Source organism: Hemitrygon akajei, chromosome 11 (assembly GCF_048418815.1).
Source record: "Hemitrygon akajei chromosome 11, sHemAka1.3, whole genome shotgun sequence".
NCBI classification, from domain to species: domain Eukaryota; kingdom Metazoa; phylum Chordata; class Chondrichthyes; order Myliobatiformes; family Dasyatidae; genus Hemitrygon; species Hemitrygon akajei.
In genome coordinates, this window is record NC_133134.1 from 36767278 (window position 1) to 36891569 (window position 124292).

Below are 124292 nucleotides of genomic sequence, written 5' to 3' on the forward strand. Positions count from 1 at the left end.
CATGGAGACTGAGGGAGGAGCAGTGCCTCCAATCGCCTTTATACAGGGGTTGTGGGAGGAGCCACAGGAGCAGTCAGCAGGGGGGCGTGTCCAGACAGGTATATGTAGTTCACCACACTCCTATATCTTCCCAAGTACTGAAGTCAGGCTAACTGACCTAAAATTACCTGGCTTTTACTTCCCTTCCCTAAAGAATGGAGTGACATTCACAATTTTCCAGAATCTAGTGATTCTTGAAAGATAATTACTAATGCCTCCACATTCAGCTACCTTGTTCAGAACCGTGGGTTGTAGTCCATCTAGCCCAGGTGATTTATCTGCCTTCAGACCATGTAGCTTCTCAAGCACCTTCTCCTTAGTAATGGCAATTACACTCACTTCTGTCACCTAATACTCTCGAATTTCTGGCACATTGCTGTTGTCTTCTACGGTGAAGACTGACACAAAAGACATTGATTTTGTCCACTTTTTTTTTGTATCCTATTACTACCTCTCCAGTGTCATTTTCCAGGAGTCTGATCCTCTTTTTTGATCTTTATATATTGGAAAAAGAAAACCTTCGGTATCCTCTTTTGTATGATCAGTTGGTTTACCTTCATATTTCATCTTTTCTCTCCTTATTGCTTTTTAAATTACCTTCTCTTGGATTTTATAAGCGTCCCAACCCTCCTCCACGGGTCATATGGCAGGTGGGTAATAGGAAAATTAAGAGTGGGTGTAGAATTGATGGGGTTCTGTGAGGGAATAGTTTGAAGAGAAGCAAGCGGGGAATAGGGCTAATGGGAGTTTTGATAACTTAATTGCTGAACGGCCGCCTTTCACGTTGTGATGGAAATTATAAGTGATCATTTTAGTAAAGGAAAGGGGTTATTTAGCATCATTGTAGTAGATTTTAAATTTTGCAGATAAATAAAAGTTTCCATTGACTATTTCCCGTTACGATTTCCTCTATCTCGCTGCTTTGAAGTGCCGCGGTGATACTGCTAGATGGAGAAATAATAAACCAGCACTCTGCATAATTATTGAAATCACAGTAACTTATGCATTCAAACCCGAAAACATCTATTGATGTATTTAGCTCGCTACCTTTGCACTACACTCCACGGACTTTTGACTTTAGAAATAAAACAGGGAATAATAAATTCAATTGTCTACTATTTAAAACTGCGGGCTACTATGAGGTGTACAGCGTTCCGGGCATTGCGGTTTCCCAAATATAAACAGGTTTCCCACACGGTGCAACTTGTAAAACATTAATTATTGTATTTATCACAATTTTAAAGAATTGTAAAGGGAGTGTAATAATATTTAGAAAGGAATACTTGTGTGAAGCGTATGACGATTACTTCCGGTGGGGACCTGGGTCATATGGAAACAAAATGGTGGTTTGTGAGGATGTGCTGGCGTTGCTAAGGAGCTCGCTTTCCTTTTATGCTTTCAATTCTAAGTCTGAGGAGGTGGAAATATGATCGCTGCCCCCGATGTCGTAGCTCTCACCCGCGAAGATGACTACGGGGAGCAGTACAACATAGAGCCGGCACCCCCTTTTCAATTTCAACCTGAAAACCCCTGGTCCAAGACGGCCACGGCTAAATTCGAGAAGGATTTCATTCTCATTTCCGAGTTTTCCGAGCAGGTAGGCCCTCAGCCTTTGTTAACGATCCCGGACAATGCCCGCGGTAACTTTGATCTCAACTATTTCTCTCTCAGGATTATGTCTGTGGATTATCAAGCCTCGTTTGTGGGGCACCCTCCTGGGACGAGTTATCCGAAACTCAACTTCGTCGAGGACTCCAAGGTGGTGCTGGGGGACTCTAAGGAGGGGGCTTTTGCTTACGTTCATCATTTGACTCTCTATGACTTGGAAGCAAGGGGATTCGTCAGGCCTTTCTGCGTGGCTTACATCTCCACGGATGAAAACAAGATTATGCAGCAGTTCCAAGAACTTTCGGCGGACTTTTCCAAAGCCTCCGAGTGTTTGAAAGCTGGTAACAGAAAAGCGTTTGCTAATGAACTGGAAAAGAAACTTCAGGACCTGGAATATACTAGGAATGTGTTGCACAATGAAACGGAAATCCAGAAAAAGTCCAACGATAAAGGATATTACTCCTCGATAGCAATAGAAAAGGCCAATGAACTGGCTAATGTGGAAAAGTGTATAATTGAACATCAAGATCTTTTGATGCAGATTAGAAATTATTCGTACAAAAAAACAAGAGACATGGACTACTTTTCTTATGAACAAGATAATGGTACAGAACACTCAGACTCTGGGTTAGAGCAGTTGCCAAATAAGGATGAATTATATGAAAAAAATAATTTTTCTGATACAAGCTCCTACATACCCAAATTCACAAAAGCTAAGTCAGCAAAATGCTTTGAAAAGAAACTGAAAACCTTAGAGGAGCTTTGTGACAGTTACTTTTTTAATCAAACATTAGAACAACTTAGGCAAGTAGAGAAATTCTTCAGGGGGGATGTGTGCTACCTCTTGACCAGTCAGATTGAAAAAGTGCTTCTTCAGCAGCAACAAACAACTTTTTTTCTCTTTGAAGACCCACTACTCTTCACTGGTGAAGGACAGCACTGTGAAAAACCACTTCCTAGTTTTAATATTATCAGGGCTAAAGTTTTTGAACACCCTTGTTTATCAACTCAGTCCAGCAACTGTGAGTCATACAAATCGTGTGTGGAGTCTGTACCAATCAAACTGGATCAGCAAACCAGTGTTGAGAATTATCATGGGACTGTGGCTGATTCCATTCCATGCAAAAACCTCCTAGCAACTTCAGACCATCTTGAATTGAAAGGGAAAGGAAGTATCAGCAGTGGCGAAAGCATTGAAATCCTGGGTACAGAAAAATCCTGCCCGGCCCCAGTGTTGTTACTCAAATCTGACAGCCAAATAGACTTGCAGAGCCCGCACCTGGAGGTTGTGAGGAGGAAATTTGTGGGTACCAAGCGGACAAACAGTGAGGACAGCATTGAAGTTCTAAGTACTACTGAAACTCTGATTCCTGAAGACCTTAAGCCTATGTATCCAAGTGCAATACATGAAGAAGAATCACCTTTGGATGAAGAAGATATAGGACTGAACAACACTGAACAAGGTCTAGTGCAATTGGATGCAAATCTAAATCATACTAATGGATTTAGCAATACAAATTTTGAAAATAGAACCATTACCTTGTCTGTTTTATCTGAGCCAGTTGACCATTCTTGTTGTATTGGGAAAGAGAGTCCACATTTTACTAAGTCAGTACCTACATTTTTAACTGAAGAGTACGGTGATGAAGTTGTCAATGTTCCACCACAACGCAGTAAAACTATAGGTCAAATATTCCACAGTGATTACCTCCAGAAAAATGATGGACATGGATTGTATGAAACCGTCTGTGAAAAAGAATGCAGTGATCTACCCAGTAATGAAGAAACAGCTCAAATTTCCATGGATGAGTATTTGGACAACACGAGTTACATTAGTGCATCTTTATGTTCTGATAGGACTCCTTCTCCAGCCCTCGCAACCAGTCCATCAAAAAGATCCTTTGGTAAACGCAAGAAGCATTCAGGGAAAAATTCTCTGTGGTTTATACGGCACTATTCTTTTGCACAGCAGGCAATATTTTCATTGCTGTCTGGGCGGACCCTTGTAGTAGTTGGTGAACAAGAAGGAAAAGTCAAGAAGATTGTTGATGCTTTGTCGATATTTGTCCCTAATTATAATAGGGATGCAGAGTCTGTAAAGCAATGGGTAACTTTTCCTTTGCATGTCGACGATTTGCAGACTTGGAAACTCATCGGACTTCAAAGGTAAATACAACATAGTTATATGTAAGGACCAGTTTACTTTGTAATGAATTCAGAGCTGATGATCCAAGCAAAAGAGTGGCTTATAATAGATTCATTTCAGAATTGGAGAATTAATAATAGATTAAATTCAAAAAAGATGTGTACCAATCATGCCACTGACTGCATCCCAGAGCTGGAGAGAAGATTCTCAACTCTTCCTGATAATCTGTTATTTTGATTACTTTCAGCAAGTGTGAGATTTTACAAATATGCTTCCTTTATCAGATATCAGGAGTGCTTTCAAAAGTTAAAACTTGGATTTTTAAGCAGACCAGTTGAAATTTCCCAGTGAGCATTGCATTGGGAATGCCTACATGTCACTTAAAGCATCTCATACTTTCTTTCAAGTTAATGGTTCCTTTGTCAGAAAATTCAACTAATGTACTCTATTTCACAACAAAGACTGATCTGTGTCACTAGTAGGACAGATTAAATTTCAGTTTAATTTGCAACAGATTTTTGAATTTTTAGTTGATAAAAGATCCATTTCATGTGCAATTATAGTTAACCACCCAAAACTTAAAGTGTCCATTATTCAGTTGTTAGTCCTGTTTGTGCCTTTCTTCTGACGACAATTCACACTTTTTAATAAATAAATCTGGGTTTGTTGTATGTCAGAGTGGCTTAAAGTAGGGTGCCAAAGTAGTGTAGTTGTTAGTACAACAGTGTTACAACTCGGTGTGTTCTGGGGTTCAAAGTTCAATTCTGGTGCCATCTGTAAGAAGCTTATGTTCTCACTGCAACCCCTTTGGTTTCTTTCCATTGTCCAAAGACCTGCTGGATAGGTGAATTGGTCAGTGATTAGGCTAATGTTAATCAGGTAGGTTACTGGGCAGTGTGGCTCTGTGTGCCAGAAGGGCCTGTTCACTGTATTTCTAAATAATTTTAAAAAGCCATTGTTAGGGGAAATTAGATACAAAGTGAATTTCTGATCTTTTACAATCAGAATGCAGCAAATCTGTTGTATTCTGCATGATGAAACTCAAGGCCACAGACCAAAAGCATGTAGTTCCCATTTTTATCCCTGTGTGCCTGCCATCTAAGCAGTCATATTTATACTGAAATAAGGTCTTGTGATGCATGCATTGTAGTGTTTCATTTCCTTACTGGAATTATCTTGTGGACGTGTAGTCCTTTTTGCCAAGAGCTAAAATGAATTGTTAATAACTTTTTACACAGCTTTTTTTTTTATACTTGTCACTACAATGAAAATGACTATTCATAATTGTTGGGATTCACCATCCTTTTGCATACATATTAATAGTTTCTCAAAGCAAGGGGAAGAATAGCAACTTAGAGCCAAGAATGTAATTTCATTATACTTGCAATTTTAGTGAACAATAATAAAAGGAACAAAGCCAAATCCAGTGGATGATCTTGTACCACCAGCAACTTTTCTACCATATATTTTTGCAGTCTGGTACTTGTTGTTCAATCATATGGGGGGAGGGAAAGCATGAGATTGGGGCTGAGAGAAAAAATGGATCAGCTATGATGAAATGGTGAAGCAGACTTGATGGATCAAATGGCCTAATTCTGCTCCTATATCTTATGATCATATGGTCTAATATTGCACAACAGCTACTCGTGTAATAGTTCTGAGTACTCTCCCCAGTCACCAGGCTGAAACTGAGATAATGTATTGCCTGAAGTTCCAGAATAGTACACGTTAGACAACACAGAAAAGTTTTCTGTTACTAACACTTATCATAAAGATCTATGCGAGTAGTTATGTTGTGAATTCAGTGCTATAGTATTGCATAATGAAATGAGGAATATTGTTTGTGATGTTGCCAATATTTCTGAGAAAAGATTCTTGGGCTACTTCTGAGATGACTTTTTGAAACGTTTTTATTTTATTTAGTGTGGAATTGGCCCTCTGCGCCACAGCAACCTGGCAACCCCAACAACCCAAATAACCCTAACCTAATCACAAGACAATTTACAACGACTGATTAATCTACCCAGTACATCTTTGGACCGCGGGAGAAAACCAGAGCACATGGAGAAAACTCGTGCATTTAATGGGGAGGACGTATAGAGCCTCCTTAGAGAATGGCACCGGAATTGAACTCAAGAACAGCCCCAGCTGTATTAGTGTTGAGTTAACCACTATGCTACCTTGGCACCCAATTCTTTAATCTGCAATTTATGGTTATTCTTGTGGTTATTGCTCATTGATTTTTAATTTGAGCTTCTGATGCTGTACTGTGGAAACTTCTGTTAAACAGATTCTGGTATCAAGGGTTATCAGTGTTTTGGACTATGTGGTTATTTAAAGGTTTTAAAATGAAATGGACTGGCTATTTGAAATCTACATCATGTAACTTATACTACCAAAAACTTGGAAGCTGATGTGGGCTCAATTTGAATAGCCAGAATGGGGATTATTATTGAATATTCTGTATGTTCCCATTGACTGCAAACAGTGCCATTGACATGAAATTTGTAAATGTTTTATTTCTTTTCCATTTCTAGAATAGCATCACCTCTGGGTACCAGTATGCTGCATTCGTTGAATCGATACAGTCGCTACGTCAGCATTCTAGACTGTGACAACAAAACTCTCCGTTGCCCGCAATATAAAGGACAACTGATTACCAGATTGGCAGACCATAGGACTCAGATAAAGCGGGGCAGCACATATTACATGCACGTTCATAGTATGTTTACCCAGCTTTGTTCCCAGGCTTTCCTCTATACCTTTTGCCATCACTTGCATCTTCCCATCGATGAAAGAGAAAGTGAAGAATCGGTCACGCATCGCAGAGTAAACTTTTTGAAGCATCATCTGGGGCTGATGAATGATGATAGTAAAATTGTGCAATACTTTTCAGAACTGATAAAAATGCATTACTTGCATGAACCTCCAAAGGGCTTGAATCTAGCTCTGCGATTTAACTACATCCCCAGTGTTGTGTTTAAAATCTAATTCTGCAACATTTTCCATTTCAAAACTGAATTTTACCATGTACCTTGATTGCAGAAAAGCATGACTTCCTTCCCTAGGTGACTTTTTTTTCATGTTCTCTCACTTGTGTTGTGCAAAAGCAGCACCATGGCTGTAGCAAGTAAAAGAAATTTGAGTATATTTAACCTGCAGGTAGTTTTGACAAGTGATTTGAGAGTGAATCAAGATTTTACAGATTCTAGCATACTGAATTATCTTCAGCACAGTATAAAATGACGTTTTAAGTATGGGAAAGCGGAGGAATGATCTGATGACAAAGCAAAGTATATCTGATGATATACCTAAATGCAGTTGAAGCAAGGCTTTTATTTTTTTTTTATGCTTTCTTCAATATTCTGTTGTCGAGATTTCTGTATATGGATGTTTGAAGTGGACAGGTGCTGGTGGAATCCAAAAAAAAGTCGAAGTTAAATAAGAATCTCAGAAACAATACCACAAAGCTAGTTTAAAAAGTGATCTAATTATGTTGCAACTCCATGTTGCTAAACCATTATCTGGCATGTCTATCAATTTTGACTAGTTTGTGTTGTAACCGTACAGTTATAACCAGATTTTCTGCAGTTTTTAATCATGTGAATACTAATTTGTGGAACTTGTCCAGAAAACAAACTCCATTTTTAAATGTTCTGTGACCTTTGAAGGATAAGGTTGAATACATTGTAGTGTTTTGGCAATGTTGCTTTTTCATGATACATGACATTATTAACTTCCACCAAAAAAACTCTCATTTCTAATCGTAGTCAGTTGTTACTGGAATGCTGTTGGTATGCATCCAAGTCTCAAACTGGTTTTGCATTGTTAGTAATGCCAAATTTTCAAAAATAATTATGGTTGTGGTTGGAAATGAAAAGGAAACGAGAAAAGCCAGAATTAAACGCACCTGTGTATATCTATGTCTGCTTAATTATTTGAATTGGGGTTTGTGACACCCTTGGATTCCCCTTCAGCATTTTCACTATGTTCTATGGAAGTGAAACTTCACGTCTTGCAGAAATTTGAATTTTAAAAGGGAAAAAAATGTCACAGATTGTTCAGTTAATTTTATGTGGCAGAGGGAATTTGTGGTCTACATTGAGATATATATGATCTTCATTTTGTCAGTGCCAGTAGTAGACAATGGGAGTTTTAAAAAATGTTTTTTAAGAATTGAGATAAATTAAAACACATCATTCTAGCTGAGGTTCCAAATCTTCAAACTGTATAATTGAGCTTTCTGAACTCCCTTTGGTTTCCTTGGTTCTTGGTGAATAAGACCCTCGAAGGAAGGAAGAAACTATAAATCTGCTTCTTCATCTTGCTCATCTTAGTGCTATGTATTACTAATGAGCCAAATTTAATTATTAATACTTAGCTGATTGAGGTGCACCACAAGTTGAAGCAAGACTATGTTATCATTCCTGTTTATACATATCTAATGTTCAAGAAAATTTGGTAGTTTGGATTTTGTAAACTTTTAATTTATTATTTTAAATTGTGAGACTTGTCAGTCAAGCAGTTTCAAGTTCCTTTGTGTTTAGTGCTCAGATTTAGAAAACATTTTGTGTAGTAATGCACAGTGAGAATGAGGGTGAAAAGAAGGTCTCAAAATTTAGAAATGGTGCAAACTGTCCTAAAGTATATCCCTACAAAATGCAGCAGTTTAACTTGGTTGTCATTGGTGGAAAACAGCAGCTTATTGAAAAACTTTATCCACAATCTGCATGACAGCTGAGCCCACAGTAATTATTAAGCCTTTCAGTTGACTATGGAAATATAACATTAGGCATCAATTGAACCCTGGTTACTGTGTCAACTTTAATTGTGCTCACAGATGTATCAGGTGCATTTTGGACAGCATGAATTTCTCTTACTGCTGTCTGTTAATAATCTCTGCAGCACTAGGTATTGCAGTCAGTTGTTTTTTTTTGCATAATATTTGGATATTCAAATTTGACGAATCCCAATCAGATGGATATTTAGTGACACCATTTGTTTCCACACTACCTTATTTGTTTTTGTATTGATTTATTTACAATTTTTTTTTACAAAACATAAAGATTAAATCCTATTTCCAGTCCTGGTTGACAGTTCACTCAAGTATTCAAAAGTCTCAGCTACTGATACTGAAACGTGGGGGAAAAACTCAGACAGCATGCTAGATTTGGCTTCCAGAATAGTGACCAGAAATTCTTTGGGGAATCTTGTATAAGGTTTAGTCAGTGGCCATTGTATTCCATGATCTTCCTAACTATGGGACTATTAATACACATCGCCCCATGAGTTGCTATAATTTAAGCCAAATCCAATCTCTATTTTCCCTTTTTAATGTAATGAGATGTAGTCCAGTAGAGTGTACTTTAATTGAATTTGTTTTGTTACCAGTGGTTTTTAGGCAAGCAGTTTGAGAGCAAGAATACAGCAACTACTTGTGATTTCCTCTTGAGATTCTGAAGCTGCTACCTTGATCTGTGGTATCGTGGCTGCTGACCTGTTCAGTGACCACCAAACCTAGTCCAGGATACCTGGTGTGCAAAACTTTCAAATTTTTTTGGGTAGTAGTCAAAAACAGGATGGCTGCTGCCTGGGGAATGCTGAATGTAGCTATATCACACAAACATTCTGATTTGAATATTTTAAAAAATGTAATTAAATATTCTTTATCCACTTTCTGTGGCATGTTATCAATAAATGTCTTGCCTTGTGGAAATTTGCATTGTTTTGAAGACTGCCATAACAAACAATTCAATTACTGCTGATTTCAATTATTTTTATATACAATTTATTGCATTAGCTGGAAAATTTTTAAGATCAATTGGAATTGATAAACTGATACATCTGAGTATGTCATTTTGGCCATTCAACACGTACAGTACCATTCAAAATATAATTTGGCTCCTTTCATCCTCCGTTTGCAATTTATTAAATTCAGCTAATCTGCATTTTTGAAAATGGATAAATGATTTGAAACACAGATTTATAATAAGCTGTCCAATCAATCCATTAGTCAAGACAAAACCTTGTAAGGACTTTGCATTATTCTTACTGAGTTGATCAGATCATTAGCCAGGTGGTGGGATCAATGCAAAGTGCACATTGAATGTACATTGAACTAATGTAGCATAATGATGCTGATGTGAACTTATTCATAAGGTTAAAAAACTACTTATTAACAGTATGCCAATAGTAATTTGTAATAATTGTTCATTTAAAGATTAATTCCTGCTGGAAGATATAGCATTTTTCAGAAAAATTGTTTTACTCATATGTACTGTGAATTGTTGTTGGCACTGATTTTCATTTATTCCCCTCTTTCCTGAAAGCTACTGTGCAATATGTGCATGTTTGCATTTAGTAATTAAGGAAGTAGATAAAAACAAATGCTGAGTTTATTTATTTAAATGTAGTTTTTACCTGTTGGTGCTCATTTTCTAGAAATGCCCATTTCCGTAAGCACAAAGATCAGGAAGAGTTAGAGACAATTTCTCTGTCTTTTGTTCTCTTCATGTTGTCTACAGACTTTTGCATCAAGAACTAGCTAGGCCTGAGCAGGGAAGGCTTGCTGTTTGTTAGTCTCACCAATGGAATATAGCACCATGTACGAATTTGAAGGATTGGAACATTTGCGTTTAAACAAGCAACTGATCTGGGGTGTATTGTTCCAATCTTGGATGAAGAGTTCTAGAAAAATAGAAATTTTTAGTTGTCCTTATTAAACCAATTATCCTAATGGTCCTTAGCTTACAATAATATCCTTTATGCCCCACTAAATTTGAAAGAGGAGAACAATACTGTTGAAAGCAGGAATGGTAGAAACTGAGTGTACAACTGTGCAAATTTACCAGATTGTACCATATGATATGTGTCAGTGTAATACATGTATGTCAGGTGGTACTAGATTGGCTCTTGATTCTTTGACTTGATATCTTGCCCAATGTCAGTCTGTTTTGAAAGGCATTTTTGGCTCGAGAACAAGGAATTTCCCATCTATCTGCTTGGGGATATGTCTGCATGTCATATCCATAAATTGCTGCATGCAGGAGCATGATAAATATTGTGAGAGTGTACTTTGAATTTTACCTCAAAGTATCCAGTATATGTAAATGGAACCACTTTGAGTAGGCATAGAGAGCCCATAACTATATGAAGTAAATGTATTTGTGGAGAATAACCTGCCAATATGGTTATCTTTTCCAAGGATGAAATTTAACAAGGTGATTATTTAAAATTTTTTGAAATTTTAACTAAAAAGGCACTTAATAATTTTCTTAATAACTTTAATTATTTGTAAAACTTAGTTTACATATTCTACTCTCTTCAGCACATGCCACATCCCAATTCTCTCTTATTTATAAAGAAACTAATGGTGCAAACAAATCTAGAAATGAAGTACATATGGTGTGGAATTTGCAGACCAGGTGGGGAGACAGTTAATATTTCAGGTACATAGCAATGATATGCTGCCATTGGACATGAAATGTAAAGATTTGTTAGGATTTTGAATGAATTACATTGTGGTTATCGCTGTATTTTGATCGAGGTTTTTTCAGTTGCACATTTAACAACTACCATTTGTTTGTCAGTTCTGTGCCATTTGTTGTTAACTGCTTGAGGCACACCTCTTTGTCCAACCAAATAGTTTTGAGTTTCAGCTGCTGCTCATCATTTTCTTATTTCCATTTGTTATGACATTATCCTGCCATCTCATTTGATACTGAAATCAAAACTCATGCCTGAGGGGGAAAGGTTCAATCTAATGCTGCAAATAATTTCTGAGTATCTTGATTGAGCAAAAAGGAACAGCTAGTTTCTGACTGCCAGTACTTAAACACTGTTAATATGTTAATACAAGTGCACATTTTGTGTACTATATTCCCTTATAATGGTCATTCAATTTGAAGAAAAAGATATTTCAAAGTAGAAGGTTTATGCAGCATTTTTAGATTGGGGAAGACATAATTACATTGGTAGCTAAAATAATCCCTATAACAAGAACAATTTTTTTGTAAAATCAAGATTAATTATGCTAGGCCCTCTAATATTAGCAGTGTTTTAGCCCCTGTTGACAAGATTTAACTTAACAAGCTTATATTTTTTCATGTAACGTTTGTCAAACTAAATATGACCAGAATGTGTACATTCTGATCCTTTACTGGAAAGTTTTTTTTGAGGTATGTTTCAAATTGCACTTTCTTGCTTTTCTTTTAATTTTGCACAAGACCAGAGGTTTTATAAAATGCCATATGCTGTTGTAACTTGTAATTATTTGTGTAACTGTTGTTTGAAAGTATTCTATTTAATTCATGTCTTAGAAAATGTTGTGCCTTCCACTGTAATCAAATGTGTACCTTAAAATATTTTGCAACTCACTTGTGTTGAAGTGTTAAGTATTTGGAATTGATATTTATTTGTTCACTACACCCACACAATGAAGATTTTTTCTGTCCTTGTCATATTCTTTTTATGTACCTTAGCTATATGTGCTACTGGAGCATTGATAAGTTAAAAGAGAGGGACTAGTTTCACAGGACTTAACTCAAAGGAATCACTCTACAGACATACATTAATTTCCTGCATTTGTATACTGATATTTCAACTTATAAAAGATATTCCACATTTACTATTTAAAATGCAGTATTAAATTACTAAACCATGATTCCTACTTTTAAATTAAAGATGCCTGTGGAGGGGTATGTAACAAGGGTGATGTACAATTAATATTCCATTCTTCACCCCTCCTGAGTCATAGGTTCAACAGCATCTCAGCAGAGTCCTCTGGTTGATTGGTTCTGTGACTTCTGCTTTCACCACTCAACTTCCTGCGTCTTCTAGATCTTTCCTCCTGTAGGGAGATGATCTGTTCGTGTTTCTGTAGCTCTGGGTTTTTATGGGATGGGGTTACTGGCCCCCTGCCCAACCTATGTTCTTTCACTGCTGGGCTTCGTACCTTCGTGGCAAAGCTACTCTTAAGACTGGCATAATTGCATTAAAGCCATACCAAAGCACAAATTATGCCACAGTTCTGGAAATAGTTCAATTCACTATATTTGATGTTATAAATAGTATAGGGAGGATTTTGGATGTTACTAGGACTGGAAAACTTTAGTTATGGCAAAGGACTGGATAGCTTGGGTTCTAATTTGAATTAGAGATATTTAGTTGAAATGCATAACATTCTGAAGAAGGTTCTGAAATCAGGCACTTGCCCAGAGGACACTAATGCATGATTACTGGAGGATTATTGGGTTGAAAGGGAAAAGAAAAGCCAGAGTCACATGGGGTGGCCCAGAATTGTCAACTTAATTGTTAGTGTGTTATGAACCACTTACAGCTGAGAATTGGGATTTAATATTTTTGTGGGAGTCACAGCAAATTGAATATTTAACTTGCCGTTCAGAGACCGCATGTAAATGATCACATTTCCCGGAAGGGGATCTGTCAATACCGGTTTCATATTTCCAATTAATATCGATGCCATTCGCTGGGTTGCAATGTCCTGTATCAAAGCCCTAATTGTACTCTGGTAAATACAATGGGTTGTTCACGTGCCCAATGACAAGATTCGTGAAATAGGTTCTCTCTGAATAAGAATACCCATTAATTAGTTTATCAAAGCGCCTTTGAGAGGGAGAGGTTTGTAGGTACGTTTTCATCAATTCATTAAAATCCAGGTTAGGACTGGCCACTTAGAATCGGGTTTATTATCACTAACGGTTGTGAAATTTGTCACGTTATGTTGTCGTAGCTGAACAAGCATCGAAAGAAGTATTGAGAATGTAGTCTCTGGGAGCTTGCGGCAGTCCAGCAAAAAGAACACACGATGTTATTTTTCTCGGTTGAGATTCTTAGCGTTTTTAATGACGTTCGTTGACGTCATGATATTAAGGAAGAATCGTTTTTTTCCTTTCCATCATCCCCATTCACCTTCAATTTGCATTCAGTCAGACATCGCTTTTCCCCCTCAGATGGCACCAAAACTAGTCTGCAGATCTCTAGCAGACCTCTCCTTCCAACAAACCACGCTTGTTTTCGCACTTTACTGATTCTTATGAAAGGTCCTTGATCTGAAACATTAACTTTTTCACAGATGCTACGTGACTTGCATTGATGAGCTTTCCCCGGCAATTTCTGTTTTATGACAATTATTTAAACAAAAACTAAATTACTGCCGTCCAGTGGCACTAACGCCAATAATCTTTTTTTCTTTTTAAATCTTTTTATTAATTTTAAACATAAATGAAACATGAATACAGAAATACAGAGTTTGAAAGTACATAATTAATAGGTTAAGTATACATTCATATAGATGATAATCCATATATAACCTCCCAAACTCATAGTAATTACGAAAAAAGGAGTAAAAAAGAAAAAAATCCCCAAAAAAGGGAAAAAAAACCTAACCAACATGGGCCATTGCATTATGTCAAGATATACACAGTAGCGCCAATAACTCCGCACCTCCATCCAAATAATTAAGGATAATAGAAGCAGGGTTTAGGAAAAGCCAATAATCATTAAGTGCTTTGAACGGCTGATAAAGGCACATATCAAAAACATTATTCCTGCCATATTGGACACTTACCGATATGCTTAGCGACAGAACCGCTCTGTGACAGATTCCATAGCATCTGTCATGCACCTGGCCCTGACACACCAAGAAACTTATATCAGAATGCTGTTTCTGGATTTCAGCTCAGCGTTTAGTACTATTGTCCCACCTACTCCTTAGTTTAAATATACACCACTGTGCAACTGGGTATTGGTCTTCCTAACCAACAGACCTAAGACAGTCAGAATGCCCAACTCCTCGCTTCCCATCAACCTCAACAAAGCCTCACACGAAGCATGACCAAAGACCCAAGTAATCATATCGTCAAGTTCGCCGATGACAAGACTGTGGTGGGATTCATCATCAACAGTGTTAGACGGCCTACACAGAGGAAGTAGAAGAGTTCGAGGCCTGAAGCCAGGCAAATAACATTTTCCTTAATGTCAGCACGACAAAGGAGATGCTTAACAACTTCAGGAGAACTCGCACCACTCACATCCCTCTTTACATCGGCGGGACAGCAGTTTCAAACTCGTGGGAGGGCACATCACACGTCTCTCGTGGTCCCAGAACACATCCTGGCACCATCAGTTAAGCTCACCGACGCCTCTGCTTTCTGAGGAGACCGAAGAGAGCTGGACTTAGCACATTCATACTCACGCCATTTTACAGATGCGCAGCAGAGAGTATTCTAATAAACTGCATCATTGCTTGAGACGGAAACTGTATCGTCTGCGGGCGGTGAAAGCTGCCTTACGCATCACTGGCACCAGCCTACCCGCCATCCATATATATATATATATATATATATACACACACAGAGAAAAATATATATATACAGAAAAATACCAATACCATTACAAAGGATCATACCCTGCTCATAGACTGTTTGTCCCACTCCCTTTAGGGAGGAGGCTACGTAGCATTCATGCCGGGATCACCAGACTCAAAAACAGTTACTTTCTGCGAGCAAGACTGATCAACCCACTAACTCAACCACTGCTTCATTATTTCCCGTTAGTCACTTTATGTACAGCCTAACGTCACTGCACGTGCAATCGATTTATCTATATAAACTATCTTATGTATTTATATTTATTCTGCATAATGAGTTCTGTCTTTCTGTGTCCTGACGAAGGGTCTCGGCCCGTAACGTCGACAGCGCTTCTCCCTATAGATGCTGCCTGGCCTGCTGTGTTCCACCAGCATTTTGTGTGTGTTGTTGTTTGAATTTCCAGCATCTGCAGATTTCCTCGTTTTAACAATTATTTAGTTCCCTTTACACTTGTGCACAGGAAAATACATTAAATAATCTTGAACGTGGTCCTCCCCCTCTCCATGAATTGTTACGCTGACAGCGAAACTGTCCTTTTGCCAGTACGAACGGCGACCCGTAGTTGTGTCCTTGCCACTGATTTGGTTTTGGACATTGTGCCACGATTACGAGCCTTAACGTGAGCGTTGCATTTTAGGAGTTGTAGTCCTATTATCAGCACAGCGCAGACCGACACGCCGAACGTAAACTACATTACCCACCAGGCCGTGCGTCACAGCCTGGCCCCGGGGGGGGGGGGAGATAGAGAAAAATTCCTTCCCTGGATGCTCGTCAAGATGGCGACTTGTGGACGGAGGCGCGGTGTCACAGGGATTAGGGAAAGGTCAGTCTCTACGCTTTTGTAAAGCATTATTTTAATCCGACGGATGGAGCGAAGGCTTTGACGCCCTTCTGTTGCTTAGCGGTCAGATCCCGGCGGCTGATTGCAGCCCGCGTTGTCATATCGAGGGCTGAAATTTCAATAGTTGCCGACCTAACAGCTCGGACAGGGGTGGGGGTGGGCACCGGACCCTCTTTGATCGAGGCTGTAATCGAAAAAAGATGCTTATTCTGGTTAATATCTGAACAATAAATTAGTAATTGCACTTTCCGGTGTGGGGGTCTTCGTGTACTCGAAGCTTCCAAACTTGGGAAGGGCCTCCACAGCCGTGGAGTGGGGGGTGTTTTAGGAGTGGCGGAGTAATACTTAAAATTACATTTTTCTTGACCGCCTACCATGAATTGATCAGGATGCACTCCATGTACTATTCTGCTGTGGCCTCGGTTTGAGATTTTAGGCGGGCTTCGGTGCTTTTTCAGCCCTGAAGGGATCATTAACATATAGCATTGGACTGTTCATATTCCCTGGTAAGGAATGAAATCAATGTGAAGAAAAATTGATAAACTTGAATTGTCTGTGTATATTTTAAGTGACGTATAGGTAAACCTCTGAATTACGTGATAAAATTCGGTCCAATTTCAAATGCTTACTATACAGTACAGAATGTGCTATTTACTCTGGGAATGTAAACTATTAAAAGATACCTGTACTAATTAGATAAATAGTTAAAATAAGTGTTAGGAAAAAACATATTATTTTTCACAGTAGTTGTGTGCATTTCAATTTAATCTGTTGACAAAGATGAGCTGCAGAGTTACTTTGAAATTATTATCGAGGTGAAGAGTATGAATGAACCAAATTAACACAACCGGTTGCTGATCTGATTTGAATTTGAATTCATTCCCCTGCAAAACACACATGCCAGATGCTGGTGTTATATCCTTTAAAAGCAATTATTTTGTTTCAGGCAGTTCGCTGTGTTACATAAGGACAGACAAATTGTTTATGATCTGTGACTTTCTTCTCACCTGGACTATAAATTGAGAAAAAGTTTATTAGTTCCTAATCATAAAGATCAGTTGATTTGTAGTGAATGCTAAGATCTTTCAGAAGAATGAAAGTGAATATTGTTTTATATATTTTATGGAATGACAGTTTATAATCTGACTGCTCCTTTCATAACAAAAGAGAACACTTGTATCACAGTTTTCTTTTTGCTTCAAGACATCTGAAAATGTTTTACAGTTAATGAGCCATTGCATTTATGTGACTTTTAAACAAGAGAAAATCTGCAAATGTTGGAAATCCAAGCAACAACCACAAAATGCTGGAGGAACTCATCAGGCCAGGCAGCATTTATGAAAAAAAGTACAGTGGACATTTCAGGCCGTGACCCTTTGGCAGGATGTATGTGATTTACATGTTTTATTATTTGTGCTGTACTAATATTTTTCTTTCATGATTTTGAAGTATCCCAAAGTGGTTCACAGAAAGTGAGGTACTGTTTGAGGTATGACTGTTTTGAAAATAAAAAGCAGGACAGCTAATTTGTGGAGAACATCCTGCACAAATGGTAATGTTATAGTTGACAAGATTCTCGATTTTCTTTTATTCCCAGCAGCATTTGCTGTGGGACAATAATGAGAATGCCCATGCCATTGAAGTCGCGATATGCAATTTTACATTTGCTTGCGAGGACAGATGGCTTATTTGAAAGGAATGTTAATATTCACCTTGAAAGTGCTTTTTAAATAATTTTGGACTATCTCACTGGTATACAGCTCTAAGCCATGACATCCAGATTTGACAATGAGTTGTTTGGGATTTAAACCCTTGGAGAAAGTTGATAATATGTTTTGAATATGGACCTTAAGGTCCAATGCATGGCATACGAAGGAACTTCCCATGCTGCAGAGGTTATACCCTTTGACAAGGTATCAGACTTGTCATTATATCAGTTCTAATGAAAGATTATTAATTGGAAATATTAACATTGTTTTCCATCCACAGATGCTTCCTGACCTCCTGAGTATTTCCAGCATTTTCTGTTTTTATCAAATCATTTAAAATGCTTTGTCTCTCTATGTTTTTCTTCACTCTTTGATAGTAGACTGGACAGTAAAACACTCAGTTTTCACTATTTTCTAACCTGTAGGAGTCTTCTCAGACAAAACCACTAAAGGACTGCTGCAGTTCAACTTGCTATGATGTGCAGTCAACTTTTATATGTGGAGCAGTCAGTTATCATTTCCTTTGCACTAAATTAGATCCACTGGACTCTGCTTATAGTTAACCTTCAGATCACCAAATGGAACTTTGGCTTATTGGCCCTATGTTTTGCTGCACCCTACCTCACTTACTGCTCCATTATCCCCACTGATTAATTATTGTTACTGTTCCTGAACCTTTTACCCTTTAAGAGACTCTAACTTCAATGTTAATTATTAAAAGTTTGAATTAAACATCTTTTTAAAGATGAGCTTGTTTTAGTAAATGTTTTTTTCAACTTCAAATTCTTGAGGTCATACACTGATAACTTGTTATTCCAATGTGTCAGCTTAAATTTGGCAAGCAGCGTATTTGTCAAGTGCTGATAGTGTTCTGCTTATCAGTGTATTGGTGCTGTGCATGATTTCACGTTTACTCAGCGAATTAACAGTTACGCTTTGTCTCCATGGGGCAACTATGTTGCACATCTTAGCATGATGTATAATTTATTGAAAATACTAGTCAATATACTGGTTTAGTATTTTCTAAATCTTTTCATATTTTTTAAAATTGTTCACCTGGAAATTGGAGTATCTTATAATCTTATGAAGAACACAAATAACTGAAATGTCAAATAATAGTTTGAATGGAACAGGTATACACTCAGTGGCCACTTTATACATGCAGTACACCTGTACACCTTGTTAATGCAAATATCTAATCAGCCTACCATATGGCAACAACTCAATGCATTAAAACATGCAGAGATTGTCAAGATGTTCAGTTGTTCAGACCAAGCATCAGAATAGGGAAGAAATATGATCTAAGTGACTTTGGCTGTGGAATGATTGGTGGTGCCATACAGGGTGGTTTGAATATTTCAAAAACTGCTGATCTCCTGGGATTTTCATGCACAACAGGGAATGACGTGGAAAACATTCAGTGAGTAGCAGTTCTGTGGGTGAAAACGCCTTGTTGATGAGAGAAGACAAAGGAGATTTGCTAGAATATATCAGGGCGACAGTAAGTCAAACAATAATGTGCAAAGAGTTTCTCTGAACGCATAACAGTTTGAATCTTGAAGTAGATGGGCTACAGCAGAAGACCACGCTGGTTTCTACTACTAAACCTAATAATGTGGCCACTGTCACTTGAAGGGATTGTGCACCTAATTTATTTATTTATTAATGTTATTTACTGATTGACAAACTACACTTTTTAAGCTCAAATACAGACAATTCCAGTTAATTTTGGCCCTATTACATGGCTGCTCCAATTAGCTGAAGTTCCATGGAAATAATCAAAAAGGTCTAAAAAAGACAAAGTATCATTTAACTGAGGAACAAATTATGTATTTAAATGAAATACAGAACTATTTTGAACACTACCAATACTACTATAGTACTATAAAACTGTGGATTACTTCCTAATAGTTATCGATGGAGGAATTCATCCAGTGTACGCAGTCATGTTCTTTTGATTAACTAACAAATAGAATCGGTGCAGACACCTATTATGGAGCTGCCTTTATACAGTGCTTTTGACAATTGCATCCTCCAAATCTTCATTTTCATTATAGCATTCCAGATGATTATTGATGCCTTCAAATTCTTCATTGTTCCTAACTTGAAGTAGTAAAATCGTTTTATTTTCACTCCCAGCCATAGCTGGCATCTCCAAGCCTGAATGCTTGAAACTGCAGTGAGCAAAACAGTTTTGAATTGTCTTGCTGCTTATTTCTCGCCAACTATCTGTGACAAAAATCACTATTTTTTGAACACAAACATGCAACTGACATTTAAAAACTGTTCCCTCTGATCACGATGTAGTGTCTAATAGCCACGCAAGTGCATACATCTGATGGTAGTTACAAGCTGTTCAGCAAATATCCTGTTCCAATTAAGCAGCATAGTCTCTTAAATAAACAAAGAGAAATCCCAGCTATTTTCTTGATTCATTTTTGTTCGTGAAGAATTGTACTAAATCAGCAGCTGCTCAGATTAACTGATGGCCCAATTATCCGGAATCTACTGTATGTTCTTGCCCATTTGATTAATATTATTCTAAGTCTGGTCAGAGCATGACATCAACTGATTATACACTTTTTAGCCAATTAGCCTCTCCAACTGAAGCTATGATACGCATTTTTAGAAGTCTTATACTGAGGTGCATTGATGAATAGGAGAACTTTCTGAAATTGACATGCCTTACAAATGATCTTAAACCATGTAGTGGCTTCCCAACCTGTCTTTGTTGTTTTATATCTAGAGCAGCTGCAATAAATCAAGTTTGAAGGTTGTAGGTCACCATAAAACCTTTCTGGAAAAGGAGTTTATCTCAAAGATGTTTCCTTTGAATTTAGATCAATGTCAGGAGTGGCAGCGTACACTTATTTGATCTGGACTACTGTATCTACAGGCAGTGGTGTATTCCATTTGCCACTTGAGCACTGAGGGAGAACATCATCTACAAATCCTGTAAAAACTGCCCACGTCGTAAAAGGTTAATGAAATCTAGGGAGTCATGCCTCTGGACCTTTGCAGGAGTTTTGTTTCAGAGGTGTTTTTATCCCAAGCTTTGCATTTTGGATACTTAAAATTGACTAGTGATGTAATGGGAGCAGAAAACCTTCCTTAAGTTGTTGGGGACTGATTGGAGAGGTCCTGAAGGAGAGGCAGATGCGGGTTACTGTTGGCATGCAGAACCTGTCAATTTGTTTTAGCAACTTGATGAATGCAAGGAAGGTCAGTGTTCAGCTATGGTGGCAGCTATTAATTTGGAGCTGTTTAAGGTTCCAGAACTTGCCTTGTTGGTAAGTTCATCTTGATGTCATTGAGATTTTAGTACCGTAGATTTCGCACTTCAGAGCGCACCTGATTAAAAGCCGCTGGCTCTAATTTTAGAAAGAAAATCAATTTTGTACTTGTACAGGCCGCACCGGATTTTAGGCCGCAGGTGTCCCACGTTGTAATATGAGATATTTACACAGAAAGATATTACACGTGAGGATTTTTTAACTTTTAATTAAATCCATATGGTAACAAACAAATACATATTGCAAATGCTTTTTTTCGAACCGTGCCTGTAATACGGCTACTTTTAAATATACATACGTATCGGTAACACACAAATTACGTTGCGTATATTTTTTTACTGAACAGCACGAACAACATTCCAATATCTCCTAACGACTGGTAAAAAATATATATACTGCAGCCTACCAGGAAAAGTTATTGATCGCCTTTAACTTAAAAGCAGCGTTTTCGCTCCCGCTCCCCCCCACCTTCCCGTTTATCGCAAACCAGTATTTCCCACAAGACGCGGCGAAACCGGATGTGACGTCTAGCATTCCGGGCTGTAGTGCAGAAAACATACTAACAAATGAATTACTAAGCGAAAATATTATAAACTAAATAACTGCCATAAAGGCAGCACAATGCTTTTCTTCGAGTGTTTTCCATGTTGATGAGGGTGAGTACAAATGACTGATTTACAATAATTTAATTGTGAAAGTGCGCTTGATTTATCGTACAATTTCATTGGACCTCTGTGAACTACTCATCAATTTTATTGGTCTACTGTTACGAGGCAAAATGTTTTTGGCGGCATGAAAAAAAAACCATGCATTAGCCGCACCGTAGTAAAGGCCGCAGTGTTCAAAGCTGTTCAAAGCGTGGGGAAAAAGTAGCGGCTTAAAATCCAGAATCTACGGTAACTGTTCACTGATGCAGTACAGCATTCAACAACTGAGAGAGCAGTGTTCTAGAGCTCCTCTGCCTCAGTGTTTGTTTTTTCAGCAGTTTTCTGCTGATGGCTATAAAAGATCAGATACTTATAAAGAGTTACTCCAGCTGTGTTGATATCAGATTCTAGCAAGTTTGTTGTGGCCATGGAAGATAAAGTCAAGTATTTTGGTTGGCTGGCAGTTTTTGATCCTGAATGCACAAAGTATGGCTTTTGCCAGGTTTGATTACAAACTACTCTGCCATTTGTGTTTAGGTCTCTCATTGAATGTTTCTACCTGTTTTTTATTGGCACTTAATGATAATGTAAAATATTACTATCAAAATTAGAAAAAACTCTAGCAACAGAGATATAATATTGCCATTATACAAAAGTCTCAGAAATCCCATCTGTTACAAAGAAAGATTACTCAGGACACCATCTCCTTGAGGACTAATGTTCCCACCTAGATTAGTGTAATTAGTTAACCTGAATATGCTGCAGGCTTCATTTTCACAGCCTCAGTGGATACATACTGGATGGTGGAGGATCCCTCATTCCTGGTGGCATCTTCGTGAGTGGTCCCATAGGCTGCATTATACCAAGTAGAGGGTACACCATATCTGTTGGAGTTGCACCTCTTCTGATTGGTGATGGTCCTCCACAGTCTGGTGTGCATCCCTCAGTAGTTCCGCAATAATATAGGTAACTAGCTGCACAGTTTACCATGCTGGTGGTGGTATTGCTTGCCGAGATGGTGGAAATACTCCTTGCACAGAGCCTACCAACCCAGCCGGGCCAGAAGGGACATTGTAACCCGCTGCTCAGCCCTTACCAGGACCTCTTACTGGGTGATTAATTGCAGTACCTGAAGAAGGAAGTTCTTTTATTTCAGGAAACCAGTGTTTCATCACAAACCAGGAGAAGGCCAAGAACATTGTCTTTTCACTTAGCCCGCTTGCAGCTTTTAGGTTTGATCTACCTGAACACATCACAATCTCATAGGATAAACTATATGTGTTTGTGGAAAACTTTGAAGGCTTCACTGAAAATGCAGCCATCCTGAAAGAAGCACTTCATTCTGCAATCAACATGTTCTAGAATTTCCCTGCTCGTGATTAGGGGCTAGGGTTAGATGGACACGTTTATAGATTAATGGGAAAAGTTGTCCCTATGAAATTTGCAGTTACCAAGAATGAAACCAGAAGCTTCTGTTTGTGTGGCACATGTCATGTTGTTTGCCTGGGAAGAGTTTTGCATCTTGCTTCTGTGATTGTTGAAAAGCAGAATAATGGGAATAGAATACAGACCACCACAACACAGGAACAGACCCCCTTTTGCCGAACTAATTAGGCACCTGACCAAACTAGTCCCTTTCGACTACACAATGGCCATATCCCTCCATTCTCTGCAAATTAATGTGCCTTTGTAAGGCACTTTTAAATACCTGTATTGTGTTTGCCTTAACTACCACCCCAGCCGCTCATTCCATTCTCTGTATTTTTTAAAAAAGACCCACCCATACATTTCCTTTGAGTTTTATTTTAATCCTGGGACAAAGATACTGGCTGTCATAATTTAAAATTTCTATCAGTTCTCCCCTCTGCCTCTGATGCTCCAGAGAAAACAGCATGATTGTCCAAACTCTCCTACCACATGCTTTCTAATCTAGGCAGCATCCTGCTAGACCTCTTGTGCACCCTCTCCAAAGCCTCTACAGTTTTCCTTTAATGGGGCAGCCGGTACTCCAGATGCAACCTGACCAGAGTTTTATAAAGTTGCAACATAACTTCCCTGAACCTATTGCTTTGACTATTAAAGGTAAGCATGCCATATATGCCTTCTTTACCATCCAATCAACCTGTGTAGCCAATTTCAGAGAGCTATGGACTTGAACCCCAAGATCTCTCTATACATCAAAGTTTGGGTTTTTAGTATTAAGTGTACTGTCCCTTTATGTTTGATCTAAAGTGCAATACCTCAAATTTGGTTGGACTAATATCTGCCATTTATCTGCCCATATCTGCAACTGCTATATATTCCACTTTATCCTTTACTTCTCCTCATGGAGGAACCTCAAGCATGAGGACATTGTTTCAGAGTAAAGATTGTTATTTAAAAAGCAGATGATGGAGAGTTTCTTCTGAATACCATGAATCTTGAAAACCCTGCATGTCAGAATTGTGGAGTGTGATTATTATTTCAGTCTTTAGTGTATTTCGATATTTGATCTATAGGAACTTTGAGGATTTTAAGGAACAAATAGAAAAGCAGAGTTTCCAAGATCCGACTTGCCTTCTTAACGAATGGCAGAGCAGCTCAAAGGTCCAAAGGCCTTCTCTTTGTGTCGTGTGTTTTTAGCATTCCTTTGGAGCACTCGATTGCTGATCTTCTCTCAAAGATATGCCTTTTTGTGGTTGCTAAAAAACTTAGATCTAGCATTTTGGTGTTCTTTAAGGGGACTATAGTTTCAGACTATGTCTTAGACAGCAAGTCTGTGATTGTCACCCTTGTCAGTAGGTCTCAATGGAGCACAAACAAAATGCTGGAGGAACACGGCAAGTCAGGCAGCATTTGTGGAGAGGAATAAACCGACAACATTTTGGGCCAAGACCCTTCATCGGGACTGGAGAGAAAGGAGGAAGAAGCCAGAATAAGATGGTAGAAGGGAGGGGAAGGAGCACAAGCTGGCAGTGATAAGTGAAACCAGGTGGGTGGCTGGGGATGGGGGCATGAAGTAAGAAGCTGGGTGGTGATAGTAGAAGAGATAAAGGGGTGTAAAAAAAGAAGGAATCTTAATAGGAGAGGACAGTGGAAGGAGTAGGGGCACCAGAAGGAGATAATAGGCAGGTGAGGGGAAGAGAGGGGATAAGAGTGGAGCCAGAATGGGGAATGGAGAAGGAGAAGGAGAAAAATTGCCAGAAATGAAAGGAAACAATGTTCATTCCGTCAGGTTGGAGGCTACCCAGATAGAATATGAGGTGTTGCTCCTCCAACCTGAGAATGTCTTATGGCAGTAGGGAGGCCGTGAACTGACATGTCAAGACAGGTTGCTTCTTATTGTCATTTCTACCATAAACTGACAGACAGACAGACAGACAGACATACTTTATTGATCCCGAGGGAAATTGGGTTTTGTTACAGTTGCACCAACCAATAATAGAGTAGAAATATAGCAAAATAAAACCAGAAATAATTAAATGATAATAAGTAAATTATGCCAAGTGGAAATAAGTCCAGGACCAGCCTGTTAGCTCAGAGTGTCTGACACTCCAAGTGAGGAGTTGTAAAGTTTGATGGCTACAGGCAGGAATGACTTCCTATGACGCTCAGTGTTGCATCCCGGTGGAATGAGTCTCTGGCTGAATGTACTCCTGTGCCTAACCAGTACATTATGGAGTGGATGGGAGACATTGTCCAAGATGGCATGCAACTTGGACAGCATCCTCTTTTCAGACACCACCGTCAGAGAGTCCAGTTCCACCCCCACAACATCATTGGCCTTGCGAATGAGTTTGTTGATTCTGTTGGTGTCTGCTGCCCCAGCACACAACAGCAAACATGATAGCACTGGCCACCACAGACTCGTAGAACATCCTCAGCATCGTCCAGCAGATGTTAAAGGATCTCAGTCTCCTCAGGAAATAGAGACAGCTCTGACCCTTCTTGTAGACAGCCTCACTGTTCTTTGAACAGTCCAGTTTATTGTCAGTTCGTATCCCCAGGTACTTGTAATTATCCATCATATCCACACTGACCCCTTGGATGGAAACAGGGATCACTGGTGCCTTGGCCCTCCTCAGGTCCACCACCAGCTCCTTAGTCTTTTTCACATTAAGCTGCAGATGATTCTGCTCACACCATGTGACAAAGTTTCGCACCGTAGCCCTGTACTCAGCCTCATCTCCCTTGCTGATGCATCCAACTATGGCAGAGTCATCAGAAAACTTCTGAAGATGGCAAGACTCTGTGCAGTAGTTGAAGTCCGAGGTGTAGATGGTGAAGAGAAAGGGGGACAGGACAGTCCTCTGTGGAGCCCCAGTGCTACTTACCACTCTGTCTGACACACAGTGTTGCAATCGCACATACTGTGGTTTGCCAGTCAGGTAATCAATAATCCATGATACCAGGGAAGCATCCACCTGCATCACTGTCAGCTTCTCACCCAGCAGAGCAGGGCGGATGGTGTTGAACACAGTGGAGAAGTCAAAAAACATGACCCTCACAGTGCTCTCCAGCTTGTCCAGGTGGGCGTAGACACGGTTCAGCAGGTACACAGGTAAACTGCTGGTACAGTACACAGTAAAAATGAAACAATGTTCCTCCAGGACCATGGTGCTACATGAGACAACACAAAACTACACTAGACTATGTGAGACAACACAAAACTACACTAGACTATGTGAGACAACTCAAAGCTACACTCATAGGCATCCGTTAGTCTTGTGAGACCATAAATTTGCGCCTTGGAAGGTTTCCAGGGCGCAGGCCTAGGCAGGGTTTTGTGGGAGACTTATCCAAGCTGCAAGCCTTCCCCTCTCCACGCCACCCCACCGATGTTGTCCAAGGGAAGGGCACTACGACCCAAGCAGCTTGGCATCAGTGTCGTCGCAGAGCAATGTGTTGTTAAGTGCCTTACTCAAGGACACAACACAATGCCTCGGCTGAGGCTCGAACCAGTGACCTTCAGATCACTAGACCGATGCCTTATCCACTAGGCCACGCACCAGTGAGCATTATAAAATGCTACACCAAAGCTACACTAGACTACAGACCTACACAGGACTACATAAAGTGCACAAAACAGTGCATGGCAGTACAATAATTAATTAATAAATAAATAATTAACAAACAAGACAATAGGCACAGTAGAGGACAAATTTCAATATAATAATAAATGATGTAGATGTCAGTCTAGACTCTGGGTATTGAGGAGTCTGATGGCTTGGGGGAAGAAACTGTTGTACAGTCTGTTCATGACAGCTTGAATGTTTCGGTACCTTTTGCCAGATGACAGGAGGGAGAAGAATTTGTATGAGGGGTGCGTGGGGTCCTTCACTATGTCATAATAACAATGGAAAGTCGAATTGAAATGGGTGGTCATCAAGAAATACTGACTTATGATGGGACAGGGCAATCATCAGCTTGTACTCCTTTCCCTTTCACCACCACCTTATTATGGCCTCTTTTCCTCTCCAGTCCTGATGAAGGGTCTCAGCCTGAAACACCAGCTGTTTATTCCTCTCTCTCTCTCTAGATGCTGCCAGACTTGTTGATTTCATCCAGTACTTTGTGTGTGTGTGTTCCTCAAGTTTTCCAACGTTTGCAGAACCTCATGTTTATTAAAGTCTCAATGTTTGAGATCAATTTGGTAACTTACACATCATAGGTTTGTTGATACTTGCTCAATGGAGAGGTTAAAAAAACTGGAACCAGTTATTTGCAGAGTGAGCTGCTCTAGGAGCTTAAAAGTCACACAGATTGGGCGCCATGGTAGTGTAGTTATTATTGCAATACTGTTACAGCTTGGGGTGATCCAGAGTTTGGAGTTCAATTCCATCGCTATCTGTTGTTATGAGTGATGAACAGACCTGATGGTCAAGGGGGTGCAGAGTTAACCATTCCCAACCCCCCTCCTGAGGACTACAAACTATTGCTGTTGCTATGCTGCTCATGAGAGTGAGAGATAAAGCCCAGGCAAGAACATTTGCTACAGATAAGAGGGGGAGAGAGACTGTTGATTTACTGTATTATGACCCTTCCTGGATTATTTACCTTCCATTACAAGGACTTTACTTTGCTCGTTAATATTCCTCAGGAGACAGCAGGAGTGGCCTGATTTGATGGACTCAGTCATTCAGAGTTGATGGATAGCTGAGACCCCTTGAGTGGGGATAAAAGACAGGTCTGGAGAGACACCCTTCAGACACACCACTGGACACTGACTGAGTGTTGGGAACCCACAGAAAGGTGGGGGCTTTGGAGACCGAACCAGGAGATCGGTCAGTAAAGCTCACAGTGTTACAGCAGGGCCGGTGGGGACGTGTGTGTGTGTCCACTCATGCCAGAGTGACGAGTCCACCACAGAAGAACGGTCTTGCTGAGGAACAGAGGGGTCATAACTGAATGGCCACAACGATATGACAGAATCAGAAAGTAATAGAAGGTTTGCCTGCTGCAACTGTTACATCTCGCTCGCTCTCTCTCTCTCTCTCTCTCCAACGATTTCAATACAACCATAACTACATCAGCATTTATGAACTGAACTCTTATATTTTCCTATGACAATTCATTTACCCCTAGACATCGATAGAGCTTGTTTATTATTGATTATTATTATTCCTACACTTTTAGGTTTATTACTGCTAACTTGTTTTATATGTATATTTGCATTTTTGATACTGTATTGTGTAGTTTACTAATAAACACCCTTAGTTTGGTACCACCAGACTCCAACGGATTCTTCTTTCTCTGCTGGTCTGACACCCAGCTACGGAGTATGTAACACTGTGTGGAGTTTGTGCATTCTCCCTGTTAACTGCATTGATCTCCTCCCATAGTCCAAAGATTTACTGGTGAGTAGGTTAGTTGGCTGTTGTAAATAGTCCTGTGATTAGGCTAGTATTACCTAGGTGGGTTGCTGAGCGGTGCAGCTCATTAGGCTGGAAGGGCCTGTTCCGCACTGTATAAGTAAATTATCAGGTGATATTATATGAGAATCAATAATTTTACTGACATATTCCATGCCTTCAAGATGGCGATCACTAGAGACAATAAACTAATTTATAGGATATTAATTTTCTATATTTCAATAGAGGAGAACTTCAGGAGCCAGTTACAGGCCCTTAGTCTGAGATGGTGGTGGAGATGCCATGAAATTTCATCTTTGTTAGAGGTGTTTCTTTCCTTTGGTGAGTGTGGTAGTTAGCTCCTTGCAAGAGCAATATTGACAATGTAACAGATCTAGGATCTGGATGTTATAGCTTCTCTGAATTGACAAATCCAGCTTGTGCTATTTAGAGGTGCTTTTGAGCTTGGTGTCAGTTTGGTAAAAACAGGTTAGGACTTGATTTTCATTTGCTGCTACTGGAATTGCTCCCCCACATTTTAATAGCTGTCTCTTTGCTTGATGATTTAATGGACCTTCAGTCCATCTTTGATTACTTAAGCATCTAGATCATCTGGTAACAAAAGCCTTCAAAATCTTTAACGCCCAGTGTAAATGTACTCATGTTTTGCAAAGTTTTTGGTAGAGATCTGTAAGCCCACGAAATGGGACTTAGCTGGTACTTCATTTTTCCATTTCATCTTTGAAAGTGACCCATGCCAATTTTGATGGTTTCATCATGGTGACTTTTTCACTGCTTTTACAGGGATCTTTATGCTGGCATGAAAATTTGGGAAAATGTAACAGCTCACTCCAGATGGGTGCATTATCTATTTTTGGTTGACTGGGGTGATACTGCTCCTAGAATCAATTCACAGGATGAAACCTGATGCAAAGCTTTATATCAAAAACTAGTTTTATATTTTGAGCTAATATCTGACATCATAGCCCTATTCAGTATGGGTTTTGAAATGCCCAACACGTATGCTAATTATTCTCTTATATCTTCAAGCAATTACAGTTCCTTGCCTTTTGTAACTTTAGCCAAGCATTACATAAACATAGACATGGGGAAAATGTTATGTAACTTAAAATTGCAGAGATTGTGTACAATTGATAATCTAAGCAGAGAACAAAGTTACTGTATTGAATTGTTTTCTTTTGCTTCCAATTTTAAAAACAATAATTAGTTATGCATAGAGACACTTCAAAAACTGTTGTAAGACTGGGTGCATGGAGTAAACCAGAACAGGAGGGTAAAAATATTGACGAGGTCAATGCTGAGGATTTTATAGATAGGTAGCATCATGATGTCAGATTGTGTGTTGGTTCCTTCAGAGAATGGGTAACAAAGTGTCTGAAGAGGCATTGTGGTAGGATGTGCACTTGGAGCTGTGTGGTACATGGGAAGGCTAAAGGCATTGGGAGTGTAACTGAGTGTTCCAGGTGATATTTTGAGTTATAGAATGTTGTTAAATTCCAGGTCGAAGCACCTACCTTATAGGCGTGATAGTGAAGGTAGGCAGTATGGGCATGGGGATTTAAAAATAATGAAAAGTTATCAACCTGAAACAGATTCTTTCTCCATGAATGCTGCCTGACCTACTGAGTACTTTCAGCCTTTTCTGCGTGTACCTCAGGTTTCATGTATCTGCAGTGTTTTGGTTATGCAGTGCCACTGCAGTGATGGGTCAATTGCAATCGAATAAGACTTGAGACCTGCTGTGTTTGTACATATGGACTAAGCATTAGATAAGTAGCTCAAACGATTTGTGGTGTCACAACTAGGTATAGAGGTGGTTGTAGGGAAGTGTTAGAGGAGTGGTTTGTTCCTCTAAAACTCCGAGGAAGTTCTAGTTTGTTTTGGTGTTGATATCTGCTAACTCACAACCAATAACATCCTGTGTCATAAATAATTCATTAAAAACATTTATCATGTATCATGTATTTTCCTCACTACACTTTTTCACCTTTAACAACTATCTGGTGTTCTTGCACTTATTTGTATAAAAATCACAGCATCTCAAACTCTCCACTCAATCATCAGGTCTTCAAAACAGTTGAAGTATTTCTTTATGATGGCAAGGACCAACATAGAAAATCAGTAGGTATCAGTATAGGTATGAGAGAATTTCGGAAATATAAGTTGTATTTATAGAAATATCAGATGGTATTTGAGTTCTATTTTTATGTTTGATTATTGAATTGAAATGTTATTATTTGGACAGTCATATTTATCTTTGTTTTAACTGCCAGATTACAGCTTGTGATGACTGTGTTATAGATATTGTATGGTTATTGACTTGTAAATAACTTTTGTTCACATAAATGAGTATTACCGCCTGGGATTTTGATCAATTTAACTGAGAACTTTTATTTGTGAATCACATGCTCCTTTTTTCCACAGTAGAGCCCAAAAAAACGGAAAATCTTAAAGTATGGAAAACTAAAAATTCAAAAACAGAAGTGTCAGCAATTCAAATGTATTCATCTCCCTTTGTCAGTACTTAGTTAAACCACCTTTCACAGCAATTACAGCCTTTCACAGCAATTACAGCCAGTAGTCTTTTTGGGTAAGTCCTTATTAGCTTTGCCCAACATGATGGAGCAAGATTTGCCCATTCCTTCGTGCAAAATTGCTCAAGCTGTGCCAGGTTAGCTGAGGAGCAGCAATGGACAGCAATCTTGAGGTCTTGACAGAGATGTTTGATTGGGCTGGGTGAGGACACTGACTGGACCACTCAAGGATGTTAATCATACTTTAGAGTAGGTATGGTGTTACTTGGCTGAAGCACAGTATTAGATTTACCCCACATATACCGCTTAGTGTTGAGGCTAAAAAGTTACACTTAGTCTCATTCAACCATAAGCCCTTCTTCCATGTCTTTACAGTATCTTCTAACTGATGCTTTGCGAAGTCTTTATGGGCAAAGATGTGTTTTTTTTAGCCAGGGCTGCTTTCTTGCTACTCTTCCATAAATACCTTTTTGTGGAAGGCTTTAGAGATTGTGGAACCATGAGCTTCATCTCCAGTTGCAGTCACTGACTTCCGTGGTTCACTCTGATTGACTGTTAGTGTCACAGCAGCCTTTCTTATTAATGCCAGTCTTCTCTGGTGTCTACATTTAGAGAACGGCCTGACCTAGTAGTTTGGCTTAATATTTTTTCCACTTTTTCATGATGTATTGCACTGAACTATGCTCTGTGGCTTTGAGATGCTCTTGTACGCTTCCCCAGGTTTATTTCCCTGTTCAAAATCCACCATACTGTTGGACCTTACAGAGAGAGGGGTTATTTATTCTTCTGAATTCATTGAAAACAGGTGATCCTCCAATTTTCTACATCAACAAATTGAGTTAGTAAGGTGATACTGTATATTACACCTGATGAAAGTTAGCTTAATAAAACAAAGGGGATGAATACTTTCCCAGCCTCATTATTTTGGTTTTTAATTTTTAATAAATTTGTGACAAGTTTTGGAATTGTTATTTGATATGATACACAACGTTTTGTAGATTAGCTCAAAAAATCCTACTTCAATGTATTTTAAGCTTAGAAAATGAAACAGTAAAATAGTTGAGAGGGCTGAATACTTTGTCAAGGCACTGTATTGGTAATAGATGACTGGAAGCATCTGTACACCAGGTTACAATTTTATTGCAGTTAGCCAGCCACAATCTAGATGAAGCATGAAAATGCATACAGTCATTGCTCTGTACTGGTAAGGATCTGGATAATTAATTATCTGCAGAAAAGCATTCTTTTTAAAAGTTATTATATAAATGACATTCCAAACTTGTTTATAGCCAGTGGCAGACTTCAAAGTGTGGGTCATTATGCTAATCTAGGAAATGCAGCAGCTGAAATGCAATGTGGTCTCATAAACAGCAGGATTACAAATAGCAGATCTTGTCTTTCATTTTAATTTGTTTTGATTAACAAAAGTTAAAATAACTAAAGTAAAACTGAGGTGAACTAAATGTGCCACAACTAATACCTCCCTTTTTAGTGTGCTCAATCTGAAAGTTGAAGATGAGGATGGCATAGCACCTGAAGTTGTCATGGATATCCAAAGTTACTAAGATGTTCACTTTCACATCTTTCCTTAACCTGATCCTTTTGCTTTTCCTTTTGTGTGCTGCAGGGCGCCACTAAATTCAACAGACTGCTACATCGTCCGTGAAATTTACAATGGAGAGAATGCACAGGAGCAGTTTGAATATGAGCTGGAGCAAGCCCTGGAGACTCAATACAAGTATATTATTATTGAGCCTACCCGCATTGGAGATGAGACAGCGCGCTGGATCACAGTTGGAAATTGCTTGCACAAAACATCTGTTATTGCAGGATCTGTTTGCCTGTTAACCCCAATAGCACTGGCTTCGGAATACACCCGTTATGTAACCCTGCCTATTGGGGCCATCAGTGTGGCCTGTGCAGCGCTCTATGGCATTTCTTGGCAATTTGATCCCTGTTGCAAGTACCAAGTGGAATATGACACCTGCAAACTCTCCCAATTACCTCTGAATACACTTACATCATCCACGCCCGTGGTTCTGGTTAGAAAAGATGATATTTACAGGAAAAGACTCCATAATACAATAGCACTGGCGGCCTTGATGTACTGCGTTAAGAAAATCTGTGAGATCTATGCAGTATGACTGGGACAAATGGAACAGTTGCGTATTATTACATATAACATTGTGGTCAGTGGAGACTACAGGAACAAGGTCTCCAATAGATTTTCAGAAGTATCTCCCTTTGTGCACTGATACTTCAAGTCCACGTAATAGTTCTTGCCCATCCCAATGATTTTGATTCTCTGTAAAAGACCAGTATATACTTGACATTTCTATCAGAAATTCAATATATGCAGAACTACTGATATCTTTTGGTTGATGAGTAGGCAACTGATCCTCTTGATTACTTTCATATTCCATGCAATTCCAAAAAATAGCATTATCTGGCTTGAATGAAGTATTTTAAGTTGCATTCATGACATCTTGCAGCACAGAATTCCCAGATAAGTCCTGATTATTAGTCAAAAGTTTGTCAATTTTTTTTGTGTTACAGGAATTTTAAAGTAAAATATGACCTTAAGATACTATCTTTTGGTGCTGCACTGTAGCCCTTGAAATTAATTTAATCTGAAGTTGCTGCAGTTTCATTACTAGAGGAAAGCCAAGTAGGTTTGCAATTGAAATAATCACTTCAAATTGCATCTGAAAAGGCAATATAACCGATTTGCAAACCTATGGTGACTTGGCACGTGTGAATTTACCTGTCATTTGCTTTTCAAAATAATTGGTTCCTTGACATATTTATTGACAGGTTTATTTAAAATTCTTAAACACCTTAAATGTTTAGAAAAGTGGGACTTTAATGTTGCCAGCTCATTCAGTGTTTTTCTTTTCTTCACAAACAAAATTCCATTTTGCTGCCCTGATCCCTCCATCTGCTATAATTGGAATCTATTGGCATTGGAATTTGATAAAATAATTTTGAGTTGGCATGACATGTTGTATGATTTCAAAATTGTATCCAAGTAAGATTTGAAGTTAAAACTTAATCTGCAGTGCACATATTACCTGCTACGAGTTTCCCTGCAATGAAGTTGTATTATAATGGACAGACTTTTTGTTAAATATGACAATAAAAGGGAACATTTTGGATACAATCTCAATTTTGCCAAAATTCCTAATTTTGACTTTGATGATATTTCCAGCCTGACTCATTGGTCAGTATTTACTGCATGTTTGAGTATTTTATTTTCATTCCTCATGATATTACATGGGAAGCAAAAGGTCCTTGATTGGTTTTGGGATATACTAACACTTTAGGGTTACAATGCAACAAAACAAATTTACACTTATTTTCCTTGGCTTGCATTGTGGAAATGGTATTTATATGATGCAGTGATGAAATGTGTGTGTATGGCAGGGCAAGGAGTGTGTCTATGTGGCACACTTCTAGGCATAAAGATATTGGGAATGTTATACAAATTATATTTTAAGAAAAGGTAATTTTTTGGAAACTTTATAGATAACTTGTATCTTGGACATTCTTAGACAATCCAATAAAGAATGAAAAATGCCATTGAAAGTGATAAATGATGTGTAAGTGACATAGTTAACATTCAGTTCCATTGGAGAAGTTGGTGCTGGTTAACGTAGAGCTTACGTGAAATGCAGTTATCCTGAACTTTAGATGTACTTGATGGTAGCTGGCATTATCCTGGGGAAAATATGATGCTGTCCCTTTCAGCTTCCTATATTTGCTCAGGTAAGCAGCAGTTTACACTAACTAGACACTTTCAATGTTGGCTTAGTTCATATATTACAAACAAATGAGTCAGAATTCTTTACACATAATGTCATGCAATTTGCAGTGCTTAACACTGACAAGTTGAAACAATAGATTATTTTGATGTATCAAATTTAAAGAGGCATATTCTACAGCAGTGGTAGCCATCACTGTGGATTCACGCCTGCAATTGCCATTTTGTCGAAAGCTACAAAATTATATTCTACCTTGTGCACCATAGACATGTGCAAAAAGAAGTACACACTCAGATGCAGTGAAGTTCAACTTTTCAATGCAATAAAAACTAAATTTAGCCAACTTGCTTATTACAGCTATTACATTATCTGGCTGTCAGTTTGATAAAATCACTAACCCTCGAAATACAAGGTCCATGAATTTGGATTCTAAGCTTGAGACAATAGGCATTCTTGATGTTGAAGTGTTATTTCCAGTTGCCCTATTTAAATAATCTCTTGCATGATTAGCACATGCATTTTCCTCCAAATTTGTGTGCCCATTCTAAAGATCTGTGATCATCTTCATACTTCAATTTCTTTGTTGCTTTCACCATTGCTTCGTCCAGCACCCACAACAGGAAATGCTAATACCCACAAGAGGAATGCAGATGACTGTTCAAAGAACTCTATTTTTACCTGGTATCCCGAAGCAGCATTTACTTGAGAAATGTGAAATCACAATACTGTAGTATTATAAAATTCCAAACAAATGATGAAATTAGAGGTGCAGAAGGTGCATGTGAAAGAGCCACATGCTGCTTAAGAGCTGTTCTGTAGAACTTAACACTTCCATTGCAGAGAGAGAGCTAGGATTACCATATGCAGTTGCACTGTAATTTGACAACTTTATGAGAATGTCAATTGTTCCATTTTCCACCACACTCCTGCCCCCTCGCTTCACCTGTCTCTCCCTAGTTTCCCTATGACAGTTTCCTCTGACAAAATTATAAATAGTTACTCATTCCATTCAAAATGGCTGTTTATAAGTTGTACATTGCTTTGTCTTAAGGACAATGTGACCATTTAAAATCTAGCACAAGCTAAAGTGATAGATTAAACATCTTTCTACTTTTCAATAGAATATGTTCTCTAACAGAACTTGTCAATTGCATTTTCCTCCATAAATGCAGAAAATGCTGAAAGCATTCTGCAGATCAGGCAGCAACTGCAAAGAGAAGTAGTTAATGTTCTCTTTCTCTTTAGACAGATTCTGCCTGACTTGTGTTTCTCCAAAGCAATCAGCTTTTTGCTTTATTTTCTCTTGAACAGGAAGGTGTGTCAATTGTTCATGAGGCAATGAACATAATACTAGTCAGCTGCCAGATTTTCAGTGTAAATGTAGGAGTTGCATGAACTATATCTATTCATTTGCAGAGGTAGGGGATGTACTGTGTTGACACTCAAGTGTTTTACACATCAAAACAATTCCCGAAAATATTTTCAGAGTGGGTTTTTTTCCTTTGGAAAAACATTTCAATTTGATAAGAGAAGTTAGTGGTATTGATTTTGAATTGGTTGTTCTTTCAAGGAGCTAATGTCTTTATGATCAAAGCTTATGATGAATATTTTTAAGGCTACAATAATTTAACCTTGCATTGAAGCACATCATTGCTGTTTGTGTATGCCATCATGGTGAAAAAGATTTATGGTTTTTATGTTGCCAAGGAAGAATGAAATGAGTGAACCCCATGGGCAATTTCAGTATTCTTTCTGATGTTCTGAAATAATTCTATTTTGGTATTTTGTTAAGGTGTGCATCTAGCAAATTACGTAGATGATTAAATTGGCATGTTAAGAGTTCCATTTTCTTGGTGCTAAATTATTTGAATTACATACTTTAAATAAACTTGTTAGTGAGCAAATCAAACGTGTTGTTGACAAAAGACAATGTTCTTGCAAAATAACAATTTTTAAGATTTACTATAAGTTAATGCATATGAGTCATCTATAAATGACATTAGGGTTCTTCTAGGATCAATGGTTTACAAAGAATTAGAGCAGCAACATCTTACAGCTAACTTCAAACTGAGGTATTATTGTTAACTACGGTAGTCCCAAACATGTTATTGTTATGCATTGTTATTCGCCAGGCTTCTTCTAGGCAGTCCCTTGGGATTGAGGGTAACTTGCTTCCTCTCTGGGTTAGTTGTTCTGAGATTGATGATGAGGCCACAGATTGGACAGGAGGGTTGGTAATATGCAAAATGGCACACTCCTTCCATCATTTTTGCTCCTGTCCCTATACTTTCCTCCAATCACCTTAAAATTATGCCCCTTTGTATTAGCCATTTCCACCCTGCAAAGGTCTATCAACTCAACCTATGCCACTTAGCATCTTGTACACCTTTATCAAGTCACCACTCATTCTCCTTCACTCCGAAGAGGAAAGCCCTAGTTTGCTCAGCCTATCTTCATATGACATGCCCTCTAGTCCATGCAGTATCCTGGTAAATCTCTACACCCTCTCTGAAGTTTCCACATTTTTCCTATAATGAGGTGAGCAGAATGGAACTCAACCAATTATGGTATAAACAGTGTTTTAGAGCTGCAACATTACCTTGCACCTCCTGAACTCAATCCCCAGATTAATGATGGCCAACACAGCGTATGTCTTGTTAACGCTTTCAACTTATGTGGCAACTGTCAGTGATGCTTGGAGGTGGACCCCAAGATATTCTGTTCCTTACACTGCCAAGAATCCTACAATTAGCTTTCTATTCTCCTCAGATTTGACCTTCCAAAATAAATCACCTCACATTTTTCATAGTTGAACTCCATCTGCTATTTCTCAGCTCAGCTCTGTATCTTGTCAATGTCCCACTGGAACCTACAACAACCCTCTACACTATCCACAAGTCCTCCATATCATCTGCAAACTTACTAACTCCCCCTTCCACTTCCTTATCCAAATCATGTTATTTTGAAGGAGACTAAGAATATCCTTTATTCAATCATTTTCTCCATCCCAGAGCTTTGAGTGTTTGTGTTGGGAGAATGTGGTCAGGTATGGGATGATGCAGTCTCCCCAGCTAAGTGGCATAGGTTGAGTTGATAGACCTTTGCAGGGTGGAAATGGCTAATACAAAGGAGCAATCACTTTCTCTCTGTTCTGGTGTTTTGTAAGTGGACAGATTTGTTAGCTGCCATATTCATCCAAAGCAGCACATTATTTTTCCTTTGCCTTCTTTTTACAATAGCATGAAAAGCTGGTTTCTGAGTGCGAGATTCATAAAATTAAAGTGTGTAAACAATGACAGAAATTAACATATTGTACATGCAGTCCATGCAAACACACTTGCTGAGTTTGTAATGTGGTGTCCCTTTTTTGTAGTGGAGATAGACTAAGCAGAAACTGGCTGCAAAGGTTTTAATGCAAACAGATCAGCTACTCGTTCCATCAACTTTGAGTTAATGAGCTTTTGTTTTTGGATAGTAAAGCTTTTTGGCACCAATGAATACATGATGGTACATTGTTATTAAACATCTCTACAACAGTCCTTTCATCACTTTTAGACTTGCACTTTGATATTCCAGCATCACTACTCTTGTACGTGGGTATTACTGATTTTTTTTTTCTTTATTGACCAGGCACTGTTGTGGGGAGCAGCATGGTTAAAAACACATTGCAAATTTGTAACTTGGTATCTTTCATGGTTCAAAAGAACTTGTGCAAACTTAATTTATTGTTCGGTTTCTGTGTCATAATTCAGTCTTGGTTCCATCTATTAATTTAACAAAATCTAGTGCAGAGAAACATTTTGTACAGTGTATTTTGTATAGTTCTTTCACCTGTCATTTCCATTTTCCACATTTGTATCAGGCTATGGTGATTGCAAATCTCCAACTAATTACATTTAAGAATTGTTAATGAACAGCAGAGCAAAGAAATGGGATGAATCAAGGACAGAAAGAGGAAAAAATCTCCAACAATAATTCCTAGCTCCACAATTTCAATTATTTTCTCAGTTTTAAATTGAGGACTTTTACAGTAGTACCTCATTTTCTGTACAAAGTAAACCTGTAAATGAATGTCATTTGAGGCAAGCTGGGATTGAGCAGCACAAATACCTGGTAACATGGAAATTCTCAATTTACTTGTGTAGATATTGGCCTGCTTTTCAAATGATGCACCAATAAATGTTCATCTGTTTAGCAGTAAATTCAGAGTTCAATTATTGTTCAATCCAGCAAATCCAGGTTATCTGCCGACTGCAACTGTATCTGGAGCCACTGCAACACCTTCAGTGCTGGAACTGAATATGGCCCAAACTCCAAATAACATCCATTGTACATTCTTTCACACGACCTTTCCTTTCTGCAATTGTATTCTGATATTTGCATTAAAGGCTCAATTCTTGGACCTCAAGAACCCATAAAGTTTGAAATCAAATGTTGAGTGTGCAATGAATTGGTATTAAATTCTTCTTACTGCAATTATTTGTATAAATATATTAATACTTATTTATATAAATGAATTTTGTATAAATGCATGATTATCGGTGTAATCTTAGTCAAATGTCATTAACAATCACTAAAAATCAACTTGAACTGATCTCTAGATTACAGCGATCTTAATCAAGTCAGTCAGTTATTAAGTGGGCTGGGGAGTGGCAAATGGACTTTCATTTGAAAAGTGAGAGGAAGAGACTGAATGGTAGGGCATTGTGGAGTGTAATGGAACAGGAATCTAGGAGTGCAAGCACAAAGCAACACACACAAAATACAGGAGGAATTCAGCAGGCCATGCAGCATCTACGGAAAAGAGTAAACAGTCGATGTTTTGGACTGAGACTCTTCATCAGGACTGGATGAAGGGTCTCGGCCCGAAACGTCAACTGCCAACTCTTTACCATAGTTGCTGCCTGGCCTGCTGTGTTCCAACAGCATTTTGTATGTGTTCCTTTGGATTTCCAGTATCTGCAGATTTTCTCTGGCTCTAGTACGTGCAGAGTTTGCTAAAAGCAACATGACAGGTAGAGTGGTGAAAATAAAACTGGGAGCTGAAGGGCAAATTTTTCATATAGTTGAGTACATGGAATGAGCTGCCAGAAGCAGTTGAGGCAGATATAATGATATAAGCACTTGGATCAGTACATAGAAGTGAAAGACTTGGAAGGATATAGGCCAAACTAGCTGGGTAGATTCCGTTGGTGTGACTCGTTGGGCTGAAGGGCATTTATCTGTGCTGAGTTCCTCTTTGACTTTAACAATATGGTGGAACTAGGGACTGGAGAGAGACAGAAGCATGATGAATGGGGGGAGGGGAACAGTGTGTAGGGGTTGAGAAGAACTGGAGATGGAGGAAGAGAAAACAATACTCTAAGGTCAGCAGTTCCTTTCAGCTTGGGTTTTACCTGTATATGTTTACATAATTAGTGATAGATACAGGCTGAGCCAAACCTTCTCATTTACCTTTAGTTAATGGAGAAATGGGGTCATCACAAGTGAACAACTGGGTCAACACAGGATGGGCCGATTTCCATGTTCTGTCCATGCACTTGGCATAAATAAAAGCTGCAGATCAATGCCTTTTAGCAGAAAACAAATTTTAATCCATTTGTTTCACGGGCTGATATTGCAAATTATTGCAATAATAAACAAAAGCATGTTTCAAAATTCAGATACTGAAAAGTCACTAGAAGGTTTGGCTCACTCAAGTAGCTTCACCCAAAACAGATAAGGTATATCTCAGGTGCAAAGAGCTTTGGACTTTGCATTCACAGTCTGCAACCTGAGTATCAGTGCAATGCCATACATTTGATTTCTATATTATGAATACACTAGTTCTACAGGTTGAGCACCTCTCAGTTTGATAGCTACAGTAACAATATTCTCCCACTTCCTTGCTTCTTCCACACAACTTAACTCAAAATAATGAAGAGGAAAATGTATACAGAAGTATTAGACAGTTCGAGCACCCCTTATCGGAAATTACAAAATCAAAAAAACCTCTGAAATCTGAACCTTTTTTTTTTAATGCTGACATGACATCTCAAATGGAAAATTCCACAAGTCCCAGGGAAGGTATCCAGGTGATAAGCAAGTCACTCCGCACCACAGACAGTTCTGAGAAGTGACCTCACATATGTAATGAACAGAAGTTAATGAAAAATCAAAAACACTGCATAAAGCAAAAAATGAAGATCATTCAGCAGGCTGATTCCAAAAATTTAAGGCACAACATAAAATTTTAAAAGATTTGTGGTGATAAAGTGTTTGCTGATCACAAAGCAATTGAGAAATTCATTGATGAGTTTGCCAAGATCATCATTGATGAAAATCTAATACGCTGAATGCCTGCATCAGTAAATTTGTGTGATGAACAAGTATAAGACAAAGACTATTTACCAGTAGCACATAAATTCAGTCAAAAATGATGGCAATGCCGAGCAGTCACTGACTGTCCACGTGGATGGCCGAGGTATTGGTAGCTTATCTTCCTGATGGTACAATGTACACACTGTTTCATGCACAAATTTATTAAAATATATAAAACTACCTTCAGGGTATTGGTATGAACTGTATATGTAATATAAATGGATTTTGTGTTTAGACTTGGGTTCCCATCCCCAAGGATATATATCATTATATAGATGCAAATATTCTAAAGTCCAAAATCCAAAACACTTCCGGCCCCAAGCATTTCAGATAAGGGATGCTCAACCTGTATTCATTTTACTGAAGTTATGCTAGTTTCAGTGCAATCTGTAAAGCTTGTCCCAGAAGTCTGGAAAAACCATCAAAGCAGACATGGATGCAGTGATGGAGACAGCACTGGGCACAAGCAAGCACCATTTAGTTTCCCAACCAATTTGTGGAAAATGGAGCCCAAGATGTGATTAATCATCCTTCACCTTGCGCTCCTTTTTAGCTCTTGCTGCCATGATAGGAAAGAAGAGACTTGGAACCAATGCTCGCAAGTAAATTGCAATCGTGGGGAGTAACCCGGCCATTACGACATCCTTCTTCTTCCTGCAAACTGTTGTGAGTACAGCTTCAGCAACAACACGAGGTTCGTAACCCTGTGCTGTACTCTTGTCCATCACTAGATTTAAAGAGAAAAGCAATGGATTAATTAATGTGCTTGTTTACTGGCATTTTCCCCCATGTGTTATCAAAGAACCTGAATGTCTACCTACAGATCAGGCTGCAATGATTAGGAAAAAGTGGAGACATTTAATAATGGGTAAACCTTGTTTGTTCTTGACCTGGATCATACTGCCATACCAGCAATATATTGCCTTTAAGATTCTCATCCTGATGTTCAAATGCATCCATGATCTCTTCCCTTCCCCCATCTCAATACCCTAAATGCAACTCTCCAAGATATTTACATTTCTCCAATCCTAGTTTTTTGTACCCCTATTTTCAAAACACTAACACTGATGGTTATACACTCCACTCCAGGAACCTATGCTTTGGCATTCACTGCATCGCTAATTTTTATATCTCTTGAAAATTCTCTGAATGGCTTATTTGCTTGATCAAATGACTGACCACAATCAGTGGAGACTGCTAATAACATGTCCTTGTTGACAATCAACAAAGGCACACCTCAAGGATGCATGCTTGGCCCACTGCTCTACTTTCTCTACACTTATGACTGTGTGGCCAGACACAGCTCAAACGCCATCTATAAATCTGAGATGACACAACTGTTGGCAAGTTCTCAGATGGAGATGAGAAGGCATACAGGAGTGAGAAAGATTAGCTTGTTGAGTCGCGTCACAACAATAACCTTGCACTAATGTCAGTAAGACCAAGGAATTGATTGTGAACTTCAGGAAACAGAAATCGGGAGCAGCCTCAAATTCCTAGGTGTCAACATACTTGTGCAATCACAAAAAAGGCACGTCAGTGGCTATACTTCCATTTAGAGTTTGAGGAGATTTGGTATGTCACTAAAGACTTTAGTAAACTTTTACAGGTGTACCATGGAGAGCATTTTGACTGGATGCATCAAAGCATGGTATGAAGGCTCCGATACTCCAATGAATAAAAAGCTGCAGAGGACTGTAGACTCAGCGAGCTCCATCATGGATATCAGGCTCCCCACCATCAAGGACATCTTCAAAGGCGATGCCATAAGAAACTCATTAAGAACCCTCTTCTGAAGGAGGCACAAGAGTCTGAAGTTGCACAATCAATGTTTTAGGCACAGTTTCTTACTTCTGCCATCAGATTTCTGAATGGTCCATGAACCCATGAAAATGACCTCACTATTTTGCTCTATTTTTAAATATATTTCTTATTCCAACTTATAATAATTTTTATGTATTACACAGTACTGCTATTACAAAACAAATTTCACTACAGATGTCAGTGATAATAGATCTGATTCCTCCTTTGGATCAACTTAATTTTTAAAAATTAAATTAATGCTCCTGAGAGATATTTTCGAACTTTTCACTATGTTCAAAGCATGGTGCTAGTTGAAATTGTTTCAGGCACATTTGTTATCTTGAAAAATAAAAACTGTTACAAAGAAGCCTGAATACAATGATCCCACAACAGTGAGGAGCATATACAGTAACCTCACTAGTAATCGCCCATTTTAATTTACTTGGTTTTCTTTATGCTCATACCAATAATGATGCTATATGTAATGGCACTGATTTGTCCATAAATGGGAAAGCCCAAAACTAGTTCAGAATAATTAAAAGCATACCACCATATTTGGATCCATTGCCAGTGACTGCATTCAGGGAAAGGTTAGTGTGGATATATCCTGGGCTGATTACGGACACATGAATTTGGTATTGCTCCATTTCGGCACGCAGGCAGTCAAAAAACGCTTGAGTGGCATGTTTGGATGCCGCATCTGCAATGAGAAACCAATTTGGAACAATTCAACATTTTACAAAAAGTTAGTGAGGAAATGGACAAAATGCTGGAGGCACTCAGCAGGCCAGGCAGTATTTATGGAGAGAAATAAACAATCAACATCTCAAATCGAAATTCTTCATCTGGACCATAGAAAATGTTGACTGTCCAGTTTTTCCCATAGATTCTGCTGAATCTGCAGAGTTACTCCAGCATTTTGTGTTGCTCAAGGTACCGTTATCTGCAGTCTACCTCAAAATGATCCCATTACAAAATAGTCTACGCCTTTATTCTTTCTACCAAAGAGCATGACCATACAGTTCCCTGCACTATATTGTATCTGCCACTTCTTTGCCCATTTCCCTAATCTGTTTAAGTACCTTCTGCAGGCTCCCGTTTTCCTCTACACCACCTAACGCTCCATGCATATTTATATCATCTACAAACTTGGCCACAAAGCCATCAATTCCATCATGCAAATCATTGACGTATAATGTGAAAAGAAGCAGTCCCAATACTGACACTTACAGAACACAACTTGTCACTGGCAGCCAACCCAAATAGGTCCCCTTTATTCCCACTCTTTGCCTCCTGCCAGTCAGGCAATCATCTTCTATCCATGCTATTATCTTTCCTGTACTACCATGGGCTCTTAACTTCTTAAGCAGCATCATGTGCAGCACCTGGTCAAAAGCCTTTTAAAATTCCATGAATACAACATCCACTGACTTTCCTTTGTCTATCCTGCTCGTTATTTCATAGAATCATAGAAAAGTCTAGCACAGAAACAGGCCTTTCAACCCATCTTGTCCATGCTGAACCATTTAAACTGTCTAGTTCCAAACTTCTCTTAAAACGGTGAAATCAGCTCACATGCATCAATTGCGTTGGCAGCTCATTCCACATTCACAATCCTTTGAGTGAAGTATTCCCTCATGTTCTCCTTAAACTTTTTACCTTTCACACTTAACCCATGACTTCCTAGTTGTAATCCTACCTAACCCTAAGTGGAAAAATCCTGCTATACCCTATCTATACCCCTCATAGTTTTGTCTATTTCAATTAAATCTCCCCAGTCTTTAAGTTCTAGGGAATAAATCCTAACCTATTCAATCTTTCCTCCAGTCCTGGCAACATCCTTATAAATTTTCTCTGTACTCTTTCAACCTTATTTACATCTTTTTACAAGTTCCCACTATATTAAATGCTCACAATGGCATGCACCTGAAATAGTCAAGTCCAGCTCATGGCCTTCACATGTGGCTTAGCAACTAAGCCATTTCTAATGACAGAAGGGGCAAAGGCGGGTTACTAGCACCTTAAACCAGTCACTTCGGACAAATGGGGCTCGTTAGCTGTGGTTGACAGCTCATCTAAGAGAAGGAACACTCTGGTCTTAAACCTCCGCTACCTTGTGGCTATACCAATTCATGGGGAAGGCTTCGTGAATAAATCCCAAGGGAAAAATCCGGAGCTGGGGGTCCCTAAGGCAGTCCTACATTGAGTTCAATACTGACTGGCAACTCCTGCGATGCTGCGGGTACCAAACTATCAGTCTCTGCTGTTTCATCAGATGCATGGAAAAGGAGAGCTTGCTACATGGGCAGTAGCTTGCTCTTCAGATCATACTGCCAGGCTTGTGTATCTAGACAGCTAGGACACAACTTACATGGTCAGTCCTGACCAACAGAGGCTTCACCAATGTCTTATTTAACTTCAACATCTCATCTCCTGTACTTAATACTTAATTGTCTGCATTAAATTCTACCTGCCATTTTTTAGCCCATTTTTCCAGCTGGTCCAGATCCCACTGGAAGCTCTGCTGGTCTTCCTCATTGTCCACTACACCCCCAATCTTGCTGTCACTCACAAATTTGCTGAGCCAGTTAACCACATTAGCATCCAGATCATTGCTATAGATGACAAACCACAGGCCCAGCACCAATCCTTGCAGCACTCCAGTTGTCACAGGCCTCCAGTCAGAGAGGCAACTATCTACTACCACTCTCCAGCTTCTCTCATGAAGCCAATTACTAATCCAATTTACTACCTCATCTTGAATGCCAAGCGACTGAACCTCCCTGACCAATGGGACCATGCTAAAGTCAGCATGGCTTTGTGCGCAATAGGTTAAGTCTAAGAAACCATATAGAGTTTTTCAGGGTATTTACTGGGAAAGCTGATGACGTCAAGGACGGCAGGGATGTTGTCTACATGGACTTTAACAAAGCATTTGACAAGGTCCTTAGAATAGCTTCCAATGACTTTCCATTGATATCAGGCCCACTAGCCTATAAATTTCCTGGTTTATTTTTGGAGCAAAGTGGAACAACATTAGCTAACCTCCAATACCTCACCAGTCACTAAGGATAATTTAAATATTTCTGCTAGGACCCCTGCAGTTTCTGCATTTGCCCCCCACATGGTCCGAGGAAATATTTTGTCAGGCCCTGGGGATTTATCTTCCTCCGCAACCACCGACTGCGACTCCAGCCTTGAACTCCAGGCTGGGTCTTCACATCCTGCGATTGTGACTCCTGTCTCCCCTTCCCCCACCACCACTCTGCAGTCCCCTCTCCCTCAGATCCCATCGTCAGCTCCTGGGCCCTCAGAGACTCCATCTTCCTCTCACCCCAACCCTCCCCTCTTCACCGACACCACCAGCCTCCCTCCCCCCTCTGATCCCATCTCTCATCCGTGCCGGGTCTTTACTATTCCCTCCGACCTTCAACCCTCTGAGGCAGAGCGCTCTGTCCTCAGTAAGGGCCTCACCTTTGTCCCCCTTCGCCCACACCTCAGCGAGTTCCGCGTACGGCATGACACTGAACTCTTCTTCCGCCAGCTCCATCTCCGAGCTTACTTCTTTAGTAAGGATTCTCCTACTCCCACCGATGACCCCTTCTCCCGTCTTCAACCCTCCTCCTCTTCATGTACACCCCGCTCTGGTCTTCTGCTTGTTCTGGATCTCTTTATTGGTAACTGCTGATGGGACATCAACCGTCTCCAATTCCAACCTCACTCCTGAACGCTCTGCTCTCCACTCCCTCCACACCAATCCCAACCTCACTATAAAACCCGCTGATAAGAGGGGAGCTGTTGTAGTCTGGCGGACTGACCTCTACCTGGCCGAGGCACAGCGACAACTCTCTGATACCTCCTCTTATTTACCCCTTGATCATGACCCCACTAAGGAGCACCAGGCCACTGTCTCCTATACCATCACCAATCTTATCAGCTCTGGGGATCTCTCATCCACTGCCACTGTGGATGGACATATGGGAATGGGAAGTGGAATTAAAATGGGTGTATGACAACTTTATGTTTCTTACAACAGTCTGCGATCTCTCTACAAATGTGTTCCTGTAAATCCCATGTACTGTTGGGTGGTCTAAAATACAGTCTCGTTAACATGGTCATGCCTTTCTTATTCCTCCATTCTACCCCAACAGCTCACTAGATGAGCTCTCCAGGCTATCCTGCTGTGACATATTCCCTGACTAGTAATGCCACCCCTCCTCCTTTAATCCCTCCCACTCTGTCGCATCTAAAACAACGGAACCCCGGAACACAGAACTTCCAGTCCTGCCCCTCCTGCAATGGTCTCATTAATGACTACATGATCATAATTCCATGTGTTGATCCATGCCCTGAGCTCGCCTACCTTTCCTACAATACTTCTTGCATTGAAATTTACGCAGCTCAGCACATTAATCACACCATGCTCAACCTTCTGATTCCAGACCTTGTCTGAGGTGTTAACAACATGTCTCCACAACTTCTCCATAACTGTTCTGGCAGTCTGTATCCATCAGTCTGAAACTCTAGTTTAAACACCCCATGCAGTACTAGCAAACCCTCCTGCTAGGTTATTGGTCACCCTTAAGTTTAAGTGCAAAGAGTCTCTTCTGTCAAGGTCCAACCTTCCCTGGAAATAGGGAATTCCAGGAGGAATTGATCCAATGATCCAAAGCTGTCCCTCATACACCAACTCCTTAGCCATGTATGAAATTCCTGTTTCTGGCCTCACTAGTACATGATACAGGTAGCAATCCTGAGATTACAACCCTGGAAGTTCTATCCTTTAACCTAGCACCTAACTCCCTCAACTCATTTTGCTGAACCTTGTCCCTCTTCCTACCCATGTCATGGTACCTAAATGGACCATGACCTCTGGCTGCTCACCCTACAAATTTAGAATGCTGCAGACTTGATCCGAGATGTCTCAGACCCTGGCACCTGGGAGGCAACATACCATCTGGGAAATTTGTTCTCGTCCACAGAACCTCCTTACTAACAAATCCCCTATCACAGAGTCAGACTCAGTGCCAGAGACCTGACTGCTGTGACTTTCCTCCGCTAGGTCATTCCCCTCCCACCAGTATCCAAAGTGCTATATCTGCTGAGAGGGATGGCCACAGCAGTACCCTACACTGGCTGTTTAAACCCCTTTCACCATCCTGACTGTTATCCAGTTTCCTGTGTCCTGCGCCTTGGGAGTAACTACCTTCATACATGTCCTGTCAAACACCTGCTCAGCCTCCTGAATGATCCTGAGTTCAGCCAGCTTCATCTTCAACTCCTTAACATGGAGTGTTAATAGCTGCAGCTGGATGCAATTCTTGCAGGTGAAGTCATCAGAGACACTGGAGGTCTCCCTGCCTTCCCACTTCCTGCAAGAGAGGCATTCAACTATCCTATCTGGCATCCCTACTGTTCTATATGTGCGAATATAAAGAAGGAAACAAGAAGTAAACTACCTACGGGCTTTTCACTTTCTCTCACTCAAGCTTCGAAGAGCTAAAGCCTCAAATAATCTCTCCAGCACTGTCCACTTCAACAATGGTCACTCCACTTGTCTCTGCCTTATTTTATTTGCTCTTGCTTATTGCTTCCAATTGTTGATTGGCCGCTCCGAACCTAAGTGAGCTACATCTTCATATGCCTCCGATTCGGTGCTGCTTAAATCTCAAAGAATTCCAACAAATTAGGTAGGCAAGATTTTCCCTTTAGATTTTGGATACTTGGAGGCATGTTATTAAACAGGCCAAAATCCCCTTAGGACATTGGCTTAGTTTATCATGTGCCTTCAAGTACTCTGAAGCATTATCTTTAACAATGGACTCCATCTTCCCAACCACTGAAGTCAGGCCAATTGGCCTATCATTTCCTTTCTTCTGCCTCTCTCCTTTCTTAAAGAATAGAGTGACATTTGCAATTTTCCAGTCCTCAGGAACCATTCCAAAATCAATTGCTTCTTGAAAGATCATTACTAATGCCTCCACAATCTCTTCAGCTACCTCTTTCAGAATTCTGAGGTGTAGTCCATCTGGTCCAAGTGACTTATCTACTTTTCAGTTTCCCAAACACCTTCTCCTTGGTAATAGTGACTACACTCACTCTCAAACCTCTGGCACACTGCTTGTGTCTTCCACAGTGAAGACCGACGCAAAATACTTAATCCAACATTTCTTTGTCCCCCATTACCACCTCTCCAGTGTCATTTTACAGTGGTCCAAATCCATTCTCATCTCTTTTACTCTTTATATATCTGAAAAAAACTTTTGTTATCTGCTTTTATATTATTGGTTACCTTATCTACACATTTCATCTTGTCTCTCCTCATGGCTTTTTTAGTTGTGTTCTGTTGGTTTTTAAAATTTTTCCAATCCAATAGCTTCCCACAAATTTTTGCTATATTATATGCCCTCTCTTTTTTTTTAGTCGTCTTTGGCTTCCCTTATCAGCCACAGTTGTCTCAACCTCTGTGACAGAGAATACTCAGTAACACACTCCATACACACACTCATTTACAGACATACATGCATTGCCTTGTCATTCCGCTGTTGCACTGAGTGTGCATATTTCAGTGTCTTCTCCCTGGTATATTTTTATAATGAGTTGGCTTTATGGTGCTTTCCTGCCATACAAGTGTGTACAAACTGTATACACATCGTATACAATACATACACATTTATACATCCGCATGGCCATTTCTTTAGCCGTGGGGATGTATAAATGTGTGAATAGTTTTTAATACTGTATTTAAGGTAGATATCTCCAAGAACAAGGATTCTGCATCTTCCAATACTATGTCACTTCTTTCTAAGGATTTGATTTCATTTTATACCAACAAAGCCACCCCACCTCCTCTGCCTACCAGCTTGTCTTTTTGATACAATGTATATCCCTGGATGTTAAGCTCCCAACTATGATCTTCTTTCAGTCATGACTCAGTGATATCCACAATGTTATACCTGCCAACAGCGCTATAAGATCATCTGTCTTATTCCATGTACTACGTACATTCAAATACAACACTGTCAGTCCTATATTCATCACTTTTCGATTTTGTTCCCATGTTACACTTCAACACATCTCACTCACTGCAATTTTACCTTATCATCTGCCTGTCCTGCCTCACAGTCTCAATACAGAAAGCATCTACTTGTACATCAACTGTCCCATCCTCAGCCCTATCACTCTGGTTCCCATCCCCCTGCCAAATTAGTCTAAATACTCCAAAACATCTAGTAGATCTGCCCACAAGGATATTGGTCCCCCTGGGGTTCAGGTGCGACCTGTCCTTTGTGTACATGTTGTACCTTTCCCAGAACAGATCCATATGATCCAGAAATCTGAAACCCTGCCCCAAATCGTCAGTCACTCATTCATCAGGAAAATCATCATATTCTTAACTTCCGTGGTGCCCAGAACAGGCAGCAATCCAGAGATTACTACCTAAGAGGTCCTGCTTTTAAGCTTTCTACCTAACTCCCTATATCCTCTCTTCAGGACCCTCTCCCTTTTCTTACCTATAACATTGGTAGCAATATGTACCATGACTTCAGGCTGCTCATTCTCCCCTTTAAGAATGCCGTGGATCCGATCGGAGACATCCCCAATCCTGGCACCTGGGAGGCAATATTCCATCCAGGTGTCTCTTTCTCCTCGTGCCTGCTTCACTAACTATGGAACCCTCTACCACTGTTGCACTCTTCTCCTCCCCTCTCCCATTCTGAGCCACAGAGCCAGACACCTGATCGCTGTGGCTTTCCTCTGCTATGTATTCCTCCACAGCAGTATCCAAAACAGTATACCCGTTGTTGAGGGGAATGGCCACAGGCTTACTCTGCTTTGGCTGACCGTCACCCAGTTATGTGTATTCTGCACTTTGAGTGTAACTACCTCCCTGACGATCAATCCTTCAGCCTCCTGAATGATCCAGAATTCATCCAGTTCCAGATTGAATTCCTTTAATGTAGTCTGATAGAAGCTGCAGCTGGATGCACTTCTTGCAGGTATAGTCGCCAGGGACACTGGAGGCCTCCCTGCTTTTCCACATCCCGCAAGAGGAGCATTCCACAACCATGCTCTAATTGTGCAGTAAGAAAGAAAGAAAAAAAAAACAGAAATCTCCCTACAGCCTTTGCCTCTCCGTGCCAAAGCCTGAGCACCCCATTCTAACTGGCCCACTCACACAATGGCCACTCCACTTTAACGCTAATTTCTTTTTATTGACCTTTGCCAACTGCCTAACTATGCACAATCTAATGGCTCCTTGGCAACAGTGGCACAATGAATGTTAATCACATTCCCTTGCTCAAAACATCATAAAGAAGTGTTGTTTCCTCCCTGAAGTTAATTATTTTAAATAACTTTGAGATAAATTTTATTTTTTTATCAAGCCTTTGCCTTTTTGATATCATTCCTCCTCTCTCTTTACTTTCTGTAGTGATTTTACTCTCATTCTCCTCTTCTTCTGTAGTCTTGCCTATTTCTCATTTGTTAATGAAAAAGACAGGATTTTATTCGTCCATAATTCACTGTCACCTTCTCTACGCTATTATAGGCTTCAATTTCCAGCAAATGTGTGCACAAAATATTTCTAAAATCCACATGCAATGAATTTCATTAACAAGAAACCTCTTGAGGCCCTAATGTGCCCCAGTGCATTTATCATGCAAGACACAGTTCATTTGTCCACCCAGTACTGGTGATTGAAGGGCACATGGAAATGTACAATACTGATTTCTCTGCAATACTTACATGCAGATCGAAATGGAATTGCTATTTTCCCTTGAACACTGCTAATTACCACGATATGTCCCATTTTTCTTTGCACCATAGAAGGCAGGATGGCTGCAATATTAAGTGACAAGAGTTAATGTGTTTCACTAAACAGTGGTATACTGTGTATCCAAGGCATTTCCCAGTCACCCACCATTAGTAGCCAGATCAATGCAACTGTTCATCCTATGCAAAGGTATCTTAATACATCAATTACAAAGATCAACAAGTCATTTCTTACAAAGTCAGCTGGAAGAGAAAGTAGAATCTACCAGTGGTACTTACTAATGCACCCATATTGAATACAACAATGTCAGAATTACCTTCACGAATCAAATATTAACCAAAGCTCCTTCTTCTCTCCCAGTGGGATGCAAAAAAATCTGTGGCAACTTTTTAGAAGAGTAATAGGGGATACTATCCAGGATTCTGAATCTTGTCTCAAGGTAATCATGCTGCTGTTTATGGAAGTTTCCTGCATGCAGACTGACTGCTACATTTCTCTCATTCTGACAATGAATGAGTTTCAAAAATAAATATCTGACCTTGCACTTTGAATGTCCCAAAGTTTGGATTGCTACTTAACTTAATGTGGTTCAGATAACAGTTGGGAATTACTTCAGCAGCTCTCTAGCATTCAACTGAGTTTGTCCCACATGGAGATGAATTCTTAAATCGAACTAGCTCCAGTCTCCATTAAGTGATGAGTTAGCAGATCCCATTCATAACAATGCTGGAGGGTGGTGAGCCTACTAGTGTCTAATTACAGGAAATCCTTTTGACCTTTCAATTTTTTTGAAAACCCTTTATTAAAACAAGTCATGGATGAGTGTGTCCCCACAAAATCATTCAGTCTTCCACCACCAGAAGCCATAGATGAACTATGAGTTCCAAATCTGCTGAGGGCCAAATAAGATAGTTCTACAATGCCACCTCGTGTTCAAAGCAGCAATTCTGGACCAAACTTGAATCACTGAAAGATGTTCAACAGCTGTGGCAGGGTTTAATTCTATTACCTCTTACTAAGTGAAACCAAGCAACGTAGGTGACAATATTTCTTTGCTCCCAGATGAGCTCAATGTCTTCTATGCTTCCTTTGACCATCAAAACTTGGAAGAGCCTTCACAAACTCCCAAAGGCCCCGATGACCCTCTGATTTCAGTCTCTGAGGCTAACATGCGAGCATTCTTCCGAGGGAGGGAGAGGGTGAACCCATGGAAAGCATATACCGGTAGCCCAGATGGGATACCTGGCTGAGTACTAAAGATCTAAGCTGATTAACTGGCTGGAGTGCTCACCAATATCTTTAATCTCCTGCTTTAGCAGTCTGAAGTACCAATCTGCTTTTGAGGTACCTCAATGACTATCCTCCAACAGCACTTAGTGGTAATGAAACACAAACTCTTGCCTGAGAACTGGCTTAGATTCACTCCAATTTGCCTACCAGCACAAAAGTAAACAGCAGCTGCCTTTCCATTGGCTCTTCACTCAACCCTGGAACATCTGGACAGCAAAAATGCATTCATCAGGATGCTCTGTCTCAACTACAGCTTCAACATTCAGTAATATCATCCTCTCAAAACTAGTTAGTAAGCTTCAAGACCTTGGCCTCAATACCTCATTATGCAATTGGATCCTCGATTTCCTCACTTGCAGACCCCAATCAGTTTGGATTGGCCTCAGGACCCACACCACCAATTACAGAAACAGTTATCACCCCCTCAACCATCAGGCTCTTGAACAAGAGAGGACAACTTCACTGTGTCCCATCACTGAACTGTTCCCACAACCTATGGACTCACCATCAAGGACTCTCACGTTCTTAATATATATTGCTTATTTATTTATTTCTCTTTTGTATTTGCATAGTTTGCTGTCCTTTGTACATGGGTTGGGTTTGTTTGTCCTATTGGGTACAGTCTTTCATTGATTCTATTGTATTTCTTAGATATCTGTGTATGCTTACAAAATGACAAACCTCAAGGTTGCAAATATGTGGTGGCATATATGGACTTTGACAATAAATTTACTTTGAGTACTTTGATTATTATCAGACTCTGAAGGTTATCTTGGTTGTGTTTAACCCCATTTTCACCCATTAGATGCCACACTCCATTTTATAGCAAGCTTCATAGACGGTAACAACTTGCACACTGTTCATTGAAGCCATGTAAAAAAAAGATACCCATTTCTAGAGCATCTTTGATAACCTCTGGAAATCCAAAAAGAATTCTAAAAACAATTAAGGAATTTAGAATTATAACCACTGTTCTATTGTGGAAAATACAGCAAAAAATTTGAACATAGCTAGATCCCATAATTGACAATAGTAATAAGGATTAACTTAATTTGTGAAGTTGATTAAGGGATGATTATCGGCCAGGACAGAGGTTAACTTTCCTGGTCTTCTTCAAAACACCACCAGCTATGGATTTGATGGCAGCACTATCAGCTAACATAGCACGTCAGGCTGAAGCAGTGCTACACTGCTACCTTTCAATGAAATGTTAAGCCAAGTGGACATCAAACAATATATTTTAAAGTTTATTCATTAGTCATTTTAGCTTGCAAACTGAAAAGGACATAGAAGGCCACAAATAGAAACATGAGGGAGTAAAAGATGTCCCTGCTTAATGCCTCCTTCCAGAAGCAGTTCCATCAGTGTTCCACAGAATTACAGACTTGCTACTTAACAAGTGAAAATTGAAGTGCCTGTACCAAACATAGACGAGCAGGTGCAACTGATTGAGGCATTTCACTTGCACTGTTTTTCAAGACCAATCTGTAGAATTACCAAAACGTCACAAGCGATTGGTGCTGGGGAGAACGAGGGGAGTTTTGATAGAGGTATATAAAGTTATAAGCGTATTGATAGAGTAAATGCAACCAGCCTTTTTTCAACTGAGGTTGGGTGAGACCAGAACTAGAGGTCATGAATTCAAAGTTCAAAGTAAATTTATTATCTGAGTACATGTATGTCACCATATACAACCCTGAGATTCATCGTCTTGCAGGCATACTCAATGAATCCATGGAGAAATAACCATAACAGAACCCATGAAAGACCACACCAATTTGGGCATTCAAGCAGTGTGCAAAAGAAAACAAACTCTACAAAAACAAAAAGAAAGGAATAATAATAATAATAATAAATAAACAATAAATAAGAACATGAGATGAAAAGTCCTTGACAGTGAGTGCATAGATTAAGGGTGCGAGGTGAATTATTTAAGGGGAACGTGAGAAGGAATTTCTTCACTCAGAGGGTGGTGAGAATTTGAAAGGAACTGCCAGTGGACATGGTGAATGCTGGTTCGTTTTCAATATTTAAGAGAAGTATGGATAGGTACATACATGGGAGGGGTATGCAGGGCTATGGTCCAGGTGCAGGTTGATGGGACGATGCAGAATAATAGTTGGCACAGACTAGATGGGTTGAAGGGCCTGTTTCTGTGCTCTAGTTTTCTGTAACTATGATCCTAAGTGATGATCTTGCCCATCAAGTTCATGCTCTTTCTATAGCAATCCTTAAGGGGAAAGAATTCCACTTCAAATCTATTCTTAATTTAAAATGAAGTCTAAGATTGCAGATGGGATAAGAAATGTTGAAGATGCAAGTGGAAAGGAGGGAATGTTGCAGAGATAAAGGACTAAAAACTTTCATGAAGTATGACTAGGTAGAAACAGTGAGTGTATCAGGACTTTTCTGCTTGTGGATCCTGGGAAGGAGGTCGACAAAAGTTGTGCATGTTTAGGAGAGTGATGTTAGAGGCTGTGAATATCTTAAGAAGTGAAGTCAGTGGCAGTCTGGGAAATGACAGATAAATGTTCAGTGGTATGATTGTCCAAAAGAAAGTGCCACAGATCTGGTACTTTGCAAGGCGGAGTATGTCTGGGAGACAACAACACTGCCCTTGTCAGCAAGTTTAGTGACAATATTTTGTTTGTGTTGATAGTTCACATGCATCATGAAGATATAGTAGACTATTCAAGTTTACAATACATAGATCTTGAGAAACCAAAAGGACAATAGGCAAATCCACAATTCTGAAGATAAGAAAGATTCCATTGCACAAGGTGTAAAATTGCAAACCAAACAGGTGGAAAAAGGGCTTAAACATACACAGGCAAATTCACCGCGATGAGTATGAAATGGAAGAAACCAAAAGCCTTGTTGAAAACCAAGGTTCAGTGTTAGTGGAGGAAGATCAGAAGCAAAGCTCCTGATCATCTGTTAATCACTCCAAGTACTTTTTGACCCTTCTGACCTCTGTTCTCAGTTTCCTGCTGTTTCAATCAAGCTCAAAGTAAATTTGAGGAACAAGATCTTTAAGTACATTACAGCTTTTCGTACCCAACAATGGCTTCTAAAGTTTCATATCATTATTCTACTACTCTTATTATCATATACTCTGAACCTACAGTATCTTTTGTTTCCATTTGTTACAACTACCCTTTGTCTTGCACCAGAATGACCACTGCGTTTAATCCCTCCTGCATTCTAATAGAACAGATCTCTTTTGTTCATTTTTTCCCTCCCCAGCTTCACTGCACTTGTTTTATCACAAATTTTATACAGTTTTGATAATAATAGACCCAAAATATTAATTCTGCTTCTCTCTACAGATGCCATCTTGCCAGCTGAATACTTCCAGCATTTTGCTCTTACTTTCAGATTTTAAACACCTATGATATTTCATGTCTAAATTGATGGCTGTAGCATTGGAAGCCACATTCTGAGCACAACAAGGTCTCATCAATGCCTTGTCCACCTGGAGGACTATTTCAAGAAGAATCTGCTGATTTCAGTGTTCAGCCTTCTCCTTAATGAGGGAGTAGAGGCTATTGAAACAAAACACTTCTTTATGCAAGGGTTTTACACCAGGTACCCTTCTAGATGTTCAATGACACTGCTATGACAGAAAATGGACAAAAAAAAATTGCCCTCTAAAGTGAAGTGTTGTGGACTGGGCAGTTAAGCTGGAAAATAAAGATTGGTGGAGTCTTACAGAATACGCAAGTAAACATTACCTTTTGTTAAAGCCACTGGTCCAAAATAGTTGATGTTCATTACATCTTTATCAACGCTAACAGCAGTTTCCAGGATGTTTCCACGGTAACTGATGCCTGCGTTATTTATCAGTACATCCACTTGGCCATAACAATTAAGAATCTTTTCTGCACTGCTGCTCACCGAGTCCACATCTGCTAGATCAAAGGTCACCACATGAGGTGTGTATGTCTATGGACAAGCAAAGATGAGAGGATGAAACAATGCAATTATATTTATTTTCAATATACGCGTGTATTTTATCTGATTACAACGGCGATTGGTAGGTCCCTTTTACCATGAGTCAAGAGGTAAGTAACTCGATTCAAAGTGTCAATGAAAGTGACATTGATCATCAGTTTTTAAATTTTACTTGATCCTGAAGACTACAGCTATGAAATCACTGAAATTTAAAATCAGTTTTCATCTTATTTGGCTGCTGTAGTCATTTTTGAGTTGACAGCAGCCAGAGCAACATTGGTGCTTTTCTGGCATCTTATAAAATAGTATTAGATGTCACGCTAGTGTTTATCCTTCATGCATACCTTCATGAATAGATTATGTTAATCTATTCATATATATTTACATTCCTTTCTTTGTAAGGGCATCAAAGGTTACAGTGAAAAGGGGTTGAGAAAGCTAATAAATCTGCCGTAATTGAATGGCAGAGCAGACATGATGGGCCAAATGGCCTGATTCTGTTCCCATGTCTTATGTATTGGTCTAGCTTCCCCTCAACTACCAGTCTCTGCATAAATTAATTTCTGTTTAGTTTCTTTACTGGATTTATTCACAACCACTTCAAATTTATGGCATTCAGCTTTGTGATCTTTAACTAACATGCATCATTACTCGTATCCTGTAGCTCTCCTACTTTTTTCTCGCCTTTTGCCATTTCTGTCAGCTCCTTTGTGAGTCCGTCCAGTTTCTCCCTGTCCCGGCCACATAATACCAGCTTTGCACCTGCTGCATGAAAGACTCTTGCACAATCTGGTGAAGACAAAAATCATCAGTTTTAGCTTCAACAGCAACAATATTCACATTTCTATAGCAAAATGTGCCCAAGGTACCTCTCACAAACACTATTTAGTACCCTGGCCTGAGTTGTGGGGCTTCAGGTAAGAAGTTCATCCTTTACAAATTTTTTTTTTTTTACTAAGAACACCAAGAATATCATATCAGGACAATTCCATCAGCAAGTTGCTCAATAGCAAAGGAGCTGAACGTATGGGGTACTGTTGTTGGTATTGTTGCCTGGACTTGTTGCATACTATTGTTGCGCTGAAGCATTGCACAGTGCAAGTGATTGTCTTGGATGTTTTATTGTGATCGCAAGACCCTGTTGGACATTAATAATATAGAACACTGCAAGTCCAGTTCACTGGTCCATTGAGGAGACAGACAGCAGGGGAGCTACGCTGCCTCAATTGTGGCAAGGACCTGGCCCTCATGCCACAGGGTCCCCTATTACAGTCGCCCGGGGAGGAGACTTCAGAGCAGTGTGGGAGAGAGCTGGAGGCTGTGCTGGGTTGGTAGTCGGCCCCTCACATCGGTGTGCACTCAGTGGAAGAACAAGCTAGGCCAGGACAATTTACCATTAATCTATAAGCCATGTCACTTAAGGACCTGGGCTCTATTACTTTCTTTGTGACTGTATGCTTCTCTGCGATCATAACCACATGTGCTATATGCTATCTGCAGTGTGCTGTGTGCTGTGGGTAATGTGTTTTGCACCTTGGCCCTGGAGGAACACTGTTTCGTTTGGCTCTATTCATGTATAAATGAATGATAATTAAGTTTGAACTTTTTTGGAGCATTTTAAAACATAACAGATGAAGAGGAGCAGATGTTTAACGAAAGGAATTCCAGACTTTAAGCCTTTGGCAGCCAATGGTGTTCAAGGTGAAGTAGGGATGTAAGAAAGCTATAAAAAGAGGATATTGACAGAGTAAGTATTGAAGGAACTATTTACAGTAATTGGATACAGATTAAAGATAATAAAATGGAGCATTTTTTTAAAGATATAGCAAGCTCTTGTACTCTAGAACAGATAGTGGAGGTAGATTCAATAATAACTTACAAACAGGAATCCAATAAATACTTGAAAAGGGAGAGCTTGCAGGACCATAGGAATAAGAGCATGAGACTAATGTGATCTGTCTTTCAAAGACCAGTACTGGCAAAAACAAACAAATGACCCTCTTCAGCGTTACACCAGCATAGGCACCAAATCAGAGGTGAACACTTTGAGGAAGAGACAATTTATGTATTATATTTTCAGGAAAAGGTGGCAAACATTAGCAACATGGTAAACAGATAAGAAGCTCAGGAGGGAAGGCAAGAGGAATGAAAGCATTATGAACTCCTCTGATTTTACTTACCTTTACCAAGGCCAGAACTTGCTCCTGTAATGACCACCACAGCATCCTGAATGCAAGCTCTCTCTTTCATCCGCTGCAGTAGCCTGTATAAAATGATAAGGCCTGCACTACCCAGCAGCAAGGGCAGGAGGTTTGACGATGTTATTTGCACAAGAGTCCCTTTGTACAGCATTCTCCTGGGGATTACGGAGAGAAAATAACATTTAAAAATCCAAGCATAATACTTCCAGTGCCTACCAATTAGCTGCACCAGAGTTAAGAGGAAAATGTGCTGCGCCTAGATAGCCTGACAGGCATGAAATCCCAGGGTTTAAAGTGGCTTTAATGGACTGAAACAAATTCCCCTGCTTGTTGAATAGCATGGTGTGTCCAACTACCTCAGGGAACAAATAAGACCTTGATAAATCTCTCACCCAAAAGATCACACCTGCAAACGTACAGCACTAGAACATTGGGCAGTGTCCAGACTTAGCTGAACTAGTTCTCAGCCGGTGAAGTGCAAACTCAGAGAGGGCATGCAAAGACACAATGACATCACTTACCAGCAGCTGTGAATTCTATTTTTAGTTTGGGTAACTGGTCTCATCCAAACTTGGCTTTAATTTCAGCCACTAGGATTTCGCTTATTAATCGAGGGAGAGGAGGAAAGAAGAGAGTAAATTCTACAGAATTAACATGTAATAAGTAAAAATCTAATTGCCAAAACTTGTCAGTGCAACATCTGAAATAGTGCAATCATGTGATACTGATTGCAAGATTCTCAGAATTGGAATCAGGTTTACCATCACCGGCATGTGACTTGAAATTTGTTAATTAGCAGCAGCAGTTCAATGCAATACATAATCCAGCAGAGAGGGAAAAAATTAAATAAAATAAAATATACTAGTAAATAAACAAGTAAATCAATTACGTATATTGAATAGTTATTTAAGAAGTGCAAAAACAGAAATACTGTATATTAGAAAAAGTGAGATAGTGTCCAAAGCTTCAATGTCTATTTAGGAATCAGATGGCAGAGGGAAAGAAGCTGTTCCTGAATCGCTGAGTGTGCCTTCAGGCTTCAGTACCTCCTACCGGATGGTAACAGCGAGAAAAGGGTATGCCGTGGGTGCTGGAGGTCCTTAATTGACGCTGCCTTTCTGAGACACTGCTCCCTGAAGATGTCCGTAGCAGTGCAAGGTTGAAAATGTCCTTGAATACTCCTGCTGTTTGGTTGGTACAGGTTTTTAGAGCCTTACCAGGTACTCCATTGGGTCCTTCTGCCTTGCGAGGGTTCAGTCTCTTTAAAGACAGTCTAACATCGGCCTCTGAGATGGAGATCACAGGGTCATCAGGTGCAGCCGGGATCTTCAAAGCTGTAGTTGTGTTCTCCCTTTCAAAGTGTGCATAGAAGGTGTTGAGTTCATCTGGTAGTGAAACATCGCTGCCATTCATACTATTGGGTTTTGCTTTGTAGGAAGTAATGTCTTGCAGATACTACCAGAGTTGCCGCGCATCTGATATCGCTTCCAACCTCGTTCGAAATTGTCTCTTCACCCTATAAATAGCCCTCCGCAAATCATACCTGGTTTTCTGATACAGGTGCCAAACTTGAATACCACAGATCTAGCCTTCAGCAGACAATGTACCTCCTGGCTCATCCACGGCTTTTGGTTTTGGAAGGTACAGCAAGTCTTTGTAGGCACACACTCATTCACACAGGTTTTAATGAAGTCGGTAACAACTGCAGCATACTCATCCAGATTCAAGATGAATCCCTGAATACAGTCCAGTCCACCGATTCAAAGCAGTCCTGTAGGCGCTCTTGTGCTTCCCTTGTCCAAACCTTCTTGGTCCTCGCAACTGGTGCTGCAGTCTTCAGTCTCTGCCGAAACTCAGGAAGTACAAGTACAGCTAGGTGATCAGACTTCCCAGAGTGAGGGCGTGAAATAGCACAGTAGGCGTTCTTGATGGTGGTGTAGCAATGGTCCAATGTGTTGGTTCCTCTGGCATTGTAAATGATCTGCTGATGATAATTGCTTAGTGATTTCTTCAGACTGGCCTTGTTAACATCTCCCAAAACGATGGTGAAGGCATTAGGGGGTGCTGTTTCGTGCATGTTGATCATATTGCTCAGATCATCTAAAGCCTGATTGACATTGGCCTGAGGTGAAATATAAACTGCTACCAGAGTGACCCCAGAGAACTCCTGTTTCTCCCCCCTTTCTATGCAATTATTTTGAATTCTTTGTCCAAACATACAAATTAGAAAGAGTCGGTCACTTGGTCCCTCAAGCCTCTTAACTTGATCACAATTGATCCAATTATAACCTCACCTCTGTATTCTTATCTACCATTATAATAATTCACCATTTTGTTTATCAAGTATCTAACTCCTTCTGCCTTTAAGATTCTGCTTTCACTATCCTTTCCCAAGACCAATGATCCTTAGAGGAAAAAAAAATCAAATGGGTGACCTCTTACTCTTGAACAGTGACCTTCAGTTCTAGATTCTTCCAACAGAGGAAACGTCATCTCTAGATCCACACTATCAAGACATCTTAGGATCTTAGCCTAATCTCACTTTTCTAACTCCAGCAGATACAAGTTTTGCCTGCTAAACTTGTTCCATTAGATAATCCATCAGACCCAGTCATTCTTGTGATCATAAGACCCTGCTGGACATTGGTAATGGAGAATACTGCAAGTCCGGTTCTTTGCCAAGACCAACAGTGGGGGAGCCTTGTGGCCTCAGATGTTGCCTGGACCACTCCCTCATGCCACAGGGTCACCTGTACTCATTGCAGCCGCCCAGGGAAGGTGACGCCGGAGGCCGGTGTGGGAGAGACTAGAGTCTACTGGGTTGAGGACTGGCCCCATGCTGGAAGATCAGTTGGATTATATTAGTCAGCGTCTGCACTAGTGCATGATGAGGAATTGCTGTACCATCAATCTACAGGCCATGACACTCAGGGACTTGGGATATACACACACACACACACACACACTTTTTGTGACTATGTTTTTGTTACTGTAACTATATGTGTGAATACTGGTACTATGTTTTGCACCACAGCCCTGGAAGAACGCAGTTTCATTTGGCTGTATTCATGTGTATGGTTGACTGACAATTAAGCTTGAACTTGAAGCTGAATTTGTCCAATGAATTTCTCTGAACTCCTTTCAAACATTCTTCCTTAAGTAAGAATACCATGAATGGGCACAGTATAGCAGCTGTAATCCTTGTAATGGCATAACTGAAACAAACTTCTCCAAAGTAAAACTCAAAGAATGTTTATTTTCAGAGTATGTATGCAGTATACAACCTGAGATGCATTTTCCCGCAGACAGCCATGAAATAAACAGCGGAACCCGTTCAAAGAAAAGAAGAAAACATCAAACACCCAACACTAAAAAAAAACAAATCACGTAAATGGCAAAAAAACAAGCAAATAAAACACAATATTAAACATCAAAAAGCAGAGTCCTCGGAAAAGTCTAGGAATGTTCAGTTTAGTTCAATTTAGCACTCTGTCATTCACTGACTGCAGGTCACAGAGCCTGTCCACCCTGATCAAAATTGAACAAAACCACAACTTAAAAAATAGGAGTAACCAGAAGCACATGTAACAGGAACTGCAGAGTCCTCTAAAACTGAATCCAATCCACAAATCGCACTGATCAAACCTGGACCAAGACCCAGGACTCCTGCACCTTCCTCCATGCAAAAGGAAGCAGGAGGCCAGTCAAAAGCAGGCAGATGGTGCTGAATACCTGCTTGTCTTCTACTCTCGTCTTTGTTGACTTCAATCTTGCTTGGCGCTTTAATTGGCGAGATAGTCAAGAACTGGAGCTGATCACGGGTTCGGCTCTGCCATCTGCCATTAGACCGCACACTCTGTTCTCAATCACGCTGAATTCCCTCAGAGACAGCAAAAGTACCAGATCACTCAGTAGGACCAAAAACACATGATCAAAATGTAAATTACAGTCTCCAATTGCACAATGATTAGTAGTAGAAGTATATTTAAAAGAAGAAGGAGAAGTAGTTTCGTGAACTGTGTGCAGGATGTTCCCAGTAGTTGTGTTGGTCGCTGGCCCACTCTGCCCATTTTTTGTATTCAGTTGCTCAACCATAAACAACAACATTCCTTTAGCATGTCCAGTAACTTGTTGTACCTGCTTAGATTTGCAAAAATCATGATTTGTTCACCCAGATCTCTTAGCAATTCTGAGCTCTGCGATCTCTTGTTATTTACATGATATGCTATTTTTATTATTGCCCCTGACAAAGTGGACTATTTCATAATTTCTAGCATTTTTCTCAATTTGCCAGAGATGGAATCACAAAGTTGTACAACACAGAAACAGGCTCTTCAACCCAAATTGTCCATACCCACCATTATGCCTATCAACACTAATTGCATTTACCTGCATTGGGCCTGCATCTCTTTACTCCTTTTCTATCCATGTATCTGTCCGAATGCCATTAAAAAGATGTAAAAGTGTCTGTCTCTATGACTGTCTGGCAACTCATTCCACAGAACCACTACCCTCTGTGTGAAAAACCTGCCCCACAGATTGTCCTTAAATTTCGACCCCTAACTTAAAACCTTTGCCCTCTAATTTTAGATTCCCCTCTGCTAGGGAATATAATCTATATATGCTATCATAATTTTATAAACCTCTAAGTAGTAACCCCACAGACTCCTACATTCCAGCAAGAATAAATCTAGCCTATTTATTCTCTCCTTATAGGTAAAGCCCTCCATTCCAGGCAACATAGTGATGTATCTCTACTTCTCTTTCTAACACTACAGCAAGTTTCTTGCAGAATTGCTACCAGAACTGTACCCAATACACCATGTGCAGCCAGACTAGTGTTTGGTACATCTGCAACATGATTCTCCAACTCTTATACTCAAGGCATTGGCCTATGAAGGCAAGATGTTCTATAGGTCAGTTGTGGAGAGCGCCCTCTTCTTTGTGGTGGCGTGTTGGGGAGGAAGCATTAAGAAGAGGGACGCCTCACGTCTTAATAAGCTGGTAAGGAAGGCGGGCTCTGTCGTGGGCAAAGTACTGGAGAGTTTAACATCAGTAGCTGAGCGAAGGGCGCTGAGTAGGCTACGGTCAATTATGGAAAACTCTGAACATCCTCTACATAGCACCATCCAGAGACAGAGAAGCAGTTTCAGCGACAGGTTACTATCTATGCAATGCTCCTCAGACAGGATGAAGAGGTCAATACTCCCCAATGCCATTAGGCTTTACAATTCAACCGCCAGGACTTAAGAACTTTTTAAAAGCTATTATTAATGCTTTTTGAGATAGTGATTTAGATGCATATCATATTTTTTACTGAGTTAAGTATTGTATGTTATTAGTTTTGCTACAACAAGTGTATGGGACATTGGAAAAAAAGTTGAATTTCCCCATGGGGATGAATAAAGTATCTATCTATCTATCTATCTATCTAAGCATGCCAAAAGCCTTCTTCACTACCCTATCCACTATTGTCACCATTCTTAGAAAGATGTGAACTTTAACCCCAAGGTCCCCCTGAATATCAACACTCCTGAGATCACTGCCATTTACAGTGGCATAGAAAAGTTTGGGCTCCCCGGGTCAAAATTTCTGTTACTGTGAATAGCTAAGCGAGTAAAAGATGACCCGATTTCCAAGAGGCATAAAGTTAAAGATGACACATTTCTTTAATATTTTAAGCAAGATTACTTTTTAATTTCCATCTTTTACAGTTCCAAAATAATAAAAAAGGAAAGCTTGTAAACGCTTTCTGTAGCCAGCTAAGAGTCTTTCAATTCTTTTTTGGGGGATTTTCGTCCATTCTTCGTTGCAAAAGGCTTCCAGTTCTGTGAGATTCTTGGGCCGTATTGCATGCACTGCTCTTATGAGGTCTACCCACAGATTTACAATGATGTTTAGGTCAGGGGACTGTGAGGGCCATGGCAAAACCTTCAGCTTACACCTCTTGAGGTAGTCCATTGTGGATTTTGAGGTGCGTTTAGGATCATTATCCTGTTGTAGAAGCTATCCTCTTTTCACCTTCAGCTTTTTTCTAAAAAACAGACAGTGTGATGTTTGCTTCCAGAAATTGCCGGTATTTAATTGAATTCATTTTTCCCTTTACCAGTGAAATGTTCCCCGTGCCACTGGCTACAACACAAGCCTAAAGCATGATCGATTCACCCCCGTGCTTAACAGTTGGAGAGGTGTTCTTCTCATGAAATTCTGCACCCTTTTTTCTTAAACATACCTTTGTTCATTGCAGCCAAAAAGTTCTATTTTAACTTCATCAGTCCACAGGACTTGTTTCCAAAATGTATCAGGCTTGTTTAGAAGTTCCTTTGCAAACTTCTGCTGCTGAATTTTGTGGTGAGGATGTAGGAAAGGTTTTCTTCTGATGACTCTTCCATGAAGGTCATATTTGTACAGGTGTTGCTGCACAGTAGAACAGTGCACCACCACTCCAGAGTCTGCTAAATCTTCCTGAAGTCCTTTTGCAGTCAAACAGGGGCTTTGATTTGCCTTTCTAGCAATCCTACGAGCAGTTCTCTCGGAACGTTTTCTTGGTCTTCCAGACCTCAACTTGACCTTCACCGTTCCTGTTAACTGCCATTTCTTAGCGACATTACGAACTGAGGGAACGGCTACCTGAAAACGCTTTGCTATCTTCTTATAGCCTTCTCTTTGTGGGCATCATTTATTTTAATTTTCAGAGTGCTAGGCAGCTGCTTAGAGGAGCCCATGGCTGCTGATTGTTGGGACAAGGTTTGAGGAGTCAAGGTATTTATAAAGCTTTGAAATTTGCATCACCTGGCCTTTCCTAACAATGACCGTGAACAAGCCATAACCCTAACAAGCTAATTAAGGTCTAAGACCTTGGTAAAAGTTATTTGAGAGCTCAAATCTCTTGGGGTGCCCAAACCTCTGCATGGTGCTCCTTTCCTTTTTTCACTCTAAAATTGTACAAAACAAAAATAATACACTAATCTTGCTTAAAATGTTGAAAAGAATGTTTCATCTTTAACTTTATGACTTTTGAAGATCAGTTCATCTTCTATTCACTTAACAATTCACAGTAACAGAAATTTTGACCAGGGGTGTCCAAACTTTTGCATACCACTGTATATCCTGTTCAACATCCCAAAATGCAACACCTCACATTTTCTAGATTAAGTTCCATTTGCTATTTCCTCACGCAGCTTTCCAACTGATCAATGTTCCTCTGTATCTTTTCACAGCCTTTGCTCACTCACTCAACCTGACTACTTTTTGTAGCCATTATATCCGCTGGCTGGTGGTGTAGTGGCATCAACACTGGACTTAAGAGGACTGGCCGGCTGGGTTGAGCGTCGAGCTAGGAACTCAGCCTCGTTAAAAAAAAGACAAAATGCCAAAAAAAAATGGCAAGGTTGACGTCCGATGTGCCACAAGCCACAGAGAGGAATAACAACAATACCAGCTAAGTATTAAATGAAGCAGATTTTCCAATAAGTAACAGCTTCAACAAATCTACCTAAATTCATCCACACAGCTGCAGTCTGGCCTGAGAATCTTTCCCAGCTCTGCAATTTGTTTTCCTTTTGCCTCAAGATTTCCTGTTCTGACTACATGAGGAAGTGGCCACAGAAATTAAATAAGCAATCACTGGAATACATAGCAGGTCAGGATCAGAGGATTGCAAAACATTTAGATGAAAGGTGAAAATGAAGCAGAGGAAGCAGTCCCATTGTACAGGAATCCTCCTGCAGCAGTTAGTACTAATTTGGCCATTGAACAGACCCAGATATGTGAAAAGAAGCCTTGCTCTTGTCAGTCCCATTCTAAACCTTCATCGGAGGTACCTCACTCAAAATCACAGAACAGGAATAAACTATTTGATGCAGCTGGTCCTTCATCTGTTTATGCTTCACACCAATGTCCCTTACTAGATTTCACATTATAAAACCATGAAATTTTATTCTGTTCATCCTCACATACTTGTCTTGGTACACCTTAGTGCTGTTCCATGTTCCCACCAATCACCTCTCAAAAAGTTTCAGCTGAATTCTGATTACTTTTGAGATATGCATCAATGGTCTTTTTTTCTTGTCCAGCAAGAGCATGTTCAAATTGCTTGTAAGATCTCCACTAATCAGTTGGTTGGGTCCCCTAGGAATATCAAGCAGTACCTAAATTTTGTTGATCAGAGAATTACAATCATGAGGGTCAATGGGGCTCAATTATAGAACACAGAATATAGAATAGTACAGCACATTACAGGCCCTTTGGCCCACAATGTTGTGCCGACCCTCAAACCCTGCCTCCCATATAACCCCCCACCTTAAATTCCTCCATATACCTGTCTAGTAGTCTCTTAAATTTCACTAGTGTACCTGCCTCCACCACTGACTCAGGCAGTGCATTCCACGCACCAACCACTCTGAGTGAAAAACCTTCCTCTAATATCCCCCTTGAACTTCCCTCCCCTTACCTTAAAGCCATGTCCTCTTGTACTGAGCAGTGGTGCCCTGGGGAAGAGGCGCTGGCTGTCCACTCTGTCTATTCCTCTTAATATCCCTTAATTATCCCTTCATTCTTGTTGATCTCTGTCGCTGAATCGTTCTCTGAAGCTCTGTATTCTTATCCTGACTACAGGCAAGTTATTAATTCATTCTCCTCTTCTCCTCTGCTGAAACTGTCAGCTCACAGGATTGCTATGCATTGTGTGAGGTCTCCCTTAATACCTCACCTGCCTGCAGTTCTCCATCTATGACAATTCAAGATACATTTGACCCCTCCTTTAGGGAACAGTTAAAATCAAATTGTGCTCTGGTGCCAAGCTGTGGGATTTGATAAACTGTCATGCTGCGCTAAATCACCTGTTTCAGCAGACAAGCTACTTGACCGAAGGAGGTTTTAGAAAGAAAACAAACCCCATCCTCACACATTCAAGGATACAAACCTTAAGCACACTCTCCTCTCCTATCATACTCCTTCTTCCTCAGCCCTTATCTCTTCCACCTGTCACTTCATTTCTCTTCCGCACCCACCTAACTTCCTCTAGCTTCATCTGTCACTTGGCAGCTTGTACTCCTTCCACTCTCCCCACCTAGTTATTCTGGCTTTCCCTGTTCCTTTACAGTCCTGTTGAAGGGCCTCGGCCCAAAACATCAACTGCTCATTCCACTCAATTTATGCTGCCTGACCTGCTGAGTTCCTCCAGCATACTGTGTTTGTTGCTCTGGATTTCTAACATCTGCAGATTCTCTTCTGTTTGTGGAAGCAATCCCGTCTCAGTAGGAAGGTGCAGATATCAAACCCTTGTCCCATCAATCCCCACCAGTGGAGATCAGAACTCAAGCTCAAGAGTTCTGAAAGAACATCCAATGAAATACTGATATCTGATGGAGCAGAACATCCCAACTTCACCTCACTATCTGTGTTGGATTTTGGGAGCTCATAATACTTATCCACCATTTAAGGTGAGCCGCCTTATTTTCTGTAATATAATCAAACCTTCCACCACTTTATCCTTTTCCCTTGGGGAAAGAAATAAATAGAACTTACGAATACAGTCACATAAAACAATTTCCCACAGTGGTTCAGGATAGTAATTGGGAACAGGAATGCTTTTGAGTTCCCCTGACTTTAGAGTCAGGAATTGAACCTTGGATTGTTTTGTCTAAAAGGCTAGGTTACATCCTGTCTTTATCAGCTGGGCCAGCAGGGGGAAGCCCAAGCCTTCCAATATGCTGTAATATCTCAGGAATATGAAGCACTGAATAACTCCCACATAACACCATCATTGCTATGATCATTAGTAACAGTCAGCCACACAGACCTTCCGAAGGTCTGTAGCTGAAAGTGGTCCAAAATTTAGCCATTTACCTACACAAGAGCATGGATGAATAATCCCACAAGAACTCGTGTTTACTGCAGCTGAAAACACGCATGGTTATTTTTAATATTTGCTTTTGTGATGCAAATGACACAGGGTGTTGTTTATTGTTGATTTCTGGCTGCCCTGAGGCCACAAGATGTCAGTTAAGTGTACAGTATAGGAAGAAACCACACCTCTAGGCCATGACAGCTGGGAATAACTGGTTCCTTTCTCTTGGCTATGTTAGTGAATCATTAAGGTGTTCACAGGAAGGCAGCAGCTTTTGTGGTCCTTTTCTAGCCCTTCTATTTTACTGGATGATGAGATTTGAATGGCTGGCATCTGCAGCATGAAGATACAGTTCTGTGTAGAATCCTGGTTGCCATTTGTCATTCCTCTAACCTTCTTTGTGGACATTAATAGTATTCAGGTTGCTGAAGTGAGAGATCAGTAAACACAGAAACACTGTCCTATCAGACTCACAACCATTCCACCATTCTTCAAGGGCATAAGAGAGAACGAAGACAGCATGTTATTTGTCAGATTCCACTGACTTGTTTAACATCGACATTTTCACCTCTACTCATAGACGTCTAATATTATTGCTCAAAAGAAATAGAAAAGATAAAGAATTTGAGAGTTTAAGGCAAATTATAAAACTGCCATTCACACTTCAAAGAGAAGAATTTCCAGCAAGGAACAGGCCACTGGGTTCTTTCAGAATTTATAGTCCACACAAATCTTCCATCACATTCTTAATCAATTTCGATCAGCTAACTTTTATATTTTTATTTATTTTACCCTTGATGTATTTATAAAATTTGGTTCAACAGTTCATCATAGCAAGTCTGGCATTCCAACAACCATGTGGATAACAGAGACTCATGAAAGAGACTATAAGGAATTCAGAACACCATATGCCTTCAGTTCTGCATAATAAAATTGTCTAATAACTAGGTAGATATTTCTACAAGCAGAAATATTTTCTTAGTTATCAAACAATTACATTATCCATTAGGCCACAATTCAGTCTTTTTATCGATATTTCCAAGATGGCGGCACCACTCCGGAGCTGATTATCTGTTATTTGTCAAGTGGGGTGCCGTGCGCAATCATAATCGATTGAAAACGGACGTGGGAGCACAGAGAAAAATCAGGAAATCTCCAGGAAGACCTTCTTCGTTGCTGCTGCTGCTGAGAGGTCCGAGACTCCGCTGGGAAGAACAGGCCCCTAGTCCTCGGGGTCGCGTTGCCAATGGCCATTGGCGGGGCCGTCTTAATACGCTCGGCAGAGGATGGTGCTCGGAGAAGCTGTGCCAGAGGGGATGGTCGTCGGCTCGGAGGTTCAACGGACTCAGAGTCCGCTGCAGTCAGGTCGCTTTCAGTGTGTGCTGCATCTGCGAGGCTGGATTCGACGGAGCTTTCATTGTGTGCTGCATCTGCGAGGCTGAGTCAGGCGGCGCCGTGGAAGTCCATAGCGGGGGTATTCCCTTCTGCCGCCGGCGTGGGATGGCGAGTCTGTCGGGACTCTGGGGACTTGTGGAAACTGTGTGGTGATTTCCTTTGAACTTATAGTCCTTTAATATCTTTGGACTATTTTTACTGTGCCAATGGTCTGTTTTTTATCAATTATGCTATTGTTTGCACTGTTGTAACTATATGTTGTAACTATGTGGTTTTGTGCAGGTCTTGTAGCTTTAGTTTTTGGTCTTGTTTGTCTGGTGGATTTGGAGCTCCTTTCCGGGGAATGCGCTAAGACGGTTGCGCGATATTAATACGCAGCAGCCTCTCCGGACTCTGGATTGGGGATTGCCAAACGTTATGTGGATTTTCTGGTGTAGTCTGTTTTGTCATATGCTTTTGTGATATCATTCTGGAGGAACGTTGTCTCATTTTTTAACTGCATTGCATTTGTGGTTTCTAAATGACAATAAACTGAATCTGAATCTGAATTTTTGTTACTAGACCAAGGAAAAAAAGCTTCAGTCTTTCCTTTTGATTGTTCTCAGTTCTGGTATCATTGATGTAAAAGTTCTGCACCTTCTACAGCACCTCTGGACACTCTTAATAAAATAAAGAACAGACTCTTCACTTACTCTGAAGTGAATAAGTAACATATAACTCCTGACTAAAATGGCATTCGAAAATTTCATTTACATTTCCACAACCGCATGATAAAAAAAATTAACAGCCAATGAAGTACTTTTCTACTGCAATCAGAGACAACATCTCTGGACACCGCAAGGCCTCATAGCCTTTCAAGTAAACACTGCACTATTTTCTTTGTATTTTGGTTATTGGAGAATATTGAGGAATCTAGAAAGTTTTGTATTCATATATTATCCAAAAGATGTCAACAGTGCACTGTTCACATAGTTCTCCACTGAAATGTCAGCTGGATTATATGTTCAAATGGTGCAATCAACTCAGATCCATAAACTACTGATTCACTAAGGTGGGAATGCTGCCAGACCCACACTGTACTTAGATACTTAAAAATGGATGTAGCCTTTTGAGACATTTTCCAATGCTGAAAATCTGTATTAAAAATAGAAAATGCTGGAAACAACTAGCAGATCTGGCAACACGACGAGAAAGAAAAAGTTTTTACCAAAGGTTTTAACTCTTTCCACATATGCTGCCTAATCACCTGTGTGTTTCCAGCAGTTTTTGTTCTTACTCTTCTCACCTAATCAAAGCTTCATTCTTACTTCACACATCAAATTCAAGTATACATCTACCATTAGTCAAAGCATAAGAGATTCTCTTGGTGACTATTCACCAATACTTTAACAAAAATCTCATCTCCCTCACAGAAATGTGCTCAAGAACAAGCAATCACCTGCTGCTATAATGGATGCACTAAAATTTATTTGCAATTAAGATGCCATAGATTTAAAACTAGAGTCACCCATACTATCAAAACATTGCAAGTCCCTTGCTTACTCATGGCATTACTCCAGCAGGCTTTCTTAATTACATTTGCAAAGTTAATTGAAATTGAAACAAAATGCCAGGGGGCAGAAGTGAGTGTAACTGCAATTACTGAGGAGAAGGTATTCATTGCCATAGACGGCTGTGGAGGCCAAATCATTGGGTATATTTAAAGCAGAGGTTGATAGGTTCTTGATTAGTCAAGGCATCAGAGGTTATAGAGAGGTGGGAGAATGGGGTTGAGAGCAAAAATAAATCAGCCATGTTTAAATGGTGGAGCAGACTTTCTGAGCCAAATGGCCTAGTTCTGCTGCTCTGATTTATTTTACGGTCTAAATGCAAACAGAGAGTAAATAGCCATTATGTCCTGAACATGAAAATGTAGTAAGTACAATACTCACTTATTAATTCAGCTTATACCAGTACTTAAACATAAGTGGTCTGTAGTTTTTGCCCATTTCGTGTCTACCTTATCATGCATTATACTAAAATGCTGTTACAGCTTTGATTCTAATGCCAAATTTCTTCCCTGCTGCTCTGAAAGAAAATAACTAGACAGCCTCCCCTATGAGCAATGCAAACTTGGTCCATGAAGAAACTGACTGAAAATATTAGTGGCATAAAAAAAGCGTCCTGATGAAGGGCTTCGGTCCTTCCTTCAACAGTCAAATTTATACCCCTAGTCAATAATAAAAAGAGAATATATTAACTGCATCTCTTGCCACAGATGCCACCTGCCATGCTAAGCATTTCCAGCATTCGTTTCTATATCAGATATCCAGCACCAGCAAGCTTTTGGTTGATATCCATATTCCTAATCAGGAGCCAGCCACCATCTCTACCAGGCTAATCTACACCAACACTTTGCTCGGACAATCAAATACAACTGGCAATTATCTTTATTTATAATCTCATTGCATTGCATACCACCACCTCCAGAATCAATCAATTCTTCCTGTCTAATTTAACTCCCCCAGCTCCAGAAATCTCAAAATTCTACACTACAACTTTTCTATTTCTGGTCTAGTGCATATCGTTAACTTTAACCACTGCTACAAGGCTAGAATTCCCTTCCCAAAATTCATTACCCAATTTTCCTCTCCCAAGATACTCCCAAGAAACTCAAACTAAGTTTTTGATCATTTTTTTCCAGAATATTTCCTTCATGACTCTGTTAAAATTCATTTAATAAAATGCTTGTAAATGCCTAGAATGTTTTATTAGAGCAAAGATGTTAAATTTCCAGTAGGATCAAACCCCGTCTCAACCCCAATCATGATGCAGAATAGCCCCCCTTCTCCAAAGAAGAATTGTGCCTGAATTCCCAGACATAGTTCACTCTGAGACCTACAACCAAACACCAATTATTCTAAGGGGTTTCTTTTTAAAACATAACCTTCTAAAATGTGATAACATTACCAATACAATTTATGAACTTTCACTACAATGCCACCAATTATTTGGGATACATATCTTTCATTTGCATATTTCTCACAGTAACAAACAGCATGCAGCTCGTAATGCATTTCTTCCAGCTTATTTAACTCCTGAAACTTCACTGAAAACATTTTTCCCCAAGAAAATTACTTTTATAAATCAAGGAATGTCCATCGCAAAAACTGCTGGAGGAACTCAACAGGTCAGGCAGCATCTGTGGAGGCAAAATGATAATTGATGTTTCCAGCGGAAGATCTGCATTAGGACCAACTATCCATCACCTTCAGAATAGTCTTCTCAAGGAGAGTGTGCAAGAAATCTGAAGACTGAACAAGCAGCCTTCCTCTACACCCCGGGGATCTCTGATGCACAGTACTGAACAGTATGGCAGCCATTTCATCTTCATTCCAGAGCTAATTCATTAAAAATCAGTCAATTTCCCTGCTCTAAATACATGTCTGATGTAGCACATTGATTGCCTCAATTGCTCCTATTTTCATACTCAGATTCTTAGTGGCCAGCTGCATAGCCAGCACACCACTATTAACAATGACTGGCTCCGTAACATCTGTTACTTATGCAAATTTGCTCACAAAGTTATTACAAATTGGAGGTATATTTTTTTAAATCAATTGGATTTAATGCCAGTTTATTAATGAGTACTTAGTTCCCTTGAATGGAAACCCTGGAGGAAAATGGAGATTACTATTGGCAAGGAGGAGTAAGAACATGAAAAGCCATTCTGATAATAGAACTATTATCAATGCACACAAAATGCTGGAGGAACTCAGCAGGCCAGGCAGCATCTATGGAAAAGAGAAAACAGTCAATGTTTGGGGCCGAGACCCTTCATCAGGACGACTGTTTACTGTTTTCCATAGCTACTGCCTGGTCTGCTGACTTCCTCCAGCATTTTGTATGTATTGCTAGTATTTCATTATCTGTGGTTCTGTATCAGAATGGCTTTTCATGTTCTTATTCCTCTCTCACTGCTCCCCCTCTGTGATCTCTGCTGCCCTCAGCCTTTTCGACCATGTGCTCACTCAAGCTTGCTACCAGAGCCACGTAGCCTTCCAGGAACCGTCTCTTCACCGCCACATTGTGCCACAGTCCTGATGAAGTCTCAGCCCTAAACGCCGATTGTTTACTCTTTTCCATATATGCTACCTGGCCTGCTGAATTCCTCCAGCACCTTGTGCGTGTTGCTTCGATTTCCAGCATCTGCAGATTTTCCACTGTTTGTAATGAAATACCAACTCGGTTTCTCGCCACGATGATGCTATTATGTTCATTACTGGTTTATGAGCAACAGTAATATACTTTGAATCAAAAAGTAGATACTATTACAAAGCTTATTCATTCAGGAATGCTATCTAAATTAGAGATCTATGTTCTAAGATTTGCGGCTGCATGGCGTTCAAGACAGACAAAATTGCGGAAAGGTAATATTTGTTAATGGTGGTTGTACACCTGCTGCACGTAAGTAGGTCAGGCTACAGATGGGCAGAGTGCGTGTGGTCTTTCGAAAGGTGAATTAAGCATAAGGAACATGTGGCCCACAGCGGAATCCCGCAATAACCGAGTTTAAGGGGGAAGGGATGGGAACGATTTAATTCTCCCGGTTGCTTTTGGGGTGGGGGGCACAGCCTCCTGTCCAGTGATGGTGTGAACATCATCCTCCAGGCAGGAGTCACCAACCATGGACAATAAGCTCCTATGATACTCACTCGTCCGCCAGTCTGACAGCCACAAACAGGTTCACTCACCGACTCCACTTGCGCAGCGTCAGTCCTGCCTACTGTCATAACTGACAGCACATTCAGCCAATCGGTAATCAGCTAGACGGACTCATCTACGCCCTCTGGCCAATCAGATAGTCGAAGATTCTATCGGGGACCTGAATCATTGTCGGACCAGGGAAAATTCGTATTCCGGAGGAGTCCTATAAGATTTTATAGTTAGTTCCGGATTCTTTGTGTGTTGTTTGTGATTTTTTAAAATCTTGACGCTTTAATATTACCGAAGTGAAATAGACTTCAGTCTTTGTAAATTGGCTAGAACAGCAAAAGGTAAACAATTGCATTATGTATTTTTCAAATGTGCCCTAACGTATTAATTTATGATGTTTTGTGATTGCAGCCTTGCCCCTTTGTGCATTTCCAGTCCAGATATTTACCTGAAAAAGATATTAATTACACTGTAGAATGCCAAGTACCAATAGAATCAGAGCTAATCCCAATCTCAAATCATTCAAAGGCCCCCACCCTTAAGACATTCAAATATTTAATCTACAGCAATTAAACTGGATATTTTATGCACAGCACAACGCATTCTCATAAACAGTAATATAATAATCATACCTTTGCACCCCACTTGAAATATAATTAGTAGAAATAAAGGTTTTGCATTTTTATTGCACCTGGCAATGGTCTGAGGATATCCTGAAGTTCTACACTGTTTAATGAGGAATTTCAATGCGCAGTTACTACTGGTAAATTTAGGTACAATTATGTAAATTGCTCAAGGAGGAACTTCGGGAATTTAAGAATGCAGGTGACAGAAGAGTGGTATCGAGATTAGAAGAAAGAAATAGAATGGAAGATTTCAAAGCAATGCATTGTCAATTGTACATGCTGTAGAGATGCATCATGATCTACTGGTAATAGAACAATTATGAGTAACAAGCATTTTCAGTCAGATATAACCAGGCTGGAGACTGACTATAGCACAGGTTTGTGAGTAACTCAGAAACAATCTATAATATGGTTTACCAATAACACAGAGAATGTGGCAAGACAAATTTATTGAAAAAAGAACATCCACCACAGACAGTATAACAATGGTGTCATGCCAAGCTAATTAAATTGCAATTCAAAGAGTGGGTTTGAGAAAATAATGTAAAAATACATTTCGTACAGCTGGCAAAGGCAATATTGGTTGGTTTTGGAAAGGTAAAAAGTTGTATATAATAATAGAAAAAGAGAAAATGTTGAGGCAAAGCCTTATTGATGATTAAGATTTTGGAAGTTATGGGCAAATTTAAATGGGAACAGTGGAATTGGGGTGGAAAGTTTGAGATGAAGGGCACAAGAGTTATGCTGATTAGAGTAAATGGGACAAGGGGAATTGAATTGTTGAAAAGGGGAAAAAAAGTAAGTTAGAAAGATTAGAGAGCAGAGAATTGATTCCAACAGAGCTGTTGTAATGAAATTGGTGGGAGTAAACATGATTTTACATGAAAAGAGAGGAGAGAAGGAATGAGTGTTGTCTTGCAGTGGTAATCAGTAAAAGAAACTTATTGCTCAAAAACCATTGCCTAGAATTTATGGAAAGGGAATTTATTAATGTGCTACCTATGGCAAGGAAAACTCAAACTTCTGGCAGATTTTTGCTGTTAGTCCTTTAAAAACAGCATTGGCATGAAATTGCTGGGTTGTTTTGCAAATTCATTTTCCACTAAAGCTACCACAGAAACTAAAGTCTAGGAGGAAGTCATTTATTTGTAATTTATAATAATTTATGTATCTTCACTTTAAAAGAGCAAATTTCGCATCATGAAACAGTAGTGATAAACGGGATTTCGATGATAGTGCACATTCTTATTTAATGGCATGAAATGGCTTTACAGTCACCAAAATTAACCATTTCAATCTCTGCCCGTGTTAGCAGATTTCACATTCTCACTGCTCTCTAGCTTCTTGGAAATTATCAACAATTTCTGGGAAACTCGCTAATATTGTTGTATTCTAAATTCTTTGTCACTACACGTGGAAATGTTCTCTTAGATTGATATAAATACCACAGAGTCATTAGCCTGCAGCAAGAAGAAAAAACCACCTGCACTTGCTGCTGGTAACTGAAGGTATTAATGGTCTACCAGACTGGATAGGGCTGTCAAACCCTCTTTCATCCTTCTTACAACCTATGAGGAAGCCATTCAGCTTAGCAAGTCTATGATAGCCATTAGAACATTCCCATCTTGTGGACAATTCCTTTCTGCACCCAGATCCTGCTTGATTTGCTGAGCTCCTCCAGGACGTTGTTTGCAGCTCCATAGTCCGGCATCTCTTATGTCCCCATGTTATTCATATTTCCCTGTAGCCGATTCTCCCTCACATGCCCACAAACTCCACCCTCATTCTCTTGTTACTCACCTACACTAGGAGTGATTTACACAAAATGAGACACTTCATCTAGCAGACACTGTGAACAGATTTACTTAATTTATCATTGTGGGCTTTGAATAGATAATGTGCAGGTTTCTAGACACAAACTCCCCTTGAAGCAATTGTACGTGTTGCTGTTTCTGCCTGCCACGTGAAGTGCCAGTGTTGTGTTTCCGTAAATCAGGCTCTCAAGATATTGAATTCTGCCATCATCAAACAAGAAACAACCCACACCAAAGCACTTCAATCAGGTTTGTTTGGAGAAACCTCTGCCCAATTATCTTTAGCATATAACTTGCAGCACCGGGGGTCGCAACACACCTGACCATCGCTATATTACGATTAGGAATGCCTACCATTCCAGGAAATCTGATCACTTGGCTGTCCATCTCCTACTTGCATACAGGCAGATGCTAAAGAGCAAGGCTCCAGAGGTAAGGACATTGAAGAGGTGGTTGCAGGAGGCAGAGGAGCTACAATGGGATTGCTTTGACTCAGTGGACTGGGCTGCACTCAAGGACTCATCAGAGGATGGTCAAGCACTTTATAAAGACAGTCATAAACAAGTGTGTCCCCACAAATATATTCAGCGTTCCCCAACCAGAAGCCCTGGATGAACCATGGGATCCACAATCTGCTGAGGGTCAGATCAGAGGCTTTCAGGCCTGGCGACCGAGTAACATACAAGAGGTCCAGGTATGATCCCCAGAAAGCCACCTCGCATGTGATATGGCAATCCCGGATCAAACCTGAATCACTGAAGGATGTTTAACAGCTGTGGCAGGGGTTGAATGCTGTCTCCTCTTAAAAAGTGAAACCAAGTGATGTATGTGATAACAGGGCTTTGCACCCAGATGAGCTCATTGCCTTCTGTGCTCACTTTGACCGTCAATACAAGGAGGAACTTCCATAAGTTCCCACAACACCGATGAATCTGTGATCTCAGTTCTTGAGGCTCACATGAGAGCATCCTTCGGGAGGGTAACCCAGGGAAAGCGTCTGGCCCACATGGGGTACTTAGCAGAGTACTAAAGACCTGTGCTGATCAACCTCTTGCTTTGGCAGTCTGAGGTACCTACCACTTTCAAGCACACTTCAATTATGCCCAAGAAGAACTTGCCTCAATATCATCCAGTATCACTTACATCCACTGTAATGATGTTGGTGATGAAAACATATCAACTCATGATTGAGAAGCAACTTGGACCTGCTCCAATTTGCCTACCATCACAACAGGTCCACAGCAGATGCCACTCGTCGACTCTTCACTCAATCCTGGAGCATCTGTACAGCAAAGATGTAGATATGAGGATGCTGTTTACTGACTACTGCTTGGCATTCAATACTATCAACCCCTCAAAACTAAACAATAAGCTTCAAGACCTTGGCCTCAAAACTCCTTGTGCAATTGAATCCTCAATTTCCTCACTTGCAGATCCCAGTCAGTTCAGATTGGCAACAACATCTCCTCCATCACCATCAGTGCAGGTGCCCCACAAGGCTATGTGCTTCATCCCTTGCTCTACTCACTTCACTCTCATGCCTGTGCGGCTGAGCACAGCTCCAACATCATATTTAAGTTTACTGATAACACTGTCACTGGATGAATCAAAGGAGGGGACAGATCAACATATAGGAGGGACATTGAAAGTCTGGCTGAGTGGTATCACAACAAACCTCCCACTCGATGTCAGCAAGACCAAGGAGCTGATTATTGACTTCAGGAGGAGGAAACTGGAAGTCCATGAGCCAGTTCTCATCAGAGGACCTGAAGTGGAGATGGTCAGCAACTTTAAATTTCTCCGTGGTATAATTTCAGAGGATTAACCTGGGCCTAGCATGTCAGAACCATTGTGAAGAAAGCATGGCAGTGCCTCTAGTTCCCTAGTTCACAAAGATTCGGCATGACATCTAAAATGTTGACAAATATCTATTGATGTGTGGTGGAGAGCATATTGACCGGTTGCATTTGGCCTGGTATAGAAACATTAATGCCTTTGAATGGAAAACAAAAAGGAGCAGATATGGCCCAGGTGAAGCCCTCCCAGTACTGAGCACATCTACATGGAGAGTTGTTTCAGGAAGGCGGCATACATCATCAAGGACCCTCATCATCCAGGCTCTGTCCTCTTCTCACGGCTGCCATTAGAAGTCTCAAGACCCACACTACCAGATTCAGCAACAGTTACTTCTCCTCAAAAATCAGGCTCTTGAACCAGAGGGGATAACTTCACTCAACTTCACTTACTCCACCACTGAACTGTTTCTGCAACCTACTTTCAAGGACTGTTCATCTCACATCCCTGATATTTATTTAGTTATTATTATTTTTCTCTCTTTTGCACTTGCACAGTTTGTTGTCTTTTGTACGTTGACTGTTTGTCCATTCTGTAGGGTATGGTCTTTCGTTGATTCTCTTGTGTTTCTTGGATTTATTGTGTATGCCCACAAGAAAATGAATCTCAGCTTTGTACAATATATGGTGACGTATCTGTACATCGATAATAAATTTACTTTGAACTTTCTAACTGCACTAATTTATGTGAGGTCCCTTTGGGATCTATACACTCATCTTAATGCACTTTACGTGTGAAAACCTGTGTAACAGAATTTCAAGCCTTTCAGCTTAAAGGTAGTCAGTGCAGACTCAATAAGTAAAATATCTGTTTCTATGTTATTCCTCTCTATAACTCAATTTAAACATAACCAAAGCTTCCAGTTAGTTTAATATGGATTCTTGATTGAACCATGACTACTCTGTGATTTGTTCCAAATTTTTGTCTTATTAAGTTTCAGGATGTTGGTGCAACTTTTGTTCGGTCCCCTTTGTGCTAAACATTGCTGTTGGGCCTTATTCTTGAACTCCTGCCATTTGTGGGGCAACTGCTTGATAACCTTTGTCATAGTTTACTTAATGGGTCACTTCCGAGGGAAGTTACAGATCGACAGCAGTTGTGTAAGAGTGGATTCATGTGCGTGCCAGACTGGTTGAAAGCAGCAGCTTTCATCCCTTAAGGATATGGGGAAGCCAGTCACATATTAACAATAATATCTCTAAAACTGCTTTCAAACTGACACAGCGGGATTTGAATTCACATTCCCTAGACTGATAAATGAATAAAATAGTGTTTCAACAGATTAACTGCCAGCAAATTAACTAAATGACCCATCAGCAAAACTGATTTGCCTTTAAAATTAATAGGCAGCATTGTATCTATATTTAAAACATCACAATTTTTTTGGTTGAATCAGACCTGCCATGCAATACAGGCTCTGATTTGTTGGAGATCTGTCTTTACCTTCCAAGCAGCTTTGAGAAGATGCTTATTTCCAGAGCAATTAAATCAGGCAGGGTTAGAACAGGGGACATTTATTTAACATGGTGAAAGAAAGCCAAACACTCCTCCTCTGGGGAGCTTGAATGGCGAGCAATCAGCCAATGAATTAAGAGAGATTTATTTTTGGTCTTATATAAGAGCTGATACAAAGCAGAAACAGACATGTCAGTCATTAGGGAGTATTGTGCCATTTACTTTGTTTCTGTGAGAGTCTGTGGCAAGTTTAATAGTTCCCAAGCTCAGCTGGATCCTGACAAGTAGATTTTGTAAGGAATTGTTATTCTTGGATTGGAGTATAAGCTTGTTTTCAGTGTTTCTGTAGATTCCAGAAAAGCCACCAGTTTTCAGCATTTGTATTCAAGCCAGGTCAAACCTGCTGCTTGCCAAATGAAACCTACACAAATTCAAATTTAGAAAGGCTTTGGAATTCTTCTAGAAAAAAAAAACTGTAAGCGAGAAAGAAATCCAACTTCCTCTGGTGATGAGAGAAAAAGAGCTTTCTATAGCTCTGGCCATTGATAACTGAACCCAATAAACACTTACAAACACTTCATCTGCCCACTCCCATAAAATCCAGTGCACAAGTTACTGCATGGGCTCTGTAAATTGAGCCTGTCCACAAAGTGTTCAGAGGAACTCATGATAATCTACTGTAGATACGTGGTTATGCGATTGGATCCGTAATCCAGAGGCATCAACTAATGATCTGGGAGATAAGTATTTACAAATCTGTGTAGTGCTGATCTTTCCATCTCCTGAACTCTCCCTCCATTCCTTTGTACATCTAGAAATTTATCTGTCCTTTGAAGTAAAAATATTAATTGAACTGGCCCCTGTGGCAGGAAATTGCACATGTACACCACCTCCTCAATGAAGAAAATTGACCTCATCTCAGCTTTAAATCTCTTTGCTTTGTAACCTGAGAACTTTGACCCTTTATTCTATACAACTCAGGCAAAGAAAACATCCTTTCCACATCTCATTTGTTATACCCCATCAGATTTAAGTTTGAGTTAGCTCCCCTCTCAGGTTCTGGTAAATACAAACCGAGTTGACTTTATCCATCTTTGTACAGCAATCCCACCAACCTAGGAGTCAGTCTCATGAATGTTCACTGTACTTCATGGCAAGTGTATCATTTCCTAAATAAGGAGACCAAAACTGTACACAATACACTAGGCACGGTCACACCAAGGCCATCTATAATTGCAGCAAGAAACCCTTATATCTGCACTCAAATTCTCTTCCTATGAACACCAACGCTATTTGTTAACACTTAACTAATAGTGTGTTGGCTGTCATAATTTGAATAGTTAACATTATTAACACTTTATACATAACATATTCCAATCTAAAACTATTTAATTAAATGTTTTTCCTACTAAAATGGATAACTTGACTGCACCTGCCTTGTTTCTGCCATCTTGTTCAATCTGTTTTCTTGCTTTCTCATACAATATAAGAGGCTATTAAGTTCACTGAGGCTTTGCTAGCTCTGGGAGAAACCCAATACATCCAATCCCCCCACTTATTCTCTCTCACGTGTGCTTATCTTTCCTAGAATTCCTCAACCACACACATATTCCCATGGTAGTTTATGATAACCAATTAATTACCAACCATCACTCCTTGGGATGTGGGGATGGGGTGGAGATGGGAGAGCAAAGAATCTGGGGAAGTTCAGTCATGAATGTACAACTTCACACAGACAGCAGAGGTCAGGGTTGAAACAAGATCTCTACCACAGTATGGCAGCCACATTCTTACAATTCCTGCCATCATTCTTACAATTCATTATCCCACCCTGTTTATTATTGCCCACAAACTTAGATATATTACATTTGGTTCCTTCATCTAAAATCATTAATAAATATCAAGAACCCATTAATATACTTTTAGGAAACACTCCTACTGCTCTATACATAGTACCTGACCCAGTGCAAAGTAGTGTACTTTTAACGAGTCTTGGGAGATGCTCAGTATTATCAAATTGTTCTGGAGTGCCTTTAGCACGTGAACTATCATGGTTCATAATGACAACTCCACTCTACCTTCTTAAAGATACTTAGGGATGAACAACAAATGTTGGCCTTGCAGGTGATGCGGAAAATCTTGTGAATTAATAAAAGTGAGGGTTGTAGTACACTGGGAGATAAATTATTTAATACTTAGCCGTAGGTGCTGTGTATCTAATATTTCTGTAATATTTGAGTAACATTGTAAATGAATTATTTGATTAAGCATTCTTTGTTGTTAACATAATTCATTATGGCTTATATGTAAAATGAAGTCACATAGAAATGGGGTATATGTGAATGGTATATGTCATTATGCCACCTAATCATATGAGAGCGCCTCACTACAGTAAAAATGTAGACGTGTTTTCCCATCTCCTATGTTTTTCTTTTGATTAGGAGTTAGAAAACAGAGCAGTGGCAACAAGGAAATTTTAAAATAAACCCAAGATGACACCTTCCTGTTGAAGAGCAGCACATCTTTTCTTTGCAAGGAGAGAGAGTGAAATGGTGGAGTTTTTAGTAAAGTCCACCACATGTTTCTTTGGGAAGGGAAAGAGATGCTTGAGTTAAAAAAGACAGAAAACAGACAAAATTCATGGGCTCATAAACAGTGAGTACCAGGTGATAGTAATAATAAATTTAAAAAATGCAAAAATGGCTGGCAATATCGAAAACATAGATGCATTTGATTGCACAATAGATAACTGGCTGATGTGTACTGAACAAATTGAGCGGTATTTTAAAGCAAATGAAATAGCAAATAAAAACTGAGTGCCAGAGTTACTATGTAATATATGGAAAAGCATACAGTTTGCTTAGAAGTTTAATGGCTCCAACCAAACCAGCTGATATGAGCTTTGCTGTATCATAAATGTAATGCAGGAACATTTAGAACCAAAACCATTGTTGATTGTAGAGCACTTCAGGTTTCCTAAATGCATTCAAAAACAGCTCCTAACTGAAACACAACTCTCATTTGAAAGAGCAATTAAAATAGCTGCGTCAATGGAAACAGTAGCCAGAGATGCACTTCAGTTGCAGTCAGGAACGGAAATGAGCATGAACAAAATTGCAACGTCTAACCAGAAACTTGTTTGGCTGAACAAATTGCATTACCATTGTGGCAGGGGCTCACATACATCAGACAGATCAATGCAGGTTCAAAGGTGAAACTTGCAGAAAATGTAACAAAGTAGGACACATTCAAAGAGCATGTTGGGCTGACAAAAATAAATGGATGGTACAGGAAAGGGATAAAGATAAAAAGCCAAGCTGCAGTTTCAAAACCAGGACTAATCTCCATACTATTGATGAAAAGTCTGATAATAATAAGAGAGACTCAGCAATGAGTAGCCTTAAGATTTACCATGAGAAAACTAGCAATAGAGAAACAATATGGCTTACACCAAAATGGCAAATTAACTAAAATAGAATTGGACACTGGCTCAGCCATTTCAGTCATTCCATAATGAGTTTGAATGGATTTCAAAGATACTGAACTGAAGCCTGCAAATATCCAAATAAGAACTTATACTGGAGAAAAGATAACTCCTGTGGGGATGACATTCGTAACAGCAGCAACAAACAAAAAGTTACATTGGGTTTGTATGTGGTAAAAACAGGAGGGCCAAATTGTGGGACCATGATTGGCAGGGACAAGAACTTGATTGGAGATCTATCGACAGTTTGCATGCCACATCCCCTGCATAAAGAACCAACTGGAAAAAGAATTATGAGAGTTACTGAATGATGCTACAGGAATGTTCAAGGATGGCTTTGGAAAGCTCAAACATATGAAGGGTAAAATAGTTTTAAATGAAAATGTCACACCCATGTTTACAAAGCCCATCCAGTTCCTAATAGCATCTGTGGTAAAGTAACCAGTAAGCTAGATTGCATGGAGGCTGAAGGAGTTCTTTCCGAGGTTGAGTGGAGCCCACGGGCAATGCCAGTGGTCCCAGTAGACAAGAAGGATGGGTCTGTCAGGATGTGTGGTGACTTTAAAGTAATGATCAACCCAGAATTGAAAGTAAGTCAATACTGTCTGCCCAGGATAGAGGATATCTTTGCAAATCTTTCTGGAGGGAAACAATCAGCAAAGTGGACTTAGCTCAGGTCTACCTACGGATGCAGGTAGAAGAGTCCTATGTGTTGCTCAACATAAACACTCACTAAGGGCTTTATCGCTATAAGAAGCTTATTTTTGGAGTAGCACCCTGGCAGAAAGCTGTTGACCGGATGTTCTAAGGTTGTCCAGGCACTCAGTGTTGCCTGGATGACATCATTATAACTGGTAAGGATGATAAGGAACACCTCCAAAATCTCAAGACAGTGTTTAAAAAAGATAGACGATTATGTGCTCAGAGCATGATGCAGCAAATGTGAAATCTTTAAACCAAGCACCACTTACTGTGGCCACACCATCAACGCACATGTATTACACAAGTGTGGTGAGAAATCTCAAGCAGTGGTGGATGCCCCAAGGCCAAAGGACATGCTACAATTGTGGTCCTTTTTAGGATTTGTCAACTATGGTAGCAGGTTCCTGCCAAACCTGGCTACTGTGCACCCCCCCCTGAATTTTTTACCACTGATTGGGAAGAAATGGCAATGGACAAAAGCAGTGTGAGGTAGCTTTCAAAAAAGTAAAGTAAATGGACTGACATATTATGATCCACATCATCCAGTGAAGCTTGCCTTATGGTATAGGTGCAGTCATGTTCACGATACAAGTGATGGAAGGTAACGCCCCAAAGTCCTCACATTCCCTTACCGCTGCAGAGAAAAATTGCACACAGTTGACAGGCCTCAAGTCTGGTTTCGGGAGTAAAACATTACAACCAGTACTTGAATGGGAGAGCGTTTACCCTCAATACCGATCATCAGCCACTAGTGTCTATTTTCAATCCACAGAAGGGTGTTCCACTAATATCAGCAGCACGAATGCAGAGATGGGCTCTGTTTCTTGGAGGACACAATTACAAGATTGAATTCAAGAGGACAACTAGTAATGGAAATGCTGATAGATTGTCCCATTTACCCTTGGAAAAGAAAATACCTGAAAAACTACAAAAGAATACACTCCACTTGAAGTATTCTCCCCAGAGCAAATCGAAAGTCTCCCTATTACAGCAGAGATGATCCAAAAGGAAACTGGGAAACACCTTCTTCTGAATTCCTGCGAAAACAGGCCCAGAGCCATCAAATACTCCTCATATGACAAGCCTTTCAAACCTGGAATCATTTTTGTAAAAGTCCTTTGAACTCCCTCCAACGACAGCACATCCTTTCTTAGATCAGCAGCTCAAACCTGCTCACAATACTCCAAATGAGGCCTCACCAGTGTCTTATAAAGCCTCAAAATTACATCCTTGATTTTATACTCTGGTCACCTTTAAGTGAATCCTAACATCGCATTTGCATTGCTCACCACAAACTCCACCGACAAATTAACCTTTACAAAATCTTGCATGAGGACTCCCAAGTCCCTTTGCGCCTCAGATTTTTGAATTTTCTCTCCATTGAGAAAATAGTATACACTTTTATTTCTTCTATGCAGGACGATACACTTCCCAATACTGTATTCCATCTGCAACTTCTTTGCCCATTCTCCTAATCCGTTTAAGTCCTTCTGTTGCCTCTCTGCGTCCTCAACACCACCTACCCCTGCACTTATCTTCGTATCACCTGCAAGCTTGGCTACAAAGCCAACAATTCTGTCATCCAAATTATTGACATGTAGCATAAAAAGAAGTGGTCCCAACACAGTCCCCTGCGGAACTCTAGTCACCAGCAACCAACCAGAAAAGGCTCCCTTTATTCCCACTCTTTGCCTCCTGACAGTCAGCCAATACTCTGTCCATGCTAGTATCTTTCCTGTAATACCATGGACTCTTAACTTTTAAGCAGCCTCATGCGTGGCACATTTTTAAAGGCCTTCTGAAAATCCAAGTATACAACATCAATCAATTCTCCTTTGTTCAGCACAGACTAGAAGGGCCAAGATGGCCTGTTTCTGTGCTGTAATTGTTATATGGTTATATGGTCTATCCTGCTTGCTACTTCTTCAAAGAATTCCAACAGATGTTGTCAGGCAAGACTTTTTCTTAAAGAAACCATGCTGACTTAGGCCTATTTTATCATGTGCTTCCAAGTACCCTGAAACCACATCCTTAACAATCAACTCCACATTTTCCCAACCACAGAGGTCAGACTGACTGGCCTATAATTTATTTTCTTCTGCCTCTCTCCCTACTTGAAGAGTGGATTGACATCTGCAATTTTCCATTTGTCCAGAACCATGGCAGAATCTATTGATTCTTGAAAGATTATCATCAATGCCTCCACAATCTCTTCAAAGCACTGGAGTGTAGACAATCTGGTCTAGGTGATTTATCTATCTTCATACCTTTCAGTTTCTCAAGCACCTTCTCGCTAGTAATGGCAACCTCACTCACCTTTGCCCTCTGATCACCTTGATCTTCCAGCATACTGCCAGTGTCTTCCACAGCAAAGACTGATGCAAAATACTTATTCAGTTTGTCCACCATTTCCTTGTCCCTTATTACTACCTCTCCAGCATCATTTTCCAGTGGTCCAATATCTATTCCCACCGCTCTTTTATTCTTTATATATCTGAAGAAACTTCAGTATCCCCTTTAATATTATTATCTAGCTTACCTTCATATTCCATCTCTTCCTTCTTTAGAGTTATAGAGAAATACTGCCCTTCAGCCCATCTAGTCCATATCAAAACCATTTAAACTACCTATTCCCATTGACCTGTACCAGGATCATAGCCCTCTGTACCCTAATATCCATATGTACCTTTCCAAACTTCTCTTAAAAGTTGAAATAGAGCTTGCATGCACCACTTGTGCTGGCAGCTCATAACAAACTCTGACAGCCCTCTCACGTTACCCTTCAACTTCTCACCTTTCACCCTCAACCCATGACCTCTGGTTGTAGCCCCATCCAACCTCAGTGGAAAATGCCTGTTTGCATTTTCCTATCTATACTACTCATAATTTTGTATACCTCTATCAAATCTTCTCTATCAAAGTCTTCTATGTTCTAAAAAATACAGTCCTAACCTATTCAAACTTCTCTTATAACTTAGGACCTCCAGACCCAGCAAGATCCTTATAATTTTTCTCTGTTCTCTTTCAAACTTGTTCTCTTTCCTGTAGGTAGGTGACCAAAACTGCATATAATATTCCAAATTAGGCCTCACCAATGTCTTATACAACTTCAATGTAACATCCCATCTCTGTACTCAATGCATTGATTTATGAAGGCCAATGTGCCAAAAGCTTTCATTACAACCCTATCTACCTGTGACTCTACTTTCAATGAACTATGGACCTGTATTTCCAGATCCCTTTGTTCTTCCATTCACTGTGTCAGGTCTACCCTGGGTGCTCCTACCAAAGTGCAAAACCTTGCACTTGTCTGCATTAAATTCCATCTGCTATTTTTTAGCCCATTTTTCCAACTGATGCAGATCCCTCTGCAATCCATGATGGCCTTCCTTACGGTCTACTACACCCCCAGTCTTGCTGTCATCCATAAATTTGCTGATCCAGTTAACCACATTATCATCCAAATCATTGATATAGATGACAAAAAACAAAGGATCTAGCACTGGCATTTTTTATGACTTTTTTAGTTGATTTCTGTTGTGGGCAAAATTAGAGCACGTGGTATTGGGGGTAGGGTACTAACATGGATAGAAAATTGGTTGGCAGACAGGAAACAAAGAGTAGGGATTAACAGGTCCTTTTCAGAATGGCAGGTGGTGATTGTGGGGTACCGCAAGGCTCGGTGCTGGGACCGCAGCTATTTACAATATACATTAATGATTTAGATCAAGGGATTAAAATTAACATTAGTAAACTTGCAGATGACACAAAGCTGGGTGGCAGTGTGAAATATGAGGAGGATGTGAGGAGAATGCAGGGTGACTTGGACAGGTTGGGTGAGTGGGCAGATGCATGGCAGATGCAGTTTAATGTGGATAAATGTGAGGCACAGAGTCGACTGTACTTCCTTAGAAGGTTGGCGTCATTCAATGTCTGTAGTGAGATGCTGAAGATGTTCTATAGGTCAGTTGTGGAGAGCGCCCTCTTCTTTGTGGTGGCGTGTTGGGGAGGAAGCATTAAGAAGAGGGACGCCTCACGTCTTAATAAGCTGGTAAGGAAGGCGGGCTCTGTCGTGGGCAAAGTACTGGAGAGTTTAACATCGGTATCTGAGCAAAGGGCGCTGAGTAGGCTACGGGCAATTATGGAAAACTCTGAACATCCTCTACATAGCACCATCCAGAGACAGAGAAGCAGTTTCAGCGACAGGTTGCTATCGATGCAATGCTCCTCAGACAGGATGAAGAGGTCAATACTCCCCAATGCCATTAGGCTTTACAATTCAACCGCCAGGACTTAAGAACTTTTTAAAAGCTATTATTAATGCTTTTTGAGATAGTGATTTAGATGCATATCATATTTTTTACTGAGTTAAGTATTGTATGTAATTAGTTTTGCTACAACAAGTGTATGGGACATTGGAAAAAAAAGTTGAATTTCCCCATGGGGATGAATAAAGTATCTATCTATCTATCTATGTTATCCACTTTGGTGGCAAGAACAGGAAGGAAGATTACTATCTGAATGGTGTCAAGTTAGGAAAAGGGGAAGTACAACGAGATCTAGGTGTCCTTGTTCATCAGTCACTGAAAGTAAGCATGCAGGTACAGCAGGCAGTGAAGAAAGCTAATGGCATGTTGGCCTTCATAACAAGGGGAGTTGAGTATAGGAGCAAAGAGGTCCTTCTGCAGTTGAACACAAACCTGGTGAGACCACACCTGGAGTACTGTGTTCAGTTTTGGTCTCCAAATTTAAGGAAGGACAATCTTGCTATTGAGGGAGTGCAGCGTAGGTTCACGAGATTGATTCCTGGGATGGCAGGACTGTCATATGTTGAAAGATTGGAGCAACTGGGCTTGTATACACTGGAATTTAGAAGGATGAGAGGGGATCTGATTGAAACATATAAGATTATTAAGGGATTGGACTCACTAGAGGCAGGAAACATGTTCCCGATGTTGGGGGAGTCCAGAACCAAAGGCCACAGTTTAAGAATAAGTGGTAGGCCATTTAGAACAGAGTTCTGGAAAAACTTTTTCACCCAGAGAGTTGTGGATCTATGGAAGGCAGTGGAGGCCAATTCTCTGGATGCTTTCAAGAACGAGTTCGATAGATCTCTTAAAGATAGCGGAGTCAAGGGTCATGGAGAGAAGGCAGGAATGGGGTACTGATTGTGGATGATCAGCCATGATCACAGTGAATGGTGGTGCTGGCTCGAAGGGCCAAATGGCCTACTCCTGCACCTATTGTCTATTGTTTTTTATAAGCTTCACAATCCCCTAACTTTCCACTAATTTTTGCTCTATTATATGTTCTCTCTTCAGCTTTTATGTTGGCTTTGACTTCTCGTCAGCCACGGTTGCATCATCCTGTCTTTAGAATACTTTTTTAGGAATGTATCTATCACGTGCCTCCCAAGTTGCTCCCAGAAACTCCAACCATTGCTGTTCTGCCATCATCCCTGCTAAGCAGCAACGGCTGGAGCTTCTGAAAGCAATTCAGAAGCCATAGGGTAGATACATCCCAAAGAAAAATATTCTAAAGGCAGGATCATGCAATCTTGGCAGTATTATATATTGAAGTATACTGTTTACACAGTTAAGATGCATTCTATATTGAGTTGGCATTGACAGCTAAGCAGGGAGGAGTGTTGTGTATTTAATATATCAGTAATATTTGAGTAATATTGTAAATATACTGTTTGATTAAGCACTCTTTGTCGTCTTCATAATTCATTACGGGTTATATGTAAAAGTACATGAATGGCATAAGTCATTACACCATGTCATATGTTAGTACCTCACTAAAGTAAAAATGAAGTAGGCATATTTCCTGGGCTCCCATGTTTTTCTTTTGATCAGTTTTTGGAGTTACTAAACATTACAGTAGGTTTTGTTCTTGGGGCAGAAGCCAATAATATATGTAATCTTTTTGTTAGCCTTTGAAGTTGAAGTATGTCGGGAACAATTTTGAGCACAAGAAAATATATAGATGAAACGGAGAGTTAAATTGCTCAATGAAATTTCAAATTCAAAACGAACTGAATGACCTATTTCCACTTTAAGAGGAAAAGACTAGCAGTGGGTCACTAATCTGCCCTCTGGGGTAGTTATTAGTTGTTTAAACTCACGCTGGCTACATTCATCAAATCTTGGGAAATACCAAATATAAAAACAGGGGTGTCAAATCCATGGCGTTTTCTCACAAGGTTATTTGTGGTGCTAGAAGGCCAGCCCTGCAGACTAGGGTTTTAGTCAGTCCAGGAAGCTAAGGTTCTGACCACTCTTCCCTATGATAGTTTGCCTTCCACGTCACATAGAGTTCCTGGAATCAATACTGGCATTATCAGAATTTCATCCCCAAAACATCTCTCCCCTTCAGAAACTCTGCTTATTTCCCCCCTCCAATTAAATTGTGGGGTCTTTCCTGTATTGTGGCACTTTACCCCAAAAGCTTCCTTGCCCAACAATCAGCCAGTCAGACTGGCCTCCTGGTGGGACACCTGGAAAAGAAAACTTTATCTTCTCTCTATAGTGTTTGACAAAAGCTGAACTTCCCCATTTCCCAGGTATGGTTCCATAACACACATTCTGGCACCCAGCCCTACAGCCAATTCCCAGGTAACAACAAGGTTCTGTTCCTGAGAACTGTTCATAACTCAGTGTTTGTAAGCCAGAAATGAGCAGAAAATAGCATGTGGAGATGATCACAGAAACAGCTGTGACAGGAATGAGCAGGTGTGAGTAAAGATGCCAGTTGAAAGATAAATATTTGTGATGATAATGTCCCTGCTACACTTGAGACTAGCATCATGAAATTGCAGACATCCTCTCTTGAGAAGACTATTAAAACATGAGAAGGCCTGCAGATGATGAAAATCCAGAAAGGTCTCAGCCCAAAACATTGACTATCTATTCATTTCCATAGATGCTACCCAACTTGCTGAGTTCCTTCAGTATTTTGTGTGTGTTGCTGAGAAGACTAATGCTTGGATTTAAAACTACTTCTGAAAGATCTTACCTTACAATGTAGAAAGGTTTCAAGATTGCCTTAGATTAATTGCACAAGTCACTTAATGACCTACTGACTTAAAATCTGAGAGAATTGGCCTTTTCTTCTTGGAGAAACAGAGGATGAGAGGTGACCTGATAGAGGTGTACAAGATGATGAGGGGCATTGATCGTGTGGATAGCCAGAGGCTTTTTTCCCAGGGCTGAAATGGCTGCCACAAGAGGGCACAGGTTTAAGGTGCTTGGGAGTAGGTATAGAGGAGATGTCAGCGGTAAGTTTTTTTACTCAGAGAGTGATGCACCATCAATAACTCTCTGAGACGTGAGGCGAGATATAGGCTTTTATTGACTGGAAGAAAGAACAAGCAGCAATTGACCACCATACTACATCCTGGAGACTGAGGGCAGGGCTCAGGCCCCAATCACCTTTATACCGGGGTCTGTGGGAGGAGCCACAGGAACAGTCAGCGGGGGGGGGGGCGTGTCCAGACAGGTATATGTAGTTCACCACAGAGAGCGGTGAGTGCATGGAATGGGCTTCCGGCAACGGTGGTGGAGGCAGATTACAATAGGGTCTTTTAGGAGACTTTTGGATAGGTACATGGAGCTTAGAAAAATAGAGGGCTATGGGTAACCCTAGTAATTTCTAAGGTAGGGACATGTTCCGCACAATTTTGTGGGCCAAAGGGCCTGTATTGTGCTGTAGGTTTTCTGTGTTTCTATGATTCTAACTTCCCGCTGAGCCATTGCTGACAGAGTATTCCTTTGTGACTGCCAGTATTGGAGCAATGCCTAACTGGGTAATGTCCCTGATGTAAAATTCCCACAATCCACTGGTGTGAGTGCCTCTCCCTTGAAATGCAAACTCAAATTTTGAGCGATGTAAGAGCCAGTTTGATTAATCTAGGGATAATAGAAGAACAAACAGAAGAGCAGCAGATGTTAAATTGAAACATATTGTTGTTTCTACATCATGTTTCATAGTCTTGCTATAGTATTGACTAAAACAAAATATTTTTCTAATTATATGCCGAAGTCAAAATTCTGACTTGATCAGGGACATGTACAGAGTCAATGCATCATCATTTTCTAATTAAAATCAAAACCCAATAGTAAATTTTGTACATTTGTCCTTGAATACAAAATACAAAATTTCCAGATCTGTCATGCCACACTATGAAACCTCAGTTTACATGATTTCTAGTAAGACATTTATCTTTTGTTGAATACAAAGGCACCCCTGTCTTTCTCTATGTGTCCTGACCACAAAGAAACATTGTTAAGTCTCCCTATAATTCACTGAAACCCTATAATTTCACTTGCTCTGCTCTTGAACCTCCTGTTAGAAGCTCCCATTCAACTCCTTGAACTCCATTCAGCTATTTGCTGACCTCTGCTAAATGATCTACTAGATGGAGACAGAGATCAAGTCATATACCATTGTTGTGGGACTACATCTTCCCTCCATGTTCCCATGGGGATAGTCTTCAGATGAGGTATTTGGGCAAAGCATGTCTTTAGAGGTCTCCAGTTCACAAAATTTACCACAGGCAGAAAAGTAGATGTACTAATGGGCTGGCATTGTCCTTTCTTGCTGAACCTCTGGACACAATAGAATAGGAACAGACAGAACAACTGAAGAAGAGCTCAAATGATGAAAGGAAGTACAACCAAACTTGTATTCTACTACATTTGCCATCACATGATAATTCATGCTGGGGGTGTGAACAAGGCTAAACACATGCAATTTTTCAAAAATTGCTTGAATTCACCAAATAGTATGTTGTTAAATCCACAGTAATATGCACATTGTTTTGCATTTAGAATATAAATGTGATAGGACTAAATAATTAGAATTGATTGCCTGGAGAGCAGGGTGGAGTGGGGTTTGGACTAGACTGGAATCAACGAGGGATGCTTGACAGCTGTGGCAGGGTTTGAATGCCATAACCTCCTACAAAGTTTAATATTGCAACATAGGGGACAGCAGAGCTTCACTTCCAGATGAACTCACTGCCTTCTATGCTCCCTTTGCTCACCAGAAAAGGGAGGAACCATCATGCACCTCCATGTCTCCTGATGATTCTTCAGTCTTTGTATCTGAAGATGATGAGTGGGCTGCTGCAAGAGAGTGAATCCGAGGAAAGCTTCTGATCTGGATGGAGTATCGAAGACCTCTGGTGACCAGCTGGCTGGTGTATTCATAGTTATTGTCAACCTCTCATTCAGGCAGTGTATGGTACCCATCTGCTTCAAGCAGGCTTCAATCGTATCTTTGCCCAAGAAGAGCGTGATAACCTGTCTAAATGACTATCACCCAGCAGCACTTACACCCACAGTGATGAAGTGTTTTGAGAGGCTGATGTTGAAGCATATCAGCTCCTGTCTGAGTGGCGACTTGGGCCCACTCCAATTCACCTACTGAAACAATAGGTCTGCAGCAGATGCCATCTCATTGGCTCTTCACACAACCATGGAAAACCTGGACAGCAAAGATGCAAACATCAGAATGCTCTTTATCGATTACAGCTCAGCATCTAACGCCATCATCCCTTCAACACTAATCAGTAAACACCAAGGCATCAAAACCCCTTTGTGCAATTGTATCCTGGATTTCCACTCTTGTAGACCTCAGTCAGTTCAGATTGGTACAACATCTCCTCCACAATCTTCATTAGCACAGGATCACCACAGAGATGTATACTTAGCCCTCTGCTCTACTTGCTATACACCTATCACCGTGTGGAAAATACAGCTCCAACATCATATACAAGTTTGTTGATGACACAACTGTTGTGGGCCATATCAAAGGTGGTGATGAATCAGCATACAGGAGGGAGAATGAGTGTTGTAATAGCAACAACCTCTCACTCAATGTCAATAAAAACAAGGAACTGATTGTAGACTTTAAGAGAGGGAAATCAGAGGTCCCTGAGCCAATAATCATTGGAGGATCAGTGATGGAGAGTCAGTAACTTTAAATTCCTGGGGGTCACTATATCAGACCTGGACCCATCATATAAATATAATTGCAAAGAATGCACGAGAGCACCTCTGTTTCCTCAGGAGTCTGCGAAGGTTCAGCATGTCATTAAAAACATCAGCAGACTTCTATAGATGAGTGGTGGAAAGTGTGCTGACTGACTGCATTATGGCCTGGTATGGGAACACCAATGTTTTTGAGCGGAAAATCCTATATAAGGTGATGGATTTGGCCCAGTACATCACAGGTAAAACCCTCTCAACCACTGAGCGCATCTACATGAAATGATGCCATGGAAATGATGAAAAGCAGCACCCATTATCAAAGATCTTCACCACCCAGGCCATGCTCATTTCTTGCTGCTGCCATCAGGTAGAAGGTACAGGTGCCTCAGGAGTTGCACCAACAGCTTCAAGAACAGTTGCTACCCCCTCAATCATCAGACTCTTGAACAAATGGGTAACTATACTCATTTAAAGACTCTTTTATCTTGTTACTTCATGCTCGTTATTTATATTTCTATTTGCACTGGCAATTGATCCTGTTTACAGTTACTGTAGATTTGCTAAGAAAAAGATTTACAGAAAAAGAGTCTCAGGAGTGTACGTGGTGACCTGTATGTACTCTGAATTTACTTTGAATTAAATGACAAAATGGATTATGTCACAAACAAAGATGGTATCTTTGTAGTACTGGGAAGCAATGTGGCTGTGAATAACACACACAAGAGACAGAGAGGTGAGGAACAATCATGCTGCTGTTTATCTCACCCAAAATCCCCTCTCTCATTACATTCAGTGCATAACACATGGGGATGCTTGACAGGAACCCTTAAGGTTCATAATATACATGAATACATAAGATATCCCTCTTCCCTTTTTCAGAGGTCTCTCCCATTCCCATACACAGACCAGCTGTTGAACTATTAACATTCAATGAAGTAATCATCAAATTCAACCAAATAAAAACATTTGTTTTCTAAACTGAAGGAAGAGACTATATTGCCTCTATTTCCAGATATAACCCTAGGGATTATTCTTCCCTGTGTGCTAAGGATTAGTCACTAAACTAGAGATTCAATCTGCCTGGAGACTGCTTGTTCCTGTAAGGGTTCTAATGACCTGGGACTGAAGCCAAAGTCATTTTGTTTCTTGGTGGTATATGTATTTATCTTGGCTGGAGTACTGCATTGACAGTAGGGGACACATCGGAAAGGACAGGTGATGGGGGACCACTAGCTATGCCATTTGATCTTAACGGAGATTCTATGGTTGAATCATCATCTCAGAAACCTGTCCCATTCCTACAACTGGATCTGGTTGGTCAGTTTATGCTGATTTCAGTAGCCTCAGAAGTGGCCAACAGCTGATCAATATGCCTTCTCCAGATGTTGTGGTTACTAGTTTCCACTGTGTACGACACAGGACCAGTTTGTGTCACCAACATCACAGGTGTCTACTTTGGTCCAGAAATGTAGTTTGAGCAACTATTCTCAATCCTGCTGTGAAACTTCTGTACTGCGCTTTGGAACATCTCTCTGCTTAGGTTTTCTGTTCATTGAGCACAGTCTGTTTTGTGTTTGGGGGTCTAAGCAGGACAAGCCGGCTGTGGAGCTGTCTTTTCATCAGTGCAGTAGCTGGAGCTACTTTGGTGGCGGCATGAGGTGTGTTGTGGTATGTCAGCAAGAAAGTGCCAAGGCACTGGTTGAGGGATCCACATCCCACTGAAGTCTTGAGGGCTTATTTCGTTGTTTGTATGAATTGTTCAGCAAGACCATTAGTGGCTGGATGATATGGTGCTCACTTGATGTGCATTTGCTTATATTATTTGCTGCCATGTATCCCTTGAACTCTTCAGACAGCAGTGTGAGCCATTGTCACTTACAAGCTGTTGAGGAAGCCCAAGATGGCTAAAGATGGAATGTAGCTTCTCAATGCATTTTTGACATGTAGTGCTCTTCATGACGGCAAACTCGGGCCACTTGCTGTGTGCATCCACTATGACCAAGAACATGTGGCCTTCTACGGGTCCGGCAGACTCTATGTCAATCCTCTGCCATTTGGTTCTTCAGGCCATTTCCATAAATGCAAAGGAGCAAATTGAAAAACATTAATTTAGCCTTCGCTTCAGTGGCTATGTCTGGTCCTGACTCCAGAAGTAGCTGTGTGTGACTTTCTTTCATGCACGCTATGTCACAGTGTCTTGCGTTACCAATGGTGGAAGAACGACAACACAGTAGCCCCATTGTAAACATCCTGCTTGGACTGTGAGCTCCTTCCATCAAGCCTAGTAAGGTTTCAATTCTGTGGTGGCTCTCCTTTCCATTCGAGAGTTACCCTGTCCACCACTTTAGATGGACCAGGGTCAGTATGTGGGTCCTTCTGGACTTCAGCCTCAGTTATCAGAGCCGTAGATACTTCCTTGAAGTAAAAGATCTCTTGAGGATGGCTCTGGAGTGGTGACAGCTAAGAGAAGTCTGGACAATTCATCAGCATCTAAAAGATGCTCAGACTTTCTATACTTTATATCATACTGATGTGCAGATCAAAACAGAGTCCACTGTTGCATTCGGCTAACAGCTAGGGAGGGCGTGCCTGCATGTGGACCAAAGACCGATGTCAATTGGACGATGATCTGCCAGTTGTATAAATTGTCAACCAGAGAGAAATTGATGGAGTTTCTTAACTCTTAAAATCAATGGTGAGTGCTTTCCACTCAGTCTGGGCATAGTGGCTTTCTGCCTTGCTCAATGCTCTTGATGCAAAAGCGATTGGTTGCTCTTCACCTGATGGTATGATGTGAGAGATAACTGCCGCTATGCCATAGGATGATGCATCACAGGGAAACTGTATGGAAATGCTGGTTGAAGTGTGTGAGCGCTTTAGGTTGTGACAAAGCTGTTTTGGCCTTTTTAAAAGCCTTTTCACAGCGATCTGGCAGTGGACAGCCCATGAAGTGGCTTCAACAAGCTAGCCAGGCTAGGAACAAACATTGCATAGTACACTGGTCCCCAACCACCGGGCCGCAGACCAATACCAGGCTGCGAGGAAACAATATGATTTGGTGATATGAATCGATATGTGTCAGCTGCACCTTTCCTCATTCCCTGTCACGCCCACTGTTGAACTTTAACCCACGTGAGGTCATCAGTCGCCTAAACGCAGTGATACCGTCGCGCCAGGGATTACTGGTTGGCCTCGGGTAATCAGCTGCCTCGTGTGGCCGGCGAGAAGTGCCGTTGCTACTGGCCTGGAGCGCGGACAGATGGGGGCCGCCTCTAAACCTGTTTAGCACACCAAATGTTCGGGGGAACCCAGTGCTAAAATATTCACAGACTACCTAATTCGGGCTCAGGGTTTTGTAAGTAGCAGAGCAGCTACCTTGCTGTAATCTACTGAAAGTCATCCCTCGGCCGATAGATCCTACCCACCTACAAGGGGGGCAGGAGCGCGCCCTGTCGCACTTCTTGCTCGGTTGGTCATTCTCTCTGGACTGCGATCGCTGCGGCCCCGGTACGGGGACCTCCGGCCCTTACTTTGCCCTCGCACTCCACCCACGGCCAGCCGCACCTGGCCAAGGCGGCTGGCGGCGGGCGGGCGGGAGGCTGGAGTTCAGGCCCGGAGGTTGTCTAATAAGGCAATGAAGCCCTCAAAACTGCTTTGGTACCTTGAGTCCAAGCACCCTGAACTTAAAGACAAACCCACTGAGTTTCTTCAGTGGAAAAAAAATTGAGCAAGCGGGACAGAAGCAAGTGCTGATAGCCATGAAAACTAAATTGCAGAATAGACTGGACATAAGGAACCTTCTTCGAGTATCGCTGTGTTCCCGTCGTGTTTAACACTACCCCCCCGCCCCCCGTCGGCCGGTCCGCAAGAATGTTGTCAATGTTGTGCAAAAAGGGTTGGTGACCCCTGGCATAATATGTTAATAGTCCTAAGAAAGATCTTAATTGACCTATATTCTGTGGTAATGGAGCCCCCACAATTGTCTTCAGCTTTAATGGTGCCTTGTGAAGCCCTGAGCTGTCGATCACATGGCCTAAGTATTTAATCGAAGGTCGAAAGAACTCAAACTTGTCCTTCTGGACCTTTAGACCATATTCCTTGAGACTTTGAACTCACACCCATTTTTCCCAGTCATCCGAATAGCAATGCATCCGTCAACCCGCTCAGGATCTTCCATTGCTTGCTGAAAAAGTGTGGGAGCCGAGGTGATGCCAAAGGGAAACCTCCGGCATCTGAAAGTGCCTTTGTGAGTCACTATGATTAACAGTACTGTGACTCTAGCTCCACAAGCAACTGCAAGTGCACTTGACACAAGTCAATCTTACTAAATGTCTGTTCTCCACTCAATCGGGCAAAGAAGTCATCAATGAGGGTAAGAGGGAATTGCTTGCCATGGTTACCTTGATGTCCTCACAAACCCTTAAGAACCCATCGCTTTTTAGGACAGGAACCACTGGAGTTGATCAATTGCTTACGCACACTGGTTCCAGTACCTTACACTGGACCAGTCGTCCCAATTCAGCCTCTACCTTTGGTTTGAAGCCATACAGAACTGGTCTTGCTGTCAGGCGTTTGGGTGTCATGTCAGGTTTGACAGCCAGCTTAACAGTGGTTCCTTTTATACTGCCCAATTCTCCATTGAATACTTCTGTGTGTTCCTTCAATACTTTTGTAGACCAGTGCTCCCACCAATCCAGCGCACTTTGGGGCAGTTGGGTTCGAGCTGCTCCAACCATGAGCGTTCCCGAAGCACTGGATAACTATACGCAGTGCAAGTTTCTTTCTCTGTTTGTTAATCTGCACTGACACATGTACTACTCCCCTCACTGGAAAAACCTCACCAGTGTAAATCTTTAAAGTTAACCTTGCCCCTTCTGTGGTGAGTTGCTGCAATTTCTCGTTCTAAACTGTCTCTGACACCAGCACCAGTGTCCACCTGCGTTCTCACTGTGATCCCATATGACAGCTGAATCACCCATAGCCATCTTTGTGTCCTGAAACAGATAAAATACAGTAATCTTCATCAACCATACAGTAAGAGTCACTCATTCCATCCTCAGTATGCTCCATCTTGTTCATATGTTTCTGTTTGTTCTTCCAAAAGTCATTTTTCTTTATTACAGGGTTTTTGGTTGACAGTGTATTTTTACTTTTAAATATGCTTTGGCAATCACAATCCTTATACCAGCATTCTTTTGCTGACTGCCCAGTTTTACCAAAACTGGGCAGTCAGAACTGGCTTGCCCACGGAAGGCAAAGAGTGGTTGTTGATGGGTCATATTCTGCAAGGAGTGCCTCAGGGATCTGTTCTGGGACCCCCTACTCTTCGTGATTTTTATAAATGACCTGGATGAGGAAGTGGAGGGATGGGTTAGTAAATTTGCTGATGACACAAATGTTGTGGGTGTTGTGGATAGTCTGGAGGGCTGTCAGAGGTTACAGTGGGACTTTGATAGAATGCAAGCTGGGCTGAGAAGTGGCAGATGGAGTTCAACCCAGATACATGTGAGGTGTTTCATTTTGGTAGGTCAAATATGATGGGAGAATATAGCATTAATGGTAAGATTCTTGGCAGTGTGGAGGATCAGAGGGATCTTGGGGTCTGAGACAATAGGACACTCAAAGCTGCTATGCTGTTACAGGGACGTGGCAGGAAGGACGAACCCAAGTGCAGGACTCTGACATGGAGGCAGGATCTCCATAGCGAGCGCAGAATCGAGACCAGGCTGAGTCAGGACTAGGGAGACTTGGTTTACGAAGAGATATGGGGTTGAAGACTTGGAGCAAGGTTCCTCTCTTTCTGAGAGTCGACCAACAATCTGGCAAGCGCTGACTGGAGCTGTCGGGGTCTTATCCTCCGATGGCTAATGGAAACCAGGTGCTGGTGATTGAGAGGAATTGGGAAAGTTTGGGAATCAAGTGTGGGGATTAAGGACCAGTTAGGGAGGAAAGGGAAAAGGTGGGAAATGCCAGCCAGGACCATGACAATACCCCCTCCTCAAAGGGAGCCCCCCGGCGACTTTCCCAGCTTGTCGGGATGGTCCCGGTCCTGGATGAGGGAAGGGTCCAGGATAAAGGAGCGGGGAACCCAGGAACGCTCTTCTGGCCCATACCCTTCCCAATCCACCAAGTACTGGAACCCTTTGCCCCTTCGGCATACATCCAATAGTCGTCGGACGGTGAAGGCTGGATGGTTGTCAATGATTCGGGCTGGTGGGGGAGGATCGGGCGGTGGATACAAGGGGCTGACCAAGACTGGTTTAACTTGGGAAACACGGAAGGTAGGGTGGATGCGTAGGGAACTTGGTATCTTCAGTTGGACCGCCGTAGGATTGATAACCCATTCGACCCTGAACGGACCTAGGAAGCGAGGAGCGAGTTTTCTATGCTCATTCTTGAGCGGAATGTCTTTGGAGGACAGCCATACCAACTGCCCAGGTTGGTACTCCAGTGCCGGGGTCCGGTGTCGGTTGGCTGTTTCCTTGTAGCGATCTGTTGAATGGGCTAGGGCCACGTGTGTCTCCTCCCAAATCCTGCGGCACCGGTCGATATGATCGCGGACGGATGGTACAGCAATCTCTGCTTCCTGCGTGGGAAACAATGGGGGCTGGTACCCCAGTGAGCACTCGAATGGGGATTTTCCTATGGCTGAACTCACGAGGGAGTTGTGGGCGTACTCGACCCACGGGAGTTGGTCGCTCCAGGTGGCTGGGTTGTTTTTGGTCACACAACGCAACGTTGCTTCCAGGTCCTGGTTAGCCCGCTCCGTCTGTCCATTAGTCTGGGGGTGGAAGCCGGATGACAGGCTGACTGACGCACCCAGGGCTCGGCAGAATGCTCTCCACACCTTGGAGATGAACTGGGGACCTCGGTCCGAGACAATGTTAGCGGGGTTTCCGTGGAGGCAGATGACGTGGCGGACAAGGAGGTCAGCGGTCTCTTGGGCCGAGGGGAGTTTAGGTAGGCCTACAAAATGCACAGCCTTAGAAAATCTGTCCACCACGGTGAGAATGGTCGTATTTCTGCGGGATTTGGGTAGACCCGTAACGAAGTCCATGGCGATGTGCGACCATGGGCGGCCAGGAACAGGCAGGGGGCGAAGCAATCCCAGAGGCAGCCGATGCAAGGTCTTTCCCCGGGCACAGGTGGGGCATGCCGCGACGTAGGAGCGGGTGTCTGCCTCCATGGAGGGCCACCAAAAATGTCTTCTCAGGAGTGCCAGGGTTTGATTACTTCCGGGGTGGCAGGCAAATCGAGACACATGCCCCCACTAGAGGACCTGAGATCGGACGCGTTTGGGCACATAGAGGCGGTCGCTGGGTCCCTTACCTGGGTCCGGGTCATCTTGTTAGGCTTCTTTTACGACGGACTCGATCTCCCAGGTGAGGGAAGCCACCATGCAGGACAGGGGGGTGATAGTTTCTGGACTGGAGGTGTCCTCCCTGGGGTCATATTGGTGGTCCGGCTTTCCGTTCTTGGACCCTGGATGGTAAGTGATGGTAAACTTGAATCGCCCAAAGAATAATGCCCAACGGGCCTGGCAGGAGTTCAGGCGCTTGGTAGTTTGAATGTATCCCAGGTTCTTGTGATCTGTCCAGACAACGAATGGGTGCTCTGCCCCCTCCAGCCAGTGTCTCCATTCTTCCAACGCCAGTTTGACCGCCAATAATTCTCAATTTCCCACGTCATAGTTCCGTTCCGTGGGGGACAATCGGCGGGAAACAAAGGCATAGGGGTGAACCTTTTGGTCCGTACCCGACCGTTGGGACAGGACTGCTCCTACCCCGGACTCTGAAGCGTCCCCTCCACGATGAATTGTCTGGACGGGTCCGGATGGATCAGGATGGGAGCGGTGGTAAAGCGTCTCTTTAAGCTATTGAATGCCGCTTCTGCTTCGGCGTCCCAAGAAAAGGGTGTGGAGGGCGAGGTAAGTCGGGTGAGGGGGGCGGCCACCCGACTGTAGTCCCTGATAAAACGGCGGTAGAAGTTTGCGAACCCCAGGAACCACTGGAGTTGCTTGCGGGTCGTGGGCCTAGGCCATTCCTCCACCGCACGGATCTTCTCGGGGTCCGCTCTCACCTGCCCGCCTTCGATGATGTATCCCAGAAAGCTGACCGAAGGGACATGAAACTCACATTTCTCCGCCTTCACAAACAGTTGGTTTTCCCACAGCCTCTGAAGGACTCTACGGACATGACGAACATGTTCTTGCAGGCTGCGGGAAAAGATCAGGATGTCGTCTAGATAGACGAACACAAAACGGTTAATGAAGTCCCTTAACACATCGTTGATGAAGGCCTGGAAAACGGTGGGGGCATTCGTAAGGCCAAACGGCATTACCAGATATTCAAAACGGCCCAGAGAGGTGTTAAAGGCTGTCTTCCACTCATCCCCTTCTCGTACCCTAACGAGGTGGTAGGCATTCCGTAGGTCCAGCTTGGAAAAGATAGTCATTCCGTGTAGTGGGTCGAAGGCTGAGAGGTAAGGGGTACTTGTTCTTAATGGTGATATTGTTCAAGCCTTGATAATCGATGCAGGGGTGACGCGATCCATCTTTCTTCTCCACAAAGAAGAACCCGGCGGCCACGGGGGAGGAAGAGGGCCCGATGAGGCCCGCTGCGAGGGACTCGCCCAGGTATTTCTCCATGGCCTCCCTTTCTGGTCGCGATAAATTATAGAGGCGACTGGTGGGCGGCGGGGCCCCAGGGAGGAGGTCGATGGCACAGTCATAAGGGCAGTGCGGAGGCAGGGCAAGTGCTCGTTGTTTGCTGAACACCTGTCCCAGGTCGTGGTATTCAGCGGGTACCCGGGAGAGGTCAAGGTCTACGGAGACCAGCGGAGTCGCCGGAGCCTCCCTGGGAGGTGGGGCCAGTCCAGGGAGGCTCATGAAAGCCCATCAATCAAAGGGTTGTAAAAATCTGAGATTCTGTCAGGTTGCCACTGCAAGGTGGAGACAATTATCATGTTACATGCTTTTTTTTGTCAAGAGTAATTGCCACTTGGATAGTGTCATGCCGGACTCCACCTGGCCATCCTCCCGGCGGTCCAGTCTATCTGTGGATTGTGGTGAACCAGCCATGGGTATCCTAGTACCACCAGGGCTTGAGGCGAGTGGATTAGATTGAATCTAACCTTCTCTTGGTGGTTAGCGGACAGGACTAGTGTTAAGGGTGGAGTGCGGTGGGTTACCCGAGCCAGCAGCCTACCGTCCAGACCCCGGGCCTCCACGGGGGTGGTGAGTGGTTCTTGAGGGATTCCGGCCCGGGCGGCTACGTCTTCATCCATCAGATTCCCCTCAGCACCGGAGTCTATCAAGGTAGGCAAGGACAGGGACTGTTGGTTGCAGGTTACCGTAGCTGGGATCTGCATCCGGGTTTGGGGAACTGAAGGGAGTGTCATCTGATTCACCAGAACCGTTGGAGTGGGGGCAACACTAGGAGCGGGTGGGGAAGAGAGGCTGACCGAATATGGTAAGGTGGGCCATAGGATGCCCCGAGGAACGGGGCGACCGGCCTTCTCTCTCTCGACGTTCTCATTATTTTGTAGTTAGAGATGGGCTACTCAGGTTGACTCATGAAACAGTCCATCAATCAAAGGGTTGTAAAAATCTGAGATTCTGTCAGGTTGCCACTGCAAGGTGGAGACAATTATCGTGTTACGTGCTTTTTTTTGTCATAAGAGTAATTGCCACTTGGATAGTGTCACTCTGCACATTCTGTGCCATAGTTAACTCTTTGCTCAGTGGTGGCCCCAAAAAGCCACTGAAAATAAAAAGGCAGTCTGTTGAACTGGCAACTTCTAGTGATTTTGTTTAAAACTTCACACTATAGTAAGATAGAAGAATGAGAAAATTTCAGTAACTCTGATTTCTAAGTTGAGATCCAGATATTTTTGTCAGATAAGGGCATTAGTAGATTTAGAGCAAAAAAAATCAATACATGGAGTCCTGATGAAGCTGGCTGTGATCAAACAGAACGTCAGAATCAATCCAAGAGCTGACCGCTACTCTCATGAGCTCCTGACTGGCTTGTCAAAGCCTAAAATTGATTGAGTGACAATGGATTTACTGACTCTTCCAGAGGAACACGTGTGACTAGTCAGTCCATTGAGCCTATTCTCTCTTCTGGTTGAGTCATGATAGATCAAAACCTCAACTTCATCCTCAATTAAAGAAAAAGGACTTAAAACTGTCAGCTGTATGGTGAAAACTTTGAAACACCAATTCTATAGCAACAACTTGTTGAGGAGGACTAGAGAATTCAAAAGACATCCATTTTGCGGATTATTAGTTGTAGTCAATGAGCACAAGCAAAATAAAGCCAGTGTCATAAACGTCTCAGCAACCATTCTACGACAAGTTCTCTGGCACTGGGCTAAGGAAGGGGAAATTCAATTAGGTGTCAGAGAATTGTATAGTGTAGAAACATGCCTTTTGACCCACCACATCTATGCTAACTATCATATATCTATCTGCATTAATTCCACATCCCTCTCTGCCCTGCCTATTCAAGTACAAGGCCAGGTGACTCCATCACCTCCTCTAGCAGCTCTTTCTAGATACCAACTACTGTGTGTAAAACCTCGCTCAGATCTCTTTAAGACTCCCTCCCCTTACCAATGCTACCATAGGAAACGACTCCAGCTATCTAATCTATGTCTTTCAGTTTTATATGCCCCTGTCGTGTCACATTTCAGCATCTTTTGTTCCAGGGAAAACAACCCCAGTCTATCTAATCCCTTTTTATAACTCAAGCCCTCCAACCCAGGGACACCGCTGCTGTGAATCTTTACAGCACGCTCTCTTGGTTCATCCCATTCTGCCTTTAGTGTGGCAAACAAAACCACACACAGTGCATCAACTGTAAGCTGAACAATGTTTTGTACAGTTATATAACATGACTTGCCAACTCCTGTACTGAATGCCTTGGCCAACGAAGGCAAGTATTCCATGACACCTTCCTCAACACCTCGTTGCTACTTTCAGGGAACTTACACCCAAGGGCTTTCTGTCAACAACTCGCCTCAGGGCCCTGCCATTCACTCTGGATGTCCTGCACTGGTTTAACTTGCCAAAATGCATCACTTTGCATCTGTCCAAGTTAAATTCTGTCAAACATTTCCCCAGTTGATTTATATCCTTAGATCACCATCTTCACTATACCACCAATTTTAGTTGCCCCTGTAAACTTACTAATCATGCACCTACCTTTTTCTCCACAACATAACAAATATGAAAGACAAACAAAAGTACCCAGCACCAAAGGGCTGGTCATAGGCCATCAATCTTAAAACAACCCTCCAACACCACCTTCTACCATGTACCACCAAGATAATTCTGTATTCAATCAACTAGCTCACCCTGGATCCAATGTGTTTGAACATTTTAACCAGCCTATTATGCCAGACTTTGTCTAAGACCTTGCTGTAGTTTAAGTAAACAACATCTACTGACTTACCCTCATCGATCCTCTTGGATTTAATTAATTTTATGTGACAAGATTTCCCAGACACAAAGCCATGCTGACTATCCCGAATCAGTTCTGCCTTTCCAAATGCAAGTAAACCCTTTCTTTCAGAAGCCTTACAGTAACCTTTCCTGCATCTGAATCAAGGCTCACCTGTCTTGAGCCCCCTGACTTATCCCTGCTGTGTTTCTTAAATAAATGCAGAATATTGGGTATGCTTCATTTTTCTGATTGCTTATCTATGATTAACAAAAATCTTTGCCAGGGTCCCAGTTTCCTCTTTTGATTCCCAGAATTTCCTAGGATACCCCTGGTTAGGCCATAGGGATTTTTTCACCTTTATGCATTTTAAGTTCTCCTACATAGCATTATCAAGTTCCAACATATCATCCTCCTTTCCCCAAACAACAAGCTTCTATGTGCTTCTCCGTAGTAAATGCAGGTGAGACTTTTCACTCCAGGTGGCTTCAAAACTTTATACTGTCCTTTGTCAGGGGAATGATGGGTGAAAAGAATGCATTCTAATAATCGGGCTTAATTCTTTCATAGAATAGATAGAGTTACAAACCAGGATTTAATCAATTTTCATTTGAGTTTATGTTATACAATGAAATCTGTGTTCTAAGCATTGTGACCATCTTCACATTGTACAATCCCAATTGAAACATGCAGTCTTAGCCTTATGGTTTTTCCTCTCCTTAAAGCAAGGATGTTAGTTGTGGTGTTTCAAAGAGTAATCCAACAGATCAGTTAACAGGAGTCCTAATAAGTATTATCCATTTTCTAACCACCAAATCCACATCTTTCCGTCTGGGCCTGTTCTTTCTCTCAGTGTCTATTCTTTCCGTCAACATAACAAAATATATCACGTACAGTAAAAGTTGGTTTCAAAAAAATACTTGGCTTGTTTGCTGTGCTGCACTGCAATTTAAACTGGGACACCACCCAAAAGAAAGAAGCATATTATTTTTCAGTCAAGTGAATTATCGCTTGCAGTGGCACTAAAAATAATATTCTGTTCCCTGTAATTATGAGTTTAATTCCTCTGGGAGGTGAATAGAAACCGGGAAAACAGATTAAAACAAGAAACATCGGTTGCTGTGCAGTTTGTTCACAACAAGTTTGTATGCTGTTGTGAATTCCCATTTGCTTAAAAGGATATAACAAGCAAAACTTAAGCCATCCTTTTATATGGTTTGCAAAGACCACCACCCATCAACCCACCCTGCAAACCTTTACACGTGCATTTTTGGACACAAACAGACAGCCTCTTCCTTGCTTAGGAAAATGTTTATCATTATACACTGATATTATTAGCTCTCAAAATCACATTTAGATCTGATTAACCCAATTAGAGGATGCTGTTAGGCTATCTTATCAGTTAACTTGATGAGAGTTATCCGGACGCAGGGTTACTCAATTTCCACACATGCTCACTTTCCAGGAGGAGAAACAACTGCCAGTAACTGAAATCCTTGCTGGTTTCCCCTCCCTGCATTCAGCAATTTTGAGATTGCTTGGTTTTAGAGTTGCCAGGTCTGCTCAGACATGTCCAAGGAGGGAATATCATAGAAACATAGAACATAGAAAAACTACAGTGCAATACAGGCCCTTTCAGCTCACAAAGCTGTGCCGAACATGTCCATACCTTAGAAATTACTAGGCTTACCTACAGCCCTCTATTTTTCTAAGCTCCATGTACCTATCCAAAAGTCTCTTAAAAGACCCTATCGTATCCGCCTCCACCACTGTTGCCAGCAGCCCATTCCACACACTCACCACTCTCTGAGTAAAAAACTTACCTACTCCCCAGCACCTTAAACCTGTGTCCTCTTGTGGCAACCATTTCAGCCCAGGGAAAAAGCCTCTGACTATCCACACAATCAGTGCCTCTCATCATCTTATGCAGCTCTATCAGGTCACCCCTCATCCTCCTTCACTCCAAGGAGAAAAGGCCGAGTTCACTCAGCCTATTCTCATAAGGCATGCTCCCCAATCCAGGCAACATCCTTGTAAATCTCCTCTGCACCCTTTCTATGGCTTCCACATCCTTCCTGTAGAGAGGCGACCAGAACTGAGTACAGTACTCCAAGTGGGGTCTGACCAAGGTCCTATATAGCTGCAAAATTACCTCTCGGCTCCTAAATTCAATTCCATGATTGATGAAGGCCAATACACGATACGTCTTCTTAACCACAGAGTCAACCTGCGCAGCTGCTTTGAGCATCCTAAGGACTTGGACCCCAAGATCCCTCTGATCCTCCACACTGCCAAGAGTCTTACCATTAATGTTATATTCTGTCATCATATTTGACTTACCAAAATGAACTATTTCACACTTATCTGGGTTGAACTGCATCTGCCACTTCTCAGCCCAGTTTTGCATCCTATCAATGTCCCACTGTAACCTTTAACAGCTCTCCACACTATCCACAACACCTCCAACTTTTGTGTCATCAGCAAACTTACTAACCCATCCCTCCACTTCCTCATCCAGGTCATTTATAAAAATCACGAAGAGTAAGGGTCCCAGAACAGATCCCTGAGGCACTCCACTGGTGACCGAACTCCATGCAGAATATGACCCGTCTACAACCACTCTTTGCCTTCTGTGGGCAAGCCAGTTCTGGATCCACAAAGTAATGTCCCCTTGGATCCCATGCCTCTTTACTTTCTCAATAAGCCTTGCTTGGGGTACCTTATCAAATGCATCTTTGTGTTTAGTCACATCCTCAAAAAATTCAATCAGGCTCGTAATGCATGACCTGCCCTTGACAAAGCCATGCTGACTATTCCTAATCATATTATACCTCTCCAAATGTTCATAAATCCTGCCTTTTGGGATCTTCTCAATCAACTTACCAACCACTGAGGTAAGACAAACTGGTCTATAATTTCCTGGGCTATCTCTACTCCCTTTCTTGAATAAAGGAACAATATTTGCAATCCTCCAATCCTCTGGAGCCCCTCCCATCCCCATTGATGATGCAAAGATCACCAACAGAGGCTCAGCAATCTCCTCCCTCACCTCTAACAGTAGTCTGGGGTACATCTCATCTGGTCCCGGCGACTTATCCAACTTGATGCTTTCCTAAAGCTCCAGCACATCCTCTTTCTTAATATCTACATGTTCAAGCTTTTCAGTCTGCTGAAAGTCACCACTACAATCACCAAGACCCTTTTCCATAGTGAATACTGAAGTAAAGTATTCACATGACCCCGTGCAAAATCAGCCAAACCTGCAGCTCACTGCTTGTTTTCCATTTGGCACTGAAAGACAGTCTCCTCTTGACCAAACTGGAAAATTCTGCGCCAGGTCAAATAGCCAATCAATCTCACTGTCTCCAACATTTTCTGATTACTTTTTTCCTTAGATCTAGATTTTTGGCAAAGGAAGACCGTACTAAAATGATAACTTCTAATCCTGGTCATATAAAAGGGAGAAAATAACTTCTGCCTTTCTGCTTTGAGATTATTGTGGTTTGGGGATTACACTGCACAAGGGCAATGGTATATCCATAAGACCATAAAACGTAGGAGCAAAATAAGGCCATTTGGCCTATTGAGTCTGCATCACCATTCACTGGCCTTCTCAACATAACCTTTCATGCCCTAACTAATAAAGAATGTATCAGCCTCCCCCTTAAGTACACCCAGTGCTAGTGGCAATGAATTCTACAGATTCACCACCCTCTGGCAAAAGAAATTCCTCCTCATGTTTCATTGTAAATGGATGTCCCTCTCTTGAGGCTGTGCTCTTTGATCCCAGACTCCCCCACAATAGGAAACATTCTCTCCACCTCCACCATCTAGGCCCTTAACATTCGATAGGTTTCAATGAAATCCCCCCTCATTCTTCTAAATTCCAGTGAGTAAAGACCCAGAGCCATCAATCACTCCTCCTGCGAGAACCCTTTCATTCCTGAATCATTCTTGTGAACCTCCTCTGAATCCTCTCCAATGTCAACATCCTTTCTTAGATAAGGGGCCCAAAACTGTTCATGATACTCCAAGTGAGGGTACAGCCTCAGCATTACATCCTTGCTTTTGTATTCTACTCCTCTCAAACTGAATGCCAACATTGCATTTGCCTTCCTTACCACTGACTCAACCTGCAAATTAACCTTTCAGGAACCTTGCACAAGGACTCTCAAGTACCTTTACACTTTGGATTTTTGCATTTTCACCCATTTAGGAAATAGACCATCCTTCTACAAAAGTACATGACCATACACTTCACAACATTGTTTTCCATCTGCCATTGCTTTGCCCATTCTGTCCAGTTCTACTGCAGCCTTCCTGCTTCAACACTACCTATCCCTGCACCCATCTTCATAATGTCTGCAAGCAATTCCGTCATCCAACTCATTGACATAGACACAGACTCCTGCGGAACACCACTAGTCACTGGCAGCCAATCAGAAAAGGCTCCCTTTATTCCCACTCTTTGCCTCCTACCAATCAGAAAAAGCTCTATCTTTCCTATAATATCATGAGCTTATCTTGTTAGGCAGCCTCATGTGGCACCTTGTCGAAGGCCTTCTGAAAATCCAAGTGTAAGGCCCTGGTTAAGATTTCTACTGCTGTACTGTAAGGTGGTTTACTTCAGCAATTTTTTTGTAAAAGCGGTGTGTCTGCTTTGGTTTTGGCTGAAAATGAAGACACATGTTGTTCAATTTAGGCATGTTGTGTCAGCCCATCAGGATGGTGGTATAGAGAGAAGGTTCCAGAGAGAGCTGGGTGGAGAGAGATGCTTGGAGTTGAGAAGTCAAGGACCATGCCATATCACCCTCAAGATGATCCTCAGCCTGAAGGTTCAACCAGACATCGCTAGACATGCTTGGACACCTGGATGCCAACAAAGGGAATTACTGGAGTCAGCATATTGGGCATCTGATCTACTGCTACAACTGTATACAGAATGAAGCTACTGGATACTCACCATACTATTTGATGTTCGGTCGCGAAACAAGATGCATGTAGATCTCTGTTTTGGGCTGGCTGTGAAGACTTACCACAGAAGACGCATCTCAAGTATGTGTCTGACATGAGGAAAGAAATGCAAAAAGCTTATGAGCTAGCAGCAGTTTCTGCTGTCAAGCCAAACCACGGAACCAAGAGGAGATACGATTGAAAGATTAGGTTCTCTCAACTGATGCTTGGAGACAGAGTTTTATTATTAAATTTGGGGCTACCAGGGAGCATAAGTTGGCCAACTGCTGGGTGTCTATGCCTTACATAGTGGAGGGCCAAATGCAAAATGTGCCAGTTTTCCGGGTGAAGCCAGAGAATGGGAATGGTCCCCTCAAAATTCTCCATCAGATCACCTTCTACCCCTGGGGCAGGCAGTACACGTTGACCCAGAGCCTGACATGGAATCTACACCTAGTCAGAGAACTCTGCACAGCAGGAAGAGAATAGAAAGGCAACCAGCAGATGATGAAATAAGATGTTCTCAGAGAATCAGGAATCCCCCAGATAGACTGCCATACAATGCACCGGGGAAACAGTGTGCTGTGTCCATCCCAATTGTGAGATATATTACTGCCATTTACAAATGGAGTGTGGGGTCCTGAAATCTCAATTGATTTGAATACTGTGTTTTTCATAATGGTTTATTAAGCTCATGAGGACATGAGTGGTTTTAGTGGGGAGAGAATGTAATGAATCCCCTGGTTAAGATTTCTACTGCTATGCTGTGAGGTGGTTTACTTTAGCAGTTTTCTGCAAAAGCAGTGTGTCTGCTTTGATTTCAGCTGAAGATAAGGAGCCATGTTATTCCACTTAGGAATGTTGTGTTAGCCAGTCAGGATGCTGGTATGGAGAGAAGGTTCCAGAGAGAGCTGGGTGGAGAGAGATTTTTGACAGACAGTAGTTCGATTCATGGTCTTTTGGTGGGAGATGCGGTGGGGGGGGGGGGGGTGTTGTGAAGAGGACCAGAGAAGACACCTAGATGAGCCAATCAAAAGAGACAACCTTAATGCAAGGAATGCTTCACAAGTTGAAGGAGTCCAGGAAACGAAGTTCTATCTGTGAATGGTGATGAAAATTCAGCACCGTGAGTAAAGCAGTACCCCAGCCACTACAGACATGAGCTCCAATGTTTATGTGCACATTTAGTCTGGTTTAATTGTAATGGGCTTTTCTCCCACTTTTTTCCTAGTAATTGATGATAAAGCTGAAATTGATAAATATACTTTGAAATTTTATGCAGGTGTGCAATCTGTTATTTCTCAGCAACTTATAATTGTGCATGGTCAGTATTTAAGTAGCATTCACTCAAACCGAGGTTCCTTTAATTGGAATTCTCACTGTTCCTGTTTGGTTGAACCACGAGTCAGACTGACACTAGACATATATTCTTTATGAAAGGTGTCTTTCTCACCTCTGAGTCACGTGGCTGCTAGCTAACAAGCCATGTTTGTATGTGAATCCTGGTGAGAGGGTTACACAAGTACGCAATGCCCACCGATTTTCCTTCGTCTTTCTGGCTTGTTATTTCCTCAAAGAATTCCACCAGATTTGTCAGGCAAGATTTTCCCTTAAGGAAACCACACTCACTTTGGTCTGTTTTATTACTTGCCTCCAAGTACTCTGAAACCACATCCTTAACAATCGATTCTAATATCTTCCCAACCACTGAGGTCAGGCTAACTGGCCTATTGCTTCCTTTCTTCTGCCTTCCTCTCTTCTTAAGGTGTGAAGTAACATTTGCAATTTTCCAGTCCACTTCAGAAGGTATTGATTCTTGAAAGATCATTACTAATGCCTCCACAGTTACAGGCATATCCTTCAGGTAATAGAAACATGAATGCACTCAGAATGCATAACCACCAGTGCTGATCTATTGGAATGGATAGTAAACCGTATGCAAGTCTTCAGGGAAGAAAATTCCTGTGTTCAAAAACTTGTTACTGTTTTCAGTGCAATGATATTTTTATTCTTAAAGCTTAGATGTTCGGAATTCATTCCGATATCATTTGTAACTTCTGTGTATTCTTCTTTGGGTAAGTAAGGATGGCCTGGGATGATGTAAAACCTTATTGCAGCTCAATCATTCTAAATGGGCAGCCACTGGGAGATCCTGGCCGTTGTCGCGGATGAAGCGCATGTGCTGTTCAACAAAGCAGCCCCTGATTAGTGACAGGTCTCACTGCTGGAGAGGAAATTTAATAACAGTACTCCAGAAGTAACGTCCACTTGGTATGTCATAACTTCTGACCTCAGCAATGAGTCACTTTAGATCTTAAACAATGCGTAACTACTCAAATATTCTGTAACCATGTATTACTTATTTGACCCCATTTACTATTTAAATGAAACATCCCAGTTTCCTTGGCTGTGTAAATCTCGGAATGACAATCTCTGGCCCCGCCAAACTTGTGAGACTGAGGCGCACTCAATCCCACCCCAAACCCCAGTTTGTGTGGATGCTGTGTCATTTGCTACCCTGTTACAAGTTAATGCCACGAAGTAACGGATAGTACACTGCATACGATTAAAGGAATTATATTTATGAATCATGACTAAAGGGTTAGTAAAGAATAACAAAAAAACAAAGGCCCATTCTAATTAAACAGTCAAATGTGCACAAGTTGGAGCTCATCTTGAACTTCTCTGTCATTCATGCGCTGGGCCCTCGGTCAACGTAAAAGCACACACCACCTTCCAAATGTCGCTCGCAACCCATCTCGAACAAACAAGTCTCCCACCGAATCGTATTCTCCCCAGTGTCTTCTCTCTTCATCTCCTCTAAAAAAAAAACCCAAGCCCAACCTTAGTGTCCCTCACCAGAGAAACCTCCCCTTAATCTGACCATCCTAATTAGATGACACACATTTCTCCCATCTCTCATTTTCAATAGTAACCCAAAGCATGAAAACAGAACAGACTGCTGTTACAGAACTGCCCAAATGAAATACATACAGCATAACAGTAAAAATATGAACCGGGCATTACATAAATGTCTCATTATTCTTTTTGTTTGTACTATTGTCTATTTGTTCCTGAATACACCCCAGGATATCATCCAGACTCAACTATACTGAAGTTCTCCTGACTGGCTCCATTGTTCAGCATCTGTAAACTTGAGATCATTTGGAACTCCACTGTCTCAATTCACAAGTTATATTCACTCGTGTCCGTTGACCTACACTGGACCTCTGTTTAAACAATACCTCAATTTAAAATTAACATCCTCCTGCCTCCATCCATTGCCTTGACCTCTTTTTCTTTGTTATCTCCTTCAGGCTAGAAACTTTATATTTCTCTAATATCAGGACAAGCAGAGATCAGAATTCATCATTCCATGATACTCATGTCTTCATTTGCTAAAACCCTAAACTCTGGAATTCCTTCCCTACACCTTTCCATCTCTGTCCAGTTTTAAAATGCTCCCTAAAATGTAACACTTTGGAGAAGCGTTCAGTATCCCTCCTTATGTAGCTGAGCGCCACTTGGTTAATTTTGCTCCTTTGCAGTGCCTTAGCAAGACAAAGGCACTCTACAAGTGGAGGCTGTTGTTGATTTGTTGATACTTAAAATCCTGAGATTTTCCATTCAACGATCACTGACTAGGAAGATTAACATTTTTTCTGACAGCTAGTCTTGGCCTGATCTGTACGAGTGTTTCCAGCATTTCACATTGCCAATATATATATATACACCTGGATTTCTATCTGAACTGTACGTTTTACAATTTGCCTTTACAGAACAATGTTGGTTGCTGAAAGTCAGGTTTATATTATAGGTTGCTACTTGTAAATTTCCAGTTAGTTTCAGAAGTTGTTCTGTGCCACACTGCTTTGTCTGAATGATATAAAAAACAAAACTCAGTCAAATCTAGGGAAGTGAACAATCATTTCAGTCTATCAGGACATATTACAAACATTAAATGATTCCTGGTGGTTGGCATGATTCAAATAAAGAGAACATCTTAGATATGCAAATTGATAAAAATATAATCAACCCTAAGAGTACAAACACCCACTGATCCTCAATTATTCATAGTTCTCCTGTGTATATTCCTTTGAAATTCTTCCACATTCTCATTATTAACACTGGACTTTGCTATTAAATATTTATTACATTTCATATGTCACTCTGTTCTTCATACTGTGGCACATTGCAAAATATGTTAAGGTGGAATACCCAAAAGGGATATGGAAGAAACTTAGAGCGAAAGTGTATTTTATTGATGATATTGTATATTGAAATAAATTATGGTAGATGCTAGCTATAAAATTACAAGATGGAAATAATAAAAATAAGGGTCTTGTGTTTCAGTTTTCCACTTCTGTAATCCACCTACAATTTTTTATTTTCAAACAATAACTTAACTTTAATACATAGCTGCATTGGGTGGTAATGCAAGTAGAAATAATGTTATCAGGTTAATGTTAATCAATTCAAAAATCACCTTTTTGCAAAAGCCAAACATGCACATCTCAGTTTCTGCAACTACAACAACATCCAACATTGTAAACCCACCCACTGTTATGAAGATAAATTGACAAATACTCAATATGGTAGATCAGTCTCCATTTGCCCTCCCATCCCACCACTAGTGTTTAACTGCACCTCGGGTAAAATGGTAAAAAATCTACTCTTCCTGCCGGTTCCTATGTAAAATAGATTAGGACAATATCAGTGCATTTCTTCAATGTGTATTGGTATTTGATGTAGTGTGCTCAGTGGCTCTCTTGGGAAGGAATCCAGAGGGGTACCCAAATTTGCCTCACTCGATTCTGAGTATCAAGCCAACATTTTTTTTATATTCTCTACTCCAGATAATAAACACGAGAATCATGTATAGTTCAGTTGGAGCATAATCACCCAAACTCAAATGAAATAATTACTCCTCTACTTAGAAAAGAGATATTTTCCTGCAGCATATTACTATAGACTAGTTAGAAAGGTACAACAGTGCAGGTAAATATTCAGTTCATACAAGCATATGGTAATGTATTTGGACAGAGCAAGATCTGAAATATGATCATCGGTGGGATACCTTGAAGCGCATAGTAGTCTATGTATACAGATGGAGAAAGACGGCTGTATGTCTTAAATGGTTGTGAATTAGTGTACAAGAGCAAAGGTCAGAAACAGAACATTAGGATCAAGGAGTATTGTCTATAGTTTTGTCTCCACACTATTGAAAGGATGGGAAAGCAGTAAGCCAGGTGCAGAAAAGATTAATGATGCTAGCAGGGTGAGAGAGTTAAAGGTGGCAATCTGACCAAACTGGAATTGTTTTCTTTGTCCAAGGAGAGATTTAGTTAAAAGTGTACAAAATTTATGAAGGGCCTAGACAGCGAGATCAGAAAGGATCGATTTTCATTGATGTAGGTCGCTAATTAAAGGACATATGTTTAAATTAGATGCAGCACCAGAGATTTGAGGGGGAAATATCTTTTCACCCAAGGTCTAATGGAAATCTGAAATTCACTGCTCAAATCACTGCTGAGGGGTGGGTGATGAAGGCATTAAAAAAGGTATTTGGATGTGCATGCAAGAGATGTAACCTACAAGTCTACATACCAGGATCTGGGAAAGTGCAACTGAGCAGCAAAATTTTTGAATTGCATGGATAAAGCATGAATAGGAATCAGTAGCAGAGGTAACTACCAGACCCAATCCTGGCATAATTGCAGTGATAACTTCAAATACATTCTGAATTTCTGAATCAGGCTAAATATTGTGTCCAAATCTATTAATTTTATTTTCCTCAAGAATACTTTTCAATGCAGCAGATTCAGAGCTTCCAGCATGTATGATTTAGTAAACTATTTTCTAACAAAATAACAGACAGACAGACAGACATACTTTATTGATCCCAAGGGAAATTGGGTTTTGTTACAGCTGCACCAACCAAGAATAGTGAAGAAATATAGCAATATAAAGCCATAAATAATAATAAGTTAATCATGCCTTATTATTATTTAATTAATTAATGATGAAGCCAGACAATCTGCAGCATTGCATTCCAACTGCAGGGATCAGCACTTCCTTCTGATGAGTTCTTGGTTCACGTTTTCATGTCCAATCACTCCTCTTCTTATGGCACTTTCTCATGCAAAAACAGGAGACTCAACACCTGACCTTTCACCTTTTCCACCACCCATATGACCCAAACAGTCCATCAGTTGAAGTAAAAATTCATTTGCTCTTCTTCCGATTTAATGCGCTGCAGTTGAGCGCTCACAATGTAGTCTTCCCTGCCAAATGTAGATGGGTGTTCAATTTGCAGAATAGTCCACAATGGCAGTCCTGAAGTTATTCTTGACCATCATTTTAATTCTTCATCACCGTTCCTTTCTGACTTCCTCCTAAATTGTTCCAACAATGCCCAACATAAGCTCAAGAATCAGTACCTTTTCTTTCAGTTGTGGAAACTGCAATCTTCGGGCACAACACCAGAGATAAACGATTTCATATAACTAGCCTCTCACAGGTGCTGCCTCTTCTTCCTTGTATTTTCTGTTTCTTTTATTCTTATTCTTGCGATTCAGTGGCAAATTACTTTTACCATTTATCTCTGTGCACACAGGGTATTATTCTAGATACTCTGAGAATCAAGCCCTCCTTCAATGCAAGGGAAAGGAACACCATGAGCTAAAGAGAAATTTTATCTGGTCCAAATGATCAAATTTCCTTCAGTTGTAGTTTCATAAGACATTCATGATGTGTGGCTCAGGAGGGGCAGACGCTAGTCTGTCCATTCGGGAGCTGGGGTTGGATCAATGTTCATCTGGTGTCTCGTCCACAGCCGTTCCAATATGGGTGGCCCTGAGATGATGGTACTGTCTGGAGTCCTTGAAGCACTCAAGCCTCCACACTATGTCAACGTGTTGATCCAGGTCATGGAGGATTTCCTTAAGTCCTCTGAGTACTTTGCTCATCTCCAATAACACCTCGCATCACTCCTTTCTCAGCTCAATAGCCATCATCTTTAACCACCCCCAACCCCCTTTCAGTACCTCTGAAATCCTAACCATGATCCTGTCAAAATGAATCAAGAACCATTTACCGAATTACCATCTACCAATGTCCTCCCCTGGTTTGCATCACGTTTCATAGATACTGCTTTCCTCCAAGCATAAGCAGTGAAGGCACAGAATTTGGTCAATGTCTGCTTCACAATCTTTATACTGTTTCCATGTGCAGCACTGCCGTAATATGCTATTTAGAATGTCTAAGCAACTCCCTTCGTGACCTTGCCCTTTCCTCCTCAAACCCTACTATGTTCTGTGCAGCTATAATTCTAATATCTAATTTTTCCATCATCCTGTTTGCTGTAAAACTAACAACCAGCATAAATGCTCCTCTTCTCTAAACTTTTAAATTTCTCGGAACTAAACAAGAAACTTAAAAATCCATCTTTGAATTAGAATTTATTTAAATCTTACATCCATCCCACAACGTGAGGGAGTAGAAATCTTTGTGTTATGACTCCCCTGCAATGTACAGACACGCAAATTTGAAAGTCTAATGGTTTGTAGAAAGAAGCTGTCCTGTAGCTGGTTGGTCCTGGCCCTAATGTTGTGGTAACATTTGCCAGACGGAAGGAGCCGAAACAGATTATGGTTGGGGTTACTGGTGTCCCCAATGATCTTCCAGACTTTCGTTCCGCACTTGCTGCTGTAAATGTCCTCAATGGAGGGAAGTTCACATCCACAGATGTACTGGGCTGTCTGTACCACTCTCTGAAGTGCCTAGCAGTCAAGGTTGGTGCAGTTCCCATGCCAGGCGGTGATACAGCCAGTCAGGATGCTCTCAATTGTGACCCTATAGAAGGCATTAAGGATTTGGGGGCCCATGCGGAACTTCTTCAGTCACCTGAGGTGGAGAGACGCTGTTGTGCTTTTTTTTTGCCACAAAGCTGGTGTGTACATTCCAAGTGAGATCATCAATGGCATGTATACCGAGGATTTTGAAACTACTCACCATCTCACCTGCAGACTCATGATGTTGATTGGGCTGAGGCAGTGTCCATTTCTCCCGTAATCCACAATTGGCTCTTTTGTTTTTTGGACTTTGAGGGAGAGGTTGTTATCCTGGCACCACTGTGTCAGTGTCAACCTCTCCTCTGTAGGCTGTCTCATTACCACTAGAAATAAGGCCGATCAAAGATGTGTCATCTGAGAATTTGATCAGCAATTTGGAGCTGTGTGTGGCAGTACAGTCGTGGGTGTAAAGGGAATAGAGAAGGGGACTCAGGACACAACTCTGAGGGGCACCTACGTTGAGGATCAGAAGGACAGAGGTGAAGGAACCCATCCTTACCACCTGTCGGCGATCCGATAGGAAGTCTAAGATCCAGTTGCACAAGGCCAAGGTCTCTGATCTTCCTGTCAAGTCTAGAGGTAATTATGATGTTGAATGCTGGACTGTAGTCCAGGAACAGCATTCTAACGTATGCATCCCTCTTCTCCGGGTGAGTGAGGACTGTGTGTAGCGATATGGCTCTGGTGTCATCAGTAGACCGGTTCTGTCGGTGGGCAAATTGGATGGGGTCCAGTGAGGGTGGTAGCATGCTGCAGATGTAGTCTTTAACCAGCCTCTCAAAGCATTTGCTTATAATTGAGGTAAGTGTGACAGGGTGCCTTCACAGGGACAGTGAACATGCTTTTGGTTGCCTGTTTACCAATCATTAGATTCATCTAATTTCACCTCCTGTCTTAGGCCATTTCACATTAAAGATTCTACACAACTAAATAGCTGTTATTGGTTAGAGGGCAAAAACCTTTTCCACAGATCATCAAATTTCAACTTAAAAGTTACTGCAACAGGCAAATGATTTCAGATGGTACTTATCTTAGTTGTTATAGTAATTCCTATTTAGAGGTATAGCACAGAACAGGCCCTTCTGGCCCAATGTTCACTGTCCAGCAACCCACCTATTTAACCCTAGCCTAATCACAGGACCATTTACAACTAACCTACTAACTGGTATATCTTTCAACTGTGGAAGGAAATCCATGTGGCTTCGGGGAGAACATACAAATTCTCCTCTACCATCTGATTTCTAAAATTGACAAGGAATCCATGAACATTACCTCAGCTTTTCAATATTATTTCTGTTTTGCACTATTTTTAATCTATTTAATATACACATATATACACACACATATACTTACTGTAATTGATGCACTTTTTTTCTTACCATGTATTGTATTGCTGCTGCAACGTTGACAAATTTCACGACACATGCCGTTGATAATAAACCCTATCCCTTACAGATGGTGCCAGAATTGAACTCCGGACTCCAACACCCAAGCTAACAGCCTTGCACGAACTGCAACAAATCTCCACAAGAGATTAATAACTTATAAATCTTAAACAACATTGGTTATGCAATAACAGATGTTGAGAATTATTTAATTGTCAAGAAGTGATCAGAATCTGACAGAAATTGTTTTCACCAGGCACCTATTTCCTGTACTGGGAATTTTAGATAAAACAATGCAACCCCACTGAAACACAGCCTCCACTTTCTTGGAAATTTGTGTAGCTTGATCATGTCAGCAACACCTTCGACAAATTTCTTTAGATGCACAGGAGATTATCCTAACTGACTTCATCACCGCCTAGTATGGAAGTACCAATGCCAGTGAACAGAAAGTGATGGGGACAGCCAGTCCATCACAGGAAAACAGTCCCCACCATTGAATTCATCTACATGGGGTAGATGGGACCCCCACCATCCAGGCCATGCTCTCTTCTTGCTGCTGCTATCAGAAAGGAGATACAGGAGCCTTAGGTTTCACACCACCAGGTTCAGGAACAGTTATTACCCTTCAACCATCAAGGCTCCTGAACCAGCGTGGATAATACAGAACCAATTCCACAGCCCAAGGATTCACATTTAAGTACTCTGCACCTCATCCTCAGTACTTTTTTTTTGTATTTGCTCAGTTGTCTTTTGCACATTAATTGTCAGTCTTTGTCCGTGTATAGTTTTTCAATTGATTATATTGTATTCCTTTGCTCTACTCTGTATGCATGCAAGAAAATGAATGGTGATATAAACATATTTTGATAATAAATTTTACTTTGAACTTTAATGGAAAAGAGCATGTGGTCTGATCCCTGTAGTCCAATGTTACTATACTGTTTTCAGTAAAAGTGATCCGGCTGCAATCAGTCAACAGCACTGATGAAGTACAAGCAGAACATGAAGCACTCAAACTTTAAAACAAACTTTTGACTACTCTTACTTGATTGGCCACAGAGCTGTTATAGATAGACGAGAGAATGATGTTGAACTGGCATCATTTCTGAAACTGGGCAATGAAATAAACAAGTGATTCAGAACATACTTGGTTTCAACAGGAAGTCTGACTTCAGAATCTTAAAAGGCTTTGCTGTCTGAATTTAAAACCAAGGCAGTGCTTCCAGTTTCCAACACAGTGAAAAGATATTGATCAGCATTTAGCTTTAAAGAAATGAGGCACCCTTTACTTTCCATATTAAAATGACTATAAAGAAAATGTTTTGATATTTCCTCACCAATAGTTATTGTCCATTTTGAAAGCTCAAATGCTCCCAGATTTTTCACTTTCGCAAGTCCAATATCCTGGAAAGAAAATGATCAGTATTTGCCTGCTAGACTGCCCTTAATATCTAAAACTATTAAAAGTGATTTTGGTGTTAACTGGGGCACTTTTAAGGCAAATACATGATACAGTCCACCAGTTGCTTATAAATGTCTCAAGTTAGATTTATTTTAAATTAACAGATCAAATCCCTAATAGTTCATCAAAGATTTTAAAAATCCAAAACACTATTTGAACTTTTAACCACAAGATTTCTTCCCTCAGTCTCCGAGTTGTGTTCCCGGAGTTATGGATTTGTGATTCATTACAGAATGTCAGAGTTCAACTCAAGGTCCATCAGCCTCAAGGCTTCACTGTAGACGATACGACTCATTAGTGAAATCATTTGATGCGTCTTGTGACTTGCCATGGAAATGACCCACACTTGGTTAGGAGCCGTATTTTCTCCAATAGAAGTCATGCTTGAAATTGAATTTAAAAAAACACTCTAAAAATCTTAATGTTACATAATTTAACTTGCGTAATTTTGCCTACTCCAATTAATAATTCTATCAAGTCATTATTCCTAGACCAAAATAGTCTCCTTTTGCTTTGGATAAGTTTAACAGTGTATTATGGAATAATATTAAATAAATTAGACACTTAATTGTGGCAACTTAAATTTGGACATGGTACCAAAATCGAAAATAAATCTCATTTTACTTGCCTAGTTACTGAGCACTGAAACCTTTCCATATCAAGGTAATTTGCTTTTATTTGTTAAATGTTACCCATTTAAAACTTGTATTAGAAATGAAGGGTAATTATTCAACAAACATCCTACTGCCCTGCATTTAGCCAACCATAAGATGCAAGTTGCGCTACTGTCTTATCAATTACAGTTCAGCATCCAAAATCATCACTTTGAGTTCTAATGACCAAACTTCAAAACATGAACCTCTGTACCTTCCTCTTTATCTAGAGCCTTGACTTCTTTAGTGGGAGATCATGGTCTCCAGCTTGTTGACAATTAATACAGGCAGATTTCAAGGATGTGTGCTTAGCCCACTGCTCTAATCTCTCTAAACACTAAACACAGCTCAAGCAGCATCTACAAGTTTGTTGATGACACTACAATGATTGGTAGGAGGTGTGCAAGAGTGAGAATATCAGCTATTTAAGTAGTACTGCAACGCTCACCCAGTTGCACTCACAGCGACTGTGATGAAGTACTTTGAGAGGCTGATCACAGCCAGAACCAACTCATGCCCAAGCAAGAAGCTGCTGCAAATTTCCCATCGCCACAACAGATCTGCAGTGGCTGCAACATCACTGGCTCTCCACTTGGCCTTGGATCACCTGGACAATAGTCATACCTACATCAGGTTGCTGTTTATTGATTACAGCTCAGCATTCAACACCATCATACCCTCAGTTCCAATCAGCAAATTCCATACCCTGGGCTTCCATCTCCCTCTGCAACTGGATCTTTGACTTCCTCACCAGGAGAACGGTCAAATGGATGCGTGCTTAGCCCACTGCACTACTCTCTCTCTACACCCATGACCATGTGACTAGCACAGCTTAAATGCCATCTATAAATTTGCCATGACACAACTATTGTTGCCAGATTTTCAGATGATGGGGGGAACATATAGGAGTGAGATAGATCAGCTGGTTGAGTAGTGTCACAACAACCACCTTGCACTCAACATGAGTAAGACCATGGAATTGATTGTGGACAAGAAGGGGAAGTCATGGGGACATCAACCAACCTTCATCAAGGGGATCAGAAAGGGAAAGGGTGTTAGCATCTTTGAGATCTTTCTTGGGCCCAACATATTGATGAAATTACATAGGAGGCGCGACAGCAGCTCTACTAGGAGTTTGAGGAGACCTGGTATATCACCAAAGATGCTTTCAAATTTCTACAGATGTACTGTGGAGAGCATTCTCCACAGTCTGGTATGGAGGGGCCACTGCACAGAATCAGCAAAACTTGCAGAAAGTTGTAAACTCATCCAGCTCCATCATGAACACGAGCCTTCCCAACATAAAGGACACCTTCAAAAGGCGATGCCTCGAAAAGGTACATCCATCATTAAGGAACTCCATCACCCAGAACATGCTACCATCAAGCAGGTGGGACACTAGTCTGAAGATACACACAATGTTTCAGGAACAGCTTCTCTACCATCATCAGATTTCTGAATGGACA

The 124292-nt window shown here is 41.0% G+C and overlaps 3 protein-coding genes across 9 annotated transcripts; 2 read left to right on the plus strand and 1 right to left on the minus strand.

Annotated features, from left to right (window-relative positions):
* Positions 1–1372: 1372 nt before the first annotated feature.
* Positions 1373–12168, plus strand: smcr8a (Smith-Magenis syndrome chromosome region, candidate 8a). Of its 2 annotated transcripts, none has more exons than XM_073060636.1 (2): positions 1373–3813; positions 6331–12168. In XM_073060636.1, the coding sequence occupies exons 1-2, from the start codon at positions 1466–1468 to the stop codon at positions 6782–6784; spliced, it is 2802 nt and encodes a 933-aa protein (XP_072916737.1). In that variant the 5' UTR covers positions 1373–1465; the 3' UTR covers positions 6785–12168. The 2 variants fall into 2 exon arrangements, with proteins under 2 accessions (XP_072916737.1, XP_072916739.1); XM_073060638.1 differs by lacking the exon at positions 6331–12168 and adding an exon at positions 5717–6310.
* A 3733-nt stretch (positions 12169–15901) lies between these two features.
* tmem11 (transmembrane protein 11) lies at positions 15902–34218 on the plus strand. Its single transcript, XM_073060646.1, has 2 exons — positions 15902–16006; positions 32686–34218. The coding sequence occupies exons 1-2, from the start codon at positions 15948–15950 to the stop codon at positions 33200–33202; spliced, it is 576 nt and encodes a 191-aa protein (XP_072916747.1). The 5' UTR covers positions 15902–15947; the 3' UTR covers positions 33203–34218.
* Positions 34219–38214: 3996 nt separating this feature from the next.
* Positions 38215–75229, minus strand: dhrs7b (dehydrogenase/reductase (SDR family) member 7B). 6 transcript variants are annotated; one of them, XM_073060642.1, is made up of 7 exons: positions 75182–75229; positions 59183–59358; positions 57676–57791; positions 56783–56993; positions 51731–51823; positions 43530–43682; positions 38215–41906 (listed from the first exon to the last, which is right to left on the minus strand). In XM_073060642.1, the coding sequence occupies exons 2-7, from the start codon at positions 59352–59354 to the stop codon at positions 41701–41703; spliced, it is 951 nt and encodes a 316-aa protein (XP_072916743.1). In that variant the 5' UTR covers positions 59355–59358; positions 75182–75229; the 3' UTR covers positions 38215–41700. The 6 variants fall into 6 exon arrangements, with proteins under 6 accessions (XP_072916743.1, XP_072916742.1, XP_072916745.1 ...); XM_073060641.1 differs by having other exon boundaries at positions 75143–75203; XM_073060644.1 differs by lacking the exon at positions 75182–75229 and adding an exon at positions 62936–63074.
* Between the last annotated feature and the right edge of the window lie 49063 nt (positions 75230–124292).

What these genes read in the sequence shown, in the direction of transcription:
- dhrs7b (XM_073060640.1), bottom strand. Translation starts at nt 59,768, where the DNA reads ATGAGACCAGTTACCCAAACTAAAAATAGAATTCACAGCTGCTG. An exon ending in ACCAGTGGCTTTAACAAAAG is followed by an intron (nt 51,824 to 56,782) that starts GTAATGTTTACT and finishes TTAATATTGCAG; the next exon opens with CCATCCTGCCTTCTATGGTG. An exon ending in CAATGGATCCAAATATGGTG is followed by an intron (nt 41,907 to 43,529) that starts GTATGCTTTTAA and finishes CTTTAAATCTAG; the next exon opens with TGATGGACAAGAGTACAGCA.
- smcr8a (XM_073060636.1), top strand. Translation starts at nt 1,466, where the DNA reads ATGATCGCTGCCCCCGATGTCGTAGCTCTCACCCGCGAAGATGACTAC. An exon ending in AAACTCATCGGACTTCAAAG is followed by an intron (nt 3,814 to 6,330) that starts GTAAATACAACA and finishes TTCCATTTCTAG; the next exon opens with AATAGCATCACCTCTGGGTA.
- tmem11 (XM_073060646.1), top strand. Translation starts at nt 15,948, where the DNA reads ATGCTCGTCAAGATGGCGACTTGTGGACGGAGGCGCGGTGTCACAGGG. An exon ending in GTCACAGGGATTAGGGAAAG is followed by an intron (nt 16,007 to 32,685) that starts GTCAGTCTCTAC and finishes TGTGTGCTGCAG; the next exon opens with GGCGCCACTAAATTCAACAG.